Below are 144,179 nucleotides of genomic sequence, written 5' to 3'. Positions count from 1 at the left end.
TGTAGCGTGAGAATCTCGAGCTTCTCGTCCATGCTTAGATTGCAAATCCCTGAGTCTCTTTTTGTTGGTATTTGATTGCTTGATTATGTCCCATTTGATTTTGTAATTTTTAACTTCCAGATGAGCTTGGAGAGTTCTGTCTCTTTTTCATATTTCTCAGTTTTGAACGTTTTTTTGTGTGGTTGTTATACCTTGTCTTGAAGGGATTATAGACGACGTCACGAGTGAGGCATTTACCGTTCATTGGGCAATTGGCGTTTATGTCTGCTGTTGCAAAATGATATAAAGAAAGTGTAATAAAATCTGTATTTATGTTCTACTTTGTATTGAGTACTCTCTTCTGCAATTGGATCATACTTGTATATATATCTTGAAATGCCCCTTTATAATGTATCATATATATACATGCTGTAAGTGCATGTGTGTGATGCATTATAAAGGGGCATTTAAAGTTAAAATACATAAATATCCATCATAAAAAGACTATTTGTTCTCTTCTAGTTCATGGACACATCCTTTCTTCCTTTTATGTGTGAAATGAACTGATATAAGAAACCCCTATCAGGAACCGTGTTGGATTTGTGTGATGTAAGATGCGGCTCATGTATATCAGATGGTCAGACTCGGCTAATTGAGTGTCATCGTAGTTCGAGGCATGGGGCGCATGCTTAAGTCACCGGTTTCCATGTGACGGGAATATTGCTGCATGCGGCGTTAAACAATATTCTCTCACTTATGTATGACCCGACTCATGAACATCGGGATGTTTGCAATGTAAGCTGGCTGATCCTGGTCTGGGTCGTTGCTCATGCTATAACCCACTTGTCTGCTGTACTAAAAATCGTAATATAGATCCAATATAGCTTACTATCACAAAAAAATTCACTCACAATCCGTACACATGAGCTGAATGGAACGACACAAAAGACGACTTTGTCTTGAGCTTATTGAACGATACGACATGATGCATTTGTCATGTCTCAGTAAGTTTAGTCATTTAGTATCAATAGTTAATGCTTTCTCTCATTACAGTGTACGATTTAAGAAAATTGTGGGGGCGACTGTGAATGTGATTTGAAGAGTAAAAGGCTTATTCGAATTTATAGTTAACACGAAATAAAGATCTCACGCCCCAAAAGACACTATCGATAAAGCTTCCGAAAAAAACAATTCTAAAAATATGAAGGCTAACGACTTTCTGAATTTTCAATCATATAAAAAACCTTGAACATACTTGAAATAGATATTGTCATCATGATTTATGCTCTTTAAAAAAGTAGACAATCATGAAAGATAAATGTTAATACCAAAACACATCCTATCGTGTGCAGGTGCCTCACGGAGTATCCACACACACATGCATAGTGTGTCATTCCTGATTTTCAGTTTCAAAAGATCTCTTTGGGCTATTATTTCTGTAAATCTTATGGATTCGTCTTACAATACAGTTGTGATTTACTTAACCAATCTAATTACAATCAGAGCTTAAATCCAGCGCATAAAATTGTAGGAAAGGGTATGGGCACTCGCATTTTTAAAATGCGCATTTATGTCTAAAATCAAGAGCTCGCATTATTTTCATGTCGCTTTAAATTCATGTTTGGTAAGCCGTTCTAACGTTCTAACGTTACCCGTAATGGGATGTCCTCAGATTTCTGTTTCGCGGCAACGAGGACGAAGATATAATGTTAATGAGATTGTGTATGAACAAGCAATGCGGGTCTTGACATGCTGGAAACTGGCAAAAAGTCAGCATTCAGTGGGTAAAGCGTTCAATGTTTCATAGTTTGTGATTAGCAGCCCATGGAACAGGCATCAACAAACCAAAACTGTTGACGTTCGACCCCGTTCAGGGAGTCCCAGGTCAACGCCAAGGGCACAGGAGAGATTTATCCGAAACCAGGATCAACGAAATGGACCTCAGACGGCGAATCCTATTGCTGCAAACTTTCATCAGGTTACTTGAGTACGAATTACGGGTCAGACGATTAGAAATCGTCTACTTGCAGTTCATCTCTATGCTCGACGGCCACGTGTTGTGCCGCACCTTACAAATCGACATATCTGGCGGTGGATGGGCTATGGTGAGGCGTGACATCACTACGACTGAGCGAACCCCAATCCATATTGTGCAAGTAAGGGTCACTGGACAGTTCTTTCGGGAAAACATACTGACTCTCTTTGAAGAGTGGGACAGACTCACCCAAATCGCCACTCGGATACACATACGCAGGATATCTTGTCGTGTGAATTGATGTTCGACACATCGTGCCGCTTCTGATCCAAAAACGTCAACTTTGAAATTTCCCATCCTACTCCTTCATGATCGTGGACGGTCACAACATTTACTGTCATACTTCACTACCGGTTGTAATGCGCTCCCAATTCGATCCTACTTATCATACAACTATTACTAGAAACTAACATCTCTTACAATTTTGGAAATTCCCCTACCTTCTTTTGAAGAATATATATCAACAAAAGTGTTTGGTGTTAGGAAGTTTCAAGAACATGAATACAAGACACTTTGTTATAGATAACAACTTCTTTTATTCTTTGTCGTGAAGATTCAGATATCTATATGATGATATGTTTACACAATGTAGGATTAATTACAACGCTAGCAATATAATGACGAAGACTATGAGTTAACGGGAGAGAGTCCAATTAAGTACAATGAAAGTGTATATGGCTGGGTATAATAACAAGGAGCCGATATGACTGTGGTAACACCAACAATAAGGCAATCAAGATGTCCATGTACGGTTGATATAGTTAAAGCACAGTGGAGTACACGCTGGATAGGTATATGCCTTGGACGTCTTACTTTGGATTTGAATAATCTCTTGAAGTTTCCTCTTTTCCCAGTGACAAATGTTGGTGTGGAGAATCTTGGTTAATTGTCATGCAATATGATGGTCAGGATTGTTTTACGAGTTCTAAAAGGGCAGATTTCATGTCAGCTTTTTAGAAGAATCCTGGTTTATCCTGGTGGCTATGGGACGTCTCTGGGACGTATGCTTCAATATGTAACATAGATAGCTTTTTGTCCTAGTTCGTGACAATGATCATAAGCGTTCCAGTAAATTAAGAAAGATGTCAAATGTTTACGACCAGTCTTTTTAACTAAATTAAATACCAACTTGTAGTCTCGAATTATTTTCTCGTTATTGATTGTTCATAGCGATTCCAGGGTCGCATTTCCCCTAAAGTGTTGCCTGCATGTAGTCTGTCACTGTACGGGAATACACAACGCACTCACTTTCTCCAAGTTAATTTACTAAATAAAATCATTCCGAGCACGAACCACAAAATATCCGTATCTTTGTTATATGAGGATATCTTTGAATATGGTTTCACGGGTTTCAGATTCCCATGGAAATGAAACATGTTTGCAAATTCAAAATACATTGAACTGTGTCTGAGTTAGCCTCCGAAACATCTATGTTATTATACAAAAAACAAACAAAAAGCCTCACTCATTGCAGGGCTCCATAACCATGTATGATTTCATGGTCATGCAACGTACGCAATCATGATATTCATTATATATGGTTGTAGTATTACTGAGAACGGCTTAGAAAACCCTCACTCACCTTGGGGTGTCCATCCCACTTGTACATCTGACATACCTAAACTACTTCACACAAGAAGCTCGCCATTGTGGCGTTGCACTTTCCCAATATCATTACCGAAATGGCAGATTTTAAGGAAACACATTTCGTTGTGTTAACAGATATTTCTAAACTTTTCCTGTATGTTAAAGGGGTGTTATCAGTCCATCTTCCTCCCGATGGGTGTATCTGCAAACCAACCCAGGTACCAGTCCGAAATATGGCCCCACTCAGCCAGCCAGCAACCCCTGAAAATGTTTGTTTTAACATTCAAATTGCAATTCTTGCTTGTCAAGAAAACAAACCGCCAAACTATTAGGATCATGGTACGTCTTAGAGAACAAGATAACATTGGTCCAGATACTCTCTGCGATGTGGCGGGTGTAGGTCATAGGTAACTACAAAGACTAAATACCCAGGAAGGAAAAATGAAAAACAAAGCATTCGAAAAGTCTCATTTTAAACCATGATGCCTACAGGCCAGTATATATTCCCTTTAAAAAAAATAATTCTTGATGTTTTTTAAAAAATCACAAAGGTGTAACTACAAGTACCATGACACATAATTTAAGTCATTTTAAACAAATTTGAACCAGCTTTTAACGTTATAACAGCGGCTAGTCCATATAATTTGATTTAATTATGAATTTGTATTTGTTTTGTTTGAAAGACTTTGGATAATTTCCTTGTTCTCTATCCTAATCAAACAACATTTTCGCAACATTTGGTATTGCTGTGTCATATTTGCAAACGTAAATCACATTCACAATAGCTTGCTACATCTGGCCATATTTGTCACAATTATGAATACAGACGTCCACCTGTCTATGTCGCCTGAAATAGTTATACACATAGTCGTTTCCCTCAGACCTAATAGGTTCTCAGAGGGTTTATTTTTTCTGCTTGTGTGTTCATTTCCAAGATTCGTGGAATAGATGTCGCTATTGCTCACTGTCCATTGCCGCAACCCTTAGTCGTCTGTGTCCCATTATGTTTGTTCAATAATACAGTTGATTGCATGTATTGATGTTTCAGTAAATGACATTTTGTCATTTTTAAAAAGAAAGGATCGAAAGAACTCCTGGGACAGTTTTCCAATCCGACTGATTGTCCACAAATATGTTTGAATCGAAAAATAGCGAAAGAGTCTGACGTTTGGATGTTGTGGGTTTGGCCGCAGTAGTAAACGTACCCGTCGTGCTAGTCGTACGGATTTCCGGATCATACAGTGATATTGCTGAAATCCTGTTCAAAGCGGCGTCGAACTTAACTCATTGTTTTTGTAAAGCTACATATTTAACCCTTACCCTGTTTCTTCAAATACTTATGTATTTGCTTGTGTTCCTGTTTTGATTTGATCCCGACCAGGTCACCCCCTTTGTCCAAGCAACGCCTGCGGGCCTCCTTCCACGGAACTGCTTTGTTGCTTTTGCTGTAGATAACGCACATGGCTACCTTCGACATGTATGTGAACCCTTCATGTTTGGAACATTGTGCTGTAACAGAAAGCAAAATATTTGTTTCTAAAACGTCTAATAGGCCCGTGTATTTTGTTTTAAAATGGGCTTGGCTGAGTAAGCCAGGTTTATCAGTTCTAAAAATAAATTATATATTTCAGCTTAATGTTGAAGAGAAAAAAAATGATTCAGATCGTAGATGTGTTAAACGAGTGTGAAATGCGAGTGAGGTGCCAACAGACCAATGGTTATAATAGTTCGTCGATATTCGACCTCGCTGGGAAGGAATTAAATATACTTGTGGTGTTTATGGATCACAAGTCCATCCACGACTCCACGACTGCATACAAGGGAAACATATATGAGTAGAGGAAGCTTATTTTCGAGCATATATTTTATATGGGCTTTAACAAATACATATTGGCATTTACTGGTGACATTTACAGACAGGAGTTTTACTAGGCTGTTATTTATTCGATCACATTTGATAATGGCACATTGACGAATCCAGATGTGATGGACTTTTAGTTGCTACTGTATAGGAATTGTAAGATTTGAATGAAAATGTAATCGACAAAGCCTTTCAATAATCAAAAGAAATCTCTAATAAAAGCATTGTTGGAATCGACTATATCATAAACATGTGTTTATGAATCAATACAAAATAGCGATGGGACCAGGTATGCGTATTCTGGTCCACGGTCTCAAACACATGCAAATGCAAGTCAATTGTTTACCTCAGCACACACCGGAAAGAGTTTGATGGGGTTTATTTAAAAGGCATAGTCATGAACATTGTTAAATACTTTCACTTCAAAGTAGTTTTCTATTTTAGTAACTATAATACTAATTCTGATATATTCACCTTGAGTCATATTTCTCTGCGGAAGTGAACTTTTTTCGTAGAGTGTTAGATAAGGCGTCGTACTCATGGGCGCTGGTGCAACCAAAGATGCCATTTCAGTTGACACTGGCGGTTCCACATCAGTAGTGAAAGATCGGCTTAAAGACGGGGTCTTCATTTTCCTCACAAACTTGCGAGTTCTTGGGGAACTTTGTTTGGAGACAAACCTCTGCCATGTATGAAATATATGGATGTATGTACATAAGGTAAGGTAGGGGGATATGGGATATAACATCGCTTTCAAGATGATTGCACTTATACCGCGACGCGTGTGTGTCCCTTAATATCAAGCGTCAGAAAGGTTAACAAGTGCCATCTTTTAACGTCTATTAGTGTGACGAGGCCGGGGGTCGAACCACCGACCTTCCGCTTTCGGGGAGACACTCTACCCGCTAGAGCACGCAGCGGTCCTATGTATACAAGCACGCAATGGAGCAGCAGCTTTAATGAAGGTGTTCTTGGCCCTACATATCTGACACGAAGACACACTAAGTGCATACACAGAGAAGTGAATGTTATATTAATGAAATCTATAGCCATGAATTAATAGTAACGAGACTGACGCCGTTAATCGATTGTGTAACAAGGTCTGTATAGAGCGAGTAGACAGTGTCTTTTCAATGTTTTCACTTTATAGTTTTCACAATTAAATTTCAACTCTTCTGTTCATTTCTCTGTGCCACTCCAAAACTGGACCCGTGAAGATTCCGGGGTAGAATAGGTCTTCAGCAACCCATGCTTGCCGTAAAAGGAGACTATGCTTGTCGTAAAAGGCGACTAACGGGATCGGGTGGTCAGGCTCGCTGACTTGGTTGATACATGTCATCGATCCCAATTGCGTGGATCGATGCTCGTGATGTCAATCACTGGATTGTCTGGTCCAGACTCGATTATTTACAGACCGCCGTCATATAGCTGGAATATTGCTGAATGCGGCGTTAAACAACAAACAAACAAAAACAAAACTCCAAAACTGTGACGCTTATTAAGAAATAAATCAACAAAATTAATGAAGAATCCGTTCCATTTTTAAACAACGGTTACTTCCTTCTTGGCACGAACAAAACCAAGCCACATGTCTCCATAAAGGTTCAGCTTTCTGTGCATTGTGCTTTCAGAGTCTATTGAAATAGCATGTACAAAGTACCATAAAACAAAGATTTGTCACCATGAAATAAGCCAATGACATCCTATTATACTGATATATGTTATCGTCTTGACAACAGACGTTTGGATTTGCTATTAATTTAATGCACTAATACGAGCAATGCAGACAAAAAATAGTAATGAGTATATCTTCCTACCTCTGGCCACATCACCCTCTTGACATGAAAGACTGCAGACTGTTTGGTGCCTGAAACAGACTTATCCTCAACACTGTACATGGTGCACAATAACGTGGTAAACTGGACAGCATCACAACGCTGGGTTGAAATGCACAGATGAACGCAATGCATTGCACTGCGAACGATGACAGGTTTGTGTACTGGTGCTAGGAGGCCATCATCGCGGTGCATGTTCCTCATCCCCCAAAGACAGTTCTTGACGGCACTGGACAGTGGTATCAGGAACATAGTTAGTAATAGAAACGCATGCATTTTAAGATTGATGCTTCCTAATCTGTTTAAATATATCGGGATGTGTTTGACCAGCACTTTTTCAATTTGTGAAGGCAATAACCACCTATTTGTACCAAACTCAAGAGGTATCTTGGTAGCGTTGGTTACACTGACGTCAATACATTACACATCTACTTGAGCACTATGCTATTTATAAATATATGAGTCAAGGTTGCTGATTTCCAATTCATAAAGACCCATTGACATATCAATATATGATTATAGTTTATTCTACATTGCGTTTTGGGATTTAAGAGCATTATATTTGTTAGTTCATTATATATGGAAACTTCAAAACAAATTAACCACAATATGAAGTACAATATGAGCGTGTATCTCTATATACCAACTTTGATTGACGTCATGGGAAACTATGTTTCTGACGTGTGTGATCAGTTTCACAGGTGTTTTTTGAACCAGTTGTATACTCCTGCAAAACATAACCACAATATATGCAGTGCCGATTCGGCGTCTCCTTTCTGCAAGATCCCATATTACAAATAGATCGTAATTCTTTAAAAACTGAAATGCTTAATGTCGAGGTTGTGATTGTTTTAATGACGCATGCTCCCCTTGTCGCGATCACCTGATGTAATGATTAAATGATAGTGATTCATGAACACATGCTCATGATATGGTGGGAATGGTACAATGGACTGTAATTAGGAGAGATTTAATTTCCCCTGATCATCGAGAGGGTTTTTTCGCTTTTATTTATTGATGTGGGAAAGTGCGGCGGGCTATTATCAGGGCTGAAATATAGAGAATGAGTGAAAGAGTGAAGTTGTCTAACGCCGCACTCTAGCAATATTTCAGCTATAAAACGGATGCGTGGGAAACCAGACAAACCGGTGTTTGATATTATGAGAAAGGTCGCACGCCATCGTGGTTCGATGACAGGTAATCAACGATGTCACCGAGTCTGACCATCCGTCCTCGAGACTATTCGTATCATCATCAGTTACCGGGCTCCAAGTCTATCCCGGGATACCCCGGGGTCGGAAGGATCTAGGAGCAAGCTGTTAATGGCAGGGATAAGATTGAGTGTGGGGTACCTTACTGATTGAAAGATAATCTACCCTTCATATCCCTCCAACACTAATTATGACCCTTGGAGTTTTAGCAGCAAAACTGTGGGCATGAACTTGTTTCTTGTTTAACGTCGCACTGAGCAATATTCCAGCAATATAATGTCGATCCGCTTAATAATTGAGTCTGGACAAGACAATCCAGTGATTGAAATCATGAGCATAGACCTACGCAATTGGGATACGGTTCCATGCAGACATTCTGACTACCCGATCCCGTTCGTTGCCACTTATGACAAGCATGGATTGCTGTGATGACATGTGTTGTCTTCTAAGGATGTCATGAGATCAGCCTTTGTAGATGACATGTGTTGGTCTACTGAAGATGTCGTGTGTTGAGCCGTTGTAGATGACATGTGTTGGGCTACTGAAAATGTCGTGTGTTGAGCCGTTGTAGATGACATGTGTTGGTCTACTGAAGATGTCGTGTGTTGAGCCGTTGTAGATGACATGTGTTGGTCTACTGAAGATGTCGTGTGTTGAGCCGTTGTAGATGACACGTGTTTGGCTACTGAAGATGTCGTGTGTTGAGCCGTTGTAGATGACATTTGTTGGGCTACTGAAGATGTCGTGTGTTGAGCCGTTGTAGATGACATGTGTTGGGCTACTGAAGATGTCGTGTGTTGCGCCGTTGTAAATGGCATGTGTTGGGCTACTGTGTTGATCCGTAGCACTAGAAATCCAGAGGAATTAAACCAGTTAGATTGTCAAATGCCTTGGGTGTTTTTATTAATGATGTTTACTTGTTTACATCTTCCTGTAGTGCATGTTACCTAATTTATTATCGTGAATGATAAATTATATTTTTTACAATCAATGCCACGATGATGTCGGTAAGCGATTAAAAATGCTAATGTGTGGATCAACCTGACAATGCAATTGTCATGGTCCCCTACGAAAGACTTTGTCCCAACAACGTGTTCCAACTTAATATATATTTAAATTCTGATGAGACGTGAGACGTTTCGATATTTTGGTAGGAAATCTCATCTATATCCTAGCAGATCAATGAACCGATGAGATAAAATGTTTAGATATTTAACAAATCGGACCCTATTATTAGGTGAGTTTTAACCAATACAGATCGTAAAGTTTTCCACATTAGCAAAACCTCGACCACGGAATTGTACGGACAATCCAAGTTTCCAAAAATAACCAGGATGAATGCTGAATTCGAAACATGACCAGCGGATCCTGGCACATCAAAGAATTTGCAATTCATCACCTCTACATAATTTATTAATCCACAATCCTCCAAACACACTCTCCTACTAAAATACAAGTTTGAAGTTAGAGATATTAGTCATCATGATGCCGTGCTACTCGGGCGTGGATCGCGTTATCAAGCATTGTATAATATATTTTGTAAATACTTACTGATGAGACTGCGTTGCGTGTCTTCAGCAAGAAATCATCCATATAGAAACCAATACATTACATATATGTTTACAAGATGAATGCGAGAGTTTTCATGGAGATAGCGGGCGGTGGTGTAGTCTAGTGGTTCAAACGTTCGTTCGTCACGACGATGACCCGGGTTAGATTCCCCACATGGTTACAATTGGGGAAGCCCATTTCTGATGTCCCCCGCCGTGATATTGCTGTTGATGTTCAGTTGCAGACAAGCCTACTCCCTTCTACAGTCTGTGACACTACATAGAAGCACGGTATTTTATTTTGGATTGCGAGGCCGTTTGCCTCAATTTATATTCGGGTGTTTTTAACTGACAGACAATTTCAAGTCCGCGTAGGTTCTACCCTGTCTGATCATTATAATCAGGATCAGGATGTCCCACAAGGCAGTGTTTTGTCTGTCACTTTGTTTAGTATTAAAATAAATAGTCTCTCTAAAGTTTTAAATGATTCACTTGATGGATCACTTTTTGTGGATGATTTTGACATATCTTGTGGTGGTAAAAGTATGCATAGTATCGAAAGACAATTACAATTATGTCTAAATAAAATACATAAATGATCATTAGAAAACGGTTTTAAATTTTCTAAATCTAAAACAAAATGTATTCACTTTTGTAGGAAATATAAGCCTCACAGAGACCCAGAATTAGTTTTGGACGGCAATCATATTAAGGTTGTCAACGAGGCAAACTTCTTTGACAGCCATATAACTTTTTTACCTCACAACAAACATTTAACAAATAGATGCCTGAAGGCCCTAGACTTGCTGAAAGTTGTTCCCAATTCAAAGTGGGGTGGAAAACTCTACTCCGCCTGTACCGATCGCTGATTCGCTCTAAATTAGATTATGGCTCCATCGTCTATGCTCGAGCCTGAAAGTAACTGAAAATTGTTTTATACCATCCATCATCAAGGTCTGAGGCTTTGCCTTGGTGCCTTCAGAACTTCTCCCATTAGTAGTCTGTACGTGGAGGCAGACGAGCCATCCCTGAAACACCGTCGCGTAAAATTATCATTGCAATATGTTACAAAACCTTATAAACCTTGTGGGGATTTGTATGAAAACAAAACAGCGCTTATTCCTCCACTTGGAATGAATAAAACCTGCGATTTCTGATGCTAACATTAACCTTACAGTTATATCTCCCACTCAGATTTTGTCTTCTCCGTGGCAGTTTATAAAGCCACAGGTCGATCTGACGTTAACCAACCTAAAGAAATCAGATACAAATCAGTAACTTTATCAGCAAAAATATGATGAACTAAGAGGCACCTATAACACTTACGAATCTATTTTCACAGATGGATCCAAGGACGGTGGTGCAGTTGCTAGTGCCACTGTCATTGGATCCAACACCATATCATCAAGAATACCAGACGCCAGTTCAATTCTTACTGCAGAATCTAAAGCAATGTTAGCAGCTCTCCAATATATACATACACAATCTAAACAAAAAAAGTTCATCATATTTTCTGATTCCCTTTCCTGTCTTCAGGCCATTAAGAATATTTCCTGTGACCATCCACTTTTACTTGAAATAATAGAATTACATAATTATCTTGCTTCTGGCCAATATGACATCGTCTTTTGTTGGTTACCAAGCCATGTTGGTATTATTGGTAACACAATGGCCGATGCTGCTGCAAAGGCAGCACTCAACACATCTGTGACACCACTTCTAATCCCCTTATAGTGATTATAAGCCTGCTGTTACATATTACATCAGAGATCTAATGCAAAAGAAGTAGGACACCCAAGTTGGTATCAATAAGTTACATGAAATTAAACTCGTACCTGGGCTGTCAGTCCAGATTTGAAGAGGTCATTCTAAGACGATGTCGTATTGGCAATTCCCGATACACCCACGAGTATTTATTGAAAGGTGAGGATCCTCCGTTTTGTATCCCTTGTGATGAAAGAATCACGGTCAAGCATGTCCTGCTTGACTGTATTGATTTTTCCATCACAAGGGATCAATATTTCAACGTTTCATAACTCTTTGTAACATAAACTCTCATTTAATTCTTGGATTTTTAAAAGAAATTGAATTGATTGATACATTTTGATGTAGAAAGTTATATAGTAGAATGGGGTTTAATGTCGCGGTAAGGTGATGTAAAAAGGGGTTTATTGTCGCGGTAAGGTGATGTGAAATGGGGTTTAATATCGCGGTAAGGGGATGTGAAACGGGGTTTAAGGTCGCGGTAAGGTGATGTGAAATGGGGTTTAATGTCGCGGTAAGGGGCTGGTTGAAACGTCTGTTAGGGTGGGGGGTGGGGGGCTGGTTGAAACGTCTGTAAGACAGAACATTTTTTCGTCACGGCTTAAACACACTAATTTTGTCCGGTGAAAAGAGGAGCCATACAATGTAATTTAGGGAACCGTTTATTTTTTCCCAGTTCCTTCGGGAACACATTAATTTTTATTTTAAAACATCCCTCCTTGCAAGTGCTGATCAACAAACGCATTGTACTGTAATTCCTCTTTACACGCACAGTTGTCTAATACAACAGTTTCAACACTAATTTCAACCACATCTACAGTCCGGCAGATCTGAATAAGAAACAGAAAAAGAGAATTGAATGTTAAAAGACAACGTCCGATCGATATCTCAGTGAAAACATTCCGAAATACAACTATTAACAGTGCAAAGGCAGTGTGTGTTCTAAGACGTAAAAGGAGTATGTTTTAACCCCCAAGTTGCAAAATGTCAGCCTTATGTTAGTTGGGTGGACACCAAAATAGGTATACATTAATATATTGTGCCCAAGTTTGTAAGTGAACCTGGTTCTTGAGTGTGACGAGCCAGCACTTTAACCAGCAGGCTACACCACCGTAAATGATTTCACATATATATTTGATAAGTTATATTGATCTTTGATCTTTGTTTTATTATCGAGAACAGGTTTAGTTTAACACCGCTTTAAAGAGTATTTTATCTACATGTCTGTCACCACCTGTCGGCTTGATTCGAACAAGCGTTCATAGGTTTCTAGCACTCACAGCGGCTTGCGCCTTTGACAACTGGACCAACCCTACCCTGTCTTAATGTAAGTTAAACCATACCTTCTTGGGGGTTCCTTTGAAGCAGTAGAGGTCCATCAGGGACGCATCCCCCACAGATGCCGCCACACAGGAGATCTATCTTTGCACCATCCGCCGATCTCACAACTGAAGGTGTTGTAGGCTCATGTCCTGTCGTGTTCCATGTTTGCTGAATCATTCAATGTTTACTTCAGTTTATTCTAGAGCAAACGAACAGAGTTTACATGAGGACGGAGACAATGTTGACCCAGTTGTCTAATGCTCCGCAATTCGCTGTGCAGAGTTGCGCCCATTATGCGTGAAAGAAACCTATGGGTTCAAATCCAGGTTCAGATACACTAGTCTTCATTGTTGGAGACGTTTCCTGGGGTTACAGATTCAAGAAGACCGGTGGTACCTCTAAACGAGGGAAGCCTTCTACGATCATACTTACAATTAATTTACTTTACCAGTACGGACGTGATACATATCGGTAAACATCGAGTTATTGCCTGCTTCCAACACAATTTCCTGGATTCAAGAACGACACACGAGTCTCATTCGAGACATTCGACTATGACAAATTCGAGACATTCGCGAGTGCACTCGCGATAGGGCCTAAATAAAAGAACACTCTACTTCTTAGGAAAGCTATGTAATGCAAAGCTGCTGCCAAATATTTGTATTGCATGTTATTACAAACCTAGTACGGTGTTTTTCAAATAATTTGTCGATTTTTCTTTGATCGGGTGTGGTTGTTTACTGGTAACACAACTGAGTTCTGTGTACCGATTTCTAAGTTAACATTCGCATTTCAATTTGGGACCTTTGACCTTTTGTGAACCTCACGATGGCAGGTACTGAAAGGACTACAGATCATATTAGGAGCGAATCTTGAATTCAGCGGATTACGACTCCTTACTTGACAAGGTTAGTATATATCAACGTATTCTCTACGCAACGGATTGCGGCGTTTAACATCACAAGGTTAGTATATATCAACGTATTCTCTACGCAACGGATTGCGGCGTTTAACATCACAAGGTTAGTATATATCAACGTATTCTCTACGCAACGGATTGCGGCGTTTAACATCACAAGGTTAGTAAATATCAACGTATTCTCTACGCAACGGATTGCGGCGTTTAACATCACAAGGTTAGTATATATCAACGTATTCTCTACGCAACGGATTGCGGCGTTTAACATCACAAGGTTAGTATATATCAACGTATTCTCTACGCAACGGATTGCGGCGTTTAACATCACAAGGTTAGTATATATCAACGTATTCTCTACGCAACGGATTGCGGCGTTTAACATCACAAGGTTAGTAAATATCAACGTATTCTCTACGCAACGGATTGCGGCGTTTAACATCACAAGGTTAGTATATATCAACGTATTCTCTACGCAACGGATTGCGGCGTTTAACATCACAAGGTTAGTATATATCAACGTAATCTCTGCGAAACGGATTGCGGCGTTTAACATCACAAGGTTATTATATATCAACGTAATCTCTGCGCAACAGATTGCGGCGTTTAACATCACAAGGTTATTATATATGAGCGTATTCTCAGAAATATATATGTCATAACTAGTTACTAGTTCCAGCTACTGTGGTCAATGCGTAGTGAGTAACCTCCACGATCCGAGAATTGCTCCAATCGCCAGTGGTAAAACTTTGCAAGGGAACCATGCAGTCAGCAGTGTAAATGTAAGTCGCGTTTATGGTGGCCTGACTAGTTACTGTCTGTAGCCCGACTGTATTTTGTGTGGCTGTGTAGTAGTCTGACCTTTTCAATGTTCAAAAACTAGATTGAAAAAGTAAAGCTGTGATGTATTTCTGGCTTTTGCTCTGTCATTTGACTGGTTTTTATGGCATATAAAATAATGTATATTAACATGTTCACATCACAAGCTTACATTTTAACTCAATCATTCATGGGACCGCCTCCGTGGTCTAGTGGTAGAACGTCCGCCCGAAGAGTCGATCCCCGATCGCGTCATACCAAAAGACGTTAAAAGATGGTACTTGTTGTTACCCTGTCTGGCGCTCGACATTAAGGGTTAAAACAAGGACTGGTCGGCTGGGAGTCAGAATACTGTGTCTGAGTTGGGTATTCATGTTAAACTGCGGCATGGTATCTCAGTGAGCAAGCACTATAAAAAGGCATCAGTCCGGACTAGTACAAGCAGCCACACAAACACACACGCGTACTTGCACGTCGCTATATAAGTGCAACAATCTTTGACGCGACGTTAAACCCCTTTTTACCTCACCAATCCTGAGTATCTGTCCCGAGTGAATTCATTTTGTAAATCAGGAGCTATGCAGTCTTGCTGCGAGCCGTTTGACAAACAGACAAAATATTACTAGCCCAATGGTCTTGAGACAAATTGTTTATACCTGCGGATTTACCAAGAGTCCAGTACCCTCAGTGTTAATGTGAAAAGTTCCCTTCGACTTGCATTTATTGTTTCTGTGTGTGTAACAATCCCTGGCCTCAGCAAAATTATATCGATGACCATATGATCCAGCCGTGAAGGTGATGTCATCTGTCAACACTTCCATTGTCTGATGATAGAAACAACGATATTGTTATCAGGCAATACTGATTCCTCCGATACGTTAATTGTTGCAAGATATTTTTAAGGCATTTTAAACATTTGGTCAATAGGTATAAAACACATAAAACTATATCATTTGATTTTTGAATACAAAAAACATACTACCAAAAGCAAGTTATTGGCATTGCATTTTAAAGCCTCCTTTCGGAAAATCTTATGAACCATTTTGAATGTTCAAATGAGTTGGTCATGTGACAGCGTAACAGCCTACATAGTATCACAGATTTTTTTTCTCTGTATTGACAAAAGGACAGGCTTGTTCACTGGCAGTAAACACGTAGTTGTGAAGAGTTGCTTCCCTTAGCTATGCCAGGAAACCTTAATCATTGAAGTGACCCCTAAAGACCATCATGGGAAGCTGGGGGCGACATTTATCCCGGGCGGACAATGTTGTAAGTCGTGTGCTCCACTTACCGTGATATTTACTCTGATCTTTGAAAACATCGTGCGACCTGCTTTACTTTCATCTTGCAATCGAGTCGCTCTGGTGCACAATAGATTGTACAGATTCGGATACTCTCCATCATTGATGTTAGGCAGGCTGACGTACTCGCTTGGATACCCTGTGTCCATATCATGACAATAGATTTTGATGGGGCAACCCAGGAATGTTGGGGCGGGGGGATATACACAGTACTCGCCGTCAGCTGATGCAGGGACCATATTCTTCCAGTCAGAGCAGCTATGTGGAGTAGGGCGCTGTCCTTGAACAGATATGCAATTGTCATTGGAATGGAATTGTATAAAGGCAAACGCACAGATGTTGGAGGAAATTTATCTGTGTCAGTTAATTAACATTTGTCTTCAAGTTTAATGGTGACATAAAATGCGATGAACATGGGTTGAGACCTGGAATATCTTTGAAAGAAATTATTTGTTTTAGGAAATACATGAAAATACATAACCAAAAACACAATTCATATGCATGTTTTACGTGAATTCCTATAAAGGTAACGCTATTTTTCAGGGCATTATCATTTGCAGAAGCTCGAGGTCTTCTATTAACGGCCCGACGAAGGAGAGCAGTTGAAAAGACCGAGGGCTTCTGCAAATGATAATGCCCTGAAAAATAGCCTTAACGTTATTATAGCTAAAATGGACGGAATTTGTTATCAAATAAAAAGAAACAACAATATCGGTTTTCAAACATTTACTGCAATCAACACGAATGCCACTGACACACTTTTACAAATATGGAAACGTCATAGAACAAACCAGATGACGTCGCTATTGAACCTGATGTCACCTATCCCTATCCTATGACGTCACCTAACAACGGGCGTGATAATGGCCCGTCGTCAAGCAATATGCGGGCAAGTTACAGTGGTCCGCTGATTTCTGATAACATGCGGGCGGTTTAATGATAATTCTATCCCTTTTAGCTTTAATGTGTGATAATACGTGATTTGTTCGGCAGTAACTTCAACTAAGTGTTCCAGATATGTGATTGACAAACCTTTCCGCTGATAGTAGACATAATTTGTCTTTGTTGTAGTCAGCTTCGGTTCTTTCCACCTGCTACTCGTAGCGCAGACTCTGCGCTTGGCGTCGTAGACGAACCACAGGTGGTCATGCTGACTTCCGGTATAGTCGGCACAGCCTAGCAGTGAAGCTACTGTACGTACATGCATGTCCATTACTGTACCGTCGTCTGTGGAATGAACGTGGCCTTGTCTAGTGAATTCTGTTTCATCAGCACGACACAGACAAATGACAGTACAGTTTATGACGAGACAAACAAGCGTTGGGAGGTGCCGAATGGTGACCATTTCCAAACGATTGCTTAACAACACTGATCTGCACAAAGTAGGACTCTATATAGTTTACATTTTATTAGCTTTCAGAATGGAAAAGGTTAAAATCAATCAGCATTATCACATCTTTCAACTGTCTTCAAATGACTTCTTCGTGTAACCCGAGGGATTAATTTGTCTGCCTGGTACATTGATAAGATCTCATTAGTTTTAGAGTCGAAACTGAACCCAGATATATATTTCTCATGAGTGACAAGGACAAATGGCATCACGACCTTTAACACTATATTACGACCGCCAGTCATTAATGATCTGATTATTTCATAAAACAGGTACTCGGGCTATACCAACAGATAGAATGACAGATGAGTATACCACCTCACCATGAAAGACTTACCGCCTCACCATGAAAGACTTACCGCCTCACCATGAAGGACGTACTGCCTCACCATGAAAGACTTACTGCCTCACCATGAAAGACTTACCGCCTCACCATGAAGGACTTACCGCCTAATAAACCATGAAAGACTTGAAGATTGAAGCCTACCTTGGAAGAAAATCTCTTCCTTGAAAAAAAAAAGAAAAATATTTTCTCTTCTTCGCTCCGGCAGCCTGCAATTAAGTGTTGAAAAGAAAACCTAGGTACAGTCGACTCAAGTACCCCTCAACGACAGGGTGTGCCCTTTCAGTGAGGGGTACTTGCGTCTCAACCGCAGGTGCATAGCTTCTCTTCAACTGACCACAGGAACTTTTTGACGAGTTTGATGTCTGGAAATAACATCTATGGCAATGTTAATATTACTCTTGCGCCGGACATGCTTCGCCAGACATTAGGCACAACTGGCGACAGCGAGACGTACCGCCTAGGAGAGAAGCGCCCGCTTGAATTTTCCGAGAATTGAACTTTCCTAATTTAATTCATGACAGCAAGCAACAATGTTTCAGTTAAAATGTTCGGGGTTCTATAATTGTGTTTATGTCAACTTTCATTATCTGTGAGAAAATTTGATAAAATTTGGCGGATTTTGTAAGCATGGAGAGCGCTCAGCTGATCGTTCACAGTACTAACTGTTTATGTATTTCTACGCCAAGAGAGAACTTAGTAATTTATCAGACAATGTTTTCGAAAAAATATATAAATTGCAAGTAATAAAAATAAAAAATAAATAGAAAATTCAATGTGTTTTCTCAAATACCACTTTTATCTCATCTCGTGAAGTGGGGAGAGTCTAATATTTTCACTCGTGACCGCGTCAATCGTGAAAATATTAGACTCTCCCCACTTCAGTCGATGAGATAAAAGTGGTATTTGAGAAAACACATTAAATATCATATATATATATATATATATATATATATATATATATATATATATATATATATATATATATAATCATTATGTTCCGCTGACGAGGCGAAACAAGTGGAGACTGAAAAATCTGCGTCACTCGTCACTCGTGAAAATATTAGACTCTCCCCACTTCACTCGATGAGATAAAAGTGGTATTTGAGAAAACACATTAAATATCCTCTCTCTCTCTCTCTCTCTCTCTCTCTCTCTCTCTCTCTCTCTCTCTCTCTGTATATATAATCATTATGTTCCGCTGACGAGGCGAAACAAGTGGAGACTGAAAAATCTATGTACACAGCAAAGACAAAATGGAAATGCGCATTCACCACCCATCGTGGAAATCGTACCACGTGTAATGACTGCCATGCGCTTCTTCTGTAAAAAGGGGGCAGGGGAGTGCCCCCCCCCACCCCCCCCCCCCCCCCCCCCCGATCTTGCTTGAATACTACATGTACCAAAGGCGGCGTAAAACCACTCTCACTACTTACTCACTCGGAGATCTGCATTCATTCGGGCGTTCCACACTGCAAAAAATGTTTAAAGCAGCGTTAAACCCACTCACTCACTCACTCACTCACGCACGCACGCACGCACGCACTCACGCACTCACTGTAAAATATTGTTTCATATTTGTTATTATAATTGTTTATATCCCAAAAGTGCAACATATGAATGAAAGGCTCGAATTTGTTATTTGGATAATGACATGCATCCTCAGTACATATATTTGCGTCATATATTTCACCGTTAAGTCGGCAATAATACAGAATAACAGACCAAACGTCGCAGAATTCAAGTAAAGAATACACCTTTCGTACCAACCTTTTACCCAAATAAATCATTGAGAGATATTAACTTTAAATGTCTAGAGAATATACATTAAGATTTCCCTGTATCGATGAAGTATGCCATATTGTAAAAAAGACTAATAGCTTTTTTTGACAATGAATCGACATTTCAATTCAAGTCTCATATTTATTTTACTCCCAACCGGTAGCAACCGTACGTCATATATACGCCGAAAGACACGCTTGTTGATAAAAACTTCGGGTGTTGAACTATTTGAATTATTGATGTGGCTCTTTAATCTTTATAAATTACCCTTGGGGTGTGTGAATTCAAAAGAAAGTTGATATCTTGAATACATTAATAAAACTTGACACGCTTCAGATTATCCTTCCTTGGGTATATCCATGTCATACTGATCCGCTCGACCGTACAAACTGATTTCCAATGCCATGTTTTAGATCACTTGGCATGTGACTGGGGTAAGGCATGAATTTGCAACCAAATGACGCCTACCATGTTTTGAAATGTAAATTGGTGCCGAAAAAAGCAAATATATTGATTTTCAAAGATTACATGTCAAATAAACCCATCAGCAGTGTACTACGCAATTTATTGTTTAATTTTTGAAAGTTTAAATTAAAATTACTTTTAAAAAGAAAGAACCATATAGAAATATTATTTAAGTGCTGACTAAGTGCCAGTACAGTTCGTGTTTCGGATATATTATCGCTAACTTAAGGTATGTCCAATTGAAAATGAAACATGATTAATACTGAGAAGTATAGTTTCTTTTGTTCCTCAATTAAAGGGCAAGTTCACACGGAAATGAACCTAATTTTCTTGTACTTTTTCCACAATAAAAGTGTTAACCTAGAAGTGTGATAGACAAAAATATAAAAATATCACAATTAATTAACATATGTTTTGCATTAAAACGATTGATATTTTTCACATTTACCAAGTGTTCTATTTCCATAACAAAAACACCATGGCTTATGCCCCTTGCAATATGACGTCATTGGTGCCAATTGATAAACATTATGACGCCATCATGCTTTGTTAGAGCCGCTTCACGTGGTGTAGGTACAGGTGTGTGATTCTAGCGTCTCAGATGCCAGCAGGCATAGTGTTATGCTGAGTCACCACTGCGCCGGAGTGTGTCGTAGGCCATGTTGTTTTACCGAAAACTTGTACTTGATATCTTTTGCGTTCAGAATAGACAGGGACCCAGTTGAATTGGCATCAATTACGTCATAATCTAAGGGGGATAACTCAGGCCTGTTTAGCTCGAAAAACGAAGGCCTCATAACGGCATATCATTTTCACACTATTGTGAGCTTCCTACTTTCACTGTGAAAAAAATGAGTGTATATTTTCAAACACAGATACTAACTAATTCTAAAATTGCGTTTTGTTTAGAAAAAGAAAGAGAGGGATTTTTTGCGTGTACACTTCCCCTTTAAAGAAAAACACATTAAATGGATTTCATTCCACTTCGACCTCTGACCTTGACGTACGCCGGTTTTGTCGGCCAGAGTTACTGCATCACAACTACAGCTACAAGGCCTAGGAAGCAAACCTTCACGAAAGATCGAAGCAACAGTGTTCATAAAACGCCCTCATGTCCATATTGACACTGTCGCTATTATAAGGGTAACGCTATTTTTCAAGGCATTATCATTTGCAGAAGCCCGAGGTATTCCATTAACGGCCCGACGAAGGAGAGCAGTTGAAAAGACCGAGGGCTTATGCAAATGATAATGCCCTGAAAAATAGCGTTACCGTTAGTATAGCTAAAATGGATGGAATTTGTTATCAAAATAAGAAACAACAATATCGATTTTGAAACATTTACTTCAATCAACACGAATATCACTGACCCACTTTTACAAATATGGAAACGTCATAGAACAAACCAGATGACGTCACTATTTAACGTTACGTCACCTATCCCTATCCTATGACGTCACCTAACAACGGGCGTGATAATGGCCCGTCGTCAAGTAATATGAGGGCATTATCAAGTTACAGTAGCCCGCTCATTTCTGATAACATGCGGGCGTTTTTATGATAATTCTATCCATTTTGGCTATAATACATATTAGGGGCGGTCGGGGAGCCTAGTGGTTAAAGCGTTCGCTCGTCAAATTAGCAATATTCCAGCTATATGACGGCGGTCTGTAAATAATCGAGTCTGGACCAGACAATCCAGTGATTGATATCATGAGCATCGATCCACACAATTGGGATCGATGACATGCATCAACCAAGTCAGCGAGCCTGACCACCCGATCCCGTTAGTCGCCTTTCACGACAAGCATAGTCAGCTTTTACGGCAAGCATTGGTTGCTGAAGACCTATTCTACCCCGGAATCTTCACGGGTCACAGCTTTGAAGGACGCACTCGGGCATTAATCAGGTCAACCATTATCCACCTTTCGCCGTTAGGTAATCAGTTCAGAATTCTTTCACAGAAAAGTGTGTTTGGATTAAGCGTCAACGTGCACGTGATTTACGAGCCAGAACCACCAGCAAACGTTTGCATCTTCGTGTCATTTCCGAAAACATTTTACCACAATTACATTTGCTTCCGCGACAGTGATGAACGTATTCAGGGGCCGCTTTATTACATTAATATGCGACTCTGAGTCCGCTGAAATTTGACAGTGAACAAACACTATGGATACCGAGACACCAACGACAAACTACAGAGACACCATCAAAATGATATCATGACTCGTATTTACAGAGAAAGGTGCAAATGATTGTGGCACAATTAATATACATCATATACTGAGGACGCCGAAACGACATGATTCAACACTATGAGGGACCCATGCTGAGCCTTACCCATTGTGATATTACTGAAATATTCAATGATAAAAGCAGCATTAAACTATTTTTCACAACAAAAAGGCAAAAACAAATTGGCATATCATCAGTGTCGACAGTGATGCGAGTATTTGAATCGACCTGACTCGACACATATTTGTTGATACATCTATATTTGATACGTGTATATTTCAAAGGCGATATGACAATACATGGCAGAAAAAGTCTTTACCCTCAATAATACACTGAGAAAAATAGATTTATGTGTAATGGGGTGAAATAGGATTTGATATCGTGATCAAGAACATTGCACTTCTACAGCGACGTGCACACGAGTGCGTGTCTAGCTGCTTGTACTACTCCGGACTATGCCGGATATGTCAGTGCTAGCCCACTGATATACCATGCTGCAGTTGAACATGGATAGCCTACTCGGACATTTTACTGCCTTCGAGTCCAACAAAAGTAATTGTTTACATTAATGCCAAACGCAAGGCAGGGTAACAACAAGCACAATATGTTACGTCTTTTCCGCACCATAGGCTATGGCAGATCTCACTGCCAGGATTGAACCGCTTACAACTAAAGGATTCCATAAAGTGTGTAACAAAAGGTTCCACTTCTTGTGTGTTCACAAACATGGTTATTGGCTTCTTCTTATCGTAGGGGGCGGTCGGGTAGCCCAGTGGTTAAAGCGTTCGCTCGTCTCGCCGAAGACCCGGGTTCGATTCCCAACATGGGTAGAGTGTGTGAAGCCCATTTCTGGTGTCCCCCGCCGTGATATTGCTGGTATATTGCTAAAAGCGGCGTAAAACCATACTCACTCACTCTTATCGTAGATGTTTTATGGGTGACTTCCGACACCCCTACAAGAGTTCCTGTGGTACTAATTACCCTGAACTCTCAGTGTAGATCATTTAGATGTTGCATTTGCTTTGAAAATGATGATATTGAGAACATAGATTCGGATAACTTCTGCCTCCATTACTGTGCCACACAATAACAACAAACAACACGTGACCAATAATCAGTCAGATCACCCGTCAAAATTAATATCTGACCAAAAGTAAAACGGAGAAAAAAATCACGAAAACAAATTTATTGTTTGAAAAAACCGCTCAGTTCCGCGTATGTGATCTACGTGATCCAAAGTCTGGCACCGTCGTCTTATGCTCCAAATAAGTGCCTGGATGGTTGCCAAAGGAAGATTGTTCCACTCTTCAGTGAGAGCACTGCTGAGTTTCCGTAGAGTTGCCGGAAGGACAGGGTGTCGTGAGAGAAGGTCGTGCAGCTCGTTCCACGTGTATTCGATAGGGTTGAGGTCTGGTGGCCACTCCATGCGGACAATGGCCATAGTCTGCTGCTCTAAAAGGCATCAATGAGAATGAGGTTGTGCATCATCGTCAGTGAGGATGGAGTCAGGTCAGATTGTACCAGAATACGGTGACAATGACACATCCAGAATGTGATCCCTGCAGCGCACACCAGTAATCGTGCCCCGCTGTAGGACATGGTCATAGGTTCTTCCAGGTCTACTTATCCCACCCCAAATCATCAATGAGCCCCATCCATAGCGGTCATGTTCGGCTACTTTGGAATCCCGAAACACTCAGGCACGACGTTCTGTAAAGTCTAGACAGTATCTCGGTTCATCCGTGAAATGTACTGGAGCCCAATCCTGGTCTGTCCTAATGATGTGATCGTCAGCACAATCAAAACGTGCCTGCCTGTGATGTCTGGTCAGGGACGGCAAATGACTGCCCTTTGTGATCGGAGATCAGGCTGGAGACGATTGCGCACTGTCTGAGTAGAAACGTTGACGCCACAGGCGTTCCACGGGTCATTTCTGAGCGTGGTGGCAGTCCGAAGTGATGACATCTTTCTGCAATCAGGAGAAAGCTGTCTTCCCGATGTGTGGTGGAATGGTGTCGACCTACGTGCATGGTGATTGGAAGCTAACCCACACTTGTATCGATTCTATTCCCGATGGATAACACCAAAGACATTTGCAACGTTACGTTTTGTTGATCCAATGTCAAGTATTGCTATGCATCTGTCTAATTCTTTGGTAGTCAAACGGCGTATTTGGCGCTGAGGGGGCATAAGTGCATTCAGTTGTTGCAATCCTCCGTGGCAAATGTTGTTGGGCTCTCTGATAATTATGTGCAACCATTCCGTCATAATACATCCAAATACAGGTATTCAAACACCTTGTGCATATCGCACCCATGATTGCATGCCTCTTTCTGTTCACCGTGAAACCGGGGCGGTCGGGTAGCCTAGTGGTTAAAACGTTCGCACGCCACGCCGAAGACCCGGGTTCGATTCCCGACATGGGTACAATGTGTGAAGCCCATTTCTGGTGTCCCCCGCCGTGATATTGCTGGTATATTGCTAAAAGCGGCGTAAAACCATACTCACTCACTCACTCACTCACTCACTCATCTTTCAATCTTTATTTGTTGAATGTTTTTTTTAATGTTTTTTTTATTAAACTCTAATCATTTTGTGGTCGACATTCAGAAATTTACTAAATATGCAACATACCTTGACGACCCATACGATACGACCATTACATGGATCATAATGTAAATTGTGGGAGTAGCGGGGGGTTCCAGTAGAGCAGGATCTGCTCACCCTTTACCATGCTTTACTTTGGTGTCAGCACTGGCGATCCAAAAATATTCTGTTCATCATTTCTTTTTTGTAATACTTTCTTAAAAGATATCAACATGTGCATCGTTTCATTGACGGAAAATTACGCTTATTGTACTGACGTAATGATTTAGCAAGTCGACAAATGTAAACTTCATTTATTTGACATTTCATACCATGACATTTTAGAATCCTGCATAGAAGATGATCCTCCAGCCATATCGGAACTACCCTGAAAGTGAATGGTGTACGGATCACTGGGAAAGTATCCATTTCAGGACAAAGGCATTCGTTTCTCAACGGTAGCCAGTTCAAATACATATTTAACGTTTATATGCGGTTTCCAGATCAAAAACATAAAATGTAACAAATATATTGTGGACAGAAAACGTCTGGAGTAGGCATTGTTAAATTGGTTAGCATCAACACAACGTCAAGAATGTATATGACGCTACTTTATTACATACGTCAGATCATAATAGAGGTGTGTATTTATGAACTAAGCGTTGTGACGGTACCGTCATTTCCTCAAGGAGAAACACACAACATATAATTAGCCAGTTTGGGTTTTATGTACTGGTAAGGCTTGGTACATGTACAATGGTTTCAGAAGACATCCAGACACCGTCATGGTTTGTGTTCGCTCTCCTCACCATGAGTTCCAGGAAGAGAAACCGTACTCCCACTGTAACACCGGTCCCAGCGGATAGATAGAACAGCAAAGTATATTGGCCTGTCCAATCTCGGATGGCCCCTGAAACAAAAGCGGTTGATGATTAAATAAAAGATAGTTAGATGAGATCATAAATCGCAAAGAACCACGAGGAACCAGGGGTGGCTTATTTCACGATAAAACATTACTCTATAATTTCTGTAGATTCGTATATGCGCTTGCAACTTGATGACGTAATATATTGTAAGACGTTGTGTTTGAGAGGGTGATGCCCCGTGAGTCGTTCCCCATAGATAAAGCTGGACTACGCAGATATGACAATCGGTATTTGGAGAAAAGGTGCAGATAATCGACGTGAGGATTGTGAGAAAATGCTGGAAATACCAAACTTAACCCACCTGTTCGTAAAATGGACTTGTCCTACATTTCCGAGGTCGGATTCTATCCAGGGAGTCATCATTATTAAAATTTGGGAACATATTTTTGAAAGCTTGTTCACTTTATCAACATCCTTAAAGAGCCTGTACATAATATTGATATCTCATATAAGAAATAGACGACTTGAGGTCGTTTATCGTACAATAAACAACACGGGGCTGCGTCACCCTGCTTTATTCTCCCTGCAGTGTTTTATTGCACGATAAAGAGTTCGGGAGTAAAAGGTGGCTTGACATTAATTTTCAGTCGCGTGCCAGCATACTGTGAGAGGAAAAGCTGAAATACCTCAAGGCATAGATGCTGACTACTGTGATGAAGCAGTGAGCACGGAGAACGTGCTGACGGGTCAACGATCAATATAAAATAGATCATGATATGCAAACCGAGACGGCTTGTTTGTAATATTAATGGACCGTAGCTCATCTTTACAGGTCGTCAACAGTTTAAATGCGAACAAAGAAAGACACTTTTTGTTGTCGGTATCAACATTTAAATACTGAGGAATTAAACTAACAATATTTTCTAAGGATTTGATCAAGATAAGGCATCGTCATAACTGTTAACATACATGCCAAACTTTAGGTTCAAAAGATGTTTACTGATCGATTATAAATCATTTAATATTTGAGAATTTAAAAGATTGCTGAAAACAATGTCAAACTTGAGTTGAGTATCACTTTTAATAAACCATACACCACATTTCTCTTCAAATATTGTTAACAAAAGCGCCTAGGTGAGTGAGTGGATGAGTATGGTTTATGGTTAGCAATATTCCAGCAATATCACGGCGGGGGACACCAGAAATGGGTTTCACACATTGTACCCATGTCGGGAATCGAACCCGGGTCTTCGGCGTGACGAACGAACGCGTTAACCCCTAGGCTACCTGACCGCCCTACGGACAAAATGAACAAAATATAGCGTCATCGAGAGAATTGGCTTTAAGGATGTCACACACACACACACACACACACACACACACACACACACACACACACACACACACGTTTAAGTCTTGAATTTGCATTTAATTTCAAGGAAACCGATGATACTGTACCTCCCACTGGTCCAGCAATGAGATCCGCCGTCCCTGTTGTACCGAACAGGTAGGACAAAGCCGCTGACGCTGCAGCTGTCCCGCAAATTTCTAGAGTAGCGATAGGGCCTGATACCACAAACAGTCCAAAACAAGCCCCAAAACATACGGCGACAACCATCATAAGTTCATACTGGTGGACAAAAGCAAAACCAATGCTGACAGTACCGCCAACAACAGAGGCAATAGCTGTTAAGCGTAGTCCGGTGACATGGCACATTGAATTGAGCATTCCTCCCAAAAGACTTCCGACAACGTTTGCCAGTGATAATCCGGAGAGTAAGAAGGACGACATGCGCAATGATTGACCTTTGTATTGACCCAAATCCACATTAAGGATAACTGACTAAGGAAGAAGGTAAACACGGGCAACTGGCAGAGTAGGAAGAGGACGTAGGATATGTTTTGGAAGAGATGTAAATTCAAAGAAGCAGTCAAAGACTTGCGGTCAGGTTCTTTTTCACATGACCTGTTTTTAAAATGATTCTTAGTTAGACATCGAATGAATATGCCAGATAAACAAACGTGGAACGTCATCCCTCCGAGAATAAGGAAGGTTCCTCTCCATCCGTAGATTTCCAATATAGATACATTTAACATGGGTGTGAGGACCCCGCCTATGCCGGATCCACAGGTGAGAATGGACACTCCAAGACCTTTTCGTTGAGAGAAGATAGCCACCATTGTGATGAAGCTTGCCAAGTGGGCAAAACAAAGTCCCAAACCTGAAATACCAAGGAGGGTGGGAAATAGGTTGGTTGTTGGTTGGTTTGTTGTTTGACGCCGCACTCAGCAATATTGCAGCTATATGACGGCGGTCTGTAAATAAACGAATCTGGACCAGACAATCCAGTGATTAATATCATGAACATCGATCCACGCAATTGACTTGCATCAACCAAGTCAGCGAGCCTGGCCACCCGATCCCGTTAGTCGCCTTTTACGACAAGCATAGTAGCCTTTTACGGCAAGCATGGGTTGCTGAAAACCTATTCTACCCCGGAATCTTCACGGGTCGTTGAAAATAGGATAAACTAGTCACTGTACATACTTATAAACCTCCCGTAACGTCATCCTATTGTTCTCCAGTTGGGTTAAATGTCAAAAACAGAGATGTTATAAATACAACTTCCGTTATATTGTAATATATGAATGTTTCTGGCTGTAAATTTATTTTCCATTTGAACACAATGTAATGAAATGTGAAATCAAATGACAAATGTTTTCTTCATATTGCCGCATACAGAACATGCAACCTTCGTATCTGTAGCCCAGTAAGTGTATCACAAAGCTACATACGTGCTGATGAATAACGGTGGTTTTTAAGAATGTCGACTTTTCAAGTACCCGATCGCCAGCAACAGATATTTTACGCCCGTTTCCTAGGGTTCACGGAAAGTATGTTTGAAACATAAAAATGTTGATAATTGTTGTTTTAAGTTTCTTTTGAGTGTGCTGAAACTCTTACCCTCGGGCTTGTATGAGATTTAATTTCTCATAAAAATCTCTGACGTGTTATATCCTACACACGTATACATGGCTTTCAGTAATGAATACTGTATTAGAACACAAGAGGGAACCAGTGTATAAAGGATTAGCCGATATCACGTTGATTTATAACTCATTAATATCTGCATATCTAGTATATGAATACTAGTATTTTAGAGAACCGTCAATCATGAATATAGTTGCCACGTGTGCTTTCTCAGCTGACCAATGAGACATGACTCTTATGTGAAATAGCTGAAACAAACCTATATAATAGTTTCAGAAACTATTCATCTGATCATTGCATCAACCTTCTTTGAAAATATATTTATTGCGTATTTTCAAACCGAATCACCTGTAGATTGGCAGAAATGCATACGGCTGATTGCTAGTTCCGGCTTAGTTTACGAGCAAATTCACATGGTAATCTATATTTCTGCATATAAAACAATGCACTGTATAGTTTATCAAAATCTATTTTAGAATGTTCATACCCTGATGAAACAGATTGACATAAAAAATTCGTCACTAGGTTCTTCAATATCGTCCAGTCAGTTACATAGGTTTCAAATGAATAAGCTTGACGTTCTACACTACTGAACTGCCGAGAGGAATATACCTATAACAACTGATGAAGATTACTTAGTATAAATCATATTAATATCTCAAAAGTAGAACATCAAATACGTACATCACTCAAACATTTACACATAAATTCACACTATTGCCTAAATGTTTAGCTTTTTATTTACATACTTGAACTCATTCACTACGCTCAACGCCATGTTCATGTAACAGACTTAAAAACTTCAGTTATGAAATATGGCTTACCGGTTACGAAACCAATGCACAGGATGATGGTTTCAACGTTAGGTGCAAGTGTTCCACCTATGCATCCAGCAATTGCAAGTGGACCGCCCAGAATCATTGAGTTGCCAGGGGTAAGCCAGGTGACAACTGGTCCAATAAACAATGCTGAAACGGAGTAAATGTATGAACACGCATTCATGCTTTCAAGCTGTTCCCAAAATGTTTAAACGAATGTATCATGAAAGTTAAACTCATTTATTTAACGTAAACAACGTTAGAAAGGGATAATGAATGTGGAAAGTCAAACAATATGACCGTAAATATATTTTGCATTTCTAGTAACCTGGACATATGATGACAAACAATATTAGAAAGAGTCCTACACCGAATCGCTTGGTATTGAAACAAATAATACTTATAATGACCTACCTCCTGAGAAGACAACACCCATACAAAGAGACCCCATCAACGATGTTTGAGCATGACTGGACTGAAAGGCCTCAACGACAGGCACAAACATCCAAGCCTGTAGCGAACCCGACGCAGATGAAGTTGGTCCAGAAACACACTATGGTCACCACAACTGTTGCTGATGTTGTCACTTCAGGTACTCTAGGGCTATAATTGAAACATTAAATTTTAGTAAACTTTGTGAAAACGATATTAAACTGCTACAACCACCCCTAATATACTGAGTCAAATTAAAAACTTCACATTTTTAAAAGTAATCCCATATATGATATACAACGGACAAATGTATCAGAGAAGGTAATTGTTAATCATTAATGTCCAAAGAAGGATTTTAATTAACGGTGGTAACCATAATTTGTTCCAAGCACCTACGGTATTCGGTAATAACATCAACAGTTTAAATCATAAGTCCCAAGCACGAGAATCTGATGGCACACAAGTTCAGTAGCGTGTATGACCACCATGTGCGTTGACAACTGCCACACAACGCCTCCGCATGGTCCTTGTGATGCTTGTGAACACATGATTGGGAAGACGACGCCATTGTTGCTGCAAAATGGTGCCAAGATCTTGCAAATTCTGTGGGATTGAGGTCGGGAGACCTTGACGGCCAGTCCATGACGTTGACTCCCGCATTCTGAAGGAAATTCCTTGTCAAAATTGTTGTGTGTGGTCTGGCATTGTCGTGTTGGAAGATCAAACCGGGTCCATGTGCTGCCATAAAAAGGCAGAAGTTCTGGTGCCAGTACCTGGTCGCGGTGAGCAGCAGCGTTGAGGTTGCCACGGATGACAAGAAGCCTTGAACGTGCATTGCCACAGAAAGCACCCCACACCATGACACTTCCGCCTCGAAATCTGTCAACTTCCTGTACACAACACTGGGCGTAACGTTCATGACGGCGCCTCCACACCCTCGCCCTACCATCAGCAAATCGAAGAATAAATCGGGATTCATCACTGAAGACGACTTGATTCCAATTCCTCTGAGTCCATCGTAAGTGTCGCTGTGACCACAATTGACGTTGACGTCTGTGTAATTGAGTCAGATTCGGCCCGCAGTATGGCCGTCGTGCTTGAAGGTGAGCAGTTCTCAGACGGTTTCGAACAGTTTGCGCACTCAGTCTACCCCCAAACAGTTCATTTCTGGTTGATGTAGCCGTCAAAAATCGGTTACGGGGGTGACGTAAGACAATCTGACGATCCTCTGCATGTGACGTCACACGTGGTCGACCTGGCCGAGGGCGATCTGCGGTGGTACCCGTTTGCTGTAGACGCGTCTGTAAATCATAAACAGTCTGTCGACTACAACCCATCGTCCTTGCGACTTCAGCTACGGACGTTCCCGTCTGCAACATGCCGATGGCACGTTCACGTGGCACATTTGAAAGTCGTGGCATGACAAATGGCCGTAAAGACTTTTGTTTTCTTGTGTTTTTCTTTTTTTTGTTAATGACTGCTAACAAGTATGGCTGAAAACACGTGCGGTATTATGGCCACGTGACCAGTTGCACGTGAAAAACCACTTTTGCCACATGATTTTGATCGATTCACCTGCACAAAAACGGGTGTTATCTGAAGACAATACGTGGTCATTACTGTTTAAATACACATTAAGGGCCCACAATGTTAACTGGTCAAAATGATAAAAGTTTAGGATTGTGAAGTTTTTAATTTGGTTCAGTATATATACGGAGGAATGAGCAAACATTAAACGACGTTAAAACCCACAAAGTGGCGCTCGGAAAGCCGAATGCTTAATAGTCAGTCAGCTCACTGAACGGAGAACAAGATGACGTTTTATCATACTATGCTTATTCACTGTTAATTGTAACGAATTCATAAAAAGACAACGTCAATACAAGAGAATAACCATCGATTTTCGAACGAAGCAGATTTCATCGGGCGTAAAAGGTAATTTCGCGGTGAAAATTATATGAATGGATCACTGAAAAGCAGTGATGACACACTGATAACATCTGAAAAGGTACAGGTTGAGCATTTGAGATATTAGGATTACTAAAACAAACAAACGCAGAAAGCCACCCACTTCACAGCAGGTGCTTCAATGGTATGAGGACCTGTAACTATCTGTGCAATATGTCAATATCACCAGGGGCGGTCGATTAGCCTAGTGGTTAAAGCGTTCGCTCGTCACGCCGAAGACCCGGGGTCGATTCCAGACATGGGTACAATGTGTGAAGCCCATTTCTGGTGTCCCCCGCCGTGATATTGCACGAATATTGCTAAAAGCGGCGTAAAACCATACTCACTCACTCAATATCACCAGAATGAGTAATACTATACTAATGTCCCCTCATCACCATGGGCTTCCACATTATTCTGACAACCCGACAGGAACGCCTCCGTGGTCCAGTGGTAGAGCGTCTGCACGGAGAGCGGAATGTCGGGGGTTCGATCCCCGAACGTGTCCTACCAAAAGACGTAAAAAGATTTAACTTGTTGTTTCCCTGCCTACCGCTCGGTATTAAGCGGCTGAAACAACGACTGATCGGTTCAGTCATGGTTAACTGCTGCATGGTATCTCAGTGAGCAGGCACTAACAAGCAGCCCCCTCCCCCCTCCACATCTACGTGCATGCATGACGCTATGTAAGCGCAGTAATCTTGAACACGACGTTAAACACCACTCTTGCCATCACCTCACATGACAACCCTTGATACAAGTGAAATACTATTCAAAGACGCATTGAACCCATCTCATTCACACATATCCGTATGCCATATTTGTTGAATAGTGGAAGTATGCTGTGTCACATGAACATTTTCATAGCGTAATTCATATCACTTTAAACATAATAGTAACAGCTCCATGAGAACATCAACTGACATTCGTCGTTAAGGAATCGAAGCACCATCCAGCAGGAATTAATTCCCCAAACCAAGACTTTTACTCGATCACACACATGGCGTATAAATACGTCTGAATATCCCATGAATATTAAACATATTAACATACAAAAACAGTCGTGCCCCGCTTATTCGGTCTTCAGATATCCGGAAACTTCGTGTCCCGGACGATTTTCATTCAAAACGAAATAATTACTATATAAATTTACCCGTATATACGGTAATTCAGTTTCCGGAACCGGACGGTCATTTTCATACACAAAACACTGAAATGCACACAAAATTGTCTCACTTATCCGGACAATACATTTCCGCTGGTGGTAATCCTTCCGCTGGTGGTAATCCTTTAATTCGTGAGAAGTCAATTAACCAAGTGACACATTATTCTTTACAATTCAAACCTCAAAATGTGGTAAAGTTCAAACTTTCATGACAGACTTTTTGAAACGTGTATGAATGAAGATTGAGTGGATGTATCTGTTTGTTCTGTCATCTGTCATGAGTTGCATAATTGAAGGGAAGTGACTCTTCCAGTAAGAAGCTGGTTTCAGTTATACGGAAATTCGTTTATACGGACGAATTGTGAAATGACGCAAGTGTCCGTATAAACAAGGCACGACTGTATTGTATGATCGATAGCCATCACATGGTACCTTTTGTTATTAGTTCCCAAGCCTTCGATGTCCGCCTGGAAATCTCCTCGCGATGAAACAGGAACACTGGTTTTCTCTGTAGGTTGTTTCGGGAGACCCCCGTGAGGCATTGTGTTTAGAAATGGTACCTTTAGAGAGAAACATAAAAAAATCGACTCAACGGCACGAGCGAGTGAGTGAGTTGGGTTTGACGCCGCTTTTAACAGTATTCCAGTTATATCACGGCGTGTCAGCTTAATGTGGGAGGAAAGCCCGAAGTGATGCAGGACTCAGACGCTTACCACTTCGATGAAACTCACGAGCACGGGTATGGTGCTGACAAACCTAGAAACATAATCGGGGCGAACCGGGATTCGAACCATCAATCATAGGTTTCTTGCGTACCCAAGGGACGCAACTCTGGACAGCGAATCGCGGCGCCTTAGACGACTGGGCTGGCTGTGGCCCTGTCAACGGCACGAAGCGATTCTAAAATTTTGTAACAGATGTTAATAAGAGATACAACATACGATTGATCAGATATAATAAATGCGATGAACGCTAGCTTTCTCAATCTAACCGTATAGAGATGAGTTAGGATCTTTTTGAGCCGTAGAAGAAGATATGTAAGCATATTTCTAAAGATCAGAAAGTTTGGTTTGCTTAGTTTTATTTTGAATGTATTTGACCTGTGTGAACAGTTAAATGGATGTATTGAATCGGCGTCTACGCCTAAAATGCCTTGAACACCCTCCACTGAGTGAGTGAGTTGGGTTTAACGCCGTGTTGAACAATGTTTCAGTGTTATGACGGCTGGTCAAATTGATGTGGGAAGAAAGGTCGAAATGATATAGCAGTTAGAGGTTCAGTTAGAGATGTCATCCGCGAGCACGGGTATGGTACTGACTGTCACCGGGTCGTAAAACCAGTCTAGTCCCGGCTCTCTGAATTGCCAGGCGTTAAACTTATTCTTGTATTGAAATTGTTTTAGTAGCTTTGATTTTTTACGCAGTAGCGAGATTATCTTGCACTCGTAGTCATTTAACATATATTTATTGTCATTTTGCCACCTCAATAACTGTACATATCCGGGTACCGTTGTACAAAACAACCTGAGCACGACGCTTGTCGTAAGTCTATGTTAAGGTATGGGAGTTACGATCACCCTGCGCTAAGATCGCTTTGTACAACGGCAAGTAGTCCCTAAACGACAGAAACGGAAGCATAAACGTAAACCCATGCTGTCACTACCCCTAGTGTGCAGTACATTCACCCTGTGCTCTCAAACGATATCACTCGTCCGATGGTAGATGAAAAGATGGTGGAAACACGAATACGTACATACACCCGAAACACAAGTGTCAAAACGTGTGCCGTCACCCTGGGCAAGTGACTTAGATCAGCAGGGAATGGGTACCCGATATGTGAGGTCGATGTAAAAACCGTCTAGCGCCCCGAGGCAGCTTGGGTTGTATACACCCCAGGAAGTTGAGAATTATAACTGGAATGCGAACGGATCCACTGGTCGGGGAACAAATAAGCCGTATCTGAGCAGATACTAGTACATCGATATACGGTATATAAATGTATAATATTATAAATATACTATCAGTACAATACCTGAGAACATGGAATACCCACCCCAAAACTGGAGGAAAATGGCGGCCTCACAAGAAGAGACAAGAAGAAGATGTTTATTTCTCATGAATTACGGTGTGACATACAGAAGTTGACAAGCGAGACATATATACATTAAGTAGTAAGTAGTAAGAACAGTATACGTTATGAGACAATAGTTAGTGGAGCATACGCAGTCCAAATGTTACATACTTAGCTGGTCCTAAGAAAAGAGGTATAAAAAAGCATGTAATAAGTGAAACAAAATTTTCAATATTTGGATAATTACCATAATATGATGGGAGATATTTATTTCTTAAATGATCCAATTCACGGCATTCTGGTATAAAATGAAATTCATCACCAACTTTAATTTTACAGATGGAGCTAAGCCTATCTTCACTTTTGAGGTTATACTTATGTACCAGTTTCCATTTGGAGTCGGTGGCTGGAGGTTCTGATTTTAGTCAGCCTAATACGTAAATTATGAGGTTAACAATAAATAATCTTCTATTGAGATGATATCGTTATACAAATTATGATATTGTCCTTTTGGGGAATTGACTTTACTTCTCCAACTTTGTAAAAATTGATCTATAAGGACAATTTTGACGTTAGCCTTTATCCATTGCACTCTGAGAAATTCCCGAGACAGCCAGGGCGGTCGGGTAGCCTTGTTGTTAAAGCGTTCACTCGTCACGCCGAAGACCCGGATTCGATTCCCGGCATGGGTACAATGTGTGAAGTCCATTTCTCGTGTTCGGCGGCGTAAAATCAAACTCACTCACTCACCCGAGACAGCCAAATGTGAAACACAGATCATCGCCAGACCCGAACACGAAGCTCCAACGCCATCGCAGGGCCTGTAAGGCCATGGGTACACAGCACCAATAAGGCTTCTCTAATGGGGCCTTTTACACAGGATGGCGACCTTTGTGCCTCCCATGTGCGACCATAGAATTTGCCAGGTCGTCGTTGGAGGCTCAAAGGAGGTAGAAAGGTTGCCTAGGTCGTTCCAAGGTGGTACAAAGGAGGTTCAGACATCGGCATGGAAGCCATGAATTTTTTAAGATATTCAAAACAGTCGCCGAGGAGGTTGGTTGGTCATAGGTGGCTCAAAGGAGGCAGAAGGGAGGCACAAGCATTGCCGTTGTTGCAGAATGAAGGCACAGTGGTCGCCTAATGGTCGCCAGGTAATAGATGCGTTCTGCTGAAATATTGTCCCGTAAATCTGGGCGATGTTTCTGCCTCCCTTGTGCCTTCTTTGGGCGACCAACAGCATGCACTGAACGATGAGTACGGCGATCGCCGTGCCTCCATTCGGCGACCACTGCAACACTTGAGACACCATGGCAATGCTTCTGCCTCTTTCCTGCCTCCTTTGAGCTACCTGTAGTGCCTCCTCAGCCTGCCTATAATTAGAGGGCTTGTACCTGCAGTGTTTCATTGTGGTTGCAGACGTTGAACAACTCGAGCAGTTACTGCTGAACAACTGCTAGAGCAGTTGCATAGAAACATAACTTTCTGGGTTTAGGCGACCATTGAGCGTCCTGGCCTTTGATCGCTCGAAGGTGACGCAAAGGTCGCAGCTCTGTGTAATGGGGGCTTAAACTACGTACGTATAATGCAATGGCCTGTATGTATAAGCAATATCCACAATGCCCACTTAAAATACCTACCTATGCCGAACTTACCTTCACATCCGTGGCACATATAAATAAACAACCTGTTTTTGAAGAACAGCAGTGGTACGATCGCATACATCTAAGCTCGACGACGTTACCAGTGAACTTGCATACATTAACACTCACCTTGTGAAAGTGGACTTCAGAATGCAAGAAATGGAAAACGTTAAAGCAAGTGTTACAGAGCTAGAGACAAGTGTGAGTTTCACGATCACAATTTGTCAAGAAGCACGGCGGTTTGTTCATGATAAGAGTGACGCGTCAAACGAGACTCAGTGACTGCTCTTGTCAATTGCATCCGTGCTGCACGTGCAGGTCAGGGCGACCCATCCACGACGGTCGATGACGAGCTCGGAAATCAGTGACACCGCCAGGTTGGCGTTTGGTGATAAATCTGGTGAGTGAGTGAGTGAGTTAAAGTTTAACGTCACATCGGCATGATAAATCCAGAGCAAGAAAAGAACTGTTACATCTGCACACTAAAACTTAGTGAATGGATCAGAAAGTATATTTATGAAAGCAAAATGTAATATAAGTCAACCCGATCTGAAGACGATAGAATAAAACCGAAAACACTTAATCACAGTCACTTGTTTAAAAACAGATACACATTATCAAGCTTACATTTAGACATCTTTCCGAGGCAAGAGAGTTAACTTTTATAGTCGGCTAACTCTCATGCCTCGGGAAGATGACATTAAGATGACAAAATCGGAAATTGGATTTGTGGCTAAGAGAGACCCCAACGCTTTTTGGAACTATCTGAAATCTACTCGAGATAAAGATAAAAATATCTTAATAGAAATATTTCGGTTGAATGTAGAGCATGATGATAATGACATAATTAACTTTAACATTCAAATGATGAGCTGGATAAAGAAATCCCGATAAAAGAAATACACCACGCTATAAATAACCTGAAAAAATAAAGCTGTTGGTGTTGATAAGATAGAAAATGAAAATTCACAAAAGACAGTTTTCTGCATTTTATTATGAATTATTTAACTTGGTTATTGAAAGTGGACATATTCAATAATCCTGGTTGGCAGGGGTTATTTAACCGATACATAATAAGAACAGCGACGCTGATAGACCAATAAACCATCGACCAATAACTCGATTATCCTGTCTCGGATAGTTATTCACCTCTGTGCTGAACACCAGACCAGTGCCGTATAGAAAACAGTTTTATTTGAAACATGAAAATAAAGGTTGGGAACAAGTGATACTTGTACAAATATTGCCCCAGTGCAGTGCAGTGGACCACATCTTTGTATTAAAGAGTCTTTGGATATTTTAGAATCAACAAAAACAAAACTACCCTGTGTGTTCATAGATTTTAAAAAGGTCTTTTGACGGCACATTGAGAGTTGGGTTATAGCAGAAACTACTTTCCTATGGAATACTAGGAAAACTCTTTAAGATGATATTAAATTGGTACGATAATATTACATCTTGTACGGAACCTAATGGTGACATTTCAGGATATTTGAAAAAGGAGTCCGACAAGGCGAAAACCTATCGCCTCTTCTATTTTTACGGTTTCTGAATGAAGTTGAAGCCCAAATTAATTATTCTAAATGTGAAGGTGTCAATCTGTTGGTTTTATTAAACTATTACTATTGCTAAAGGCTAATGATGCCCTTATGTCAGATAACCCTGAAGACCTACAACATTTTATCAATACTTTTTATGAATATTGTAAACAATGGAAGCTGACCATGAACGTTTCTAAAACGAAGGTAGTACTCTACCACCAGACCAAGGAGTCAGTCCAGTTCATGAATGACTTACGTCGACCATTGAAACAATTGGTAATTAAATGTTCAATTTGTACATTAAAAGATCAGGATATTTCTCTGATTGCGTTTCTCTTGTATGCTCTTCCTTCAACATACTATACCAAGTATGACCACCATCGTCCTCTTACTATTCTGTTCAGATCCCATCTACCCAAGGGCGGTATCTTTTATATGATCACAAAACCAATACCAATTGTATAAACATGTACCCTTGTAAAACTTACATGCCTATGAATGACCGGGTTAGAATCGATCTTCATCAACCCATGCATGTCACAAGAGGCGACTATGCTTGTCGTAAGAGGCAAATAACGTCATCGGACGGTCAGGTTCGCTGACTTGGTTAATGCATGGATATTGCTGAGTGCAGCGTTAAACAACAAACATATATGTGTACCGTGTACACATTCCGATGTTTCCTCCAGGCAATTGGACCTTCCAGTATGACCCTTGTGTTAGCTATATATGCTGACGTGCAAACATACCCTGGTTCGACCATCAAGATATCTGATACGGACCTATCCCTCTTATATAATCATAAGAAGCCTAAGGAATAACAGATAACATCGCGGAAAGTGATCCTGATGTAATACGTTTTACTGAGACCCACCAGGACTGGTCTGTCCCGGAAGTGATGTAATGTTAGAAAACTAGAGTGCTACTAAGTGCCTCTAGTGTGCAAGAAGGGAGATCGAACCCAGGTCTTCGGCGTGACGAGCGAATGCTTTAACTGCTAGGCTACCAACCGACCCTTCATACATTAAGTAATAATAAACGTTGTATAGTGCATTTATAGACTGCAATCATGCGTTTCACTCCATTGATAGACATAAACGCTGATATAAGTTAGCGAAAATGGGCATAAAAAGGTGTTGTCAGTTATTTGTTCTATGTATTTAAATGTGAGATCATGTGTGAGTGTTTAAAACTTTAACAGATAATATTTCAAAACTAGTGAGTGAGTTGGGTGTAACGCCACTTTTAACAGTATTCCACTTATATCACGGCGTGTCAGCTTAATGTGGGAGGTAAGCACGAAGTGATGCAGGTCTCAGACGTTTACCACTTCGATGGAACCCACGAGCACGGGTATGGTGCTGACAAACCTAGATACATAATCAGGGCGAACCAGGATTCGAACCCACAATCATAGGTTTCTGGCGCGCCCAAGGGACGCAACTCTGCACAGCAAAACGCGGCGCCTTAGACGACTGGGCCACCCGTGCCCCCTATTTCAAAACTTACTACATGCTTAGGCTTAATGCAAAGGGGAGTGTTGTCTCCAATATTGTTTTCTCTATATGTGAATAGTTTTGAAATGACATTCATAGAAGATAATTGCAATCTTTACGAAGGTAGGTCTCTAAGTATTGTTTTTTGTTAATGTACGCTGATGGCCTTGTGATATTCCCTGGGACTGAATGGGCGCTACAGAAACAGCCAAATTCATTATCAATGGGATTGGAAGTAAATACTCCTAAAACTAAAATAAATTACAATAGTTTTTTTTAGAAAGGCGGTAAAATTAAAGCGTTTGAGCAGTGGCATTATAAATTATTTAATTGAAGTTGTTGATATTTGGGAATTGTGCTGTATTTTATTAATTAGTTTACTAAAGGTGAAATACAATTGTCGGATCAGGGAAGGAAAGCTCTTTTGTCTCTTTATAACAATGTCGGGGCTCTCTGTCTCGACCCCGAGTCGCTGCTACCTGTGTTTGACTGTTCTATTGGCAGTATTTTGTGCTCAGCTACATAGAGGAGAAAATATTGAAAGATTGCATTTAGATTTCTGTAAACGGTTACCAGGAGTAAAAGATATCTACTTGTAACTCTGCGGTCGATACCCGTTATTAGACAAGAGACAATTCAAAAGAGTAAATATTGTGGCTGAAACATTCGCTCGTCACGTCAAAGAATCCTAGTACGATTATCCACATGGGTACAATTCGTGAAGCCCATATCTGGTGTCCCCTATCGTGGCGTTGCTGAACTTGTGCTCAAAGCGGCGTAAAACTCAACTCACTCTAATCTGGTAAAACAGTCATAAGTACCTTATAAAGAGTGATACACGGGGTAGAAGAGGTCTTCAGCAACCCATGCTTGCCGTAAAAGGCGACTAACGGGATCGGGTTGTTAGGCTCGCTGACTTGGTTGATGCATGTCATCGCACGCCAAATGCGTGGATCGATGCTCATGAAGTTAATCGCTGGATTGTCTGGTCCAGGATCGATTATTTACAGACCGCCGTCAAAAAGCTGGAATATTGCTGAGTGCGAGGTTAAACAACAAACCAACCAAATCATCACAGCTGTCGATCAGTTTCCTTACTTCGAGTCCACCCATGAACAAGAGGAATTTACAATTAGAAAGGTATGTCGCCGGGTTTTTTTGTCTGTTATGAAGTCACTTTCAACAACTGTTCACATCGAGATTAGGTGTCATCCCTCATCAAGTGAAAATGAAATGTGTATTCATAGTGAATGTGATACTTGTATTCCTTAGAATATACTCACCAACAAAAGAAACGCGAATACCATACATGTTGATTAATGTATCAAGAATTACTGATATTGAAGAGATTTTAGATTGGTTCGAAGCAGAAACGAAAATACTGTTATATTGGGTGACCCGCGCGCATGGCCGCATCACTTGTGACGTCATAGACGCACCATTTGTCTCGTGCAGGATTAGCTTGTAAAGCTACATTGTCAAGTATTTTTGTGCGAGCGCGTTCATACATATTCGATAGTTAACTGACAGAAGAACACGATGTCTTTTCTCTTACCGTCAGTTATACCGCCGCGTCAGAGAGTAAGTTCAGTCTCACCTGCCGAGCCACATATCGTCCACCTTTGGGTACTCCGTCAGTTGCTGCTGGCCACTGACATACCAGCATGATATAATAAAACTGGAATGGTGGTCAAGAGTGCAGATTATCTAGCGGTCAACATAAGTGGCCAAATTCATCGATTCTATTAGTGACTATAGTGTCTCACAATGACCCACCCTAAGGCTTGATAACCACTACGATTTCATTTTAACAAGAGCCTAGAGCAAGTTTGCTATAGCAATATTTCTTTAGTAACTTTTGATTTGAAGCCATACAATTCTATGAGAGTTAGTTTGATTAATCTCAATTACATTTATTTCAAATAATTAAAAAATATCCTATACATCCAACTTCTGAGTTATAGTAAACATACAAACCTTACACCTTGACAAAAATTAAGCAATAATCATGTTTTCCGTATATATCGAAATTTCAACTATCTTTTGGAAAGTCATGTATTACATGTAGGATTGACAAAACCCCGTGTACATATACCCTTAAAGGCAAAGCACCAATCAGTAGCCTTCAACAACAGTTGAGTGAGAGGCACGGGGGGGGGGGGGGGGGGGCTGGACAGGCTCTGTTTCATCTTCTTGTTTCTCGTCACTGTAGACAATCACCTATCTCTGACATATTGCAAAAGTCTGAGAATGTTTTCGTCCAAAGTTTATTTTTCACTTTTTACTTGACAAACAAAAAAGTGTCACTAATTTTGTGAATTCATTGTTTGGATATTGCGAGTACCTTCACCTCGGCTTCGATTCCTTTGATCCGACTTTGAATGAAATCGAGCACTAAGTGATGATGCACAGGCAACATTCTGAGTGTTAAACATACGCAAAGCTAAAAAGATCATCTATGGTTCGGAATAGAATGAAAACGGTATCGAAAGAACTTTAGAAGAGCAAAATGGCATTTCAAAACATCAAAAACTGAATTTAACAAATTTGCATATCGCCATGAATCGAAGGCTTACAAAAATGTATCGATAAGAATATACGTTAATATAAAGAACATTTTAATAAGTCATTTCGTCAACAACTTCACCACTCGCCCAAAGAATTTTGGAAGATCAGTTATTCTAAATTAGAAAAAAGATGTGTTACTGAAATTCCTAATGACTGAAGAAATTATAAAACTTAGAAAACAGAAATCGCAGAGGCATCAAAGCACAGTTATGGGAAAAAATACCCGGACCGTTCTTCGTAGAATATCTTCCAAATTTGTATTTCCAAAGGTACCTGTACAGTTGCAGAAGGCCACAACTACGCCCCTGACGTTTGGTATCGTAGACTATTATTTTAACAATGCTGACGATTATCTGAGGTAAAACCTAGCTCATCGTATATAGTTATTTCATATATATATATATATATATATATATATATATATATATATATATATATATATATATATATATATATGGGTATATTGAAATAATATTAATATAAATATATATAAAAATATGTATTGCTTTTACTTATTCATTTTCTTATGTAATGTTTTGCTAGTGTTTGTGTGTGTGTGTGTGTGTGTGTGTGTGCGCGCGCACGCGCGTTTCAGCATACATGTAATTACTTTGGTAATCAAAGCAAGAACGTTTACTTACGACAGTATGGGTAACACGTTATATCCTAGGTTTCTTTGATTAGCTTAAAACATCACAGAAAGAACAAAATGGTCAAAATATGCATGAATGTTGTTTATGAAGAAACAAAAGGTTGGCATATAATGCAGTGAAAACACAAATAAATACATTCACAGACGGAACCCATGTGGGTCCCATATGGACGGTGCATGTATGCCTTATCAGAACCGAGTTGGAACCCTTTGACAAATCCGAACGGGGCCTCGAGCAGCTATCTAATTAGGACCCGTGTTTTCCAGCCCATATTATAATTAACCTCAATTAGGGCCTATGTGTACCTGTTAGCTGGGTCATGCCATGTATAAGTACAATGCATTTACATGCGTAACGTTTTGGAACAATTAATGAGGTCAAATAACAATTCCAAAGTGAGAAGGAATATCCAAGAGACTCTAAAATGAAAGTATTTTTTGATATTTACACGCCAGACAGGTGCTCCTTTGAAACATTGCTGACACAAGTTAGATTGTCGAATATTTCACATTCATATTGGTGTTGCCGTCACTTCCGGTCCTACACCACCATTTTGTCCCCTGGTGTAACTGTTCATCATATCCTCACTGACGGTCTCCGCATAGCTCGGTGGGGGACCAATGACAATGTCTCTCTGTCCGTGGTACGGGGTGCCTTCTTCCGAATACGGCGGGGGTGACTGAAAATGCCGTGGCGTTGTGGTAGGGTTTGCAGGAGAACGCGACCTCCTTCGCCTGGATCGAGAACCCCTCACGTGTACGTATATGAACGTCGGTATGGAAGTACCATTGCGCCTTTTCGCACGCACGCAGAGAGCGATGCAGCCAACCATTACTAGTGCGATAATAATGCAGAAGCATATAAAGACTGCTAAGGAAGTGTTCATGGTCGACCCAGGTTGTTGAAACTGAAAAAAATCCATAAAGAAACAAGTAATTAAATTGTACATCATCCACGTTTGAACAAACCAAGTTTCATATGATCTCTTAACGCATAGTTTAAATTTTTACTATAACACGGGTGGCCCAGGCGTCTCAGGCGCCGCAATTAGCTGTGCAGAGTTGCGTCCCTTGAAACCTTTGACCCTGTTTTTTAATCCTGGTTCTCCCTATTATGTTTCGAGGTTGTCCATGTCCCTCGGTTTCACCAAAAACGCCTGGGAATTGCATTACTTGGGACGTCCCTCCCACATTAAGCTGATCACATGCCGTTATATAACTGCACTACTGTTCAAAGCGGTGTTAAACCACGCACGCCCCTGGTGGATTAGTACGGCGGTACTCCCCAATTCACTCTTCCAGACCGAGCAAGATCTGTTTGTCGTGTGTTCAATCCCCATATTAGCTCCGATCACAAGCGTAGATACGCTTATTTTTTAATAAAAAATGGGAAAGGAATGGAGGAACAGATTTTTTGTTTACAGTGGTCGATATTATGAGCAACGATCAACGCCGGCGAACCTGACCACTAGATCCATATAGTTGCCTCTTACGACAAACATAGGTATCTGGGAACCTATATATTCTCACCCGGAATGCCAACGGGGTGTACGGGCTACGTCCGTGGTCTGTCAGCATCGCACTTATGTTTCAGCTGCATTGAGCTGTTTGTTTGTTTGTTTGTCTGTTTGGTTGTTGTTTAACACCACACGCAGCAATATTCCAGCTATATGACGGCGGTCTGTAAATAATCGAGTCTGGACCAATCAATCCAGTGACTGACATCATGAGCATCGATCCACGCAATTGAGACACAATGACATGCATCAACGAAGCCAGCGAGCCTGACCACCTGATCCCGTAAGTCGCCGCTTACAACAGTCATGGGTCACTGAAGGCCTATTCTAACATGGATGTTCACGGGTCGACATTGAGCTGACGATACAAAATAGAGGATATTTAATGTGTTTTCTCAAATACCACTATTATCTCATCGAGTGAAGTTGGGAGAGTCTAATATTCACTCGTGAAAATATTAGACTCTCCCTACTTCACTCGATGAGATAAAAGTCTCTTCCCACTTCACGAGATATGTATATATATACATATATGTATACCAGTGAAACCGTTCAACACAACACCCGTACAATAATATATAGAGAATATTTAATGTGTTTTCTCAAATACCACTTTCATCTCATCGAGTGAAGTGGGAGAGAGTCTAATATTTTCACGAGTGAATATTAGACTCTCCCCACTTCACGAGATGAGATAAAAGTGGTATTTGAGAAAACACATTGAATTTTCTATTTATTATATACATGTTTTATTTTTATTACTTGCAATTTATATATTTTTTCGAAAACAGTTTCTGATAAATTACTAAGTTCTCCCTGTCGCCCCTTTTCCGGCGCCGTATAAAGGGTTTTGCGAAAAGAATATAGTTCGTGAATAAAACTAGCCCTGTTAATATATGTTATGCGAAATATATTATTTCATATCGAGTATTAAGTTCCGTGGACTTTTTTGTTTGTCATAATTAAACATTCCTGTTTAAAATGGATAACTCTTTAATGTTTTGATTCAGGAGAAAGTAGTTCCGGCACCTGGTTTATATCAGTCACTAGTGACTGATATTACTTTTTTATATCAGTCATTAGTGACTGATAACTTGATCTATCGTCACTGATAAATTCCAGTATTTCATTCATATGTATATAATTAAATTTGATATGCATCACCGCACTTCGGTAGAATGATGCTATATGTACAGCGTCATGGCGTTGTCGCCGACACTAAGACAACAAGAATAATATCAATTTTATATTTTTTATGAAAACATGATCAGAAAGGAAGAGTTCTCACCGTCTGTACAATGTAGTTGGGATGTGAACATTACAATTATCTATATCTAGAAGACGTCATTGCGGTAAGGAAAATGTTTGTCGGTTTGTGGTCTAACTCCGCTCTCAGCAATATTCCAGCTATACGACAGCATACAGTCAATTATAGCGTGTAGACCAGAAAACACAGTGATTGACATCATGAGCATCAAGCTACGCAACAGGAATACGACGACATGCATCAACCAAAAAAGCGAGCCTGAACACCCGATCCCGTTAGTCGCCTCTTACGACAAGCATGGGTTGTTGACAGTGTTCGAAATACCTGCCTGCCCGACCGTCCGGGACGGGTTGATTTCAACTCGGGCTGCCAGATTTTCAAATCCTCCTGCCCGACGGTCGGGTTATATTTCATATGTGAAAATATTCAAAATATTTCCCGATGATAATCATTAATTCACATGTAAAGATGAATGATAAAATGTAACCAAAAAGAAACCCCGTTAGCTTATCCTGAGAAACATATGATTATTGGGGCAGGCAGGTTTTGGTCAGGGCTGGCAAGTATTTCAGCTAGCCAGTCCTGTGGTCTGGCTGAAATTTTTGGGAGTTTCATACCCTGTTGTTGAAGACCAATTCTATCCCGGATCTTCGTGTGTCGAAGTACACTCACAGGTATCAAAAGGTAAACACCACTCCTAAATTCACATGAAATGCCCGGCGCTTAGAACCCCAGTCAGGTACACGCCCTATACATATACAGCTAAAAATAATGGCTACTGTCACTATGTACGTAGAACGTATTAGTATCACAACTTCAGCTCGTACACAACCATATTTAAGTAAATACCTGCAACGAAGCGGGGTACTTATACCACAATCTTCAAACTACGTTGACTGTCCCTCGTACACAACAATATTTAAGTAAATACCTGCAACGAAGGGGGGTACTTATACCACAATCTTCAAACTATGTAGACTGTCCCTCGTACACAACAATATTTAAGTAAATACCTGCAACGAAGGGGGGTACTCATACCACAATCTTCAAACTACGTAGACTGTCCCTCGTACACAACAATATTTAAGTAAATACCTGCAACGAAGGGGGGTACTTATACCACAATCTTCAAACTACGTAGACTGTCCCTCGTACACAACAATATTTAAGTAAATACCTGCAACGAAGGGGGGTACTTATACCACAATCTTCAAACTACGTACACTGTCCCTCGTACACAACAATATTTAAGTAAATACCTGCAACGAAGGGGGGTACTTATACCACAATCTTCAAACTACGTACACTGTCCCTCGTACACAACAATATTTAAGTAAATACCTGCAACGAAGGGGGGTACTTATACCACAATCTTCAAACTACGTACACTGTCCCTCGTACACAACAATATTTAAGTAAATACCTGCAACGAAGGGGGGTACTTATACCACAATCTTCAAACTACGTAGACTGTCCCTCGTACACAACAATATTTAAGTAAATACCTGCAACGAAGGGGGGTACTTATACCACAATCTTCAAACTACGTAGACTGTCCCTCGTACACAACAATATTTAAGTAAATACCTGCAACGAAGGGGGGTACTTATACCACAATCTTCAAACTACGTAGACTGTCCCTCGTACACAACAATATTTAAGTAAATACCTGCAACGAAGGGGGGTACTTATACCACAATCTTCAAACTACGTAGACTGTCCCTCGTACACAACAATATTTAAGTAAATACCTGCAACGAAGGGGGGTACTCATACCACAATCTTCAAACTACGTAGACTGTCCCTCGTACACAACAATATTTAAGTAAATACCTGCAAAGAAGGGGGGTACTCATACCACAATCTTCAAACTACGTAGACTGTCCCTCGTACACAACAATATTTAAGTAAATACCTGCAACGAAGGGGGGTACTTATACCACAATCTTCAAACTACGTAGACTGTCCCTCGTACACAACAATAATTAAGTAAATACCTGCAACGAAGGGGGGTACTTATACCACAATCTTCAAACTACGTACACTGTCCCTCGTACACAACAATATTTAAGTAAATACCTGCAACGAAGGGGGGTACTTATACCACAATCTTCAAACTACGTAGACTGTCCCTCGTACACAACAATATTTAAGTAAATACCTGCAACGAAGGGGGGTACTTATACCACAATCTTCAAACTACGTAGACTGTCCCTCGTACACAACAATATTTAAGTAAATACCTGCAACGAAGGGGGGTACTTATACCACAATCTTCAAACTACGTTGACTGTCCCTGTCCTGTGCTGTTGACAGTACTGCGAACACATCGTTCGATCAACGACCGCTCTGTTCAGGGGTGCGCTGTGGTTGTTCACTGGAGTGACGGGTCATGTGCATTAAATGTACCCATATTATTCAAGTTACGACAGTATGCCTAGTCTTTTGAAGTGTGTCCTATTTTCATTCAGGTCAAACTAGTGTAACCGGTGTAACATACGTTTTACCTTCACGATAAAGGACTATAGTAATATTTAGCCGATTTGTGTGTATCGACATATGTATTTCAGCTATGCGCAGCCATTACCTTTCAGAGATTCAACACTATTATTAATATTATCAATACGTTAACGTGCCCCTGGCTTTCATGTATATGTTCACAGCCTCAGTCACCTCATATCAGTTAGGACCGTTGAAGATCCGGGGTACAATAGGTTTTCAGCAACCCATGCTTGCCGGAAAAGGGGTCTATGCTTGTCGTAAGAGGTGACTAACGGGATCGGGTGTTAAGGCCAGTTGACTTGGTTGATGCAGGTCATCGTATCCCAATGGCACTGGATTGTCTGGTCCAGACTCGACTATTTACTGACCGCCGTCGTATAACTGGAGTAGGACATGCTTGACAATGATTCTTTCATCGTCAGGGCTACAAAATGGAGGATCTTCACCTTTTAATAAATATTCATAAGTGTAGCGTGAATGGCAATTACGACATCGTCTTCAAATCCGGTGTGACAAACCCAAATAGGTATAACCGATAGGTGGTCCATTGACGATGGATCAGTAATCAAGTTTTCAGCGGATCAGGGACCTGTACAAGTGCAAGGTATTTGTCTGATCCTCTCCCCATTATCACTAGAAACTACTTTCAACAATTCGAGTGCATCCAGACATTTATGTCTAAGTGATTAAATATGTGGTAAGCAAGTTGAACGGTTATCAAAGAAGATGCCCAAGAATTTGGCCTCCTTTACAACTTTGATAGGGGTGCCATTCATAAATAATTCCGGGTCCTTATGTGGCTTATTTTGTCTACAGAAATGTATACAATTTGTTTGTGACTACAATTTAAACCCGTTTTCAAGAGACCATTGGTGAATGTTAGATTTAGATTTGTATTGTAGGCATATTTTACCAAAACAAGAAATATTAGAATAATACACGAAGCGTGATCCACTATTGAATCACTTAAAACCCTGGAAATATTACTTATATTTTAATACTATATAATGTGACAGACAAAATACTGCCTTGCTGGACACCATCCTCCTGGTTATAATGACCAAACAGGGTTGAACCCACTCGGACTTGAAATTGCCTGTCCGTTGATTAAGAACTGTGATATATAATCATTTAAAATACCAGGTATTATCGTATGCTTTCTCAGGATCAAAGAACATTGAAACGACGTGTTGTTTATTAACTATAGCATTTTAAACAATTGTATGCTTCAGGTGTAGGATGTATAGAATGTGCCCTCTGTTGAAACCCCAAAAATCATTTGGAAATCTGAGTAACTACTTAACTTATTAGTTTGTTTGCTTGTAATAGGTCTCCATCTCTCTTTATTTCTAATGATCTTATTATTGTATAGTCTGCAGGTGTGGGATGTATAGACTGTGCCCGCTGTAGCCGGCAGGAGAAGGATAAGTAGCGTGAACCCTCTTTCGTCTGCAGGTGTAGGATGTATAGAGTGTGCCCTCTGTAGACTGCCAGTGGAGGATGTATAGAGTGTGCCCTCTGTAGTCTGCAGGTGTAGGGTGTATAGAGTGTGCCCTCTGTAGTCTGCAGGTGTAGGGTGTATAGAGTGTGCCCTCTGTAGACTGCAGGTGTAGGGTGTATAGAGTGTGCCCTCTGTAGACTGCAGGTGTATGATGTATAGAGTGTGCCCTCTGTAGACTGCCAGTGGAGGATGTATAGAGTGTGCCATATGTAGTCTGCAGGTGTAGGGTGTATAGAGTGTGCCCTCTGTAGTCTGCAGGTGTAGGGTGTATAGAGTGTGCCCTCTGTAGTCTGCAGGTGTAGGGTGTATAGAGTGTGCCCTCTGTAGTCTGCAGGTGTAGGGTGTATAGAGTGTGCCCTCTGTAGTCTGCAGGTGTAGGGTGTATAGAGTGTGCCCTCTGTAGTATGCAGGTGTAGGGTGTATAGAGTGTGCCCTCTGTAGACTGCAGGTGTAGGGTGTATAGAGTGTGCCCTCTGTAGATTGCAGGTGTAGGGTGTATAGAGTGTGTCCTCTGTAGACTACAGGTGTAGGGTGTATAGAGTGAGCCCTCTGTGGACTGCAGGTGTAGGGTGTATAGAGTGTGTCCTCTGTAGACTACAGGTGTAGGGTGTATAGAGTGTGTCCTCTGTAGACTGCAGGTGTAGGGTGTATAGAGTGTGCCCTCTGTAGTCTGCAGGTGTAGGGTGTATAGAGTGTGCCCTCTGTAGACTGCAGGTGTAGGGTGTATAGAGTGTGCCCTCTGTAGACTGCAGGTGTAGGGTGTATAGAGTGTGTCCTCTGTAGACTGCAGGTGTAGGGTGTATAGAGTGTGCCCTGTGTAGTCTACAGGTGTAAGATGTATAGAGTGTGCCCTCTGTAGACTGCAGGTGTAGGGTGTATAGAGTGTGCCCTCTGTAGACTGCAGGTGTAGGATGTATAGAGTGTGCCCTGTGTAGTCTACAGGTGTAAGATGTATAGAGTGTGCCCTCTGTTCACTACAGGTGTAGGGTGTATAGAGTTTGCCCTGTGTAGTCTACAGGTGTAAGATGTATAGAGTGTGCCCACTGTTCACTACATGTGTAGGGTGTATAGAGTGTGCCCTCTGTAGATTTCTTCTTGGCAGATAATAGTTAATCACATTTCAAACCAGTGATCAAACTCTGAATGCAATGGGTGAATATAGCTCATTTTAAGAGATTTTCTACCATATTATTTATCACGTCCCCTCAACCAGAAGTGGGATAATGTCTTTAAAAAATCTACATTTAATGAAATCGTAAGATTTTCTCATTGGCTGCTGATAGTAATAGACATTGCAAACTTGTCAGCAGAATCTGAATGCAATGAGTGAATGTGTTTAATTTTTAAGAGATGTTTCACTATATAATTACTCAAATAAAATCTACAATTAATGGATACGTTACATATATTTTGGTTGATGATAGTAAATTACATTTCAAAATTGTGGGCAGAGTCTAAAAGCAATGAGTTTATATTGCTAGTTATAAGAGAGTTCTACTATATTATTACTCATATCCCATTGATCAGAAGTGGCATGAATGTAATGTTTTCAAGAATGAATGCAATCTTGAGAGTTCTTGTTTGCTGATGATTGTCATTCACATTTCAAACCTGTGAGAAACATGTACTTTGATAATTAATTAGCTTTGTATATGAAACTACATTGTTAAAAAAAGCTTCGACCCCCTCCACCCCCCTCACAATTGTAATAATTGATCATCAGGGATCGCTTAAGCTTGCTAGACAGGAACCACAGAAAAATAGTATAAACTATAGGAACAATCACTTACACTTACTTACTCTACCTTTATAGTCTAATCTTTAAACAAAATGTCTTATCTTAGAAACTTTAGCCACTTGTCCTTCAGCTGTAAGGATCAGGAGACCACCTTGATCAAGTTGTGAAGGGAGGATAGCTCTTACTGTTGCTTTGATTTGTCTTCCAGTAAAGTCGTGTCCCACGTCCGCTGATGACACCACCAATATTTGTGTTGACAAAGGAGGGCGTATCGAAGTTCTTGTGAATTTTAACTCTTTGAAATGTTGAATGTTTACAACTCTACACATGGTAATACAATGCAAAAGAATCATAATAGGGGATAAAAATATAACTTAGACTTTTGAATTTCAATGAGTTTATTATTTGTTTCGAACACTCACTGTTTACATGTTCTGTTGTGACAACGCCAAACCATTCATAGACCTATTGTACGTCTGTGTTTATGTGCGAGATCGAAGTATTTATGTCGGCGCGGTTTTTTCCTTTACAGTTATATTTAGATATGACCAGAAAACTCTCTCAATAAAATGAATACTGGCTGTCCTGTATTGCTGTTGACAAGTGACAAGTTGACTCTCTATACACAGTAGTGCTATTATTAGTTGTGGCAGTAGTAGTCGTAGTTCTAGACATTGACTAGTCGCTGTGTTTGTTGTAGTAGCTGTAGTGGTATTGTTGTGGTTGTCATGGTTGTTGATTATTAGATTGTTGTGTAGTAGATGGCGTTGTTGCTATTATAATGAAAGTGTTAATGAGTGTTGTAATTATTGTAGTAGTGCCAGATTTAATGGTTCTGCGAATACCCCACTTGGGGTACCAGTTTATCAAACGAAGTAAGTGTCATTTCCTTAAATGTCCAAGCGAAAACGGCGATTTAGAGAGGAGGAAAGGTTGGATACAGCACAGACCATATACCGATATATCGTCTCTGGATACGGCGATGTCAGCGTGGAGAAAAGAAATGGAAACCGACTGGACATGCGATTCTGTCATCCTGAGGCAGTAATCCACAGTTAAAATAAAATATACACTGCCACAAAACACATATGAGTGCATGTAACTGGCATAGCATACACCAAACGTGGAATTTAAAAATGATTATCGTTATCGTTGCATTTATGTTCCCATTACTCATGTTTAATGTTACAGGATTAAAAGTGAAGAGTTTTATGTTTTTAAATGTGAAAAAAGTTTATTGGATATTTGTTTATTATTGATAATTAATTATCTGAGGCGGATCCAGGTTTTTCAAAAGAACTGTTTTTTATTTCTTGACTTTGTCTCATCACAAAAGTCAAAGGCGACATGATTTGAAGACTTTTATGAGAGCACATGAGTGCGGCTGTAAATATGTCATCAATACAGATATACGAGTACTTCACTTTGTTCAAGTGACACTCGACATCGTAAATCAGTTGAACTTTCCATTTGTTGTGCAGGCACATACGAAAGTGATATGGTTTCAACGTGAAGAAGTGTACCCACTAGTAATTTATTTAGATGTCTTTATGACGGGATAGTCTTGAATCTGGCTTATCTAGAATCATCTTATCATTCTTATGTTCGGCATAGTAGTATTGACCTGTGTTTGTGGAGTCATACTTCACAGTTTGCCGTGACTTTGTTAAATGACTTTGACTCTACTCTAGTACCCTACTCTTTAGCATGGAACTGGACAAAGGTCAGCATTGAGCAGTCATCGTTTTCCCCCTACAGGCTCAATCACCAAATAAAAGTTTTGAGTGGTTGAGTGGGGCTTACGAGAGGGCGAAAAGCTGGATGAAGGAATTGGTCCCTTTTAGTTCGTTATAACCGTAGCTTACTGTATATTGATCGAGTGGTCAGGTTCGTCGTCGAGGATAGTTGCTCACAATATCGATCACTATATCGATCACCCCCCTCTCTTCCGATTTAAAAAATAAACTAACGGTACCTACGCTTGTAACCGAAGCGAATTTGGTGATCGAACCCTCGACAAACAGATCTTGATCGGTCTGGAAGAATGAGTGAGTGTCAATGTTGGGTTTAACACCGCTTTGAACTATATTCCAGTTCACCACTGGTCTCAGACGTTTACTACTTTGGTGAAACCCACGGGCACGGGTATGGTTCTGACAAACCCAGAAATAAAATAGGGTAAACCGGGCTTCGATTCCAGGGTCATAGGTTTATGGCGTGCCAAAGGCACACAACTCTGCACGGCGAGTTGCGGCGCCCTAAATGACGGCTGGGCCACCCGGAGCGCCCCTTGACAGCAGCAGCAATATGAATGTGAATTATAAATTCTACAATCTAGCAATGTTTCAAAGGAGCATCGTTGCATTTTAGAGTCTCTTATATTCCTTCTTCCTTTGGAATTGTTATGTGACCTCATTAGTGGTTCCAAAACGTCACGTACGGGACCACATTGCCATCGTACACATGGGTCCCTCCAGGGGTTAATATGGACTGGGAAATGGGCTCTAAATGGGAAGCTCTCTGGGGCCCTGGTCGGACTTGTCCAAGGATTCCAGCCGTGTCCTAAGTGGGTATACATGTCAGGGAAGGCGTGAATGTGCTTTACCCTACATGCACTTCAAATATAACCCTTTCAGGTATAACAACCACATGTATAAAATTATACAATTTAGGTATATATTCCATTTTCATGTATAAACGAATTTTACAATTTGGATTGAACCCATTTTATAATTACTGCGCGGGTGACTTTCTAGATCATTAAAAATATGTATCCTTTTCACGAGCAAATGTTATGATTCAATTCAGCATTACAAAACTGAGTAATGTGTTATCTTGCATTATCAAAACGGCCTAATTTATACCATCTTTAGGATGAACAATATAGTTGTGCACAGGAACAAAATTAATACACTTCGCCGTATTACATAAATAAGACAATTTATAATAAGAATTTGTCAATATATATGGTCAAAATAATGTTGAATACCAACCCCTTCACTCTGATAACGTAAACATTCAGTGCAACAGTTTTCAATCAGCACAGAGAACAGACAACTGTTTTGGCCACAGCGGTATGTCTGCGGCGTACACTAATATTCACTCACTAAGTCGTATACTTTGTAAACGTCATTCAGTCTAACGATGACCCATTCTTCATGAGGGGAAAATTCCGTCCACACCGCATTTGTTCAGTGCACGTGTAACCGCCTTGAGTTTTTCCTTCATGAGAGGCATCGGACAATAGGTGACATTTTGTGTAAAAAAATTATGTGTCAAGTTAAATATACTTAGCCGTTTTGTACGTGAGATAGAACGCAACAGGACGACGCGCGCGTCGCTCCCCAACGTTGGCCTATGTGTAGACGACAACAAGAAGTCCTAACAAGGGTATTGCGAAACATGTCAGCCATTTACAATTTAACAGTTTTGTCGGTGGATTAAGCAGGCACGAATATGGCGCTTTGGATTTCAATATTACTGTCCATCTTCATGACAGGTAACGTTCCCGATTTACTCAATCAGACCCGTAGGAACAGTGAGAGGGGGTGGGGGCGATTTTGCGTTATATTTCATTTGAGCTATACTCTTTACGGATTCAGTCCCACCATGTCATCATGTTCATTCCATATCCCAGCATTTCTACGAGTGTACTGATAATGACGTGTTGGAATTTTGACTTTGGTTCTAAACCAAACCGGTGCATTATGCAATAATAAACAGTACATTGTATACATGTAGGTTATCACGCGAGTGTGTTTTGAATAGTACATATCCTGTATTAGGAATAATCATTGTATTTAGCGGGCCTTGGCGAGCTATACATACAGTGTTTATTCCTAATGCAGGATATTCACCATCCCCAAACACACCATCGTGATAACCTCTTTATCATATAATGTCATTATTTAATTCTGTGCTCGAAAATCTCTTCAAATCTCTCACAAACATTACCTAAGCAGAGGGGTTGGTTGTTGGTTGGTTGGTTTGTTGTTTAACGCCGCACTCAGCAATATTCCAGCTTTATGACGGCGGTCTGTAAATAATCGAGTCTGGACCAGACAATCCAGTGATTGATATCATGAGCATCGATCCACGCAATTGGGATTGATGACATGTATCAACAAAGTCAGCGAGCCTGACCACCCGATCCCGTTAGTCGCCTTTTACAACAAGCATAGTCACCTTTTACAGCAAGCATGGGTTGCTGAAGACCTATTCTACCCCGGAATCTTCACGGGTCGTGTGATCCTGGAACGTGCGCATGAATAAGTATTACGTGAGAAGGTAAATGAGGTCAGTCGGGCAGTGACAGTAGCCAAAATAGTTCAAAATGAAACCTGTTTCTTGTGGCGTAGCTATATGCAAAACAACAATTGCGTCACACAAATTGTTTCTCCTTGCCCTTCGCGGCAATCCATCGGTCTGTCCACTGGAGTAACTGCCCTTTAAAAGGGAAGCTACTCTAACCCTAGTCAATGAGACGTCATGGCCACAGTCAGAGGATGTTGACAGTCGGTCTGTCCTGTCATGACGTTACGAAGTGCAGTCAGATGTACACACAGGGACAAAACGAAAAAAGGTAACAATTCGTACATATTTCGGCGAAATATAACTTCTTTATTTTGTGGAAAAGGTTCCAAGCGGCAGAGGTCTACAAACAGATAATGGCAACTGATCCCGCTTGGCTGGTGCCCTCGCTAAATTGTATCGCAATATATATCTCCAAAGTTGCCAATGCGTTATCTACGTCACAGTTAGACACTTATTGTCAGTATATTTGGCTATTCTTTTGATAATGATAGCAGTTATACCAGTAGATTCTCCAGATTCCCGATGGTTAATTCTGACTAGATCGCTGAATAAAGACAACGGCGACGCCATGTTTGTTTATAAACACTGAAAGCAGTCCCTACTTGACCTTTGATATTTGCACCTCTATTCTCGTATGACCTCAACGGATATCGTTTTTATATGTTGTCTTTATTCTGCCGAGAAGCATACACGTTATGTGTTAAATCACTATATGTTACGCTGGACGCTGGGAAAAATTACAAGGCTTTAGAATATGTACATAGTTGACCATGGCCATCCATTACAACACTGCCACTGATCGTTCGGGTGTGACGGTGGGAGTGAATATGCTACACGTAAATATTCGATATATCACATGGTGCATATTGTTGGTTGGTTTTATTTGTGTTTAACGTAATGTTTTGGTAGCGGGAAAATCCACAAAGTAAATAAACTGGGCGGCAAAATAAAGTATAGGTCGAGTTCCATGATCGATAAAAAAATAACAAGAAGAGGTTTTGTTGTGAATTATAATATAATCTAGGGAGGGGTTACAAATGATTGATCAACCACAGTTTGAATGAAATTGTGCAATCACAGGTTATGTAAGCTCAAGGTAAACAATGGTGGGGTAAGAAATTTCATTTTGAAATGTCATAAAAAAATTGTCAGACACACTACAAGTTCATTGTCGGCTCTAATCTGTCTGTCAAGATGGTCCCACAGATGTTCAATAGGATTCATATCGGGTAAGTGGGCAAGCCAGGGCAAAACGTCAACGTTCTGCTGGTTTAGAAAGTTTCGAGTCAGTCTTGCAGTATGGGGCCTGGCATTGTCTTGTTGAAACAATGTCCCCTGCTGTTGGTTTTGTAAGAACGGAAGCACAACTGGCTGCAACACTTGGTCTATGTACTGTACAGCGTTCAGGTTTCCCTGTATAATCATCAAATCAGTCTTCTGATCTCCACAAATACCACCCCACACCATGACTGACACCTCCCCCGCCGAATGGATGGACCTCTCGAATACACGCCGGAGCCAAACGTTCCCCTCTGCGTCGATAAACTCGTTCTCTGACGTCATTTCGAAACAAATTAAACCGACTTTCATTAGTAAACGCCAATTTCTCACTTGCCATCGTCGAATCTACCTCGCCCATCGCAGTCTCAGGCGTCGATATTGAGCAGTCAGTACCATTCCTCGGAAAGGACGATACGCTCGGATTCCAGCAGCACAAAGTCGTCGTAGTACTGTACATTGGCTAATTAGATGTCCTAACGCTGTTGCTGCCGTCGCTGTCGCCGTTACGAATCTGTTTAGCAGGTGAATGAGCCGTATCTGACCGTCTTCCAGTGGTGCTGTCACTCGGGGTCGTCCGGTTCTAGGCCTGTCCTGTGTCCTCCCTGTCTTCCTCTACCGTTGAATCAGCCTGGCTACTGTCAATGGTGTACAACAAAACCTTCTGGCAATTTGGACCTGTCTTGTCCCCATTTCGGCCATACCGATGGCTCTCTCTCTCTGCTCCTGTGACAGTCGTGGCATTTCTTTTGTGAGCTTTCATCACGTGTGGTTATACCCTGCAGACGAACGCATTTATACAGCTAACATGCACGTGCAGTTTATACAATAGGCGGGAAACCTGTTTCACCATTTTTTTGTCACCGCACGAGCGCCGTAAAAGGTGGCGCGTTCGGGTGAGGTGTTTTTTGGTACCTGTTCCTGGGCAGTCATATTCCCAATACCCACTTTCCACTAGTTATCGCTGTTTTTAGGAAAATTACAAATTACCAACCTATACTTTCTTTTGCCGCTTAGTTGACATGATACCGGACTTAATATAATTTACATCAAATATTTCCTCAGTGTAGGAATTCAGAGCACATAGCCTGATTGAAACTGTTCAGTGATGTACTGTAAACAACTGTGTTGAGGATGTAAACACTGTTGAAAGCATGTTTAAATCTGAACATGATTAGGAATGTGTTTCAATCCTAAACGGAAAACACATTTGTTGTACTCTATCTAAACGCGTTTAGGTCTAAATACATGAAATTAGTTATCGTCTCACAGCCTAAACACCACCCAAACACAACATCCCCATAGTCCAAAAATGTGACATTTTAAAACATCTAAAATAATCTGAACCCGTATATTCAAGTTAAAACATGTTTAAACAAATAAAGTGCTTATCATTAGGCAATAAGTCAAATAAAGTCAAGATGTATAATACATATTGAAATTAGATGTGCAAATCAGATTCACAGGCACTTGCATGACCCATATACGACCAGGACTTTGTACAATATTTACATAATAATGTAGACTGTACACCTTTACCACACTGGGTTAATGGTAACAAGAAAATTAAACACTTGTGACGACAGCCGTTTCCGGGGCACAGTTGGCAGCGTGAAGAGCTACAGGTTGGAATCCCACCGAGTCTTAAAATAAATCTATGTGTTCATTTTCTCTCATTCAGGAAGCTGACAATGAAAGTATATATGATTACTACAATACACCCTTAACTTGTTTTGGTTACCACCCACCACCCACCACCCACCACCCACCCCCAAAATAATCCCTTTATACTGCTAAAATAGCGTTTAACTCCGTTTACACCAAATACATTTCAGCGTTCGCTCGTCACGCCGAAGACCCGGGTTCGATTCCCGACATGGGTAAAATGTGTGAAGCCCATTTCTGGTGTCCCCCGACGTGATATTGCTGGAATATTGCTAAAAGCGGCGTAAAACCATACTCACTCACTCACAAATACATTTCGTAAAGGTTTCTCTTTACTTATAAGCAGCAGAATCTCAACACTTGCATTCAGAATTTAAATATCATGTTTATTTGTTTCAATGAAATCAGTAAATGCATTTCATTGGATTTTCTGGTCCATCGATCACTTGCATTGACTGCCTGGTTTGTCGTATGGCAGGAGTTCTGCTGTGCGGTGTCAGGCAATAAAAACTTACTTTTTATGCAAATTGTGTGAATTGCGGGTGTTACCGTTATAGCAGGATATGTTTAATCTTTTCCCAAACACCTGGTGTCATCACAGATATACAATTTTCGCAGTTATTTTGCCCTTTAGGCCAAATGGAATCTGTTTCGATGGAAAATCAAGACTGGTTGTTCTCTTGCATTGACATCGCTCTGGTGTTGTTGAATATTGTCCACTACTGAGTGAAAAAACTTCCATGCGCTCATAACTGCAACAAAAAGTTAGATTAAGATGGAAATTGTAAGAAAACTCTCTTGTTTCAGTTCATGGAGATACTATCCACCTGACGGCAACAACAATAACGAAACAGTCATACATGTTGAACGCGAATGTGACTCCCACTGACACGTAAGAAATTCTAACCCTTACTGTTAAGCTGTAACAAAAATGACAAAACCAGTTTTCCTTATTATGATATTTTGTTCGAACAGAATATTGTTAATGTAAGAGAAATGCAAACATGGGCGAGGGGAGCCCTTTCCACACGGTGTCATGGTGGGTATTGGGGCAGATTGTAATCAAGGATTTTCCTTTTTTATTATTTTCAATATATAATATTTTATTTATATTTATTAATAGCGGTGGTGAGTGTTAAAAAATTGAAAATATAAATAAACTCGGGACCTTTAATTATGTGTCAGTTTTGCAAACATGTGGAGATGCAAAACAATACCGCACAGTGGTTGGAGGGCTGGTGAAGCTATAAACAGTATTTTTGCGAACATTGACGTAAGTGAGAATTAATTACTTGCTAGGGTCACAATTGTATTTATGAGGCACGGTGTTCAATAAAAAAAAAGCTGTGAATTCAGGAATTCAGGTTTTCCCCATTCCTGGTTTGAATTGTGGACGGAACCGTAAACCAGTGTATTTAGATTATGTAAACTGTGAGTTTCGTCAATGAGGGTTTCGTTTCTCATTTGTGACACCTCTCTCTCTCTCTCTCTCTCTCTCTCTCTCTCTCTCTCTCTCTCTCTCTCTCTCTCTCTCTCTCTCTCTCTCTCTCTCTCTCTCTCTCTCTCTCTCTCTCTCTCTCTCTCTCTCTCTCTCTCTCTCTCATATCAGCATTTGTATATTTGTATTTACAGCATCATTATCACAGCCGCAAGGACATCGCGCCTTGTCAGATTGGGAATACAATCTACGTATAACCTAAGTGACGAGGATTGTGCAACCAGTGCCGTTAATGTTACTTCAGGAGGTAAGCTGTTGAAAGATTGACAGATTAAAATAATATATGCATGCATTAGGGAATTGACAGGTGAACGAATGAATGCTTAAAATGAAAGTGTTCTTCTTTAATAATGTATATAAGGTTCAGGTATTAATGATAGGACCCATGTCGCGGTACGCTGCTAAAACGTTTGAAACATAAAAACTGACACATCAGAAGAGCAAACAAAAGATGAAAGACTTCTCACGGCTCATGTTTGGTAGGCTGAAAGCCCTATTCTATCGTCTCCGTTATCATTTGTGACCAACACGCGTCATTCTAGGCTATGTGGAATGGTGCTCAATTATAGGTTGAGGAAAGATGTAGTGACGAATGTTCTGTTGTTTGAAACGAAATGTTTTGATTGGTTGTTAATTTGTGTTAAGTAACGACCTGCATGCTATGGATATCTCGATGTCGGACCGTTTCTTTGTCTCAGAGGCCGGCCTGTATGTGGGTTCCTACTGTGGCAAACAGACCCCAGACTGGTTCTACGCTTCACACAACATTGCGACCATCGTGTTCAGATCATCAAGGGTTGCTGCAGGTCTCGGGGGAATCAACGTCACTTACCACATACAGAGTGGTACGTTAACTCTATGTCTCATCTTTTCTTTGAAAAGACCTACCTACAGAATTTGAGAAGAGTGAGTATGGTTTAACGCCTCTTTTAGCAATATTCCAGCAATATCACGGCGTTGGGTGGACATAGAAATGGGATTCACACAGTGTACCCATGTGGGGAATCGAACCCGGGCGTTCGGCGTGACGAGCTAACGCTTTAACCACTAGGCTACCCCACCACCCCAGAACTTGTGAGCATACCGTTCCTTGCACATTTTAGGACATCGGTTATAGTTAAAACCAGGGTAAAGAATTAATGGATGTTTTAGATTTTGTAAATACATACACACTAGACTATGACTCTAGATGAGACATACATACCTATTGTATATTTTGTATTCATTCAAAATAGAATAACCATAATATTATATAAATTGAAACTACGGTACCGTTTTCACCAAGTCAAGGTGCGTTTTGGCCGACCTGGTGCTGTTTGGTATCGTTTCGTGTTACCTATAGATTGTGGGCGTTATGTGGTAGGTAAGCCTAAAGTGGCCCAGGTTGTGAGTGAGTGAGTGAAAGAGTGGGTGAGTGATTGGGTGAGTGAGTGATTTAGTGAGTGAGCGTGTTTTTTGGTTTGATTTGCCGTTGTGATGGGACGTAAATCCGAAGTGATGCCGGTAAAACTTTGGTGAAATCAAGGAACATCGGTATGGTGCTGACAAACCTTGAACCGTAATCAGGGTGAATAAACCATTCGATCCCACCATCATAGGTTTCTGGCACGCCTAAGGGAGGCAACTCTGCACATGGAATTGCGGCGCGTTAGGCGACTGGACCACCCCGGACCCAGGTTATAGACAATTTTGTACATTACCTAGTACTGTTGTAAATCAAACGAGCGTGGTTGTAGAGCTTACATACACGGATAATGTACGTACCTCTGACATCGAACTGCGGCGACCTTGGGTGTAGGGCCACCGACACCCCGTTATTTTGCCGACGGCGGAGGATGTTATATGATCAATAGTACAAAGATTGTATAAGACGCCGAAGACGGATATTGTATTATGTTTCAGCGTATCTATGTGGCGGAGGGATGTCTGCATATCAGCGTCCCCGGTACATCAGGTCCCCCCAGTACCCACTAGGAGGAACACCAGACACGTAAGCATGCAGATGTTTGACAGAAATAAACCTTGAATTTCACATATATTGGTGACATAGCAATTGATCGTTATATAGACTTAAAGTGTAAATTCGATGGTGGCATATGGTGAACAGCGCTCTGGCCGTAAGTTTGGTTGTATACTGCCCAGGGAGTTAAAAAGGAATTTTCAAATTTAAGTGCAGCCTGATCCATTGACTAAGCTTTGAGCACGATCCAAAGGATTGATTTGGCGCATTTGACTACATGTGACTTATCTTTTGAAACAATAGGAGGGATATGTCATCCAGTGATTAGAAATGGCAGATTATCTCGTTTCGTAATGATACATCCCACGCTATGATTCACCAGGATTCAGAGGTGTTTATGGCTGATAAGTGCATCGGACAGAAAGCGGATCCGCATCACTGTGAAATCGGCAACTGTTTCAACAATCAGCTGCACTACCAAAGTCACCATATACGATGGTAGGTATTAGAATTATGTCCACAGACAATACGTTAAGTTAACATTAAGTGAGTGTGAGTGAGTTGAGTGCGGCTTATCAGCTTAATGTGGGAGGAAAGTCCGAAGTGATGCAGGTCTCCGACGTTTACCACTTCAGTGAAACCCACGAGCACGGGTATGGTGCCGACAAACCTAGAAATATAATCGGGGCGAACCGAGATTCGAACCCACAATCACAGGTTTCTGGCGTGCCCAAGAGACGCAACTCTGCTCAGCGAAACCCGGCCCCTTAGACGACTGGGCCACCCGTTCCCCCGTTGATCATTAAGACAGTATCCTCGGAATTCCAAACAGACTAACGCATTATACTACCAGCCGCAGGACCCTCCACACGCAATACCAAACTCTACCCGAGTCCGATCATGTTACTAAAGTGAGTGAGTATGGTTTAACACCGCTTGTATCAATACCGGGTGATGGCTCGAGGCAGGGCAATGACGAGCGAAAGCTTTAACCACTAAGCTTCCCACACCCTTATTTAAACGAAAAATAAATTTGAATTGCATGACATTCCCAACCAAACAAGCGTTCAACAGAGGTGGAATAGACACACATGATAGAGGGGCGGTCGGGTAGCCTTGTGGTACAAGCGTTCGCTCGTCAGGCCGAGACTGCCTTAGTTGTCTTGCGGTAGAGCGTCTTCCCTGAAAGCGGAAGGTCGGGGTTCGATCCAACTGAAAGACGTTAAACATGTATTTTTTTGTTCCCCTGCCTGGCGCTCGGCATTAAGGGGCTAAAACAAGGACTGGTCAGATCAGAGTCAGTATGATATGTCTGAGTGGGGTATTTATGTCAATTAAACGACAAGGAATCTCAGTGGGCTAGCATAAGCCCCCTTCCACCCCCACCACTACCCTCACCCCCCTACACACACACACACACACACACACACACACACACATTGGTAAACTGTTTAAAGACCATTTCTGGTGTCTTCCGCCCTGATATTCCTGGAATTTTGCAGAACGTGGCGTAAAACCATAGTCACTCACTAACATGATTCAGAGATAACTCTCTGCGCCTCAGCATCTCCGCCCACATCCATCCCTTCCCGAGAGATAAGCCAATGTACACCATGAACTCTCGTAATAATATTCTCCCATGTTTTGCACGTTAAGGTGAAAGTGCGTCTGACACACGCACGTTAGGAACATGGTGTGGGGGTGCTGGCAAAACATTCTTCAGCTACTGGAGGTTCCTTTACATAATCGCCGCCGGGCAACGACACCTGCCTGCAGGCTTCGAGATTGAATACACAGCAATACCCGGTAAAGTATTAAAATGATAGTTAGATGGGTGGGTCAACACTATGTCATCTATCACTTGGTCTGATTTGGGTCAGGCAAATGAATGTGGTCGATAGCATGAGCAAATATAACACCAATCCAAATATTAGTCGATTTCATTTCCAATCAAGAGTAACTGACAACTATTTGACCCGAAACCGCATGGAGGGATTAGTAAAGATATTTATATGTCATGTTGTCATCACCTGCCGAAATGTTCGTGACAAGACCATTCACCTCACATCCCTGGTATTGAAACACTCAATATTGTCAGTGGGTAAACTAATGCATTCTACGTCAGGGTTCAGGATAGAGAAGTTATTAATACTGTATTAAGACAGTTCTAACAATATTACATTCGTATCACGTCGAGAAGGCGCGAAGATTGGACTTCACACACACCCATGTGGGACTTGCACACTGTTCATAACAATAAGTCTATACAACAAGCTGCTCTTACGCACATTGCTATTTGTTGGTTCCTAAAACATTCTTGATGTGTAATTGAGTGATTTCGTTTCAATATTATTTCGGTTATATCAAGGCGTGTCAGTTTAATGTTGGGAGAAAGCCCGATGTGACGCACAGATGACGCGGGTCATAGACGATTTCATATAGGATGATCCCACAAGCCAATATTTGCTGGAGAAATCTATTTGAACTTGAAAATGTAGTGACAGTTCCGCAACTAGTCTCTTATACTGTAAAATCTGGCTGATAAACATTTTGAGGGTTTCTGAAATGGTGAAATGGAATACGCAAAGACGAGGTTTCTAATTTTCATTTGTGTTTCAGATCCCCAAAGACCAATTGTCAACATCTCATTGGAACAAAAGGCAACACCGGAAGTCATCATGTCTCCAGGGCCCCTGAAGATCTATTCTGAGTACGTAAACTTTAGTGTCGGTAAAACTCTCTGTTGGGTAGCTAAATGACCAAATGTCGTGCTATTAATGTAGCATTTATATCAACATGTCATGCAAGAGTCGCCAAGTAATTAAGCTATTAAAGTAAAACAGGTTTCACACAAACCCAGCCAGTCTGATGGACGAACGCATTGTCCTTTTTCGCGTTACGTGAACATATATATTTATAGCTCTTGTTTCCCATATTGTGCTATATTTGGTACCCTATCTTTCCCATTGTTTCACATGTTTCCTATTGCACGCCCATACTTGTACCGTATCTTTTGCATTAAGCACATATATTTGCACCACATCTTTGTCATTACCCATATTTGTGCCGCATGTTTTCTATTCAATGCGTATATTTGTACTGCATCTTTTGCATTAAGTACATATATTTGCACCACATCTTTGTCATTACGCATATTTGTGCCGCATGTTTTCTATTCAATGCGTATATTTGTACCGCATCGTTTGCATTAAGTACATATATTTGCACCACATCTTTGTCATTACGCATATTTGTGCCGCATGTTTTCTATTCAATGCGTATATTTGTACCGCGTCGTTCCATATGCGTGCATATATGTACCGTATCTTTCTCATTGCATACACATATTTGAGTAGAAGTGAGTGAGTAGAAGTTTAACGTCGCATCAGTCAGCATTGTTCCAGTCATTTAGCGACGAGAACATGAAATAGAATCCAAAACACTGTTGTCAATACAGCCAAGTTATATCTAAAAGGAATCGGTCAAGTATAATTTAGAATAGCAGTATAACTGAATGAGTGAGTGAGTATAGTTTAGTTCAGTTTAGATAATATTGCATCAATATCAATATTGCAATTGTATCTCTTTTACAGGTTTGGGGAACTTCGATGGTTAGGCCATTCTCAGCAGCGGGTGGTGGTTAATATTACTGTTCTGAATGCAAGTATGGAACATACCCAGGACTGCGATACTGACAGCATACGGATATATCTAGGTGAATGTCGCGTATAGGCGAATCTCCATGTCAAAGTCCTTGAAACATCTTACATCCATCGAATAGAATAGCGGGTTATTTAATACCATTGTGTCGATAGGAATCCCGCTGAAACTATAAATAACATCTTTTCAAAAGGATCATGAAAATAATTGAGCTCGGCGTAACGGTTGCTCTACAATGCATGTCAATTCTAAAAGTACACGAAGCCAAGGGTCACATTAATTTCGAGGCAAATGTTCAACATGCACGTGCACGGCGTATACTTACAGCAACCAAACATGCACGTGGCGTATACTTACAGCGACTACGGACGTGTTATATTTCGACGATATGTTGACAGGGCATGCATAGCCAAGACTGTCATGATAGTATATTATCTTCACGTCTCCCCAGTCATTACAATGATATCAAGTCTGCTACAGAACCAGAGAAGTATATAAGTATGTAAGATGATAAATCGCTTGTTAGGGCATTATGTAAATGTGTCATAACACAATTTCAATGTAAATTTTAGACATAGATGTGAAAAAAGGGAAGTGGAAATGGGTATCTGTAAAAACTGTTAGCTAGGTGAGATTTAGGATGATTTTCATGTTTTATTAGTATGTGATAAGTATGAACATCTAAGAGAAACATATATTCCGATGTTTTACAATAGGCATAAAAACAAGATATTAATGATCAGTCTTACAAAATCCTACAACTCTGTTGTTATACGTTCATCAGCCATATTGTTGAAACATATACTCTTCAAAAAAGGAAACGCAAAGCAAGATTTGTTTGATGTAGGAAAATACCTTTATACGAGGATTCGTACAAGGTATTGAGTCAAAATGTTGTGGAGAGAACACTTGGTGATTGTAGTCATCTCATATATCGGTACATAGGAAGAGTCCAAGGTGAAGGTCAGCTACCATCAATAACGCATATGTCTCCCGTTGGAATCGATAGCGGCCTGATATCTCCTTTCCATGGAAGGGACGAGTATGCAAATCACATCCTGGGCAATGGTAGCCCACTCGGCCTGCAACGCAAAGGCCAACTGCTGCAACGTCTTGGGTTGTGGTTGACGTCGGCGTAGCCGTCTATCCAATTCATCCCACAGGTGCTCTATCGGTTTCAAATCCTGGGATTTGGGGGGCCAACGGTGAACATTATCGTTGTTGTGTAGGCAGGCTCTTGTGACCCGTGATGTATGCGGTCGAGCGTTGTCCTGCTGGAATACACCGTTGCCGTTGGCTGCAATTGGGAGGACGTGTGGTAGGCGTATTTCGTTGATGTATCGTTGAGCCGTTAGGTTGCCCTGGATATGGACAAAACCTGTTCTGCCATGATGAGAGATAGCCACTCACATCATAACGCTTACCCTACCAAACCTGTCCGCTTCCTGTACGCAGTTTCCGGCGTAACGTTCCCCCTGCTGTCTGTAGACCCGTGCCCTTCAATCCCCTGGACGGAGGAGAAATCTTGATTCGTCGCTGAACCATACATCTCTCCATCGCAGTTGATCATGAGGCCATACTCTGTGTTGACAACACCAATGCAGTCGTTGTTGACCATGCTGTCGACTCAATATGACGCGTCGAACAGGACGTCTTGCTCGTAGACCTCTTGCTCTTAAACGGTTTCGTACGGTCTGGTAGGAGATTCTGCCCAGTCCGGGTATTTGGGAGGCGGCTGAGGTGGCTGTGGTCGTCCTTTCACGTCGGTGGCGCAGTCGGATGTAGCGATCTTGGGGGGGGGGGGGGGGGGGGGGGGGGGTGGTTACTCTTGGTCGTCCCGGCCGATCACGTGTTGACCCATGCTGTTGAAACCTATCCCATAGCCTTGTGACGGTGCAGGGCGCTACATTGAAAACCCTGCTTACAGCTGATCGGGATTCCCCTGCCTATGACGGTGTTTCTTTGGCATGTTGTTATACTGTCACTGTTCGATTGACGCAGATACCAGGCAATCCAGAACCCTGCATTTTAAATACCGTTCATAGTGCTGCTGCGCGTGCACTGAGTGCAGTTCCATGAGCTTTTTGTTAATGCACTGGGTGAGTGTTTCCGAATCATACGTGTTTCTCGACCAATGATTTGCATGTCCATGTGATCATTCTGATCCGGGACATTTGTCACTGACACTATAACACATTAAACCTTTTGACTTTGCACCTCTTGGTCCGCTAAGTTTGCTTTTATGGCCAAAAATATCCGTTTTGCGTTTCTTTTTTTTAGGAGTATATACTGTGTCAGATACTTTTTTATATATCACGTATATCACGTGACTAAACAAATGAAACTGAAAATGTGAACTGTACAATGTGGCCTTAAATGCCGAATACAATATCTATCTAATATGCTGACATTCATTTTTCAATTTGTAGCTTATAGAGTGTAATTGTTTTAATATATGTACACATTGACTTACATTTGATTTAATTGTGGCTGATAAATGTTTTTGATAAATTTTATTTGTAGAGTCTGTGCAAGCTCAGATTGGGGTTTGGTGTGGAGGCGAGCTACCAAGCTATGAGGTCTTCACGTCTCGACTGATGGTTGTATTCAGAGCCTATCCGAGCACCGAAACACACAAAGGGTTCTCTCTTCAATACAGCATCCTCGATAGTGAGTAACGGTTGCAGCTCAGACCGTAACTGGTTTTCGCCTTTCCTTCATCACACTGCCCTCAGCCTGGTGGTTAAAGCGTACGCTCGTCACGCCGAAGGCCCGGTTCGATTTCCCATATGGGTAAAATGTGTGAGGCGCATTTCTTATCCCCCGTCGTGATATTGCTAAAAGCGGCGTATAAGAAAGTAAAATAAACTGCCGGTCAAAAGAAAGTATACACTCATGCTTGATGGTAGCTAAAAATAAACAAACAAGAAATGGTTATTCGATATTGATGTATTTGATACAAGAATCATAGTTCACTTGTCCTTTGGACCTGAAGTTTGCATTTTTTTGGCGACTGCTATCAGCCAAGTAAATAATAATGGTCAAATAAAAGTTTTCAAGTATATGTACTCTCTCTCTCTCTCTCTCTCTCTCTCTCTCTCTCTCTCTCTCTCTCTCTCTCTCTCTCTCTCATTGCTTAACTAGAGTATTACATGTCAAGGAAGGCATGGTTCCATATCTTACAAGCCACATATGTTGTTGCAGCGCCTACTTGTGGAGGTAATCTCATGGCAACGGAAAGTGTTCAATATTTGACGACTCCGAATTATCCCGGGCCATACCAGGGGTAAGGTATTTTTAAGATACAAAACAAAGTGCAATACTTATTTCTTTATCACCAGGTTGGCTAAAGATTAAAATCTGAAAAACGTTGATTCCAATGCATCATTGTGTTTACTGTTGGATTGGCATTCTAGAAGTTGGGGAGTAAAGAATAAAATATCCAACTTTTTAGCTGCCAACTCCAGGTCTATTGCATTTAGCGATGCTAAGATGTAGATTCCTGCACCGTTATCATGTTGGAGTAACTAAAAATCTACTTGCAAGAGGCGATGAATGCAATAGACCAGAAGTTGTTGGACAAATGTTGCACGTTTTCTTACTTCATTTGGGTTGTGTGTTACAAGGCATCAGAAGTGCCAGTGGCTGATTCGCACCACAGATCCTATGAAGGTGGTGAAGCTCACCTTCACAGCTATTAGTCTCGTTGCAAACTGCGTCGGGGAGATTGTCCGAATGTATGATGGTAAGTTTCCTTTCACTAGGTAAAAAGAGTTGTTTTGATCAACTTGAGTACTATTGTAAACCTAACACCGTAAACAAAGTCTTCCAAACACATACCCCTTTTATTCCTTCACCATTAAAATAGGCAAATGCATCAGAAAAGTAGCAAAAGCATCTCACAATAAATATATAACCACTTGTTATTATAAAGTATTGGCGGGGGTTTGGGAAACTTTATCGTCAAAGACATACACTACTCTATCAAAATATGGTTTTGTTCAGCAGAATATTATTATTTGTTTTCAGGAACCAATGAACAAGCGCGTAAAATTGGATATCGATGCGGTTACGGGTTATGGGTGACTGATACTACCTACAGGACCGAATCACGCTTTATGTTGATTGTGTTCACGTCAATAATTGAAAACAAACACAGGTCGGGTTTCAAGGCAAGCTATGTCGAAGGTATGTCTACGTGTATGTAGTGTTTCTGACGACTGTATTGTAATTAAACATTCTCATTGAAGAAAGACTGCTTACTCGCCCACGACACATATCTGCGTGAAGTGATGGCAAACCATCCATATAAAGTTGGTTGCCTACAGTTGAAAACGTCTATGCTCTCTTACCTCGTGTATCAAGTTGACATGATTTGATGGAATTGTGATTGAGTGGCTTTGGTTTGGTTTGGTTTGGTTTGTTGTTTAACGCCGCACTCAGCAATATTCCAGCTTTATGACTGCGGTCTGTAAATAATCGAGCCTGGACCAGACAATCCAGTGATTAATATCATGAGCATCGATCCACGCAATTGGGATCGATGACATGCATCAACCAAGTCAGCGAGCCTGACCACCCGATCCCGTTAGTCGCCTTTTACGGCAAGCATGGGTTGCTGAAGACCTATTCTACCCCAGAATCTTCACGGGTATGATGGAGTGGCGTTACTCGGAATGGCGTTACTCGGACTTGCTCAGTCTGTATTGCTCTCTTTGTGTTGTTGCCAAGTCTTGCTGATACATTTCAGAATCATGTGGACATGCCCTAGATGCGGTTTTTCGCAAACGCCTTGAGTTGAATTCTCCAGGGTATCCCGGCAACTACCCAAGGTGAGTTACTGCGAACATTTATTTAAATAATCTTTCCAGACTGGAAAACATCAGTTGTCATCAGGTTTTTAAAAATATAACATTATCTTGACGTGCTGGAAGTTTGATTAAAAACATGACATTGTTTGACTTCTCCTTTCACAAACAAATATTGTCAGTTCTTGTCACTGAGGCGTTAAATGTGTCCCCCATATGTCTACCTTAAACGTTGCTAAAGCTTCACTGCGGGCTTGAATGTTGTGAATTGATCATCAGCTTCTGATCAAGACGCTCTTTGAAATCTTGGTAGAATGAGCATATACCTAAGAAGTTGTGAAATGTCGATACCAAGGGCTAAAGCTGCAGGAATATTGCTCGTCATAAAGGGAAAGTTGACTATTGGAAAGTTTAAGTCATCTCTCTTGTCATAAGTTTTGTGGAGAGTATTTTGTCACACTGAATCTTTATGCCTAGATCTAAATATAAAACAGATGAGCTTAGGTCAAACGTCTTGGCTCAATTACCTTGTTTTGACTTTGAGAATATATACCTACATATGTCTACCTTAAACGTTGCTAAAGCTTCACTGCGGGCTTGAATGTTGTGAATTGATCATCAGCTTCTGATCAAGACGCTCTTTGAAATCTTGGTAGAATGAGCATATACCTAAGAAGTTGTGAAATGTCGATACCAAGGGCTAAAGCTGCAGGAATATTGCTCGTCATAAAGGGAAAGTTGACTATTGGAAAGTTTAAGTCATCTCTCTTGTCATAAGTTTTGTGGAGAGTATTTTGTCACACTGAATCTTTATGCCTAGATCTAAATATAAAACAGATGAGCTTAGGTCAAACGTCTTGGCTCAATTACCTTGTTTTGACTTTGCCAATCCAAGCAGAAATTCCTATTCATATACATTGAGGAACAGATAAGAAGGAAGTACAGTTGGTGTAAATGCCTACTTCTTGCTCCCCCCCCCCAAAAAAAAAAAAATAAATAAATAAAAATAAATAAAAAATAAATAATAATAAAAAATAAAAATAATTTTTTAATTTTTTTTTCAAAAATGCAGTTAACTTCAAATGGCACCTACTTTTGTTTTGGATAAATTGACCAGAACCTCTGAGGATAACAAAAGGCCCATGGATCAAGGTATTAAGCTTTATCTTAATATTTTCATGTGGGATAGTGTTGAACAAAGTTTCGAAATCAAATGTTTTGACAGAATTTAACCTGGTTCTCTTTCGGAGCTTGTAAAATGTCAAGCAAATCCTTTTAGTTTTTGAGATTCAACAAGGTATTATTTCTGCTTGTCGTTGAATATTCACTTTCTGTGAATATAAAGAAAGTCCTTCGTTGATTGTATTAAGGATTATGATGAATCTTTGAGACAGGAATTCCGTGGTACATTTACTTGACCCAGCAATATATCTCTCTTTGTAGGCTTTTTATGGAACTTTGAAATCCAGTTCAAAACAGGAATTGGCATGTCTCCAGGTCCTAGAGTCAAGTTAAAAAGTTGATTGTTCTGATGCATGGTTTTGGTAGATTTCTTCCTCAGTTAAGATACTGCCCTTATACGTGCCATTATTTGATATGTCACTTATACCAAGATCTTTGATCAAATAATTAAAATAACGATGTTGACATATCATGGTTATGTTATATGAGGCCTTGTCAGTTAGATGTCTACAAACCTTTCATGCAGGGCAGCCAAGCTTTGGATGACAACTGGCTGGGACAGAATGTGCCATTCCATTTCTGTTTCCTCTTTTCAGTTTGTGCATTCCATCAATGACAACATCACGCTATATAAATCCCAAGCGCCACGTTAATCCCATTTCACCCCTTTCTAAAACAACTCTGTTTCAGTGGTCTGAATTGTACATGGACGTTTGCTCGCACAGACGTGGCATTTCGGTTTATAGACATGAACGTACCATGTTCAGGAGATTCCATTACGTTCTCTGACAGTAAGATATGTTTTATTGAATTTTTGTTTCCACTTTACATACTAGACAACGAATACTTTACATCCCATATGTGTTTATTGAAGTGAAATGTTCTAGGGAAATGTGCATGTGTTTGTGACTCTTCCAACGATTATTAGGATACGTTCGCCTTTTCAGGGAACCTCGTATTTCATTGTGAATCATAAACATGTACACATGCTTATGTTATAGCCGGTATCGTACAGTTAACAGATATATTATTTTCTGATTTTTGAAGGGGTTTTGTCGCTTGTATTTGATGCATTTAAGTGGCCTTTCATTGCCGAACAACGCATTCGTGGGCTACGAAAAAGGTGTTCCTAATATAAGTACTTCGCTCCTCCTTTTTGCACCGCACTCGTCTGAATCCGAGTACCTGTTGTAAATCGAGAGGGTTATCAAGCTCTTGCCATGTAATAATATCCTTTATTGGAAATGTTGGTCTCACGTGACCTATATGTGGAAAGCATTTTATAGACACGATACCGGCTTGGAGTTTTTATGGTTGATAGAAATTAGGACTACAGCCAAATTGTTTAGTGTAATGTCATTATCACGTGGTGTAGGTTTGTTAATAAAGATCCGTGGAAGTTCGGTATGTGTGAAAACATAGAAGAATTGGTGTCTAACGATTTTCCAGGTGTACATGCATGTATGGCGGTCTGTGCTGACATTGCGCTGCGCCTAATGACAATGATAGTTACAGGGGTCATTTTTCATATAAATTGTTTTTATGTGTATCTCAAAACATGACAATCATGGAGTAACGCCGATGTAAGCTATGATAAGGAATCAGACTTCTCTCTCTGATTTAGGGGATTCTACGGGTTTAAAAAGAACGTGGGAGATTTGTGGAAACAAGACACACAACTACATCACAACAGGAAACTCCATGTCTATCAACTTTGTAACGACGACAAGCAGCGGAACGGGATTTAAACTCACCTACGAAAAACTTGGTACAGGTAAGTTATGACAACACTGCTACACCGTCATGACTATTAAGGGAGGGATGGACGTTGATATTCGCTGTGCAGTGTTCCGTTCCTTAGGTATGTGAGAAACCTATGACTGTGGTTCGAATCCAATATTCGCTCGGATAATGTTGTTTGGTTTGTCAGGATCATACCCGAACTCGTGTGTTACATCACTAAAGTTGTGATCAATAAGACTGGATCATGATCTCAGTTACTTTCGTTTTTGAATATAAATGAAAACGTTAACATTGTGTTCCAGGTGAAGCATATGGATGTGCAGGCTACCTCGGACAACGAACGGTGACATACAACCGCACCATAGAAACTGCTGGATATCCAACTGGCTATTTCGAGTGAGTGTTGTTCCCTGTTTTCCCTGAGTAAGTGAATGCTGTGTTACGCCATGAGTAGTCATGTTAAGACAATCGGGGCCTATGCGTATCAACAATCAGATCAGATTGACCAATGTTTGAAAGCAAGAGCAACGATCCACACCCTCGGAATATGGTCACACAGATCAGTCACGGGAATCTAAATTGTGAAAAGCATGTGTTGATTATGGGGCCGTCACACCATGACGTTCTGGTCAGCGTTCTATGAGGTTTGAGGAAACGTTGGTAGTCGCCCATGGTCGCTGGGATAGCGCCAGAAGAGCGTTGTGTGAACGCTAGTGAACGTCGGTGATCGCCGGGAATCGGCGGAGAACGCTGGTCCGGAAAAAAAGTTTTGAACATGCACAAAAGTTCTCACTGAGACCAGCGTTCTTCAACGTTTAATTTTAAACGCTGAAGAACGTTTAAGAACGTTCGTGGAACGTTTTACTAACGTTCGCCGAGCGTTGCACGCGTTCGGCTATCGTTAGTCAGTCGTTACTCTAGCGTTACTTGGTTGTTACTAATCGTTTGCTTTGCATTGAACGACTCACTGGCGACCTGTCAACGACCGCGGAACGGTCCCCTGGCGCACGCAGCGTGTGACTAAAGTCAAACACGCCAGCAAGACGCTATTCTGTCGTTATTCACACGTTAGTCACACGCTCAACACGCTCGTCTAACGTTGACAAATCGTTCGTCGCGCGCCAGTGGCACGTTAGCACACGCTAATGGTTTTCAGGGGTATCTTACTTGGTCGCTGTTACACGCTTCTCGTGCGTTAGACACACGCTAGTCATGCGTTAGGCACACGTTAATCACACGCCAGATGTGTCATCCTCATTCTAGAACGCTCAAAAATTGAACGATTGAAATGTTCAGAGACCGTTGACCAGAACGTCATGGTGTGACGGCCCCTTTAGCACCAGCAACCGCTGGAGTGGGCTTACAAATGCCTTGAATTGCTCCTGATTATGTTCCTTGGCTTCTATGTTCCTTGGCTTCTGAGTGCTGCATTAGTGCCTGTCGTCTTCACGAAAATGGTAAGGGAGACTTTGGGTTTTCATGTCACCATGTACACCATGTACACCATGTGACTGCAACAGCCACACTTCTTTTGTACAGCGGGCGAATTTGGTTGATTCGGGAACTCAAGTGTTTGTGTACTACATCTTCTGGTCACTACAAGAGGTTTTTAAATGTGAAAGGGTATTATATAGACTGTGCATGGGATTGAAATCAGAGTGAGTGATGGTCATGAAAGAGGTGTATTAATTGTATTCTCTGTTTTTTTCTAACATTGCAAAACGCCCTTTTTCTTTCAGTGATCTTCACTGTAGGTGGCTTTTCAGGACAAGAGATGACGATCACAGAATTAGATTTGGTCTCATCACTGCTGACACAAATACAAACGGTTCAACCTGTACGGATGCATTACGGGTCTATGATGGTATGAACTGCAGTTGTGTTAAGCCTGCTGCTACGAAGGGACCTAAAGGAGCGACCATTTAATAGTTTACGCGCGTGCGTGTTTGTGTGTTAGTGGGGGCAGTGTTGTGGGTGTCGGCTTGGGTGGGATTTTGTGTACTTGATGAACTGTTCCCGGATGTGCTGGATCAGAATGTTTACGGACAAAGTGTTTTTGGATACAAAAAAAACAAAACAAGTCGCCATGCTGGATGTTCTTGTGTAAACTAAATATTTCCGGTCAGAAAGAATTTCTTGGCTCATTCTTTCAGATAACAAATGGTATTGATTGCAGCGCTGACTTGAACAAAATTATGTATCAAACATAATTCCCAGTCCTCTCAATATTTTATGAGGCGTGAAGATCCGGGGTAGAAAAGGTCTTCAGCAACCCATGCTTGCCGTAAAAGGCGACTATGCTGGTCGTAAGTGGCGAATAACGGGATCGGGTGGTCAGGCTCACGCACACGTGCATGCACGTCGCTATATAAGTGCAATAATCTTGGACGCGACGTTAAACCCCATTTCACCTCACCTCACCTCACCTTGTAAGAGGCGACTAACGGGATCAGGTGGTCAGTCTCGCTGACTTGGTTGATGCATGTCATCGATCCCAATTGCGTGGTTCGATGCTCATGATATTAATCACTGGAGGCCAAAACATGGGATTGCTGACTTCGTTTATGCATGTCATCGCATCCCTGTTGCTCATGGTGTCAATAACTGGATTATATTATCTGGTTTACACTTGATTATTTACAGCACGCTGTCGTTTAGCTGGACTATTGCTGAGGTGTCTGCTAAACAACAAACAAACAATATTTTTTTTACCCCAATGACATCTTCTAAATACAGATATGTGTAATGTTCACACTCAAACTACATCTAAATACATTGTACAAACGGTGAGAAGAAATCTTTCTGCTCATGTTTTCATAAAAAAAATATTAAGTGCGTTGATATTATACTTGTTGATTTAGTGTGTGTCACAACGACATTATGCTGTACAGGGGCGGTCGGGTAGCCTAGTGGTTGAAGCGTTTGCTCGTCACGCCGAAGACTTCGGGTTCGATTCCCGACATGGGTAAAATGTGTGAAGCCCATTTCTGGTGTCCCCCGCCGTGATATTGCTGGAATATTGCTAAAAACGGCGTAAAACCGTACTCACTCACTCACTGTACAGATAGGTTCATGCTGCCAAAGTACAGTGTTGCATTTCGTTTTTTAGTATGCCTCAAAGTGAGATTGACCAATCGGAGAGCAGAACTACTGACCCTGTATGAGCCCGTATACCGTCAGTAAAAATCAAAGATGGTTGTTACTGACCTAATATGAGACCGTATCCGGTCAGTCACAGCCATTTTGGATTTTCCAACACCCACCTCACATATTTCACATGAAAATTCTGGTACGGAGATTCGTTATTCGACACTGTTTTGAGTTTTAATATAATTGATTTTGATGTGCAAGGACGTTAATGGGTTTTTTAATCACGTTCGTGACTTTGATAAAGATTATAAAGTTAAAATTATCAACAAGGTTTGGCCTCTGAGGTTTGAAGAGTAGTCTCCCTTTGACCCCGTACACGGCAAATAAAGACACCATAACTAATAATATTATTATGCGGGTGTTGGGTTTAACGGTTTCAGTACTTCAGCTTTATGAGGGCGCGTCAGCCCAATGTCTGGTCACGGTAACATTGTGCCATTGAGAAAGTGGTCAAATGTAACAAATGTTATATTTGGGATAACACTTTCTTAGTAAAGTATAGATTCTAGAATTTTGGGGGTTGAGTCCCGTCACTGGATTGTCTGGTCCAGACTCGATTATTTACAGACCGCCGTCATATAGCTGGAAAATTGCTGAGTGCGGCGTTAAACAACAAACCAACCAACCTTTCATGAACACCCGGTGTTATAGATGGCTTTCAGTGATCCGTTCATATTCGTTTCACTGCCATTTTGCCTTTTACGCCCAATGGAGTCTGTTTCGGCGGATAATCGAGACTGGTTATTCTCTATAGCTATGTTGACGTTTTATATTCTTTCCTTGTACCAGTAAGATTATTTCGATTGCAGGTTCCAATACTAGTGTACTTCTGTTCGAGACGTGCAGTCAAGAAAAGAAAATCCTGAATAGTACGGGCCAGTCTCTCTATGTGGAGTTCGTCACAGACAGTATCAATGTTGGATCTGGATTCACCTTCTATGTCTCAATGTTTAACGACCCAAAGTATCCACCAAGTAGGTATATCGAAAACACAAGCAGCATGCCACCGAAGACGCGAACTGTTGTAACGTGTTCTATTCTTCTACACTGATTTATTCTTCTACACCAGGATCCGCTGATTGTCGGTTCGCATCCAATGATTATGATTACTTTGTTAGCACCATTCTAATGATGCGTCACTTAAGAGTGAGTGAGTGAGTGAGTGAGTGAGGTTTTACGCCGCTTTTAGCAATATTCCAGCAACATCACGGCGGGGGACACCACAAATAGGCTTCACACATTGTACCCATGTCGGGAATCGAACCCGAGTCTTCGGCGTGACAGGCGAACGCTTTAACCACTAGGCTACCCGACCGCCCCGCGTCACTTTAGACTTTAAGATGCCACTGAATTACCGGTCTAACGGACACAGTCTCTCAAACAACAAAGCACGTGTAGGAGTCAGTTTATATTAAAAAACCGTATGTTTCGTGTACATATAGTAATACATGAGGCATAAACGCTATCACAAATACATGTGAATGGGGATGATATTACGCTATGTCAGAATTGGACCGCTGTCTCACTTTCTCTTGGAAACCACGCTGTGCTTCGATATCTAAGGGATGTCACTTTAGGTGTATTTGTTTCACAGTCCCAATGAATGGGGTTTTTTTTCAAACATTCATCAGTCATGTCAAGCTTTAAGGTCACACGCAAGTAAACAATCTGAAATTTTGACCGCCGTCAAAATATATCCCGCCGCCGCTGGGATATAGCTGAGTGCGGCGTTAAACAACAAACAAACAAAACAAACAATCATTAAACTAACAAAGTCGCTTGATGTTTTCCCTGGGGTTCGTATATCACTTCCATTTAGATTTGAAATCAAACTAAATGTGTTGTTAAAACGAACTGAATGCAATGCAATAAGATTAGTAAATTAACCTAATTCCAACACAAAGTGGTTGGTTGTTGGTTGGTTGGTTTGTTGTTTAACGCCGCACTCAGCAATATTCCAGCTATATGACGGCGGTCTGTAAATAATCGAGTCTGGACCAGACAATCCAGTGATTAACATCATGAGCATCGATCCACGTAATTGGGGTCGATGACATGCATCAACCAAGTCAGCGAGCCTGACCACCCGATACCCTTAGTCGCCTTTTACTACACGCATAGTCACCTTTTACGGCAAGCTTGGGTTGCTGAAGACCTATTTATACCCTGGAATCTTCACGGGTCCAAAGGGGTTGGTGAATCAAAATAAATGTTGATACGAATGATCAATCAAACCAAACGAACGGATTGGTAAATTAAACTAATGTCAATACCAAAGGAAATACTCCGTGAAGCACAAAGTGTCGTGCGAGTTTCAGTACGTCGAGTATAATTATGGAACTGACATTGCAGAAAAATACCTCAGTAATTGTTACCTTCACGACGCCATGTACGTACACGCTGCAGTTCATTGTTTCGTATTCATGATGGATAATGGTTTTTAATGCAGATCCCCCCTCATCAAACAGGACAAAAGAAGGTCTTATGATTGGGGGCATCCTCCTTTCCATCGTAATCTTCTCCATCGGCCTCACTGTTGTCATCACAAAGCCATGCAAGAGACCATGTCCACGAGAAACAGCTCCACAGTTCCCCTTCCCCGCCAGCTATGCGGACGTTGGACCTGTAGTCGTGGACGCTTCACTCTGTCCACCACCTATAGCTATCTACAGTGAAGTCATGAATCAGGGTGCAACGAGTGTTCACGGATATGAACAAAACACTGTGTCTGCAGGAGTGGGCAGTAACGGAGAACCTATGAACACAATGACGGAAGTAGTTGGTGAAGAATACTAGCTTACTCATTGAATTTCCCTGTCCACTCGACGCTAACATTTTAGTTGACAGTAAATATTTGCTAATTTCACGATGGCCTATCGTAGATTAGTACAATTTACTTATGAGTTATTATAGATAACTTTCCATCATTCAAAGGTATATGTTTATGTTGTGAATTTTAAAATTTTAATAAGTGATATTCTGATCATAATTTAATGAATGCAATATTTACCTAGATTGGTGTAAGTTTTACTACACCTTAACAAAGGTTTATACTTTGATCATTTGGGGATACCTGTTGACAGCTTGTAAATACAATTTCCCCCAAACAAGTACATATTATATCCAGTAGAGGTGAAAGATATTAACAAAGAACAATTTTCAGTGGCATATTAAGTTTATTTACACAATACTACTAAAGAGTAACTGACAGGTAAATAAAAGAAACAAATATTGCTTTACACTGGCAAACTAAACATACCTCCCTTCTACAAGGTATAAAGATCTACATCTTGTTAGTCATGACAACATGACATTCACAACGTTACAAGCCCAATATGTACCTGACACTCTGACTCATAATCATCCCCTACTCAAAACACATTGAAAACATTGTCATTTGTGGAAAATATTTGAAAAATAAACCAGAAATCTTTGTTGCCTGTATGTTTCCATAATAAGCCACCCTTGCGTGATGCAGTGCTCGTGGGTTTCACCGAAGTGGTAAACGTCAGCGAGCCTGACCACCTGATCCCTTTAGTCGCCTCTTACGAATCCGGGTTCACCCCGATTATGTTTCTAGGTTTGTCAACACCATACCCATGCTCGTGGGTTTCACTGAAGTGGTAAACGTCTGAGACCTGCATCACTTTGGGCTTTCCTCCCACATTAAGCTGACACGCCGTGATATAACTGGAATACTGTTAAAAGCGGCGTTAAAACCAACTAACTCAGTCACTCACTTGAGTGATGCGTGTCGAATACGTTCTCTGCCGCGGTTGCACATTCGCCAACTTCCATTGATATTTACAATGCATGGTACCCGGGTCTTCATAATATCGTCGGGCTCTGAACTAGTATTTTATCCATCGCTTGCACGTTGTAAATACATGTTGACGGGGATCATATGACCTGAACAAGGATATATATATGTTTACTTAATTAACTTAAATATATAAATTATTAACTTTGTTAGATATAGCCTGCTGTAGCACAACATTATAATTTTTATACATATGTTTTGAACATTTAGGGATTAAGAGGGGGGCCTCGACTACAGTATTTAAAAGGAATGGAGAGTGACACGGACATTCCTAACCACATAAGATACCTCTTCCCTCCCCCGCCCGCCGCAATATTGCTGGAATATTGAGAAAAGCGACGTAAAACCATACTCAGTTACAATTATAATTCTCTCCTGATCAATGTATGATTGATAATAATCTATTTATTGTATAGTGTATATGTTTGTAAAAGTGTATAAAAGGACTATTTGTAACATAAAAGCCATCTTCTAGTTATTTGTTCACTTTTTGGTAACCCCTTAAGAATTCAAGAGTTAGGCCTTCCATACCCACATCAATAATTACCTAAATCCAGTCAAGGATAGTAAACCCGCATGATCTAATTACTTTTGCCTATCTTTTACCAATTATTAGGTAAAGTGGGTGGGCGCCCCACAATGAGTCATGTGATTAATGTTGAGCAATCTGATGAGCAACTGATGGGTCCCCTCTGTCGAGTGGTACAGTGCCAAGCAGACCGACAGTTAACTGAGCATGTTGAGAATCAGTGGTCCTGCTTTGGCTCTGAACATTTTAGAACAATTAGAAAACTTTGATATGCAAACAGTACATATTATTTCATGTCATCTCACTCTATCAATATGAACCCTACCTATTTTGTGGCTACAATAAAAAATAATCAAAAGTTTGTTTTGAGCCAGCAAGAATATCCTAAAATACTTAGCAAGTCTATGCTCATAATTTCCTTTATTCCTGTACTGTAAATCATGAAATTAATATAATGAAATAATGACGAACCAGATTAATGCGAGAGTCGATCCCTGGCTTAATATGAGTCATGAAATTCATGCGACTAGCCCTGTAAAAAAACACCCAAGACTAAGAATTCCCTAATATAGTATTGGCTGTTAGAAGTTCGTTTGGATAATATCACTTCAACTGTTGATGTAACGTCCACGAATGTATGTTAGAAAGTTGACATGTTCACAGGTTCCGTAATTGAACGTGTAATGTAGAGGACTGCTTCAGTTTAGGATTAGTCATATAATTGTGACTTCGATACTATTGTCATTCTTATACCTTCTGATAATTACAAATAAAAATTGATTATTATTGTTTCATATTAATCATAGACGGAGGTATATATAATATTGACATTGTTAATACAATTCTTAATTCTCCAGGACATTACAACATGCACAAATTAAAATTCAGTTTTATTTGTCTTTTTATTATTATTTTACAGTTGCTAGAGAATTGATAAATTTATAACACACTGTATAGTCCCTGTGCTTATTAATGCCTGTAATTGTTTTTTGTTAATGCATAGAGAATAGTGTGTCCTCTGCTAGCCCAGCTTGAACCATCTGGTAACAATAATCACTAGCTGTCAATCACCGACTGGCCTGTTCCGGGAGTGGAATGCCCTACAGAAGAAGTCAAAGAAAACCAGCTTGCTCACTTTTAAGCAAAATGTTTACTCTGTTCCATGTAGTATTCCAGTAAGTTTGACATGAATATTTGGTCTTCAGCCAGGAAATGCTTGCCGTAAAAGGCGACTAACGGGATCGGGTGGTCAGGCTCGCTGACTTGGTTGATGCAACGCATCCAAATTGCGGGGATCGATGCTCATGATGTCAATCCCTGGACTCTCTGGTCCAGACTCGATTATTTAGAGACCACCATCATATAGCTGGAATATTGCTGAGTGCGGCGTTAAACAACAAATAAAAGACAAAAGACTGTTGACAGATAGTTCAGTTAAAACGAGTACTATTGCCTGTAATTGTTCAGTTAGATACACGTGCCTTAGGTAAACATTTCCTTTTTCTCTTATTTGCCCTTCGGGTAGATATATATTAATGCGACTTGCTTCAGGCAAACTGTTTCAAAATAGATTTTCCACTGTCTCAACAGTGATGACTGAACTTGCATTTAATGAGTTCAGTATGTATCACATACTACCTATATACGGTTGTTCATGTGGTTTTAAAGTAACATCTATATCATATTTCATATTTCTCTCTATGGTGTTTGTTCATACACTGCAGAGGGGTTTTCCGGGATGAATCATGTTTTAAGTGTGTTTTGCTGTCATCGAATCCAGTTAACACAGAATCCACCACATTATTGAATCGTTGGATAAGGAGTGAGTGAGTGGTGCTGACAAACCTAGAAACATAATCGGGGCGAACCGGGATTCGAACCCACAATCATAGGTTTCTGGCGTGCCCGAGGGACGCAACACAGCAAATCGCGGCGCCTAAGATGACTGGGCCACCCGTGCCTCCCATTGGATAAGGAAGCTATTACATAAGTAATTGTACAGTGATGATACACTGCAGGAGCATGGTTTCAACACATTTCTCATTTACATAATCAATGTATATAGATAATGTTGTTTGATGCATATATTGCTCATGTAGGTATTAACTACTTATATCCGAAGACAGACTAAACACCAATGTAAGTTGGTTCTGATTGTTTTATTTTTGCGTCATGATAGCCTGAGATTGTAAGGCGTATCTGTTGTTATATGCAATATGTTTCTACTTGTAAATAAAATGATATTTCTATTTCTACACCTGAACGGTATTGTTTATAACTAGCGTATACATTACTGTATAGCAATACTGTTTGCAGTTTATGCCTAAGTCGGGTTAGTTCGACACTTTATAGCTATGCTGATATTAAGTCTTTGAATGGCATTTAGAAGTGATACACATACAGAAGAAACATTATGGATGTCAACCTCTTTATAATGAGGAACACAACGAACGTTTCGGAGTACATACTTACTCATTTATGCTTGTAGGAGTTTGTTTATTGTTTGAAATTAGCACTTAGCAATATTCCACCTATATGACGGCGGTTTCTGAATTATCGAGTCTGGACTAGACAATCCAGTGATTGACGCCATGAGCATCGATCTAAGCAATAGGGATACGATGACATGCATCACATCCCGTTAGTCGCCTATTACGGCAAACATAGTCGCTTATTACGGCAAGGATAGTCGCCTATTACGGCAAGCATACTCGCCTATTACGGCAAGCATACTCGCCTATTACGGCAAGCATAGTCGCCTATTACGGCAAGCATCGGTTCCGGATCTTCACGTGTCTGTTGGAGTAAGTATATACTCCGAAACGTTCACGAAACGGTTACGGGAATTGGCCTTGTCATTCAAATTGCCCTTACAAATAACGATCTATGCCTTTGTTAATTACTAATATTGTATAATATAAGTACACGGTTGTTCTTTTAAAGACGTTTTGATGATAATTAAACAAGTAAGTAATGGATCAAGTGTTAACATTAGCAGAACCATCAATGCAAAGGTTTCAGCTTTGCCAGTTTCCGAGAAGAACTTGAATTTTTATACAGGTCGATGCACAAGGACAAAAGGATTCGATCCTGGAAAAAACAATTGTGACCCTCTGACCATGTGGTGAGCTACATTGGGATGCCATTGTCATGACTGACAATAACATGTTATCCTTGTCTTCAAGAATGCTGGAAATAGCGCCTTTTTGAACAGTGTATCAGCTGTATAACATGTTTTGGTTTGTTGTTAAACACCGCACTCAGCGACATTCCAACTATATGACGGCGGCAGGTATGTGACGGCGAGTCGGCTGGAAGGAAACCAAAAGGTATGGGCGGGCAAGCCTAGACACATAACCAATGCCAACGGAGAATCGAACCTAACATCATAGGTTTCTGACACGCCGAAGGGACACAACTCTGCATAGCGAATTGGGGCGCCATAAACGACCGGACCATCAATGCCCCATGACGAAACAAAAGGAATATGTTTTCTTCACATGTTGAATGCAGAGTTTTTCTTCATGCATAAGCGTTAAGAAAAAAAATATGCATCAATATGTTTATTCAGATATTTTACCACATATGGTAGCTACATATGGTTTCTGATGATGACCAAAAGGTAGTCTTTGGTAACACGTTCTAATTTATAATGCGAAACATACATAACAGCCATATTGTGCCAATTCCCTGGTTAATGCGGATTCCCACAAACTGTTTGCACGATCTAACCAAGTTATGTCAACAAATTTCTCTCAGCGTATGTCAACGCCTTATAGTCTGATCACGTAATATCCCTAGAGTAATAAAGGGTGGTCGCTCTCTCACGACTTACCCGTCTAATTCTTACGGACAGATATGCCACATACACACGCAATATTATATTCCATATATGATATTAAAACACAGCCGGCACAAATGACAACGTTACTAAACTTAAGGCCCTAGTTTATGGTTGAGGCAATCCAACAGGTCTTGACAAAAAGTCACGGGAAATTCCCTTGCCTCTAAAATTGACAATCTCTGCCTTTGTTAATTATAGTTATATGAGCAGCATACACGTACATCCTGACTACTGATTATATACCTCATGTACATTGTTTGTCTCCCCCAAAAAACACACACAAAAAAACCCAAAAAAGACCAACAACAACATAGCAACATAATAAAGAACCCAATACAAGTATTTATATAATTGTAAACAATCTGATTATGCATACATGCATCATCATGGTGTCTTTAGCATTTTCTTTAAAAAAAACAATCCAATCAAATCATGCAAGTGACGATCTAATCATGATCACGAACACCAGCCCCATAAACCTGTACCTGACGCAATCTGTGATACTTTCTGATTATACATACGGTCATATTGTCGCAGCTAATTCAGTTTGTCCAGTCCTTGCAATGAACATATAAACATTTAAATCACCATTCTGGTATCTGTAGGCATTCCACTATTCGTTATTGTACAAGGGACCATTTTCTGTACTGAATGATCTGTTTGAGTTATGCATTAGTTTGGATCTGATAATTCTACTGACTCCAAAACTTTCGTCAGTGTGGTGGGATTTCAGTCATGTCTAGGCTTTAGGTTCCTTCTTCATTTTCTTGTCGAAGATCGTAGGTGAGGCAGCAACCTTTTGTGGTTGTCTGAAATATAGTTCCAGTTGTCAGTTTAATAATGTGACATTCCTGACATTGAACAACATGAAAAAACATTTGAATGTAACATATTGGTTATAATGTGCCTAAAAATCAAAGTGTTTTGGGGGGTGTTGTAACAAGTGACGATAGTTTTAGGCGGAAGTTCATCGCCTTTGTATAAACCATGACAGGTGATATGTGTAAATTTAAAAATGTCAGTTGATAGACAACTCATTCAATTCTAGCAAGAAAATGAAAACAAATTCTTGACAAAACAATCATTCATTCAATGCATGCTTGTATCATGGTCTCGACTATAAGTTCTACATAAAATAATTATATATCATAACACAAGTACAATATGCATGTATGTATGTACAATAAGTCTTTCGCTCGTGCAGGTGTTAGTTCATTATAATACATAAACACAACAACTCTTGAGTGCGTAAGAAGCCACTTCAATGACATTTTCATGAATACATAATTACGAATCTTACAGAGTACAATCGACTCATTGTAGGTATGGAAAGGTTTTTCAACAAAGCACATAAACAAGTATAAAGTAGGCTTTCTTGTTTGTTTGTCACTGATTAAAAATATTTAGCATTTCAACATTCAGGTGCTGCTCTGACTACATGAAAAGGGGTATTGTATTGCACGTGCATGTTATATATACAAATACCAGACAAGAAAGCGATGGTAGGAACAAAATTATCAAATAAATGAAAAATAAATAAATATGTCAAAATCTGGATAGTTTCATCAACTTCACTAGAATTGAACTTCGGCATGAATCGATGCTCATGATGTCAATCACTGGATTGCCTGGACTGGACTCGAACACTACCGACCGTCGTCACATAGCTGGGATATTACTGAGTGTGGCGTTAAATAACAAACAGATGAACAAACTGATTTCGGACTGAAATTAAGGGACAAAAAGCCAATATATTACGTGATTGACGCGCCATTTAAAATCATTTCAAAAGACGATGTCCTATTTGAAAGATATGGTGCATGTTTTATTCACGCTACATTCTGCAATACCCTAGTCCTGTGACAGCAGCCTGTAGATACTCGAATCTGATCCAGGCAAACCAAACCTATACATTCCAAGCAGATCCACACAAGGAAGTCATGGCCAACCCAATGCCAAGTTTAGTCAGCTCAAAGGTCAAGTTCGAGGAGCTGATGACTTCTTCCGACCTGACATCTCCATTTAAAAACTGTGGCGGTCGGGTAGCCTAGTGGTTAAAGCGTTCGCTCGTCACGCCGAAGACCCAGGTTCGATTCCCGACATTGGTACAATGTGTGAGGCCCATTTCTGGTGTCCCCCGCCGTGATATTGCTGGAATATTGCACTCACTCACTCATTTAAAAATTATCCTGACGAAATAAGGTAAAGTATATCTCGAGTCGGGTATAGTAATAGACATGTCGTGCAAAGAGTCTTAAAGTACGACATAGTCTATTGAATCACATTGTGGTTAAAGCATATATACATGTGCATATATTTAAAATGTCAACCCCAGGGAATATCTGCCGTAACAGAATATACTGAACGTAAAAGCCAAAAGTTAAAATTAAATGAACTGATCACTGAAAATTAGTGATGACACGCTGTATTCGCAAAAGGCGTAAGCATGTCCATATGAAGCACTCGCCACGAACACAATTATTATTTAAAAAAATAATATGACTGCCGGTGGGGTAAAGCGATGTGAAATTAAAACTCCACAGTGAGTGAGTTAATATTTAAAGTCACATCGGCAATATTTCAGCCATATAGTGACTAAATCAAGTTATATATTAATACATATAGACATTAAAATCTGTCGACAAAGGACAGTAAAAACACTAGACTATCACAGATGTAGATTTAAAACTCCACAGACCTATTGTGTTCCATGCAGCAATACTGGTTTAATGTAAAATACATACCGCAACTTCCTATAACATATCACTGCACACACGACAGCAGCCGCCAGCACAAGTCCACCTAACACAGCTCCAATAATCCAGAGTGGTTCTTCCTCCTTGTCCAACACTGGACAACCCGGTCCTGTGCAATGATGAAGAAAACGATTTATCAAACCTACAAAGGTTTTTATTGTCCAGAAACACACAAAACAATATCAGAAATACACATGTGTATGTTTTTTACTTGCGCATACATGTTCCATCCCTGTTTTCATTCCATGTGTACATACCACATCTCCACCATGCTTCAACATTAGGTTTTGTACAATGTCATATATAATTGTCGTAACCTACAGTACTGGCATGATACGAATGTAAAATTGTGCAGTACACACACAGAACTTCACACATATCGGATCTTATACGAAGGTTGTTGGTTGGTTGGTTGGTTTGTTGTTTTACGCCGCACCAAGCAATATTCCACCTATATGACGGCGGTCTGTAAAAAATCGAGCCTGGACCAGACAATCCAGTGATTGACATCATGAGCATCGATCCACGCAATTGGTTGGTTGGTTTGTTTGTTGTTTAACGCCGCACTCAGCAATATTCCAGCTATATGACGGCGGTCTGTAAATAATCGAGTCTGGACCAGACAATCCAGTGATTGATATCATGAGCATCAATCCTCGCAATGTGGGATCGATGACATGCATCAACCAAGTCAGCGAGCCTGACCACCCGATCCCGTTAGTCGCCACTTACGACAAGCATAGTCGCCTTTTACGGCAAGCATTGGTTGCTGAAGACCTATTCCACCCCGGATCTTCACGGGTCTATACGTAGATTATGATCACTCACGATAACATACCAACCGTTGGTTACAATGGCCCAGTTACGACTATTTACAGGCCGCCATGCTACATCGGGCATATTGCTCAATGCGGCGCTAAACAGCATTCACTCACTTTGACTTCCGTTAAGAAGCCCCAAGGTGAAATTTTCCTTTAGAGGAGAAAACAAACAGACAAAATGCACGCCAGAAACCTATGATTGTGGGTTCGATTTGTTTTGTTTATTTGTTGTTAAATGCCGCACTCAGCAATATTCCACCTATATGACGGCGGTCTGTAAAGAATCGAGTCTTGACCAGACAGTCCAGTGATTGACATCAAGAGCATCGGTCCACGCAATTGGGATACGATGACATGCATCAACCAAGTCAGCGAGCCTGACCACCTGATCCCGTTAGTCGCCTCTTACGAATCCTAGTTCACCCCGATTATGATTCTAGGTTTGTCAGCAACATACCCGTGCTCGTGGGTTTCACCGAAGTGGTAAACGTCTGAGACCTGCATTACTTCGGACTTTCTTCCAAGATTAAGCTGACACGCCGTGATATAACTGGAATACTGTTAAAAGCGGCGTTAAACCCAACTCACTCACTCACACTTCAGACAAAATGCTAGATTAAACATTTGGAAATATTTAATGAATGCAACGATCGGCAATCGATGACTGTAACAAAGTGATGAAAACAATTACCATATTTCGCCGTCCATGATCTGATGGATAGAGAAGCATCACAGACATAACAAGGGTTGTCCGGGTGACTGGCTCCGTGATCGACACACACAGCCCCAGCAGTACACGATTTGCTCTGAAGAAAATGTTGATGGGTGAGAAGACAAACACAGTCGGTCACACACGTACATATATAATCTTCTATATACTTCAAACGTATGCCATAAACACATGTAGGCTAATGTCTACGAACAAAATAGTAAATATTAGTGATAGCTAATTAGTATGCCCTTATGACCCAAGTATTCATCAATCCAAATAATTCAATGATACCTACTGTGAATGTACAGAGTACTGTGTCATCTTTAATAACACATGTTTGGCACTGGGAGTTGAAAAGTATTACGACCATTTCTTTGCTGAAAACCTCTCCATAATTGGACACTGCTACGTTAAACCCGGATGCAACAGCACTTCCGGGATGGCCGGAATTCAGATCCCGCTTATGTCGGTGTTGAGGAAGACCGCAGAAAACCTCTGCGAAACTTTCCACTATTGGTTCGGTGTAGGTTGTGGCCTGGGCGGTTTTAACCCCATCATGCGAAAGCTGGAAAATACATGGTCATATGGTATATTCGACTTATATTATGGTTACGTTGCTGTAGCTGAAAAAAATATCTATTCACAATTCAAATACCCCCTCCCCGCCCCCGCTGTAGGTCATCTGCACAATCGATGGAAGGCTGCATTATTTAGAAGCTGTCGTCCAGTCATTGACGACAAAATGAATACTGATCACAAATATTAAAGAATTGGTTGGTTCACTCTAATGTATTATCACAATAGTTGCTACTTTAGCGCAACTATCATGTATGTTCCTTTCAATTGCGCACGCCAGAAGGCGATGCAATGATCACGAAATAATACATGTCCGAATGCACTTTCCGCAGATACGTTGCTTTCAGGTACATGAAAATATCGCCGCTATTTGCCGTGCACAATTCGATCAACCCATGGTTGGGGTTTCGAAACACAGATTTGCCCTGATACTGTTTAAAGGCATGTCATCACCAAACTCCTCTTCGTGGGTTTGATACAGTGGACGACTTGCATCACTTCTGGCATCCTCCCTTATCAAGCTGACACGTTGTGGTATTTTAAATCCAACTCGCGCACTCGCTCCGTCCCTTCCCAGATCAATTACCATTGTTTACATATACACAAAGTTAAGCGCCACCCACCATATGTGTGAGCTGTTACTTTTGGCACTTAATGATGACTTTTATAACGAGATGTACGATTGTTATAAGCCGTATATGTAAACCTCTTGTGATGCAAAAGTTGTCCCAAAGTAATTTCATCTTGTGTTCCAAAAGAATACGAGCAGAAAGGAATTTTACCGAAGACCAGAAATTGAAGGATTAGACACATTGAAAAACTTTTTTTGTCATGTAACTGTCATGATATCAGCAGACCATATCAGGCGTCACATAGACACCCTAGGGAGTGCAGAGTCTATTGCAAGACAGAAACGTCAGTAACGTGTGTATGATTTACGGAAATTGACCACAGCTTCAACCCTACGCCTCATACTCATTACAAGTCGTTGAATGCTTCTCTGAGGCAAACGGATCCATTCTTCATGAAGTGTGGCTTCAAGTCCAGCGAGACTTGGGGATCACGATGTCTGATTTTCCGGACAAGAATGTCCCAGAGATGCTCAATCGGATTAAGATCCTGACTACAGGCAGGCCAAGGAAGAGTGGCAATAGCTTCTTGACGCAAATAAGCCCAAACTCACCGAGATCTGTGTGGTCTAGCATTGTCGTCCATGTAAACAGGTCTTGTCAGAAGAGGATGGTTGTCAAAATGAGGGACCACCACTGGACGAAGAACGGCATCTTGGTATTGTTGGCCATTCACGTTTCCACGAATTGTCACCAGCGGAAGTTTGCAGTCGAAGGAAACACAACCCTATATCATGACAGACCCCCAGCCACATGCTAAGGTCTTCTGGATGTTCCTTGATGCAAAACGAGTGTTACGTTGCCTCCAAACACGTTTTCGACCATCAACAGTTCGTAGCAGCATTAGACACTCGTCCGACTAATGAATCCTTCTCCAGTTGGTCAAGTTCCATCGACTACAGGCACGACACCATATCAGACGATTCCGCACGTGCCTCTCAGTCAGTTGAGAACGTTTGACTGGTCTTCTGGCGTTATAACCAGCCGTTCTGAGGCGACGCCTTACGGTCATCGTCGAGCGTCTCTCTAGGTAATCCACTGCAGTCTTAAATCTATTGAAGTGGCAAATGGATTTCGTCTGACTATCCTGAAAAGACGTCTATCCTCTCTGTTAGAGGTCTTTCTTGGCCTACCAGACCTATGCCTGTCATTGACATCATTGGTTTGACCATGTTTGACAATCAAACGAGTGATAACACTGTGATGACGACCCATTTGTCTTGCAATGGACCTGCATGACATGCAAGCATTTTTCATGCCTATCACTTGCCATCTTTCAGCCTTCGTTACCTTTCTCCTCACCATGGCTGATTTTCAACCTCTATTGGAAGGGGAATCTCACACAGGAGCAAAATGCAACCACGTGCTGGAACTTGAATTTCACTATTTATAGGGTAGGGGAACTGCAGCAACACGTAAAGCATGCTTTCCTTGTGGTATCTTGACACATTTGGGTTCATGAAACTATGGAAGCCTAATTCAGTCATACATCATCATATTTCGATTCCCACACGTGAACTTAAGAGACTATGCATATGGTGGCGCTTAACTTTTGTGCAGGTGTATACATAAGTAACTGTAGATATATTATTATTAAATTAATTTATAATATATTCTGAAATGTTCATACTTGAAATAAAGTTATACGGCATCTCATATTTCCAAATTCATCAAAGTAATCCCCCACGATTGCTGTCTCGTTGCAGTCTTCAACTGCCACATCACAATATCCTTCTCCAATCATTCCGTAAACAACAGGTGGGATGGACTTGTCGATAGAGCAGTCTTCTCCACCAAAGTTTGCATTGCAAACACATGTACCTGAATAGAGAAGAAATACAAACTTGAACCAAATGACAAAATTTATACAACATATTGACAAAAATGAGTGGTCATCAGACAATAACATTTCATGAATGAGAGTCACAGATTAGATGACAGTTACCATGAAACCCACACACATGAATCAATACTATGCGACCACTACTGTTCGGCGCACATGCACGACGCGAAGACAACGTGGAAAGGACCCACACGTATGTCTCACAATAACTGTGGGAACGTTCCCCATATTGCTTAAAAAGCCTCAACGCTATCATTCACGTTGTTTGGAGGTGGTTGACGCTCTCGTACACAACATCCCAAGACATCCCACAATGGGGTTTCCGTCTGGTGATACTGCTGGCCAGTTCATGAAATTCATCCTGCTTGCTGGAGAAAGTCTCAAGTGATCCTTCCGGTGTGTGGTCGAGCATACATTAACATGCTGAAGCAACAGCTGTTAACAACGTTGACGTCATTGGTTGGAGCACAAGTCTCAAGATTTCGCTGATGTATATTTGGGCAGCCAAAACGCACAATGATGAAATCATTCTAGAAGCTGGCTTTGATTGCTGCCCAAGCCGTTATGATGCCGCCATCAAACCGATTCGTATCTCAGTATACATAACTGTAACACGCGCAATTGTCAAACAGTCAGTGTTTCAAATGCAGTAACGGTCAGAATAGGTACATAATGCCTATCATATCGACTACAACAGCTGAATAAAATTACATTCATTCACTCATTCATTTATCTGTTACCATGATAAAGCTGGCAAATGACTCGCTGAATTATACAAAAACAGGCATTACTGACATATATGATATACTAATATATACTCACATATAACTTAAAGTTTGTATATTTGCAAATATTAAATGCAATCCTACCATTTTCACATAGACCCTCTCCTGAGCATTCATTTGTACACGTCATCTCCAGCAGGGTGTCAAATATGGAGGGGAGGCCAGGAGTTGTGTCCTCGTGAAAAGAAGAATTCAGCGCCACCTCTTGCAAGCATTGGCTCTTTGCTGATTCCAGGGCATCCCGTGCAAAATCAGTAGTTCCTGTGAGCTAAAGTGTTTTGTTATAAACCAGAAAAATGTTGGTAAATATTTGCAAGAACAAAGACATCCCCGTTCATGTTTCACCTCTAATTCCTCAAAGCCCTAAATCATAACCTTTGCACCATGAATTTCTCAAGAGTGGACCTATCATGTATTTAAGAACATTTATAAGATCTGTACACTTCATGAGCTGCAGAAATTTTGTTCGACGGATTCTGAGAAAAGGGAGAAACGGGATGACACTGCATGAAAAATATCAATGCCTCAAAACATTTGCCAAGACAACGATGGAGATATAAATGTTCTGCTGGGGTTTTGACATCCCTCAAATGTTGAAGCGTTAGCGGTTAATGGCTGACAAGGGCGGTCGGGTAGCCTAGTGGTTAAAGCGTTCGCTCGTCACGCCGAAGACCCGGGTTCGAATCCCGACATGGGTACAATGTGTGAAGCCCATTTGTGGTGTCCACCGCCGTGTTATTGCTGGAATATTGCTAAAAGCGGCTTAAAACCAAACTCACTCACTCACTCACTAATGGCTGACAAATGTTAAAACCTTCCTCTTAACATGAGTATTCTGAACGAATTTTAATAATATCCCTTACGGATACGAAGTATTTGTGTGTATTTTATTAAATGCGTCATGGTATGTCTTCAATTCAGTGTACATGTATATGGTATTTGGAAGACAGAATAGTTATTATTTTGCTTATTTGTTGATTAGCGCCGCACTCAGCAATATTCCAGCTGTATGACGGCTGTGTGTGAATAATCGAGTCTGGACCAGACAGTGATTAGCATCATGAGCATCGATCTACACATTGTTGATACGATGACATGCATCAACCACGTCAGCGAGCCTGACAACCCGATCCCGTTAGTCGCATCTTACCACAATCATAGTCGCCTTTTACGACAAGCAATGCTGGCTGAAATCTAACTGGATATTCACAGGTCGGTTAGCTATTCTATGAACATTATACAGTGTACACACCATGATATCAAGAACACAGTTTTCTTTGTTGTCCGAGATAATCTGTTGTATTCCGTCAACATGTGTGCATACTAGTATCGTCTTGGTGTTGTTGAACAATTTGTCACAGAACAATGTCGCCGCCTCTTCGGTCATATTTGTGTCCGTGGCCAGCGGCTGTAGAACAGTCCATAAATAAAACAATTAACACATACCATATAGTATGGTAGTTTGTAAATGGTAAAATAAACCAGAAATTCTTTTGAACTGTATTCTATTTTGGATATGTCTTTCATTTCCGACCACCTATTTTCTGACAAATCTACCTGGCTGTATTTTCCGTCCATTTTCCCGAAACATTTCAAATACCAAAATATGGTTTTAGTTTTCTGTAATCGTTTTACATCAATCAACATTTGCCGACGTCATATATCTTGGAAATTTAAGTATGTAGTATGTAATCATTATCATACATTTAACCATGGAGTTATTATGATCATAACTGACTGATTTGGCTGATTGTCTGATTTCCCCGATGCGACCAATGTTAAGGGATGTTATGACTTGTCTAAAGAATAACACACATAATTACAACAAGTTACTGACTGGTTTGTTTCTAGATCTCCATCTCACGTTTTAACAATGTTACTGTGCTGTCATCAACCATTTGAGCACAAAGCATCCTGGGAGTGTCAGGTATCATGTAAATACACCAACTGCTTGAAGCAAATACACGTCACTGTCGCTAGCCTTAATACAACAACATACCCTAGGATATTCAGGGTGTTCATTGAAGGTAGAAGGTGACCGTTTTTCTCTTGAGATTTGCTCCTCATTCTGGAACGCAGCAGCTCTGCGCGACCTTGACATTATTGTACATTCTCGGGAAGCTGACGGCGGAGGGCGGAATCTGTGGTCGTACACACATACTTTTCCTGGTCCTGGGGAGCATGTGGCTTCTGGATGTGGCTCCTGACCAACAAGGTCATCTTTATCACACTGGCAGTAATAGAATGTGGATGTCCACCATTCCAAATTCTCCAGATGGTTGTAATGAAATAGATTTGTTCTTGCTCTGTTGATATAGGACATATATTGTATAAACAAGCATGAATGATCATAATGCATTCTATACTATATTCCATAGAATCAATTAAGGTGCATGCAGGACAAACATTCAACCAGACTTTGGAAGACTAAATGCTAAATCTCAATCACATGAAAATAGTGCCAGTATAACAGTATTCATTGTTTGATAGGCATCACTTAGAAGTTGACGGATGACAAGGTAGACACAATTTTATGGATAACAACTTCTTTAATACTGTAAAAAGCGACGTTTTAGTATAGATCCTTATACCGTTGTCATAAGTCTTGCTTGACAACGATATAAGGATCTATACCGAAACGTCGCTTTTTACAGTATTAAAGAAGTTGTTATCCATAAAATTGTGGCCGTGTCTTCCTTGTCATAACAGTATTTGAGAGCCACTGCTCAGCACAACTCTAACAATGTCATATCATTAGAAAATAAAAATTGATTGCAAGATGTCGCCTGTAACGCTGTAGACATAGCTACTTGGACCTTCAAAGTGCATTCTACTCAACCGAAACTGAAATAGAAACATGCATGCAGAGGATATTTTATGCATGCTTTTGTTTGTTTGTTTTTTAACACCGCCTTCAATATTAACTCCATATCACGACTGTATGTAAATGCTAAGTCACCGAGCCTGACCAACCCATCCAATTTGTCTCAAATAGCATGGTTGCTTGGGACCTATATCCTTAATACAGGTCGCGACAACGAGCCTTCACTGAATAACAATTGTATATAAAAAGGAACAACACCGCAATTTAATTAGGACCCATATTCCCTGTATGTGTTGTGTTCAGCGAAGTATGTATCTCTGGATAGTAAGAATAGGTTCGTGCATTTAGACATTGTCTGTATCTGTTTAGAACTCGTGTGCTAACTTACCTCCATGACTCTGTAAAATCGTGGTAATACCTTCGTGTGTGATACTGTGCCTGCACACAATTTGCTTCAGCGCCTGTGGCTGTCGACAATGTTCCATCCGACATCTGAAAGTCGTCCTCGCATTTGTTGGTGAAAGTTCCACATAAACCTCGTGTTTTATTGAAATCCGAATCCGATGGGTAAAGACGAACATTGCAGAACCTACCACTGGGTTCTACCTCCACATAACTTCCAGTCGGTAAGTGAATCTGAAAAACAAATACGCAACATAAATTGTGGCTGTTAATATGAAGTATTTCATAAGGTACCAATGAAGGTTAAGATGAAAAGATATTATACTCCCATATACACTTTTGACACATGTTATATAACAACGGTTAAGTGTTGCCCTGTGGCATTTGTCAAACATATGAAACTTTTATGCCGACGCATTCAATGCATATAATGCTGGGTTAAACAGCTACCATCCTGTTACACCTGTTAGTCAATCTCTCTGTTCATTTCCGTCGCAGAACTGCAGCACAAACTCGCAACACCTTCATGAAAATTTGCACATATAATACCGTGATCACAAAGCAATTAGCACTGCACATATTTTCGGGAAAAAACTGGACACCAGTGGTAATATGGAAAGCTAACCAATATTAAAAAAACAAACTATAATCAAGGAATTAAAACACTAGTCGATGTTATATGCTTCAATTGAGATTGACTCGCGTGCCACAATGCTATTTCAGTTAGAAATTCGAGAATTAAACGAGCACTGGTATTATTAGAAAGACCCTAATACGTTAAATGACAGTAATTATCACTTTGTAAAAGAAAAATCAACACAGTCAAGCAGAACATGTATATAAATTGTCAATTCAAGAGAATATGTAACCAGCCTCGATTATCTGCCGAAACAGGTTCCATTTGGCGATTAAGGAATAGAACACTGAAAATCAGTTATGGCACCAGGTGTTCGCGAAAATATAAGCATGTCCTGCCCTACCGTTGGCACCCGGCATTCACGCGATTTGCATAAAAAAAGTATATGGATTTCTAATTTAACTCGTCAGTCGATATATGGCCACGTTGCCTTTATAATATGGTTGCTATTGGGACAGTATTGAAAATCGGATTTGGAACAATTTAACAAAATAAGGTGTCATCGATCATTGGTGAGATGAAGCGTACAGAGTTTCAGTGGCATTACCCAAGTCGACAATGACAGACGGTGGATAAGCAGTCTGTGACATGCGCTCACCTGACTTACATTTGAGCGAAAACGACATTTTAGTGAAAATCTCAAACATAGTTTACAAATAACTTACATTGTGTGACCTTCACATAGGCCACGTATGACCTTTTAAGATTTGGACCCTACCCTGAGGATGACATGTCCAAGTTGCATTGACCGACAGCAACTCCTATTTGAGTTTAGAGATAAAAAAATGTATTTTGGGGGCTAGGATCTGAATGGTACCTTGACTATTGACATAATCCGTTTTTGTAAATTATCATCACCTGCAATCCCTGACATATCAAAGTACCATGTGGTTTCAAACAGGTCAAAATTACCTACAAATACATTCTATATTAAAAGATCATCATTTGTCATACATAAGAATTCCAACAATATAACCACTACACAGGACTTAAAGGCAATGAAGTGAAAATGGCAAACATACCATACGAATGACCTTCATTTCGAGCTTGACCTTATCAAAAACGTTTCCAGATCGCAGCCACTTCGCAAGGATGGCATGTACCAAATTACAATTATATTTAGTTTATTCAACCCGAGGTGTCATTTAACCTTACATTTCTTCATACTTTAACATCGTGGATGACTTTGACACTTGACAAGAATGGTCAGTGTATAACTCTAATGATGAATTGTTTAATGTGTACCTGATATGTTGTTCCTTTCCTGAGTACTTTGAGAATGTCTTTTCCATCTTCACACATGACGTAATTGATGTTCCAGCTTGATCTGTAACACCTGTTCATGTGGAATACGGTCCTTCCAGCTCGGACAGCGACGCCGCATGGGCATCTTACATGCCCACTTCCACAGGAAAGCATTTGAATTTGTACCTGCAAGGTTAGAAACGTGGAATCAAATTATGACAGCCAAAGTGCAAATATCTTTTGTAGTTCACTTCTGTGTGTGTGTATATATGTTGTTTGTGGGTGGGCGTGATGGTGTGTGTTATTAGTTGGGGGATCAGTTGTATTTGTACCAGCAAACGTGGTATTAAGTTAATATAACCAAAGGGCTCATGTATGTTGCAGTTCACTATTGTATGTGCATATTTGTGTGTAGACAGGCGGGCGTGATGGGGTGTGTGGTGTTTTTTCATGAGTTCAAATTATTGTTGATTAGAACCATTTCTTTTACCTCCAAATTCAGGTCCACGTTCTTATAAAAGACGAACACGCCATCATCATGAAATTCGTACTTCCTGAAAGGATAAGCATATTGAAACGAATACAATATAGAATAATTAACTGCCACAGAGCAAAAGTTGCCAAATTTAACAAATTAACGACAGTAGGGGATTAACGTCATAGGTGACGCAGGGGTAGCATTATGCAGATGGCTGTTACAATGAATGCTCGTTCCACCCGTGACGAACAGGTCTGGTTGTTGATGAAATATAGTGATAGCTAAATAGACAGATTTTTTATTCATGCACCGATTGTCTTTAAATGTAATATCCAGTTATGTATGACTGTTTAATAATCTCATACCAACTTTGACTGGAGTAGGTCCAATAGTTTTTCAGATATTGTAGTAAACGTGGGAACCTTAAATTATCTTCCAGACTATATCTTTGTTCTAATACTTGGTTTTAACATTTTCTCAACCTCCCTACTTCTCTTAAGTGTATATATATTCGGTTCGGTGACAAACGTGACCGAATGTATGTGGATTTGTGTTAGAACCATAATTTTCCAGTACCTTCCATCAGTAGTCTGCATATGTGGATCTGTATATGCGTAGCAAACTTTGTTTTTGAAGATTCTTGTGTCTTTAACAATTTGTACCTGTAAATGTATCAACACTTATTGTCAATACAAATAAGCAATTACCATTAAATCAAGATATTTGCAAAAGAGTGTACAACATGTCTGATGCTGCTACGTATTATTTTCGTATTTCATTTAAGTATGTCCTGACAAATTTATATTTTTGGCCCATTAAGTAAACACTTTCAGGTAGTATCACAGTGGCATTTCAGATATCTACGTTAGATTAATTGATTTCACTGTATGAAATATACTTACTGTTACTTCGCCAACGTCATACATAGACCAGAAGGGATGAGGAATGAAATATGACGCAACACGAAAACGTAGCTTTGATACGGCAGTTTTAGGGCTATACCCTTGAGTTGGGTTTCCTGTTACCGTCAAGGAGTGGGATTGTTGCCAGTCTCTTTTCCATATCCGCACCCCGCACTGGGAATGAACCATTGCCGATGGGTCGCACACATTGTTCTCACTCTCCACCATGACGTTTACCAGCAGAGAACAATCATTTTCAGTTCCGCATCCGAATGGTGTGGACAGGCCAAGGTGAACGATAACATCCTCACCTTCTTTCACAATTACAGAGGGGGTTTCGATCTATTAAATATAGATTGGAGCTATTTTAAGTTTTTTTAAGGTTATGATCATGTTTTTCATGCAATAACAATAGGTAGAGACCATGTCATATTGTGAGCGGATGTTGGTTCGAATCCAGGTTCGCCCCAATTACATATCTAGGTTTGTCAGCACCATACCCGAGCTCGTGGATTTCACCGAAGTGGTGAACGTCTGGAGACCTGCATCACTTCGGGCTTTCCTCCCATATTAAGCTGACACGCCACGATATGACTGGAATAATGTAAAAAGCGGTGTTAAACCCAACTCACTCACTCATTATGGCCCTGTTCACTGCATTTGCTAACAGGTTACAACCAACATCTTCCCGAGGCAAGGGAGTCAACTGACTCTGAAAGTCCACCCTTGCTGAACTAGACTGGAATTTTGAGGCTCGATCGCCAGTGGCTATGCTCAGTTTTCCTCAGCTATGTCTCTTCTTTGTCCTTCCTACTGACCTATCAGATTCCAACTCTCACTATTTGTAATAATGGATGTTGGACATTGTGTCGCTTAATCGTAAAATAATATCAAATGCTAATTGTAGGTTACCTTTCTTGAACTTTCATACATACCACAATGCCAATAAATTTTGCATCGCTCATTTCACTCTGTCCTGGAGGAAAGCCAACGCCATAAGATGCCTTGACTGCACATTGTACCTTTAAAAAGAATATGTGGTGACTCAGTCTGACTTTATGAGTCTTACATCCACCGAACCCAATCCAAATTAAACACATTCTGGATGAAAAGTGTGACAAAATAACATAATGCTATATGTTTCATAGAGGATTTGTTGGAGTACTTTCTGAATCTGTTAATATATGTAAACTGCCGGGCAAAAGAAAGTATACACTGGAAAAGTGGATTTGACCAAACAAAAAACCAAATGTTGTTAAAGCGTTACTAAGCTGAAAACAGTCGCTGAAACACTGCCAAGGTCGAAAACTCAACAAAGATTCCAGTTTTGAATATATCAACAAAGAATAACCATGTCTTGTTTGTTTCATTTTTAGCCACCATCAAAACATTGGTGTACACTTTCTTTCGGCAGTATATATATTTGCGGGGAAAATGTTCCTGTGCTTCACTAATGGTCAAGGGAAATAATATTTATATGCAAACAAAGGATTTTGCAACAGAACAATATAGTGATGGCCATGAAACATGAAATCATCATGACAGTGTCAACACATGTCCTCTGTAAACGTCACTTCTTCTTGAAGTTGGCGTGGTGTCAATTGTCAGTTCACGAGTCTGTATCGGGTATGACCACCATTAGCAGTGACACAAGCTTGACAATGGCGCCTCATTGACGATACAAGAAGGTTGAGGAAGGCTTGTTGGTTGTCATTATCATCACCGGTTAGTATGGAAGTCGTCAAAAACGACGTTTCATTTCATCCCACACATGTTCGATTGGCAACAGATCTGGCGAAACAGCAGGCCAAGGGAGCGTGGGGATTCTGTTGATCTGTTTTTCTGTTGTCCAATGAAATCTGTAACCACACCTGCAAAGTGAGGGCGTGCATTGTCCTGCTGTAAAGTGATGTCATTCAAGGGTCAGAAGTAACGTGAGAATGATAACTTCGTTACGTACCGTACACCTGTCATATTGCCATCGATAAGCACCAGAGGTGAGCTGTGATGTGCAGTAATGCCTCACCATTTCGTCCTATCACCGAATGCAGAACGTTGAAACAACACATGCATCCCATAAAGCCTTAGAACTCGTGCTTGACAGCGATGCGCGTGACAGTGATGGCAGTAATGCCTGCGTGGAATGCCGGAAAGTCTGCGTAGACTAGCGAGACTAGAAAGGGTAGACTAGCGGCTTGGCAAAGTATGCATGAGTATATACAAGTTCGGAATCGAAACCAAAACATGGCGAACCAGACGTTATTCACCAATGAATCCCTATTTTCTGACGATGTAAGACACCGCATATGGCGAAAGGTGTAACGCAGATAACGCCGTCCGGTGAGATCTATACGGCGCTGGAAGCATTTCGGTATGGGCAACCATTTATGCCAGTGCCAAAACTGATCTTGTGATCGTTAATGGGAAACTCAACGCTCAGCGTTATTGTGACAACATTGTCACACCCGTGGTCATTCCATTTATTCAGCATTGTGGTTTTCAACCAAAACAAGCGTATAGTAGACGAAGTCGTCTATATTCCCCGCCAATGTTAACACGTTATGGTCCCAAACCAGGTAACTGACCCAACATTTCTCTCAGGCCATGTCAAAATGGAAATTCTAAAATAAACATTTCTAAAACTCCTTAATATCAAATGGCACCAGTTCAGTATGTGCTGTATATATATATATGCAATGTTTTGCAGGGATATACTTAACAGTTTATTTCGTTATCCGCCATAAGTGAACCCACCCTATATTAAAACTTAAATCAAACTTGTTGCCATGGAAACGTAAAAAATAAAAGTTTTTAAAAATCCTAAATAGCCAAAGGCACCAGTTCAGCATGAGTCTGATAGACATGCAAAGTTTCGTAGAGAAATATTTAACGGTTTCTGAGTTATGCCCCGGAAACGATTTTTGGACACATGTACACACGGACGCACGGACGGACTGACGGAACCCATTTCAATATCCCCCGCCAACTTCGTTGGGGCAGGGGATAATAACGCCCGATCCGATACAGCTCGTTTAACCCCTGAATTCCTTCATGGAAACCAAGTTCCTGTTCTGAACTGGCCAGCAAGATCCTTCTGAGAAAGAGCATGCATGGGATATATTTGGGATGAGAGTGACCTTGAACGTGCCATTTTTTAAGTGTGGACCAACATTACCATTCCAGACATCAACACCTTGTCAGAACATGAGACTTTGCTGTACAGCTGTTATCCTTGCTAATGGTGCCTTCACACATTACTGACATTTATCCACCCCTTCTTGACAAATTCCCAAGACTGTGACAAGGACAGAGTTTGCCTGTGTTAAGTGTTTGATTCTGATGCAATGTATACATAAATAATTTATTTGCAATTTGTTCTTGAGTGCTGATTTCTTACAATTTGCTCCACGCGAATTGTTTGCTTCAGTATGTATGGTAATTAACAATCAAAAGACGCGTATATTTGTACTTACAGTAAATCCTGGTGATTCGAAACGTCTTGCTTTTAGGATGGCTTCAGTGAGAGATGTATTCTCTAGAAACTGATCAGACCACTGCCTTGGAGTGAAGGTGTAGACCATTTTCACATTAGCGTACCAGAGCACTTGGTAATGTAAAACTTCGGACGTCGACGGAGAAAACAAACATCGGAACTTGTATTCACTTTTTGTTCCAACAAGTACGGCCTCGACCTGAACAGTTGGCTTGACTTTGAAGCCTGGAATCGCTGCAATGGGATAATAATCTCAAGGGATATTTGTGTCAATTTCGGGGACAAGAACCCTAACTGTGATTATTCCAGTCATTAACAGTGCCTTACACGAGGATCGGGTGGCAATTATTGCAAGCGAGTCAGTTAAGGGTGCGAGTTGAGGATAACAAATGTTAAATTCATACAATAACTCATACACTGTAAAACAGTAACGTTTATGCGACAGATAATGAATACTAAACGAAATAATTAGATAAATGTACAATGTAAATAGTATATTGACAAATGTTTTAATAATATTTATAATTTATTAGATTATTACTAAATTGTCAACTCGTGATGGGTTCCAAGTCAGACTCTGTGATTTTCATGATGCGTTTAATTGTAGAACCCCGACGTGGATTGTCGGTCATGTTGTCAGAGACATTAATATATTTGCACAAGGCCCATCCTAGGCAATAGTGCTTGTTTGTTGTTTAACATCACACACATCAGTATTGCAACTACATCAAAGGTGTTGACCTAGATGTAGAGTGACATCCCTTGGTTGTTTATGATCAAACACCGTTGCCATCTTCGTTAACCTACCGATATAGAGAACTCAGTTGTGAGTAGCTTGTCTACTACTCGTTTGCAGTTGTTGAACGACGACCTTACTTCAAGCTCGCGAAATCTCTGTGAGGCAGGCTGTTCCTACATATATGTGAGACGAGGGCGCGGCGAGTGAGGCCTTCCTGCCACGTCTGTCTATTTGCCAGTACAAACGGTACACCTATCGTAATTAGTGCCTAATATAGTCTGACCAATTGTATTGACTTTTATGAATGTTAACCTTATCCTGTGCATTTCATTATAATTTGTTAATTGTTCATTGATCTTGTGTGGTTATTTACTTATGTCTCATTTATTTATGTACCTACTGATTTGTGGGTTAACTATTGCGTTTCATTTGGGAATCAACATGTAACAACTGCCGTTTGAATGCAATGAAAACGCTGTTCTTATTTCTTGACTATGTTTTATCACACAAATCAAAGGCGACATGATTTTAAGACTTTTCGTGAGAGCTCATGAGTACAGCTGTAAATATGTCATCAATAAAGATATACTTCACGTTATTCAAGTGACACTAGACATCGTAAATCAAATCAGTTGGACCTTCTATTTATTGTGCAGGCACAGACGAAAGTGATATACATGTAGTTTGAAAAGGAAGAAGTGTACTCTCTAGTAATATATTTAATGTCTTTATGATTGGATATTCTTGAATCTGACATATCTAGGTTTTTATTATTCTTGTGTATGACATATTAGCATTCACCTGTGTTTGTTGAGTCATAATTCACAGTTTGCCGTGACCTTGTTAAATGACTTTGACTCTGAAGTACCCTACTCCTTAGCATGGAACTGGACAAAGGTCAGTATTGGGCAGATGTTTCCCGCACTGGCCGACCCACCATGGCCACAAGCACCACAAAAGAAAACATTAAAGACGTCCATAACCTTGTTGTGAACAACAGTCGCATCACACCCCTGAGCATTCCAACGGTTGTTGATTAAAACAATAATAGAATTCTTTAGATTCAGTGTCATAATGTGGGAAGCCATCTCTTCGTCACCGTGTCCCAACTCATCAAGCTCTAGGCGCCATTTTTCAGCAGGACAATGCTCATCACCACTGAGCACAAGTCTGTTCTGTTTCACGAAAGCTTAGGACATACACTTAATACCGTGGCTGCCAAGATCGTTGGATCTCAACCCAATTTGGCTTCTGTGGGGTGAGCTAGATAGACGTTTACGTCAACGTCTTCCAGGGCAATAGTATAAACTGCAATTATGCAAAGCTCTTCAGGAAGAATGGGCTGTCATTCAACAAGGTGTTATCCCCAGCCTTATTTATTCCACTGGCAGGTGTTGTGCAGTCATTTAGGGACGTAACATGCACATGCAAAGTCTTCTTCATTAGGATTAAAAAATAAACACTTAAAAACCACACATGCGTTTCTGTTCTGGGGGAGTGTAATTGTAAGATTTATTTTGTAACTCGTGAGAATGACAATAAACAGTATTCTTTGCATTTGTTTAAATGTGCATATAAATATGTTATATTTGCACGATCTAACAACTACAAAGTGGTATGTGGATACTTAAGTAAGCAAAGCTGGTCCATTTAATCGCAAATCTAACAGCTGAAACCATTTGCTGAAGCAATCGGTTCCCAATGATATTTCCGTTTGTTCAATACTGAGTTTAATGGCATCGAATTGGGTGATAAACCTTCATATGTATTTTTAAATGTATGGGTGAAGTACATATCTGAGCGTGTTCAGGACATCAGGTAGGAATGAGGCTTCCTGTGACGTTCATAGGCTTTATGTTCAGACAAACTACCTTGTTTTCTCTAAAAACATGTCTTGACTGGTTCTAGGCATATTACAGTATTGTCGCGTTATGAAGCCAGGAACTATACCTGGGTATGTGTAACTTTCAACAAGGCAGTTTATATGTCAGGGGCAGTATTCATTGACAAGCTCAATTGTGTTGGCTCCATATTACATCCTAACACGTCCGCCACAGTCGATAAACTCGAGCATGCAAGAAATTATACATCGTCGAAGCCAGAGAATAATCAGTCTTGATTAACATCCGAAATAGATTCTATTAGTTGCAAAAAGCAATAAAAAATTATGTGCATGGATCACTTAAAATCAGTGATGAGACCAAGTTTTCGCGAAAAGCGTAAGCATATCACACCCTACAGGTAGCACCGGTTACTCACACAATTTCCATAAAACATAAAATAATAAAAGCTTGTTTGTTGCCTGACACTTAACAACAGTACTTTGTCATGTGACGACTGCCTGTAAACATACGAAATACATGGAGCAACTGTTACACGAGTACTCTCTGTAGGATGAAGTACCTGACCACTTTGTATGTTCCGTTTTTCGCGATATTTAACACGTACACCAAGCTCCTAAATTCTGAAACCGTTTGCAGCATGAGACGTATCCTTGCCTGTGAATATTCCTGATTCAGAGCTGAATCTGGTTCAGGCTACGAATTTTGAAATTCGTTAGCTATTCAGAATAACCAAGAAAGGACATTTCGTAGCTACCAGCATGATCTAATGGTTCTTGTCAAACACATGCATGTTCAAATACTGCTGTGGAGTTCGGGATAAAAAAAATGTAATTTCGTCCCAAAGAAACAGTACTTTAGATCAAACCCGAGGAGACTGCATTATCAGGATAATTAGCTAATTACGATGTTCAAATATGCCCGGTTCAAACCCCAACAGCCCTCTAAGAAAATAGTGAAGAGGAATATACCCAAATTTCTAAAGACTGTGAAAAAAGTGATCAGACGCTATCTGAAGTTATTCTGGAAGATTTGACAGATAGTGCGAGGGGCGATGCAGCTTCATAATGTTCAACGGGTCCCCAATCAAACACAATGCAGTAAAGAGATGAAGATGTTTCTGCAGGAGAAGGTATTCCATTCTCTCAAAGTGTGGACACGACCGGAAGACTGGAATGGCAAAGGGTAGTGGAAGTAGTATTACGACCCTACGAACATGTCATTCAAGAAAACATATTGGATTGGTCTTAAACATAAAATCCAAGAAAAACATGCTATACTATCTTGAGGGTTCTTAAGGGATCTGCCAGCAGATGCCTACGTATTACCGAGTCTGGGACGCTACTCTGTAACTCACTTAGCTGTGAGAGGTTCTCTATATATAATTTTGCAGGTAATGAAGTGCAACCACTATTTTGCAAGCTAGCCTAACACTATTGCCTGGAGACACTTTTAGAAAAATATCCAAGTCATATCTAAAATGTCACATGTTTTCTGTACGTAACGCAAAAAACCAAATTGATAATCATGAACGCTATGACAAGGCCAAGTGATTGTGAACAGCGAACAGGTCAGGGATTGGGAGACTGCTCGTTCATGTGATGAGTCAGATCGTGGATCGATGGCATAAAAGTACATTCATCGCTACTTTTATGTTTATCTGACATGTTTTTATATTTCGCGAACACCTTATGTCATCACAGAATTTCATGGACAATTCATAAAATGTTCACTGCTACTTTGCCGTTTATTCCTAACAGCATCTCCTTTGGTGGGTAATCGAGACTGGTTATTCACTGGTGTTGACGTTTTATATTATAAGTTTTCATGGTTACATTGACCCAAATACTTTCATTCATCTCTAAGTTCATGAGTATCTTGAAGTACGGGTGGCCCAGTCGCCTACGGCGCAATGTACAGCGTGCAAAGCTGCGTCCATTACACGTGCCAGAAACTTTCTCCTGATTAAGTTTCAGTTTGTCACACAGTTATTATAATCATAACTGTCTTAAACCTTCATTATTTCTGGCTTTCAGAAGTGACCTTGCCATTCATTTTTAGCCATTAACTGCCAGACACATGGCAAGAATATTTTTCTTTGTTAAAATGTGACATGGTCACATGCAGTACATGTAAGAAACAACAGAGCATTAAGACTGTCAGATCAGACTCGTGTACACAGGTGAAGGTGAGGAAGTTTGATATCAGTACATGGATGAAATATTACTTGATTATCATTTTGACATTATTATCTGTTAATATTAAATTGTTGTAGTCTGAGTCACTCTCATGAATAACATAACTTAATATTTTCATTTCGAAATGACGGATGATGGTGTGAAATTAAGTAAATTAGTACATGTGTTCAATTAATGTTTCCCTTAGTCAAAATACATTTATTGTACCCTGGACCATCAAAACCTGGAGTGATTGAAAACGGGCGAATGTATCGACAAGTTAACATTATGCCATAACAAATACATTACCATTGTCTTTGCATGTTTGAGAACACCTGGATTCACCACTTTTTGACAGTGATTCATTAAATACAAGCTAGGATATGATCTGAATCGTACAATGCTTTAAATTGAGATTTCTTATGATTAAGGATGCAGATTTTTCACTTTTATCATTATTTATTTCCTTGTCTGTATCGTAAAACCGAATCCATGTAATCTATGTGGAAGCCTCATGCCTTACATTTAGGCAGCTCAGGACCTTTTCTGATCTCAGTTAAGCCGTAAGAGAGACAGGATCCAGTTTCTCTGACCTGCTTAACAGTTAGTCGTCCTTGAGTTATTCTCTGGCTATGACAAATAAGATGATAATATACCCTTGGCATGATCATGAATGGCATATTAATGTCTCAAACAGATTTTCCTGGGCTATAATGTGGACATGGATGATCACGTTATTCTATCCCCAACAAAGTGAGGCAGTAGTCAAATTCAGGTGAAACCGTAGAGCTTCCCTTTTTACTTGGGACTGCTCCATTATATGAACTACATGTACACAAACTGCTGGCAAGTTATGATGATCTCTCAGGTTCAACCATGGAGTCAGTTACACCATATTATCTCTGCTTATTAATGGAGCGGATAGAACTTTCCATCTTCCATGTAACATGCAGTTTGTATTAAGTGACATGAATCATTACGGGGAAAAGTTACCCCCTTGGAAGGGATTCGTTTGTTTGGGAGCCAAGCACATGGCAGCATGGTGTGTATCTGGTGTGATATTTTGTATTATTCAGGGTGCGAGGTCCGTGAAAGTGTTTCATGGAGCTTTACAATACATAAGTAAAGCTTCAGAATGAGAATGAACACATCTTGGATGGAAATGGCTGATGGCGAAAACTGGCTGTGACTGTCGTTATATCCAGAAAAGAGCGAGAAAATGCATTAACTGCTGGGTGCAGCTGCTGCATTCAATCATGATGCTGTAGACTTCCAATGTGTTTACAATGCCACCAAGAAAGCAATTGGTTCAAATCAAGGCAAGATTGCACCCCTGAAATATGCAACAGGCGAAACGATCAGTGAGGCAAGCAGATGGAGACATGGGTTGACCTCTGCTATGAGTTTTACTCAATGAAAACAGCATTTTTGTCTCTGAAGCTGGAGGACATTGAGAAATCCCCCATGGAGGAACTGAGCAAGGCCATTGAGAATATCCTTCTGGAAAGCATCAGTAATGAATGGGATCCCTCCAGAGATCATTAAGTGTGGAAACGAGGTTCTGCTATGCCACCTGCATGAATTTCTGTGTCGTGATGGGATGATTGCGCGGTGCATTGACACAAGAGTTTGCAGCATTGTCACCTTGTGCAAGAACAAGGGTCACAGAAGCGATTGAAACAACTATCATGTTATCTCCTTGCCATGGCTTTGTCGGAAAGCTCTTAACTTGTGTGATCCTGAACAGACTACAGAAACTTGTTGACACAGTGTATCCTGAATTGCAGTGATGCATTCTGCCTTGTGAGCAAATTTCAAGGACTGGCTGAACACCTAAGCTCCTCAGCATGATCCAGTCGTTCCACACTGACATGAAAGGCAGCATGCGGTTTGACGGAACGTCCTCTGAATCTTCAGACATTAAGAAGGGAGTAAAACAGGGTTGCGTATTTGCTTTCACACAAGATAAGAAGATGGGTAGATGTTGAATCTGGCTAAAAAAGCAAAATCCCTGAGTTTGTGAAGTCTTCATCAGAGACATGTTTTTCCCAGAAAATGTGGATCTTGCAACCAACACATAGAACCAGCTGCAAAACGTCATGGGCTGCTTCTCAAGTCCATGCCAGGACTTGATCATCAGTGTGAAGACAAACGTAATGGGATAGGGCGTCGAGCAGCCTCTTTATCAACAAACATGAGCTGGAGGTAGTGAGGTACTTGGATACTGAGATCAACAGGTGGATCAGTAGAGTGTCCACCACTCTTATTAGGCTGACAAAGAAAGTGAGGGAGAACAGCAAGCTGACAACCAACACCAAGGTTGCGTAAAAAAGCCTGAGTCTTCAGCACATTGCTGTATGCAGCGACTCTTGGACACTCTCCTCCAGACAAGAAAGAAACTCCTTTCACATACACATCATGGGGCGCATTCTCAGCATCAGCTGGAGTGACCGAGTCATAGGTTGACGTTATCTCCCGAGCCATGATCATGAGTCTCTTCTCCCTGGTCCAACAGTGGTGACTTCACTGGCTCGGCCACGTCCATCGCATGGATGATGCCAGAATCGTGAAGAACCTCTTGTATAGCGAGTTTGCGTCAAGCAAAGGGGCACCTTGACATCTCCACCTCTGCTTCAAAGACGTCTTCAAGCAGTACTTGAAGACGATTGACATGGACGTTAAGGTGAGGTAAAGTACAACTCGAGCAGACTCCATCTGCTAGTGCCGCCACGCCAACAGAGACTGACATTCGCGAGCAAGTCTGTACAGACGCTGCCCTGCCAATGCCAGCTGATTTTCCGTCAACCCAGGCGTAGATACATGGTGTGTCATGTACACAAGACTATATTGAAGAACACAGTTCGTTATTTATAATTATTTAAAACACAATTGATCACCTGTTAATGTTGAAAAATATAATTGAGCTCCTTAACATTAAACAAATGTGATAACTTGATATTTGATGGCATCATGTTGTTCTCTGTGCCACTTATATCCAGGAGTCTAAATATAGTCGTTGTGATTTATGACTTATGTCAAACTGAGACATTGTCTGTGTGAAATTAAAATTTCCCTGTGTAAACCAGTTAATCAAATTTAATGAATTTTCCAGTGACGATATACAGGTACATATTCACTCTGCATGCATGGTCGAATAACTGCCAGCATGCACCAACGTTGTACACATTCGTCGCAAAACAACTTTTCACTCAAGTACGTACATGTATGCTCTCCGTGCAATCTTATGCATGTACAATTTAAAACACCTGGATAATTCATTTCCAATGCCTCATATCTATATAACTATCATATGAAAATAGTTTATCACTTCTATTTTTTCATTAATTATTACATTCCAGAATATTAAGGACGACTGAGAAGGATGAAATATTTTTCCTCCAAACCTTATCACCATTGCATCATTTCACCAACTTGCGGTTAAATACTTAACAATGTGTAGGACATAATCCTATCTTCATCAAGATAGGATCCCAACCGGGTTCCCCAACTTTATAACGACCGAAACAAGACCGAATCACGATCCGGTCATGACAGAATTGCGATCGAGTTGAAGGATTTGAAGTGTACTTGATTAATAATATAGGATGAGGCAATAATATACTGAAAAAAAAAGTTAGGGATCTTGAATAGTTTTGGAAATATTTTCTGTAGTGAAGACTGAGCACACAATTTTTCCCAAAATTATTGACCATGATGCCTGACTTCTTTTGGTCAGTATACTGGTTACGTAAAAATAGAATCTTACTTACGTTTTGTTGGGTCAGTAAGACCTGAAATTTAAACAATTTAAATTTAATTTATCGTCCATCACAAAGTGTTATGTCAAGCTTATAAAGTTACACAATATTAATCAGAGTAAGAGGTAGAGTTAGACGGAGAGGGAGAAAGATTTCAATTTGTTCGAACTTACCCACACAGTAGGCAGACTGATCAACCTTAGTACTCTTCAGCTGGTAGATGCGGACGTTTCCACAGTCCCGAACAAGGATGTTCTCGCTCACCTGGCAAGTGTTTGTGTCTATACGTACACATGCCGTAACTGTAGTCTCCTCGCCGTTCTCTGGCAACGGGTCTGAAATAGTTTATTCATAATTCAGCAATACTTAAATATAGTATCGATGGATAACACCACTCACGTACGGTAAGAAAACCCCAATGATAACACTTTGAATATTGAGAAGTTCACGGAGAACTAACATATCGACACAAACGTGTGGATCACATGTATACAATTTGTTTACCAGGGTGTTACCTCTTATCCAGACTGGATACACGGTGCCGCATCGTTTCTGTGGTGGGGCACTGGTGACGATGTCATAACCGTCCGTACCGAACCAAACCCCGGAGTTGGTAATGAAAAAATCATTCAGGGGTTTTTCTCCTACTGATAATTCATAATTGACGTCCCTCCTGTCCAAGTCGGGAAACGATATGTAGTCTTGGCAGGGGTTGTCTTCTCCTGCAAACAGCAGTTCAAATACATGCATTATATTGCAGAGATACCAATCTGAGAAAATCGGACTCAATGTGAAGTGTACTCACTGACTTTCTGTTTATAACAACTACAATACAATTTCAAGTGAAACATTTTACCTGGTGATATCGACAACATTAAATGAACATTCGGCAGCTAGGTCCACATAACAAGTAACCAATCAGATTATGATAAAATGGTAATATAAGGGCACTCTATCTGCATATACCGTTTGCTTGCAGCGAGACTGCCGCTAGTAAGAGGAGCAACCATGGCGCCTGCATCTTCGGCTGCCTTTGCTACCAAGTGATGGTTTTAGTTAAACAGGACGTCATAAAATATATGACTAACGTGGTATCTTTGTTTACATTGACAACGCCTGGCGTTGTCACATAACAAAACAATATATTATTTTGGGAGTGCTTTCACGAAGTATTTTGTCCCGATTAAAACTTCCTGGTGGCGCAAAGGCAGTCGCCTTCTGCAGACACTTTAACTCGTGAACGTCTTTCATGACACGACCATAGATTACTTAACGAATATCGTCGCGGCTGCTCTCCGTGTAATCTGGCTGATTTATATCACGCTGCGAAACAGGACAATGGAATAGAAAACTCATGAGAGTCAGTCTTCAATTCAATCGTCGTAAAACTGAAAATCGAAATGTAACCTTTTATGGCCATTATAAATGTGCATGGTTACAGAGTCTCTGAATCTGCATTGTTTTCAACAGACCACACAACATGAAGTATGTGTATAAATCACATGACTGGTAGGGTTTCACCACACGGCGAGTATTTTCAGAAGAGAAACTAAAACATGGCGAGAAGGTCCATTCGTTGGGTTGTACTGTGGATATGTTATGGTGAGACCATATACTTCTATTATATCCGCATGCATGGTGTGTTCATACATGTTAGCCATGACTGTATGTTGGAATGCACTTTATATCAACTGTATTTCTGTTAGCTTTGTCTCTTATATCATCAACTTTCCATGAGTGTTGGGCCAAGCGGAGAAAGTAGTGCTAGTAAGCTTAAAAAACGGGCCCAAAATAATAATGCGTTCACGCTACCAGGCATGTATGTGCTTTTTTACTCTTTGAAAATTTCAGTCGTGGTGGAAAATGAGAACCCGTGCAGTGACTACAAGAACCTGACTCTCTCTGGGGACAGAAACCCTCAGTGCCCGTATGACAAAAACAATGACAAATGTGACTTGTACATTAAAGAAAACTGGTTCCGTCCTCAGGATGACCAAGGCAACTTTCCTGCAATGTCAGCCCAGTGTGTGCCACCATCTAGCTGCGGTTCATTGTATCCTATATGGCTCAATGGTAATATCACACACTCAATCATCATATGTTGTAAAAACTGTTTCTTCAGGTACATTAGTAGACTAAACCAATGCTATCGATTATTCGTGCACACGCGTATGTCAATCATTCAGTTGGAGGATGTGAACATGCTTAAGCAAAACGTTCATGATTGTGTTTGTTTTTACTTTTGCTCATTCGTTGTTCCTTTTAAACTATTAATTTCCTTTTTGGAAATACACATGTTACATGGGATATTGTCACATTTATCATGGACTTCTATTTTTCTATTGTACTTTGTTAATGTAGAGTGACATTTTGCTATACCTAGCTGTATTATGTAAGGTCATTATTGATTTGTTCGTTTTCAGGTCCCCATCCCAGCGACCACGACGGAGTAGTAAATATCACTGCCTGCATCAGCACCCATGCCGACTGCTGCGAACATGAACACACCATGCAAGTCATGAACTGCAGCATCTACTACGTCTATTATCTCGTTCATCCCATCACTTGTCCTGCCAGGTACTGTTTTGGTGAGTTTATATCCCGTTACATCACTAGAATGTGTAATGAGTGAGTGAGTGAGTATGGGTTTACGGCGCTTTTAGCAATATTCCAGCAATATCACGGCGGGGGACACCAGAAATGGGCTTCACACATTGGACCCATGTCGGGAATCGAACCCGTGTCTTCGGCGTGACGAGCGAACGCTTTAACCATAAGGCTACCCGACCGCCAAGAGTGTGTAATGTCTATTGGTTGTTCTTTCAAACCAGGGGTTAAAGCGTTCGCTCGTCACGCCGAAGACCCGGGTTCGATTCCCGACATGGGTACAATGTGTGAAGCCCATTTCTGGTGTCCCCCGCCGTCATATTGCTGGAATATTGCTAAAAGCGCCGTAAAACCATACTCACTCGCTCTTTCAAACTACATGTATATGAACATGACGAGGTTGGACTTTTAGATAGCGATGAGAGGGGATTAAGCCTTGGTTCAGATTTTGCCATTACTGTGGAGGTGCATCGTATTTGTAGCCCACGCCCGCGTGAAGATCTTCAGCAACCCATGCTAGTTGAAAGAGGCAGCCAACGGGACAGGGCGGTCAGCTAGCTCGCTAACGTGGTTGGTGTACATGTATCTCATGTATGGCGTGGGTCGATATAATCACTGGATTGTCTGGTTCAGACTCGACTATTTACAGACTGACGTCAAATAGCTGGAATGTTACCGAGTGCGGCGTTAGACCTGTGGGTGAGATGGATTAAAAGTCAATTCAATATGGTACTTCTTGTTACACCGCCTGGCGCTCGGTATTAAGGTCTTAAACGAGGACTGGTCAGCTCGGAGTCTGTGTACTTTGTTTGCTTTGGGCATTCATGTTAAAGTGCGGCATGGTATCTCAGTGGGCTAGCACCATAAAATCGGCATTAGTCCGTAAAAGCAGCCACACATACAGACACACATACACTCGTGTCGCTATATAAGTGCAATAATCTTGGACGCGACGTTAGATCCCATTTCACCTTACCTCACCTTAAACCCGGAATTGATAAAAAATGATAACGTAACAAGCTGTTCGGGTCATATATACTTACACTATTTACATATACAAATAACACACAACACACGATATGATGGCACACGCTGTGTTTTTACCAATAATGTTATATTCTCCCATGGGGGTTAGAGCTGTCCATCCCAAACCTGGAGTTGGTGGGTAGCAAGTACAATTTCGTTGCTGGACAGTAAAAATGTGATTTCACCCGAGCGCATGAAACTTGATTTGGGCAAGTATTTAAGCCCTTTTAATTAATATTTTGAACTAAATCTGACATACATAGTTCCCCGAGGGGCTTCCGGATCATAACCATTATAGTATTTATATACAACACGCGATACAAAGTTCGATATTTTTTACCTAACTTTGGAAATCGTTTGGCGCGAAAGTGACGCGTCGAAAACTTCATTCTTTACAGCATGAAAACAATGTTAATAATTCATACACGCGTACATTATAACGATTGTGTGATGAATATATTCTGATTCTGATTCTGATTCTTATAAACTTTCGGTTAAGTCCGGACAGCCCTATCTCCTTGTGTTGTACAGACAGACTTAACAAGAAACAGCCTGCAAGTATTACTCAATAACACACAAGTTACTGATTTCAAATTTTGGCGACCTCGGCTTCAGCGGACCAGAAGTCAAAGAACCACGGCAAGGTGCCACTTGATTCTGGTCCCGTTCCACAAAACCGCTACTTAGCTAAGTCTAACCTGAAGCACTAATGGCACTGTGTGCCTTATTTGTTTTGAGGGTTGGGGATGGGTAATAGTTGAAAAGATGTATCCAAACTTTTAAAAGACTTTATGTTTGTGTCACATTTGTATAATGATATACAGACATACGAAATGCATAGATAGTTATGAAAATATTCATTATAACATTTAAAATTATTACACTAAACATGTTAACGTTATTCGGCAACAATCATAAGAGGGAGATACGCTGTGTCCTAGACTGGTTTACCTATCCTGGGGCGCTTGCGCTCCTCGCCTTCAGCCGATAGGAGGCGAAGGGCAGGGTACCAGTGTAGCTCTATCCGACCTACTTCCTCACATAACATATAAAGTTTGCAGCAAGACTTCAGCTTTTGAGAAATACAATGTGGAAAGTATTTTCCGTTTCAAATGCTAATAACTCAAGCGAGATGTTGACGATGATGTTCACGGAATCGGTCGTGTAGCCCGTAACTGTCATTCGGAATGACCCGTGTTAACCTTTTCGAGGTTGCATGGTTGCGAGGTTAGCAAATACATTCCGAGTGTCACGTTCCCAATCTGATAAGCTACGCTCTGATTGGTCGGATGAAAAGTCGTTCTGACGTGACCCGTAATGGGATGCCTCAGATCACAGTTAATGGGAGCGAGAACTAATTTCAATATATTTATCATCTTCACGAGGCAAGAGAGTTAACTGACTTTAAAAGTCCAGTTTCCACCCTTGTCGAACTAGGCTGGAATTACTGGGCTCGATCGTAGCGCCGCCAGTGGCTATTACCAGCTATGTCCCTTCTAAACCTCTCCTATGGACCAATCAGATTCCACCCCTCGTATCACTTGCGTTTGCTTTACACAAAATGGTGGCGCCCAGTCAGGACGATCTGATCGATAATCAATATCTATATTGTGATAAAACGGGTCTTACATCGCGAAATGCTTCAAATCACGCGAGCACCTTGACTAAAAACAGTAAAAGATTTGGAAAATATCTGCTGACAACGAGTTGGTGGTGCACATGTTTTGCAAATCCTGCAATCGACCGAAATCTGCACGACAGTTTACGAACCGGATTTCGATTTCGGTGGGCGATTTTGATTGGACTATGCAAAGACTCGTTAGTCCAGCCAAAATGTAACTGTATATTTATGTATATTTATGAGAATGACAACAGCGTTTATCTCAAGGTATTTACAAACTAATACATTGTGCGCTGGACAAGCCAGATGAAAGAATAAGGCATTAGTAATACTCACAATTAGCTTGCAGCCTTCACTGGGCCGTCAATGCAGTCCGTAATGGCGGATGGATTACATGTGCGTCCGTTGTCAACACCGCTGTGCGGTAAAACATTTCGTATCCAAACTGTGTAACTAGGGAGTGCTGCTGGTAGGGCAGAAGCTTACCCTCTTCAAGAACACGTGGCGTCGTAATTGATTTTCAGTGATCCATTCACATCATTTTCACCGCTATTTTGCCCAAAGGAATCTGTTTAGTAGAATAATCAAGACTAGTTATTCTCTGGCGTTGACGTTTTATATATTTATTATGTAGATACAAACTGAGTTAATTTAGGGGCGGGGCGGTAGCCCAGTGGTTAAAGCGTTCGCTTGTAGCGCTGAAGGTTGAGTTCGATTACCCACATGGGTACAATGTGTGAAGCCCAGTTATAGTGCCCCGAGCCGTGACATTGATGAAATATTGCATAGTGGCGTAAATCTCAACTCACTCTCTCACTGACTTATTATATCGTACATGAAGGTGTAGGACTTCTTCATGTTTATTTAGTAATAAAAAACTAGATTCTTTTGTTTGTCTCTGAATAAATACATTGCGAGTGATTCCCTTGCATCTGTTTGGACTACTAGGCAATATTTGTGTATTTAAACCATTCGTCGACACTCGCCCCTTTCCGTAACCTGCAAGAAGACTCGTCCCCCTATCGATGAAGGTTATGTGCGAAAATACGACAAACCAATCAGAATGCGCGTATGATTTTAAGTTCTTCGTCAAAGAATCCCTCAGAAATATTTTTTTGATTTTACATATGTCTTGCATCTAAAATATACCCAAGACACAGTTAAATGTGTTCAATCATACTGTATAATTCCACAAGTCCCAATGTGCTTTAAATTGCATCTGAACTATATATGATACATGGGGAAATAATATGTGAACCATTACGCAACGAGTTGACAATTGTTTTGGGTATGCCCGTTTGCGCTAAGACGGAACCCGGTCGCAAAAATGGCCATGAGAGGGGCGCGAGTCACTATTCGGCTGGTCCCGGAATAACACGAGTTGGTCACGCATGTATTTAAACATTAAGCCGCCGTCACTAAAGGACCACTGTTTCCTGATTGGCTCAATAAAATGGGCGGGACTTGTGGTACGTTATTGCGCTGAACCATGTCCTGATTTCGTATTGTTGTCCAGAATATTTTGTGTGTTAATGATTAAATCAGCAGTCTGTGAATTTGTTATTGTTGACGTGTTTTTTACACATTGAAGTCTATTCTCAATAAACGTTTAATTTTGCGTAACTTTGAGCTGTTTCTATTTGCAGTAGTTGCAAGATTACTGATGCTGCGCTAAGCAATAATCACTCACTCACTTTAATTTCAGAATCTGATTTGCCGTGTCCAACGTCAACGACCTGGACGTCGTCTACTTCAGTAATGCCGTCAAACACTACCGACTCCGATAATGCCTCACACGTACGGTGTTCGAAGTATAAGGTTGCCGTCACGGCCTTATTCACGCTTACATTCGCCCTTGTGGTGCAAACGCCGTTGTAAGTTGCAATAAGGCGGAAACTTGTGGTACTCACAGCGGGGAGGTGAATGATAGTTCGAATGGCCTTGTAACAAGGTACAATAAGATAGATAATACTTTTCCGATAAAGGCTTCTACAGTAGCTTGTGTGAGATCAAACAATTTGTAAAGAGTGAGTGAGTGAGTGAGTTGGGTTTAACGCCGCTTTTAACAGTATTCCAGTTATATCGCGGCGTGTCAGCTTAATGTGGGAGGAAAGCCCGAAGTGATGCTCAGACGTTTACCACTTCGGTGAAACTCACGAGCAGGGTATGGTGCTGACAAACCTAGAAACATAATCGGGGCGAACCGGGATTCGAACCCACAATCATAGGTTTCTGGCGTGCCCAAGGGACGCAACTCTGCACAGCGAATAGCGGCGCCTTAGACGACTGGGCCACCTGTGCCCCCCACGATGTAGAGAGGTAACAAAACAAATTGTTATGAAACACGTTTGTCAAATTAATAGCAACGTGGAATTGGATTGGCTAATACGCGAATCACGCCCTTTCTTGTATGCTTTTTAATTCATTCACTTATTTATATGTTTGTTGACAAAAGTAAACAAGAATGGATATCTCATAATGGGGGTTTATCCGATGAAACAAAATTGCGTAGGTAATGAAAGGCAATGATGTTTTAACACAAGTTTGCTTGGATTTCCCAAACAATTCAGCTGTCTCTAGATTTAGTTCCCATGGATAGTTTTGTATATTAAACGGAAGTGATACACCTTTGATGTGTACATTTTTTGACATTTTATATTTATACGCATTTTACTCTAATTTTGTAATGGTGTAATTTAGTTGATTAAACATTATTACAAATCATCGTTGGTGACAAATAGGATACAAAACTCGTATCCATTTTCCTTTTGAAAGGACTTCACTCAGGACATAAAATGAAATGGGAAATATGCTATAAAAACACCTGAGGTGATATAACTGTCCAATTTCCCTGGTCACCCCATTGGTGGATCGGCATAAGCAATAGCTGAATTTTAAAAGGTAAGTGATTATTTGTAGATTAACCTTTCCTCAATTGATTCCTTCTCAGCAACTCATGCTTGCCGTAAAAAGCGACTATGCTTGTAGTAAGAGGCGACTAACGGGATCGGGTGGTCAGGCTCGCTGACTTGGTTCATGCATGTCATCAATTGCGTGGATCGATGCTCATGATGTAAATCACTGGATTGTCTGGTCCAGACACGATTTTTTTACAGACCGCCGTCATATATCTGGAATATTGCTGAGTGCGGCGTTAAACAACATACAAACAAACAAAATTCCTTCAGTTCCAAGATACAACAGTCAAATACCAAACTCTTTGGTCAGTGAGGACGTGATGGAGTATAAGGCCAAAATGTTCCACAACTTTCACGTTATTACATAGTAAGGTTACAGCGCGAACGTCCCAATTCTTTGGACCGATGGATATTTCTTATTTAACGCAAGAAGGCATTTCGTGCAACTAAATAAATACATATAAAATAATCTTTAGGTGGTGAATTCTCACATATATTTTACAGCTACAGAAGCTGTCTCGGACGGGGAAAATATCAGCTGCATGAAGGCGCATTTTGATATTTATTTACGATATTTCTTTTGCGATTGTCTCAAATGTTAACGGGGTAAATAAATAAGTACATTTTTTTGTAGTCAGTTCTTGAAAATGACACTGGATAATAAATCAAAACCATGTGTTTTGATATGAAATATAAATATCGTTGATTGAAATCTCTTCGGCAAGCCTCGGAGTTTGAATACCTTATTTGACTCAACAGAACAGAAAGGGGGTAAACGTAGCGAAAGGAAAGCTAAATTGATATCGGCAGTAATCGCTAGTCACTTTGGTGAAACCAACGAGCATGCTGGTCACATGAAGACGGAGTTGCCTTATGGATTTCAAGTTGTTTTATTCGTTCAATGCTAGCAGATAGAAATAGATGTGTGGACTCTGTTTTCATTGTTACTACAGCTTCTACAACGGCATTTAAAATATGCTATTGCTGCTCAAAGACTATAGGGACTATATAAATTATGATAGGTGAGGTGAAATGGGGTTTAACGTAACGTTCATGATCATTCACTTCTATAGCGACGTCCACACACGTTTGTGTGTGTGTGTGTGTGTGTGTGTGTGTGTGTGTGTGTGCGTGTGCGTGCGTGCGAGAGAGAGAGAGGTTGTGTTGTGTATGTGTCTGTTAACCTGTACAAGGCGGGACTAATGCCGCCTTTTATAGTGCTAGCCCACTTAATACCATGCCGATGAGATAAGATGAATAACTCACTCACATACAGTATGCTAACACCGAGTCGTCGTCCAGGGTCTTGTTTTATCACCCTATTGCTGGGCGACACCTGACACGGCTTGCACTATCTAAGACAACATCTACAGATACTCCTGATACGCTATACATCCGTAGACACTCCTGATACGCTGTCATCCACAGACACGTCTGATACGCTATACATCCACAGACACTCCTGATACGCTGTCATCCACAGACACGTCTGATACGCTATACATCCACAGTCTCCTGATACGCTGTCATCCACAGACACGTCTGATACGCTATACATCCACAGACACTCCTGATACGCTGTCATCCACAGACACGTCTGATACGCTGTCATCCACAGACACGTCTGATACGCTATACATCCACAGACACGTCTGATACGCTGTCATCCACAGACACGTCTGATACGCTGTCATCCACAGACGCTCCTGATACGCTGTCATCCACAGACACGTCTGATACGCTGTCATCTACAGACACGTCTGATACGCTATACATCCACAGACACTCCTGATACGCTGTCATCAACAGACACGTCTGATACGCTGTCATCCACAGACACGTCTGATACGCTGTCATCCACAGACGCTCCTGATACGCTGTCATCCACATACACGTCTGATACGCTATACATCCACAGACACTCCTGATACGCTGTCATCCACAGACACGTCTGATACGCTATACATCCACAGACACTCCTGATACGCTGTCATCCACAGACACGTCTGATACGCTATACATCCACAGTCTCCTGATACGCTGTCATCCACAGACACTCCTGATACGCTGTCATCCATAGACACTCCTGATACGCTGTCATCCACAGACACTCCTGATACGCTGTCATCCACAGACACGTCTGATACGCTGTCATCCACAGACACGTCTGATACGCTGTTAACATTACTGGCGTAATACCATGGCTATATGCATTGCTGTATCTTTGCCCTATACCAACATGGCTATAAAATGTCTAACTAACCTTACTTAGGCATAAGCTGCAAACAGCATTGCTTGAAATTATAAGCTAGTTATAACCAACAATCTACATGTGTAGAAACAGAAATATCATTTTATTTACAAGTAGAAACATATCTCACAATACAACAGGTACGCTTGCAAAAAGTCTCAGGCAAGCATGCCACAAAAATGGAGCAGTCAGAACCATATTGCAAAGGTGTTTTGTCTGTCTGCGGATACAAGTAGTTAATACCTAAACAGAGTAATATATAATGAACATTAGATACCTCTGTTTTGTAAAGATGAACCATGCTGGAATCTTGTGACTCCAGATGTATGAAATCAGATGGACAATTACTTTTATCATGACTATCTTATCCTATGATTAAAAAATCTGGTGGCTTTTATATTGACCTGATTCAGTGACAGCTATACACACATGAAACATGATTCTTCCAGCACAACTGCTTTGCAGAGTATAAAAAAACATCATAGAAAAACATATATAAAATATAGACGCGAGTTTAAAACCACGTGAACTGTCATATATAGAGAGTCTGTGACCCGCAGAGACGCTCAGAGCATGGAAGTCCAGGTATCTATGTTGGAATGTCTATTTTGTTTGAAGCACATCGTATTGACAAGTATATGTCCACGAGAGCAACAACGTCTCTGGACACTTTAGAAGACATGAGTGCAGGACGTTCCGTGAACTAAGTGTTGTTTTCTGCCACACCTGAGATAAAAGTAGGATTTTCGGTAGTTTAGGGAACAAATACGTATTGATAATGCCCACCCCATCCCCGAAATAGCCCCCACTTCCTTCCCAGAATATAAATTGGTCATTCACTAAGAGTCTTGATTAACTACATGTGCATAGATTCTCCTGTACCGCCCAATACAGCTGGTGAAGTATTTTGTATATTTCCGTGAACATTCGTCGCACCTTGATTCTTGACCTCACTGCAACTAGGTGGTTGATCAAATGCGTTCATGCCGTCAAGCTTCTAAAGGCCCAATTTCCGAATAGCTGGGGGGAGAGGGGTTCGAAAAGCTGGGAGGAAAGGGGTACACCTGTAAATCTACAGCTGTTCCTGTTGCTGCTGATGGTGCTGGCGTGTGCATTCCTTGTGATTGAAAAACAGTTCTTCTTGAATTACAGCGACGTCTTTTGGATGAACAGACGACAAAGCAGGCAATGACGATTATGACGGGACCGATGATGCCTCCCACGGCAATAAATGTTGTCTTGTAATCTGTTTGTGAGGTTTCTGCATAAAACAACATTATCAGTCATGAATTAGAAACTATGAACTGCTAAGTACAAACGTGGACGTACATAGACGACGTGAAGGTGACAATTAGGGAATCAGTTAATTTCATATCCCTTAAGCTATTCAGTTACCCTAATTTTGTCTTCATTATGGACCGCCTGTCGATTTGATACCTCTGTGCAAGATGGATATGTCGATACACCCAATAATCATTCAGCTTTTATTTTAATGAATCTAATCAAAATATTTTGCGCTTCACGGGGCAGTCCCTTTGTATGACATAAGTTTGATTCCCAATCTTTTTGTATTTACATGTAGTTTGATTTACCAATTCTTCTGTTTTAATATTTAGCTAAATGTGTTTTGTGCGCGGGCCAGAAGATCCCATTTTGAAGCATACTAAACTTCAATACATTCTGGAATTTCAAAGTCCGAAACAGCATGCGCGCTTTGGATTAATGTACCTCAAGTGTACCAATTTTGTTTTCTGCGTGACAAACGAACGCATTAGCCACAAGGCTAACCCACAGCCCTGAAGGTGTTCTTAAGGTCATATGTTTTATAGACTTTTCTGGTGACAATCAAACACAAACTAGAACCTGAAACTAAGCATGTCTATCATTATGATATCATTACAATTTGTGAGTCGAACGTCAAAGGACAGTAGTTAGAGTCCACGCTGTTCGTTAATGGTCGCATTGTAGGACCCAGCTACTGTTGTCATTGCAACATGAAGGGTTGATTTTCAAACTTGAAAAATGTCTTCAAGTACTTGCATGTATAGAAGCAGACACTTCACCATCATACCCATAATGCTTCCGAATCAGAAATCAATTCTACCATCATAAATGCCCAGCCTGATGCCATTACCTTCGGTTTGTAGAAATATATATCAACTTCATCCTTAAGGGAATTGTCTCATAGCGTAATGGTCCAATGACAAAACGTGTGGTCCGAAAAATCAAATGAATTAAAACACGTAAGGTCCCACTGATTTTGAAGTCGCTACTTAAAATTCACTCTTATGAAAGGATTTGCCGAATAATGACATCATTTCAACTTTATATGCACAGCAAACTTTAATCAGAAACCCCCTAGCTATCTTAATAAGAAGTTATTTGAAGTTCCTAACTGTGTGTGCACTTCAGATTCTCGGCATCATGTACAGTTTGGTTCACTGTATATCCCATTCAGTGCGACTTTCCAACAGAGGTGTCCAATGCATCTCGCGATCCTGATAAGATAGTTACAACACCTTCCTTAATGTCCAAACTTTCGGTTTCGGAAAACACATGTCTAATGAAAGTTGACTTTAAAACAGGAAGTCGCATGATTTAGCTACTTTGACATAAATAAGCAATGTGCACTTCCTGTTCAGTGTCAATTCTAATACATGCCTGATGCAAAACGACTTAAAGGAAGAAAGTTGCATGGCTCTGGCTACCTTGATAAGACAGTTTTATCCAGATTTGGTTCATTATACTTCGATTGGTTTAACAGAAAGTCCAATGCCTCTTGCTACGCTAATATCGACCTTGGCCCTCAAATGCAACAACCAAACGCTTGATATATCAAGATGAAACCATGAGTGCCAGCTCTTAATCACAAACAGGCCATACCAAGAAACGGGTTCAGTACACAGCGGAACAGGACAACCTGACAGATTACAAATCGAGTCGTTCGATGAAGGTCACTCAAACCCTTGTTTTTCCCCCACCAAATGCAAAAAACCAATGTGTATATACTAGGTTTCCTCTATGTTACCATGATCTGAATGCACGTCTGACTGTATGACCTCGAAAGTGATATCGACCGTCAATATCAGTTACAATAATGTTAAGTGTGTGGGAGTGAGTGAGTTGGGTTTAACGCCGCTTTTAACAGTATTCCAGTTATATCGCGGCGTGTGAGTTTAATGTGGGAGGAAAGCCCGAAGTGATGCAGGTCTCAGACGTTTACCACGTCGGTGAAACCCACGAGCACGGGTATGGTGCTGACAAACCTAGAAACATAATCCGGGTGAACCGGGATTCGAACCCACAATCATAGGTTTCTGGCGCGAATCGCGGCGCCTTAGACGACTGGGCCACCCGTGCCCCCCAATAATGTTAAGACCATTCCCCACTTCTATACAGCTAATAAGCAAATATGATGTCCCTAGACTGAGTTCAATGGAACAATCAATAAACAATATATCATGCTTCTCACTGTGTCACCGTGACCTACTGCAGTAAGTAATTCATAAGTATTCAAAACATATACCCACTACATGCAAAAGACACACAGATCTCTGCAGGAAAAGGCACTTCAGTGAAAATGGCAAACCATCACTGTAACGGTTATCTTATTCAGATACGTACAACTCACATGGCAGTTTCACTTAGCGGTTCCTCTCGAAGACATCCTGTATATGCTTGAGGGAGAAATACAATGTCAGACTATTTCCTTGCAGGTGACCTCAACGCTCGATATGAACGGTCAATATTTAAAAAGATATCCATTGGCTCTGTGAAAAAGATACACCTAATATCCCTTAGATATCCCAGCACATTGTGGTTTAAACAATTAAGTGCGACGGCGGTCCAACTCTGACAAAACGAAATACCATCCCTATTCACATGTTTTCCTCATTACGTTTATGCCACATCTATTCCTTACGAAACGTACACGACACATATGTTTTAATAAACTGACCGACTGCACGTGCTTTAAAAAATATTGTTACAGTGAATTGTGTTTAGCTCCGTTTCATTTCAGTTATACTACGGCGTGTCACATGTGCGAAGAAGGTGTAAAGTGACATTATCCTCTTTGGTAGAACAAATGGGCATGAAAATGGTGCTGTCAAAGTAATCACAATCATGGCGAATCATAATCATGGCGAATATTGGATGCGAGCCCACCATCAGCGTTTCCTGGCACAGTGTAGAAGAATAGAACACGTTACAGAAGTTCGCATCTTCATCAGGTGGATGCTGCTTGTGTTCTCGATATACCTACTTTGGACTTTAAAACTGGAACACCGCATAACGAATCCAGACCCAACGTTGACACTGTCTGTGACGAACTCCACATAGAGGGACCGGCCCGTACTCTTCAAGGAAAAGTTTCCTGGACTGCACCTCTCCATTAGAAGACGTGCAGTGGTATTGGAGCCTACAATTGAAATAATTTTACTGGCATAAGGAAAGATTTAGAATATAAACTGTCAACGCAGAGAATAACCAGTCTCAATTATCCGCCGAAACATTTTCCGTTGGGTGTATATGGCAAAATAGCGGTGAAGCTTATATGAATGGATCCCCGAAGATCAGTGATAACACCAGGTGTTCACGAAAGGGTAAGCATGTCCTGCCCTACCGGGAGCACCAGCCAGTCAGATAATTTGTCTATGACAGTAAGTGTTTGTCGCCCGAAACAGCGCAGCATTCGTGACCAACCCGTGTTATTCCGGGACAAGCCGAATAGCGACTCGTGCCCCTCTAATGTCCATGTTTGCGACCGGGTTCCGTCTTAGCGCAAACGGGCATACCTAAAACAATTGTCAACTCGTTGCGTAATGGTTCACATATATTATATACATTTCAGATGCAATTTAAAGCACATATGGACATGCGGAGTTATACAGTATGAATGAACACATTTAACTGTGTCTTGGTTATATTTTAGATGCAAGACATATGTAAAATAAAAAATATTTCTGAGGGATTCTTTGATGAACAACTTGAGATCAAACGCGCATTCTGATTGGTTTGTCGTATTTTCGCACATAACCTTCGTCGATAGGGGGACGAGTCTTCTTGCAGGTTACGGAAATGGGCGAGTGGTGACGAATGACAGCGCAGAACTTCTCCTACCACGTACAACAATCTCAACATTGTTGTCAGGTTCGGTTGACTGCTTTCATAAAATATTGAGATGGCTGGGAATTAAGATTGACACATAATAATGTTCAAGTCAGTGCCGCAATCAATACCATTTGTTATCTGAAAGAATGCCAAGCAATTCTTTCTGACCAAAAATTATTAGTTTACCGCGAACATCCTGACTTGTTTTGTCCTTTTGTATCGGTATTTATTTTGTCCGTAAACATTCTGATCCAGCATATTCGGGAACAGTTCATCAAGTACACGAAATCCCACCTAACCCACCCACTACACTACCCTCACTAACACGCACGCACGTAAAATATTTAATGGTCGCTCCATTAGGTCCCTTCGTAGCGGCAGGTGAAAGAACCTTTTGTCTAAACACAACTGCAGTTCATACCATCGTAGACCCGTATTGCATCCGTACAGGTTGAACCGTCTGTATTGATGTCAGCAATGGTGAAATTAATTTCAATTCCGCCATATCTTGTCTTGAAATGCCACCTGCAGTGAAGATCACTGGAAGAAAAAGAGCGATTTGCAGTGTAAGAAATAACAGAGAAAACAATTAACACACATCTTGTATGACAATCACACTGATTTCAATCCCATGCGCAGTCAATAGAATACCCTTACACATTTAAAAACCTTTTGTAGTGACCAGAAGATGTAGTACACTCACAAGCCGAGGATCATAATCATGAGCATTTCAAGGAATCCGTATAGCCACATCCAGTGGTTCCTGACACTAATTAACAGACGCCTTTTATAATTTAGATTCCGAATTTAGATTGAGACTTATATTGTAACCATACCCCGAGGGTGGTGCTCATGCCTTCAACCATTGGTTTGCCGATTTGCTTGTTTATACGCGCAAAACTAGGCCGCGACTGTCTATTGGTGCCGTAAAACAACATTTGCTCACTCAGGGAAAACAGGGAAATGTTCTCACTCGAAATAGCCAGTTGGATATCCAACACTTCGTATGGTGCTTTTGTGTGAAGTCACCGCTACTTGTCTGACGTCGCCAGCACATCCATACACTGCACATGTAACACAATGTTAACGTTTTCATTTATATTCAAAGACAAAAGTAATTCAGATCATGGTACGGTCTTATTGATCACAACACATGAGATCCGGTATGATGCTGACAAATCAGAGCGAATCTTTTATTCATACAACAATCTTAGGTTTCTGGCATAAAGCAAATCTGCATAGCGAATATCGACGTCTTAGACGACGGGTCCAACCCCCCACCCCCCATTACCACTACCCCTAGTAGTGATGTTGGTGGGGCAGTGTTGTCATAACTTACTTGATGTAAGCCTTTCGTAGGTGAGTTTAAATCCCGCTCCTCTTCCTGTCGTCGTTACAAAGTTGATAGACATGGAGTTTCCTATTGTGATGTAGTTGTGTGCCTTGTTTCCACAAATCTCCCACTTTCTTTTTAATTCCGTAGAACCCCCTGAAACAGAGACAGAAGTATGAATCCTCATCATCGCTTACATCAGTGCTGTTCTCCTAATATCATGTTTTGAGACACATATAAAACCCTTTTACATGGTAATGAAAAATGACCCGTGTACCTATCGTGGTCATAGATGCAGCGCAGACCACCATACATTCATGTACACCTGGAAAATCGTTAGACGTCAATTCTTCTATGTTATCACACATACAAAACTACTATGTATCTTTATCAAATATCTGCAAATAACGTTTACCTCATTTGGGCAAATGTCTAAGATATCACCTGCTGTTTAGTTTGTATGAAGACACCGTATGATCCTTTAGATGGCCGCTAAGAGTTGGTCGTATCGTTTGATACAAAGAAGTAGAGGAAGAAATAGCCACAAGAATGTTTTTGTATGTTAATACGAGTAAACAAAATCAAACATCTTTCATCAGGCTATAGATAGAGAATACATTTTTTAACAGCCATTGATTTTTTAAATTTTCTAGATGTATATATTGCGAGGTACATGTGTCTATATTTAACACAGCTTACCTCAGTCTCCTAGGTCACATTGGGAGGAATCCATATTGGAAAAATAGTTTCATTAGTTAACCTGACCATCAAATTACAAAACATTTTTTGTCTGTTTCCGAAGCATCTGACCCCACCTCATTACCAGAGGACTTACTGAGAGGAATCCTTATTGAAATATAATATATTTCACTAGTTCACCTGACCATCATAATCCATGTCTGTCTGTTTTCCTTACACCCGGCCCACCTCAGTACTATAGGTCATATTGGGAGGATTCCTTATGTAACATAAATGTCACCAGTTCACCTGACTATCACAATCCATGTCTGTCTGTTTCCCTAACGCCCGGCCCACCTCAGTACTATAGGTCATATTGGGAGGATTCCTTATGTAACATAAATTTCACCAGTTAACCTGACTATCACAATCCAATCTGTCTGTTTCCCTAACGCCCGGCCCACCTCAGTACTATAGGTCATATTGGGAGGATTCCTTAGGTCAATAAATGTCACCAGTTAACCTGACTATCGCATTCCATGTCTGTCTGTTTCCCTAACACCCGGCCAACCTCAGTACCATAGGTCATATTGGGAGGATTCCTTATGTAACATAAATTTCACCAGTTAACCTGACTATCACAATCCATGTCTGTCTGTTTTCCTTACACCCGGCCCACCTCAGTACTATAGGTCATATTGGGAGGTTTCCTTATTGAAATAAGGTGTGTGTATCCTGACAATTGTTGGACCCGCCACAAACACATGTAAACTTCTCTAGTACATTTCACTTCAATAAAAACAAATGGGATATAAAGTATTCATAGTCTAGTACGTAAAGTGGATACAAAAATTTAATAAAACATATCTTACTGTCAGAGAACGTAATGGAATCTCCTGAACATGGTATGTTCATGTCAATAAACCGTAATGCCACGGCTTTGCCAGCAATCGTCCACGTACAATTTCCACCACTGAAACAGAATTGTTTTAGACATGGGGTGAAATGGGATTAACGTGTCGTTCGGGATTAGTACATTTATATAGCGACGTACGTGATGTTGTCACTGATAGAATGCACAACCTGAAACAGTTGGTACAGAATGGGAATAAACCCATTCTGTCCCAGCCAGTTACCACCCAAAGACTAGCTGCCTTACATGAAAAGTTTGGAGACTTCTCACTGACAAGGCCACAAATGACATAACCATGATATGTAAACATCGTTACATTAATTGTTTGATCAAAGATCTTGGTATACGTGACATATCAATTAATGGCACATATAAGGCCAGTATGGTAACTGAGGAAGAAATCTACCAAAACCATGCATTAGAACAATCAACTTTTTGACTTGACGCAAGAACCAGGAGACATGCCAATTCCTCTTTTGAACTGGATTCCAAAGCTCCATACAAAGCCGTACAAAGAGAGATATATTTTTGGGTCAAGCAAATGTACCGCCATATACCTGGCTCAAAGATTAACCATAATCATACAATACAAAACACATAATACAATCAAGAAAGGACTTTCTTCATATTCAAAGAAAGTGAATATTCAAAGTCAAGCGGATATAATACCATGTGGATTCTCAAAAGCTAAAAGGATTTGCTTGACTTTTGACAAGCTAAGAAAAAGGACCAGGTTCAATTCTGTCAAAACATTTGATTTTTTAACTTTGTACAACACTATCCCACATGAAAAGCTTAAGAGAAAACTTAATTCCTTGATCCCTGCTTTCGATCATTTGAGTGTGGGGGTGTTCTGTTGTCCTTGTACCAAGACATGCAACGTGAGAGCATAACTGTAAAGTTATGTGACATCCATGGGTCTGAAGTAACGGGGGATTTGAGGACGGACAACTTCATTATGGTACCAAACACTTGTCATATTACCATCTGTAAACACTAGAGGGGTCCTGTGATGTGCAGTGATGTCTCCCCACACAATTGGTTCCACCAATTGTGCTACCACACTTTTCAGGGACATTAAGTATTTTTGTGGGAGGAGAGGAGGGGAGTGGGGTTTGGGGTGTGCTAGGATTTCTGTTTGTGACGGGTTGTCTTGTCGGTCCCTGCTTCAAAACTGACACTATTTGTCTGAGAAAGGAGAAGTCAAACAATGTCATGTTTTAATAAAACTTCCAGTAGGTCCAGATAATGTTCTATTTATAAAGACCTGATCACAACTGATGTTTACCAGTCTGGACCAAATGTGATCAAATAAGTATTTTAATAAACGTTCGCAGCAACTTACCTTGAGTAGTTGCCAGGGTACCCTGGAGAATTCAACACAATACGTTTGCCACGAACCGCATCTAGGGCATATCCACATGATTCTGAAATGTATCAGCAAGACTTGTCAACAAAACAAAGAGAGCAACAGAGACTGAGCAAGTCCGAGTATCTCCACTCTGTATTCACAATTCCATCAAAGCATGTAAACTTGATACAGGAGGTAAGAGGACATCGACGTTTTCAAGCGTAGGCGACCAACTATGGAGAGTTTGCCATCACTTCACGCAGATACGTGTCGTGGGAGAGTAAGCAATCTATCTTCAATGAAAATGTTTAATTGCAATACAGTCGTCGGAAACACTACATACACGTAGACATACCTTCGACATAGCTTGCCTTGAAACCCGACCTGTCTTTATTGTCAATGATTGATGTGAACACAATCAACATAAAGCGTGATTCGCTTCTGTAGGTATTATCATTCTGCCTGTTGTAACGGCATCGATATCCAATTTCACGCGCTTGTTCATTGGTTCCTGAAAATATACCAATAATATTCTGTTCAACAAAGCTATATGTTGTTAGTGTATATCTTAGAAACGACAAGACGATAAAGTTTACCAAACCCCAGTCATATGTCATGATTACAATGGTTATGTAATATATTTATCGTGAGAGAAAAAAGCTTCGGTACTTTCGATAATGCCTTGAGGCATTTACCTAGTTTAATGGAGAAGTAATGAAAGGGGTATTTGTTTGCCAGACATTGATTCCGGTGTTGGGTTTGCAACAGTACTCAAGTTGAAATATTTATACCAGCTTGTCACAAATTCTAAATGACTATCATACGGAAACTTACCATCATACATTCGGACACTCTCCGAGATGCAGTTTGAAATGAGAACAGTAGTTGTGAAGGTGAGCTTCACCATCTTCATAGGATCTGTGGTGCGAATCAGCCACTGGCACTTCTGATGTCTTGTAACACACAACGCAATGAAGTAAGAAAACGTGCAGCTTTATGGGTAACAAATTCTGGTGTATTGCATTCATCGTGTCTTCGAAGTAGATTTTTATTTACTCCAACTCGATGACGGTGCAATCTACATCTAAGCATCACTAAATGCAATAGACCAAGAGCTGTTAGCCATGGTGTTGTATGTGTTCGTGTTTACTTCCCAAGCCAATCCAACAGTGAACACAATGAAACATTGGTATCATGGTCGAGTACACACAATCGCCTACAAAAACGGTTTCATCTGCATCCGATATACAAAATACTGAAAACACAATGCATCAGTTCGTAATAAATACGATTACAATTAAACATGAAGATGGCTTCAGACGAAACGAAGAAACAGTGGGCCAAATGTGCTTTTATATTAATTATATCAACGCTGGTCAGCTTTTAAACTTTGGTAAAACAACCAAGCTTGGGTAAGGGTCAGATAGTCTGAGGATCATAATCAGGTCGTGTTGGATGCGTATTCGAATTAGAGGTTTCTAGCATTGCAATGAATGGAATTACGGTATCTTAGACCACTGTGCCACCTGTGTCTCATGATCGTGGCCGATATAAAGGATAAGTATTGCACTTTGTTTTGTATCTTTAAAAAAAACTTACCCCTGGTATGGCCCGGGATAATTCGGAGTCATCAAATGTTGAACACTTTCCGTTGCCGTGAGATTACCTCCACAAGTAGGCGCTGCAACAACATATCTGGTATATAAACTATGAAACCATGCCTTTATTGAAATATTAAACTCTAGTTAAGGAACTTTCTGAGAAATAAATGGAGTAATTGTTCTCACACGATTTCCAAAGCAAACGGCATAAGATCTAGGTCAACAAGGTTGTCCCCATGTATGGAATCGAGCCCGGGCCTTCGGCGTGAAGAGCGAACGCTTTAACCACTAGGCTACCCCACCGCCCCTCAACATGGGCGGAAGTAGAGGGCAGAGCGATAGGGGATAGGCGAAAACGAGTTATGGTCTGAACTACAACAGACACTCACTATCGAGGATGCTGTATTGAAGGGAGAACCCTTTGTGTGTTTCAGTGCTGGGGTAGGCTCTGAATACAACCATCAGTCGAGACGTGAAGACCTCATAGCTTGGAAGGTCTCCTCCACACCACCCCAACCCAATCGCAGCTTGCGCAGGATTAGAATCTACAAATAAAAAAATATCAAAACATTTATCAACCACAATCAAATCAAATGTAAGTCAATATGAATATAATTATTAAAAAAGATCAATCTCTAAAAGCTACAAATTGAAAAAATAATTTTAACATATTGTTAAAATATAAGACTTCAGTAGTCCACTGTAAGTATGCGCCGTGCACGTTCATGTTGAACATTTATCTCGACATTAATGTGACCCTTGGCTTCGTGTGCCTTTAGAATTGACATGCATTGTACAGTCAATAACCCCAAACTCAACTCAATTAATGCGATAAATTATTTAAGATGTTACTTATAGTTACAGCAAACTCCCGATCGCCAAAAGGGGGCACGGGCGGCCCAGTCGTCTAATGCGCCGCGATTCGCTGTGCAGAGTTGCGTCCCTTGGGCACGCCAGAAACCTATGATTGTGGGTTCGAATCCCGGTTCGCTCCGATTATGTTTCTAGGTTTGTCAGCACCATACCCGTGCTCGTGAGTTTCACCGAAGTGGTAAACGTCAGAGACCTGCATCACTTCGGGCTTTCTTCCCACATTAAGCTGACACGCCGCGATGTAACTGGAATACTTTTTTAAAGCGGCGTTAAACTCAACTCACTCACTCATCGATCGCCACAATGATATTAAACAACCCCCTGATCTATTCAATGGATGTAAGATGTTTCAAGGACTTTGACATGGAGATTCGCCTATACGCGACATTCACCTAGATGTATCCGTATGCTGTCAGTATCGCAGTCCTGAGTATGTTCCATACTTGCATTCAGAACAGTAATATTAACCACCACCCGCTGCTGAGAATGGCCTAGCCATCGAAGTTCCTCAAACCTGTAAAAGAGATTCAACTGCAATCTTGATATTGATGCAATATTATCTAAACTAAACTAAACTATACTCACTCACTCATTCAGTTGTACTGCTATCCTAAATTATATTTAAAAGTTTGCTTTGAGATATAACTTGGCTGTATTGGCAACATTCATTTTAATTTTATTTCACGTTCATGTCGCCAAATGACTGGAACAATACTGATGCGACGTTAAACTTTAACTCACTCACTTCTACTCAAATACGTGCATGCAATGGGAAAGATACGGTACAAATATACGCATTGAATAGAAAACATGCGGCACAAATATGCGTAATGACAAAGATGTGGTGCACATATATGTACTTAATGCAAAAGATACGGTACAAATATGGGCGTGCAATAGGAAACATGAGAAACAATTACATGTATGCAATAGAAAGATACCAAATATAGCACAATATGGGAAACAAGAGCTATAAATATATTTGTTCACGTAACGCGAAAAAGGACAATGCGTTCGTCCATCAGACTGGCTGGGTTAGTGTGAAACCTGTTTTACTTTAATAGCTTAATTACTTGGCGTCTCTTGCACGACATGTTGATATAAATGCTACATTAATAGCATCACATTTGGTCATTTAGCTACGCAACAGAGGGTTTTACCGACACTAAAGTTTACTTACTCAGAATAGATCTTCAGGGGCCCTGGAGACATGATGACTTCCGGTGTTGCCTTTTGTTCCAATGAGATGTTGACAATTGGTCTTTGGGGATCTGAAACACAAATGAAAATTAGAAACCTCGTGTTTGCGTATTCCATTTCACCATTACAGAAACCCTCAAAAAGTTTATCAGCAAGTTTATTTTACAGTATAAGAGACTATTTGCGGAACTGTCACTACATTTTCAAGTTCAAATGTTTATCCAGCAAAACATTGTTGCGCCTTTAAGACGGACCAGGATCCCGTTAGATTCGTTCCTGTTATTCACCAGTATCTATCATGATCTGCTTTTGGGATAACCAAATTTGGAAACGTCTATGACCTGCGCATGCGTCACATTGGGCTTTCCTCCAACATTAAACTGGCACGCCTTGATATAACCGAAGTACTATTCCAGCGTTGAAACGAAATCACTCACTCACACATCAAGAATGTGATATGTCAAGTGTTGATAATGACTTGACTCATTTGTGATTTGTTTTAGGAACCAACAAATAGCAATGTGCGTATGAGCAGCTTGTTGTATGGGCTGACTGTTCCGAACGGGTGCAAGTCCCACATGGGTGTGTGTGAAGTCCACTTTTGGTGCCTTCTCGACGTGATACGGATGTAATATTATTAGAACTGCCTTAATACAATATTAACCACTTCGCTATTCTGAACGCTGACGTTGACTAAATTTGTTTACCAACTGACTATATTGAGTGTTTCAATACCAGGGATGTAAGGTAAATGGACTTATCACGAACACAACGGAAGGTAATGACAACATGACATATAAATATCTTTACTAATCCCTCCATACGGTTTCGGGTCAAATAGTTGTCAGTTACTCTTGATTTGAAATGAAATCGACTAATATTTGGATGGGTGTTATACTTGCTCATGCTATCGACCACATTCATTTGACTGACCCAAATCAGACACAATGATAGATGACATATAGTTGACGTTATAAAACAACACTCACTCACTCACCCATCTAACTATCATTTTAATACTTTACCGGGTATTGCTGTGTATTCAATCTCGAAGCCTGCAGGCAGGTGTCGTTGCCCGGCGGCGATTATGTAAAGGAACCTCCAGTAGCTGAAGAATGTTTTGCCAGCACCCCCACACCATGTTCCTAACGTGCGTGTGTCAGAAGTTATTTCACCTTAACGTACAAAACAAGGGAGAATATTATTACGAGAGTTTGTGGTGTACATTGGCTTATCTCTCGGGATGGGATGGATGTGGGCGGAGATGCTGAGGCGCAGAGAGTTATCTCTGAATCATGTTAGTGAGTGACTATGGTTATACGCGTTCTACAACATTCTAGCAATATCAGGACACCAGACATCGGCTTCAAACAGTGTACCAATGTGAAGAATCGAACCCGGGCCTTCGGCGTGACGAGGTGGGGTGAGGTGAAATAGTGTTTAACGTCGCGTTCAAAATTACTGAACGTATACAGCGACGTGCATGCGTGCGTGCAAGCGTCTGTGTGTGTGACTAGCTCAGACTAATGCCAATTTTATAGTGTTAGCCCACTGAGATACTATGTCGCAGTTTGAATACCCCTCTCAGACACAGTATACTGACTACGAGCCACCAGTCCTTGTTTTAGCCCCTTAATGTTGAGCGCCAGGCAGGGGAACAACAAGTACCATGTTTAAACGTCTTCACAAACACATGCTCATAAGGTGGGTATCGTACAATCGACTCTGCTTTCTGCAAAAGATTCTATTGGAAATGGAATGGGGTTCGTCGCTTTATTATTAGTAGCGCGCGGCCGTTGATCGAATCCCCGACCTTCCGCTCTTCGGTTGGACGCTCTACCACTAGATCACGGTGGCGGTCTTGGCGTGACGAGCGAATTCTTTAACCACTAGGCTACCCGACCGCCCCCTCTATCATGTGTGGCTATTCCACGTATGATGAACACTTGTTTTTGTGGGAATGGCTTTTAATTCAGAATACAAACTTTGTTTTAATAGGGTTTGTTGGTAGCTTAGTGGTTAAAGCGTTCGCTGGTCACACAATTACCCTGGTTCGAGTCTTCACGTGGATACCCTGCAGTGATATATACTAGTACTCACACACTAATGTATTAATTATCGGAATGGGGTAGAGTTTGGCAGTGACACGAAAGGACTCTGAGTGAGGTAGAACAATGCGTTAGCCTGTTTGGAATTCCGAGGACGCTGTCTCACTGATTAACCTTATAGAACATACACATGTATATCCACAGTTTCTTGTGCAGCGTACGGCCTTATAGTCGTGCCAGGATCCGCTTAGTTTGAGTTCGAATCCCAGATTTCCCCCTTTGTGATCCTTGTCTTGTCGGCACCATATATATACACTGCTGGGTGAAGTATGCTCAATGTGAGTGTTAACGTATTGTCTGTGGACATGATTCTAATACCTACCATCGAATATGGTGACGTTGAAGGTACTGCAGTCGATTGTTGAAAAAGTTGCCGATTTCACAGTGATGCTCACACGTTCATTGTTCAATCCTGCTATCGCCCATATACAACTCTGAACCCTGTTGAATCATAGAATGGAATGTAACATTATCTTGATATTCTGCCATCTCTAATCACTAGATGACATATCTCTCCTATTGCTTCTAAAAGGCGTAGGAGAGGTCGGGTAGCCTAGTGGTTAAAGCGTTCGCTCGTCACGCCGAAGACCCGGGTTCGATTCCCGGCATGGGTACAATGTGTGAAGCCCATTTCTGGTGTCCCCTGCCGTGATATTGCTGGAATATTGCTAGAAACGTTGTAAAACCATACTCACTCGCTCACTCACTTCCAAAAGGCGTCAAATAAGTGACAGGTAGACAAATACGCCAAATCAATTCTTTGGAGCGTGCTCAAAGCTCTACCTTTTTGCCCGGTCAGTGGATCGTGCCGGTCGTGCACTTAAATTTGAATTATTTTTCTCATCTCCCTGGGGAGTATACAACTAAATTTACAAACAAGTGCACACGGGACCACATGCCACCATCAATTTTTTGTTTAAGTCTATATATTGATCAATCGCTATGTAAACAATATATGTGAAATTTAAGTTTAATATTGTCTGGTTCAAACAACTATACACTCACCTGAATGGTGTTCCTCTTAGTGGGTATTGGGGGGACCTGATAAACCGGGGACGATGATATGCAGACATCGCTCCGCCACATATATACGCTGAAACATAATTCAATATCCTTCTTCTGTGTCTTATACAGTATTTGTACTATTGATCTTATAACGTCCTCCGCCGTCGGCAAAATAACGGGGTGCGGGTGGAGCCACACCCAAGGTCGCCGCAGTTCGATGTCAGAGGTACGTACATTAGCCGTGTATGTAAGCTCTACCACCACGCTCGTTTGTTTGACAACAGTACTGGGTAATGTACAAAATTGTCTATAACCTGGGTCTGGGGTGGTCCAATCGTTAATGCGCCGCAATTCTCTGTGCAGTGTTGCCTCCCTTAGGCGTGCCAGAAACTAATGATCGTGGGATCGAATCCCATATTCACCCTGATTACGGTTCAAGGTTTGTCAGAGCCATACCGGTGTTCCTTGATTTCACCAAAGTTTTACCGGCATCACTTCGGATTTACGTCCTATCACAGCGGCAAATCAAACCAAAAAACACGCTCACTCACTCACTCACTCCCTTACTCACTCACTCACTCACTCACTCACTCACTCACTCACTCACTCACTCACCCACCCACTCACTCACTCACTCACAACCTGGGCCACTTTGGGCTTACCTACCACATAACGCCTACATATTATAATTATAGACGAAACGGCACCACTTCAAAACGAAACCAAACTTAAACAGCACCAGGTTGAAGAAAACGCACCCAGAATTGACGCAAACGGTACCGTATCTTCGTGCTATTGTTGTTCTATTTTGAATGACTACAAAGTAAGCAATAAGTATGTTTGTCTCATCTGGAGTCATAGTCAAGTGTGCATTTCTAAATTAACTTAATATATTTCTATTATATATAATAAAGTATCTGTACCGCACACCTAAATTGAATATTAACTAATTCAGGTGTCAGGTTTTATTTTCGACAACACAGCCAACGACATCTAGTTCCAGCTCAGCCAATTAGTGTCGTTTTCGCCATGATAATACAGGTACCCTTCAGACAAGTCTCCGTTTTAGCCCGGTACACGCTGACACGCAGTGATAAAACTGTCTAACACTCACTCCCTCTTTCAGGAAGTATACTAAGACACATACATTCTTAAATCTAAACCATCCATTCAATCTTTACCCTGGTTTTAACTATAACCGATGTCCTAAAATGTGCAAGGAACGGTATGCTCTGAAGTTCTTGGGTGGTGGGGTAGCCTAGTGGTTAAAGCGTTAGCTCGTCACGCCGAACGCCCGGGTTCGATTTCCCACATGGGTACACTGTGTGAATCCCATTTCTTTGTCCACCCAACGCCGTGATATTGCTGTAATATTGCTAAAAGAGGCGTTAAACCAGACTCACTCTTCTCAAATTCTGTAGTTAGGTCTTTTCAAAGAAAAGATGAGACATAGAGTTAACGTACCACTCTGTATGTGGTAAGTGACGTTGATTCTCCCGAGACCTGCAGCAACCCTTGGTGATCTGAACACGATGGTCGCAGTGTTGTGTGAAGCGTAAAACCAGTCTGGGGTCTGTTTGCCACAGTAGGAACCCACATACAGGCCGGCCTCTGAGACAAAGAAACGGTCCGACATCGAGATACCCATAGCATGCAGGTCGTTACTTAACACAAATTAACAACCAATCAAATCATTTCGTTTCAAACAACAGAACATTCATCACTATATCTTTCCTCAACTTCTAATATATAGTGAGTGAGTGAGTGAGTTGGGTTTAACGCCGCTTTTAACACTATTCCAGTTATATCGCGGCGTGTCAGCTTAATGTGGGAGGAAAGCCCGAAGTGATGCAGCTCTAAGACGTTTACCACTTCGGTGAAACCCACGAGCACGGGTATGGTGCTGACAAACCTAGAAACATAATCGGGGCGAACCGGGATTCGAACCCACAATCATAGGTTTCTGGCGTGCCCAAGGGACGCAACTCTGCACAGCGAATCGCGGCGCCTTAGACGACTGGGCCACCCGTGCCCCCTTCTAATATATAGAGCTGTCTGCATCATTCCACATGGCCCAGAATGGAGACGATAGAATAGGACTTTCGTCCCACGAAACATAAACCGTGAGAAGTCTTTCAGCTTTTGTTTGCTCTTCTGATGTGTCAATGTTTATGGTTCAAACGTTATAACATAGCGTGACATGGATTCCACCAATAATGCCTATAACCTATATACATCATTAAAGAAGATCCCTTTCATTTTTTAGCATTTATTCGTTCATCTGTCCATTCCTTTATGTATTCATATTTTAATCTGTCAATCTTTCAACAGCTTACCTCCTGATGTAACATTAACGGCACTGGTTGCACAATCCTCGTCACTTAGGTTATACGTAGATTTTATTCCCAATCTGACAAGTTGCTCTGTCTTTGCGGCTGTGATGATGATCCTGTCAATATAAAAATATAAATGCTGAAACATACAAAAACATACCAATCCTATAGCTAATAGGCATGAATTCCACCCAGTCACCTGTTCTCCAAGGTGACACCAATTGAAGGCGAAACCCTCGAGCACGGCCCGACCATATGTAGTGGCGTTAAACCTACAAGTTTATCATTGATACAACTCACACATTACATATAAGGACACAGAATATACCGGTTTACGGATCCGCCCACAAATAAAACCAGAAATTGGGAAAACCCGAATTCCAGTTTAAAGACTTTTTTTATAAACACCGTTCCTCATAAACATATTTGTGAACCTGGCAAGTTGTTCATTCTCAGTGACGTCAATGTTCGCACAAATACTTTTGAACAGTTGAAAGATTCACCAGTCCTCCAACCAGTGTGCGGTATTGTTCCGAATTCCGAGCGTCTCCACATGTTTGAAAAACTAACAAATGATTAAAGGTCCCCATTTTATTTATATTTTCATTTTAAACACTTATCACCGCTATTGAAAATATCCACAAACCAACTAATAAAAAAGGAACTGCCATGATTTCAATCTGCCCCAATACCCACCATGACTCCGTGCTGAAAGGGCTCATCCCGCCCATGTTTGCATTTATGTTACGTAGAAAATATTCTGTTCGAAAATGTTGTCATTTTACGTTTACGTTACAGCTTAACAATACAAGTTCAAACTTTTTACCTGTCAGTGGGAGCCGCATAAAAAATGTATGACTGTTTCGTTGATGTTGCTGTCAGGCGGATAGTATCTCCATGAACTGAAACAAGAGTGTTTTCTTACAATTATCATCTTAATCCAACATTCTGCTGCAGTTATGAGTGCATGGAAGTTGTTTCGCTCAGTAGTGGACAATATTCAACAACATCAGAGCGAACTTTAAAATATGATAAATATATAACATCAACGCAAGAAAAAAAACAGTCTTGATTTTCAGCCGAAACAGATTCAATTTGGCCAAAAGGGAAAAATAGCTGCGAAAATTGTATAAATGGACCACTGAAAGCAGTGATGACACAAGGTGTTGGGGAACAGGTAAAGCATGTTCTACCATATCGATTACACCCGTCGTTCACACAATTTGCATAAAAAAGTACAAATATAAGTATTTATTGCCTGACGCCGCACAGCAGAACTCCTACCATGCAACAGCGACCTGCAGACAAACTAGGGGGTCAATGCAAATGATAGATGGACCAGAAAATCCAATGATAGTGCATTTACTGGATGCGTTAAAACTCGTGCAAGTGCTGCTGCTTGACGTATACCGGCAGTAAAAATCCAAGATGGTTGATACAGACCTAATATACCGTTAGTGACAGCCATCTTGGATTTTCCAACACCCACCTCACATATTTCACATGGAAATGCTGGTACCGAATTTCGTTTTTTGACACTGTTTGGTGTTTTACTACCATTAATTGTGCAAGGATATTAATCTGTTCTTTTTAGATCACGTTCGTGACTTTATTGATAAAGATTATAGGTAAAATTTTCAACAAGGTTTGGCCTCTAAGGTTTGAAGAGTGGTCTCCCCTTGACATCAGCAATGGCTGTCAAACGTTTTGCTGGTAGCACCGATGAGGAAATCTCTGATAAAAGGCAAAATATGCGATATGGATGTCAGAGAGTGTAAACTTTTCGGCATAATAAATTCGTAATGGTGTCTTTAGTTGCCGTATACGGTGTCATATTAGGTTAGCATAAAATATTTTTCTGCTAACCTAATATGACACCGTATACGGCAACTGAAGATACCACAACTAATACGTAGACTGCTGTCACAAGTGTTTTAATTCCTTGTCACCATTAACCGAGTCTACATTATTATGTAATTATTGTACCAATCCTGGTGGTATATGGGTTATGCAAGTGCCTGTGAATGTGATTTGCATATCTAATTTTTATTTTGAATATACATCTTTTCTATATTTGACATATTGCCTAATGATATGCACTTCACTGAAACGTGTTTAAATTCGAAGCATGTTGAAAAATGTTTAAAATCTAAATATGTTTTAACATGTTGAAATTATAAACATCTTTAGAGCATGGGGATGTTGTGTTCAGTCGGTGTTTAGGCTGTGAGACAACAGCTCATGTCATGTGTTTAGACCTAAATGCGTTTAGATAGAGCACACCAAATGTGTTTTCCGTTGAGGAGTGAAACATATTCTCCTAATCATGTTTAGATCTAAACATGTCTTAACTGTGTTAACATCCCCAACCCAATTTCTAAAGTGCATCATTGAACAGTTTCAATCAGGCTATGTGCTCTGTATTCCTACACTGATGAAATTTTTATTGTAAATTATATTATGTCCGGTAACATGTATTTACTTTGTGGATTTTCCCGCTTCCAAAACATTACGTTAAACACAAATAAAACCAACCTCAACAATATGCACAATGTGATGTATGGTATATTTTACGGGTAGCATATTCACTGCACACCGTCACACCTGAACGATCAGTAACAATGTTGTAATGGATGGCCATGGCCAATTATGTATCGCCAAAATCAACATTTCAACGTGTCATTATCCGTACTCTCTCTCTCTCTCTCTCTCTCTCTCTCTCTCTCTCTCTCTCTCTCTCTCTCTCTCTCTGTGTGGCGGGTGAGGTGGAGATGAAGGCGACGGCCAATCTGTCCCAAACCGCCACAAGAATCTCATTTATACGTTCATTGAAAAGCAGAGTATACATGGTATAGTTCATATGAAATACTAACACAAACGACAAAAGCCCCCCCTCCCACTGTTCCTACGGGCCTGATTGAGTAAATCGTGAACGTTACCTGTCATGAAGATGGACAGAAATATTGAAATCCGATGCGCCATATTCGTGTCTGCTTACTCCACTGTCAAACTGTGAATATACACAGGGCTTTCATGTTTCGCAAGATCCGTTTGGTAAGCATACCTGTGTCTACATATAGGTCACACGTTAGGGAGCGACGCGCGCATCGTCCTATTGCGTCTCATCTCATTTATGGGACTGCTAATTATATTACAAATGTTTAGAGCACATCATTTTCCACAACAATGTCTTCCGTGGTACTGCGATTTATCTCATGAACAAGGACTGACTCAAGGCTAGCGAGCTAGTGATGAACACTGCCGGTTTAAATCGTGTCACAGGCCTGCGTTGTTTCTAAAAATAGCAATGAATTAATACCTGGAACGGGGAGTTCCGCCTCGATGCCCGCATTGAAATCATACGTGTAAACGGACTTTTCACCTCATGAAAGATGGGTCACAGCTGAGCAACTTGGGTAGACTCAATGACCTTTACCATGTGGTGAGTGGGTGAATGTTATTGTACGCCGCAGTCATACCACGGTG

The 144,179-nt window shown here is 40.8% G+C and overlaps 4 protein-coding genes across 5 annotated transcripts; 2 read left to right on the top strand and 2 right to left on the bottom strand.

Annotated features, from left to right (window-relative positions):
• Positions 1-55,037: 55,037 nt before the first annotated feature.
• On the top strand, positions 55,038-80,519 carry LOC124120589 (cubilin-like). The gene is made up of 20 exons (XM_046483447.2): positions 55,038-55,193; positions 59,759-59,843; positions 60,584-60,696; positions 61,148-61,294; positions 62,352-62,439; positions 62,792-62,907; positions 64,066-64,215; positions 65,029-65,119; positions 66,003-66,124; positions 68,593-68,739; positions 69,274-69,355; positions 69,696-69,814; positions 70,099-70,257; positions 70,820-70,901; positions 72,750-72,850; positions 73,684-73,833; positions 74,105-74,198; positions 75,542-75,666; positions 77,762-77,926; positions 79,402-80,519. The coding sequence occupies exons 1-20, from the start codon at positions 55,151-55,153 to the stop codon at positions 79,746-79,748; spliced, it is 2,526 nt and encodes an 841-aa protein (XP_046339403.2). The 5' UTR covers positions 55,038-55,150; the 3' UTR covers positions 79,749-80,519.
• A 3,785-nt stretch (positions 80,520-84,304) lies between these two features.
• Positions 84,305-112,794, bottom strand: LOC124120580 (von Willebrand factor D and EGF domain-containing protein-like). The gene is made up of 19 exons (XM_046483439.2): positions 112,730-112,794; positions 112,279-112,485; positions 111,937-112,098; positions 111,776-111,796; positions 103,229-103,482; positions 100,691-100,777; positions 99,756-100,097; positions 99,430-99,515; positions 98,866-98,929; positions 98,376-98,561; positions 96,480-96,727; positions 95,267-95,573; positions 94,520-94,675; positions 93,352-93,535; positions 92,270-92,460; positions 89,730-89,999; positions 89,414-89,528; positions 87,890-88,010; positions 84,305-85,954 (listed from the first exon to the last, which is right to left on the bottom strand). Exons 1-19 carry the CDS (start codon positions 112,782-112,784, stop codon positions 85,885-85,887), a joined length of 3,126 nt encoding a protein of 1,041 aa, XP_046339395.2. The 5' UTR covers positions 112,785-112,794; the 3' UTR covers positions 84,305-85,884.
• A 486-nt stretch (positions 112,795-113,280) lies between these two features.
• Positions 113,281-119,006, top strand: LOC124120590 (oncoprotein-induced transcript 3 protein-like). The gene is made up of 4 exons (XM_046483448.2): positions 113,281-113,365; positions 113,615-113,836; positions 114,187-114,351; positions 118,723-119,006. The coding sequence occupies exons 1-4, from the start codon at positions 113,320-113,322 to the stop codon at positions 118,893-118,895; spliced, it is 606 nt and encodes a 201-aa protein (XP_046339404.2). The 5' UTR covers positions 113,281-113,319; the 3' UTR covers positions 118,896-119,006.
• A 3,254-nt stretch (positions 119,007-122,260) lies between these two features.
• Positions 122,261-143,975, bottom strand: LOC124120573 (cubilin-like). 2 transcript variants are annotated; one of them, XM_046483432.2, is made up of 20 exons: positions 143,633-143,975; positions 141,520-141,595; positions 140,697-140,809; positions 139,825-139,971; positions 138,361-138,448; positions 137,678-137,796; positions 136,273-136,422; positions 135,228-135,318; positions 134,440-134,561; positions 133,564-133,719; positions 133,173-133,254; positions 132,408-132,526; positions 131,929-132,084; positions 131,568-131,649; positions 130,182-130,282; positions 128,638-128,787; positions 128,272-128,362; positions 127,720-127,838; positions 126,451-126,606; positions 122,261-123,447 (listed from the first exon to the last, which is right to left on the bottom strand). In XM_046483432.2, exons 1-20 carry the CDS (start codon positions 143,673-143,675, stop codon positions 123,176-123,178), a joined length of 2,433 nt encoding a protein of 810 aa, XP_046339388.2. In that variant the 5' UTR covers positions 143,676-143,975; the 3' UTR covers positions 122,261-123,175. The 2 variants fall into 2 exon arrangements, with proteins under 2 accessions (XP_046339388.2, XP_048250654.1); XM_048394697.1 differs by lacking the exon at positions 139,825-139,971.
• Positions 143,976-144,179: the final 204 nt, after the last annotated feature.

The sequence above is a fragment of the Haliotis rufescens genome, unplaced genomic scaffold (assembly GCF_023055435.1).
Source record: "Haliotis rufescens isolate VD_foot unplaced genomic scaffold, xgHalRufe1.0.p SCAF_1, whole genome shotgun sequence".
NCBI classification, from domain to species: domain Eukaryota; kingdom Metazoa; phylum Mollusca; class Gastropoda; order Lepetellida; family Haliotidae; genus Haliotis; species Haliotis rufescens.
The sequence above is the reverse complement of the archived record's forward strand: the minus strand, read 5'-3'. Positions and strand labels throughout refer to the sequence as shown.

Excerpts from the sequence above, each read along its gene's own strand:
- LOC124120589 (XM_046483447.2), top strand. The coding sequence starts at position 55,151 with ATGGCGCTTTGGATTTCAATATTACTGTCCATCTTCATGACAG. Across the intron at positions 55,194-59,758 it reads ACTGTCCATCTTCATGACAG|TTCATGGAGATACTATCCAC; the intron begins GTAACGTTCCCG and ends CTCTTGTTTCAG. Across the intron at positions 73,834-74,104 it reads CTACGAAAAACTTGGTACAG|GTGAAGCATATGGATGTGCA; the intron begins GTAAGTTATGAC and ends ATTGTGTTCCAG.
- LOC124120580 (XM_046483439.2), bottom strand. The coding sequence starts at position 112,784 with ATGCAGGCGCCATGGTTGCTCCTCTTACTAGCGGCAGTCTCGCTGCAA. Across the intron at positions 99,516-99,755 it reads ATGACGTTGGCGAAGTAACA|GTACAAATTGTTAAAGACAC; the intron begins GTAAGTATATTT and ends ATACATTTACAG. Across the intron at positions 95,574-96,479 it reads GATTTTACAGAGTCATGGAG|AGCAAGAACAAATCTATTTC; the intron begins GTAAGTTAGCAC and ends CTATATCAACAG.
- LOC124120590 (XM_046483448.2), top strand. The coding sequence starts at position 113,320 with ATGGCGAGAAGGTCCATTCGTTGGGTTGTACTGTGGATATGTTATG. Across the intron at positions 113,837-114,186 it reads GTATCCTATATGGCTCAATG|GTCCCCATCCCAGCGACCAC; the intron begins GTAATATCACAC and ends GTTCGTTTTCAG. Across the intron at positions 114,352-118,722 it reads TCCTGCCAGGTACTGTTTTG|AATCTGATTTGCCGTGTCCA; the intron begins GTGAGTTTATAT and ends CTTTAATTTCAG.
- LOC124120573 (XM_046483432.2), bottom strand. The coding sequence starts at position 143,675 with ATGGCGCATCGGATTTCAATATTTCTGTCCATCTTCATGACAG. Across the intron at positions 128,788-130,181 it reads TTCCATTACGTTCTCTGACA|GGGGTTCTACGGAATTAAAA; the intron begins GTAAGATATGTT and ends TCTCTGTTTCAG. Across the intron at positions 128,363-128,637 it reads CTACGAAAGGCTTACATCAA|TGTATGGATGTGCTGGCGAC; the intron begins GTAAGTTATGAC and ends TTACATGTGCAG.